Source organism: Microcebus murinus, chromosome 3, assembly GCF_040939455.1.
Source record: "Microcebus murinus isolate Inina chromosome 3, M.murinus_Inina_mat1.0, whole genome shotgun sequence".
NCBI lineage: Eukaryota > Metazoa > Chordata > Mammalia > Primates > Cheirogaleidae > Microcebus > Microcebus murinus.
In genome coordinates this window covers 94,940,191-95,084,369 of record NC_134106.1, presented here as the reverse complement: position 1 = coordinate 95,084,369, position 144,179 = coordinate 94,940,191, and positions in this window count along the sequence as shown.

Genomic DNA, 144,179 nt, shown 5'->3' with positions numbered 1-144,179 from the left:
CTGTTTGTGTATCAGGCAGGATTCAATCATAAGCAGAACCTCCGGAACGTGTATTTCATACAAATGTACATCTAGAGGTTTCATTTCAGATTTTTGACAATATGCACTTGTGGGAGCAAGTTAAGCACTTTCTATAAGGGTATTCAATTCATATCTGATGCTAGATTTTAAAGTCTGCAGGGAATGTGATCTGGAAGAGAAGATAAATATAAAGTTGGGGAGAACAAGAACAAGCTAGAAACCACAAGCAAAACCTGGTGCCCACGAGGACAGACTAAGCCTATTGTAAGTTCTTTTTGACTCTTACCTTTATGGTATGGGTGATCTGCAGAAGTCAGCACCCTTCATCACAAAGCCAAACACATGTAACTGGAAGTGGACCAGCTAGAGTGGATCTAGGAGAAATTGATGTAGTTGTAAGACTGGCTTTATGTTGCCTTATGTCAACATGCTGCACCAGCAGATAAAAGACAGAGTATGTGAAATACAGAATGGCTGCTACTTCACTTGTGCCCTTCAAATCTCACACAGGAATCTCTCTTGTGGCCCACACAAGAATATGATTTTCCTATCTAGTATGATAGGAAATTTACAAGAATGGGAATTCTGGAAAATGATGTTCAGCTTAGGCAGTTTGACACATTTCTAAAGCCAACACAACTTTTTGGCATGATAAAGTTACAAATCAAATATTGATTGAGCAAATAAATGAAAATCTGGAGTGAACTGATGGAGGGACAGGTGTATGCATGAATAAGTATATAGGTCTTAGAATTCTATCCAAAAGCCATTTCTCTGCCAGTATTCTTTGTAAATACCTTACCAGAGAATCAAGCCATGTGTATTTCATGAAAATAATATTAACATTAGAATCAATGTACATGAAGATTAAATATTAATAGGAGATTAATACAAGTTCAGCATTAAAGATGGAGCTTAATACTAATAGCTAACCCTTACCAAGCATTTACTTGGCCATGTTGATTATTTTAATTCTCACTACAATGTTAAGAGATAGGAATTAATATTATCCCTATCTTAAATATGTAAGCTTCAGCTTGGAGCAGCCAAATAATGAAATATGCCTTTGTCTAGTCTTCTGTGAATCTATCTCTTTTAGGGACATCTCACAGGGATGGAGGGAGGGAATGGCAAAGGTGGGTCTGGTGGTTATCTACACAATAGAGAAACAGTAGAGGATTCAAAAATCCCAATCTCAGACATTTATCTCTTTCTTGTTCTCCTAAATTTTTCATTTTAGGAATATAAGGAACATGTAGGAATTGTTTTTATTACTTCTTCTAAAGGATAAAAATCAGTTTCTATTCTTTGCCATTGAGATAAAATATATTTTCCCCCTTATTTTGGCCTTTGTAGCCTGATATCCAAATAGTACTATTTTTATTTTTTTTTATTTCATCATATTATGGAGGTACAAATATTGTTAAGGTTACATGTATTGGCCTTGCCACCCCCACTCACCCTGGCCGAGTCAGAGCTTCTAGCGCGTCCATCCTCCAGGTGGTGTGCGATGCACTCATTATGTAAGTATACACCCATCCCCTCCTCCCCACTGCCACCTGCCCGACACCCGATATTTTTTTTTGACATTTTGATTACATTTTATATCTTTGCCTCTCCCTAGGAAGGGTTAGAGGTTTGCCCTTCCCCTCCACAATGTTCACCACATCCCTAAGATGTGTATCTACCCCCCCCCAATCCCTGGTGAACACCATTTGAGCACCATAGTTTTAATCAGTCAGTACCAATTTCATGGTGAGTACATGTGGAGACCATTTTCCTGATCTTGTGTGGCCTCACTTTGCATAATGGGCTTAAGCTTAATCCAGGATAGTATAAGCGGTGCTAGCTCACTGTCCTTTCTTAGAAGTGAATAATATTCCATTGTGAACATATGCCAAATTTTAATTATCCATTCATCAATTGACAGGCACTTGGGTTGTTTCCATGTCCTTGCAATAGTGAACTGTGCTGCCATAAACGTTTGGGTGCCCAGCAATAGCATTGGTAGGCATCTACCCAAAAGAACATAAGACATTCTATCATAAAGACTATTTTTCTTTTGAGCCTTCTTACTAATAGATGTGATGGATTGCCTAAAATGATGTCACCTTGCCCACCAACATCAAAGCAGAGGGTTGGATGTGTTATTCTGAATCCCAGGACAAAGACCAAGAGGATAAAGACAATTTGGATAAATTTAATTTATCTGATCAAAATCAACAAAGGAGTCTGTAATGGTTAATTTTATTGTGTCAACTTGACTGGGCCATGGGGTACTCAGATGTTTCGTCAATATTCTGGGATTTCTGCAAGGGTGTTTTTAGATGACAGTAACACCTAAATTGGTAGAATGAATAAAGGTAATTGATGAGCACACATGTGTATAGAGGGAAGTAAAACTCAATGGAAATCAAGTAGGAGGGAGGTGGAGGAGGGGATGGGAGAAAACATACCTAAGGGGTACAGTGAACACTGTGTGGGTGATGGGCACACTTTTAACCTTGACTCAAGAACTATGAAAGCAATACATGCTACCAAAAGCATTTGTACCCCTGTAGTACTTTGAATTAAGGGAAAAAAAAGAAAAGACAAAAAGAAAAATTTTTACATTTAAAATTAAAAAAAATAAATAACATATTGCCCTTCCTAATGTGAATTACTCTCCAAAATGCCTTCCCCATCAGCTGAAGGCCTGAATACAACACAAAGCCTGACACTCCCCTAAATAAGAGGGAACTCTTCAAGCCTGCTTGCCTTCCAGCTGGGACATCAGCATTTTATCTACCTTTGGACTCAAAATGAAACATCAACTCTTCCGGGATCTTGAGACTACTTTCAGACTGGAATTACACAGGCTCTCCTGGCTCTCAGTCCATTGTACTCAGACTGCAGCTTACACCACCAGCTTTCCCGGGTCTGCAGCTTACTGACTTACCCTGCAGATCTTGGGACTTGTTAGCCTCCATAATTGTGTGACCCAACACCTTACAATGAATAAATGGACAAAGCTTTGCTGCCTAAGGCATCTCCCAGCCACATAGCATAGTAGGCATTCTGTAATAACTTATGAATTAATTGATCAATGCAATTCAATTCAATCTAACAGTTGTTGAGTATCTACTCTGTGTCCGGCGCCATACCTGACCACTGGAAATGCAAATCTCTTATTGGTTCTGTTTCTCTCAGGGACCCTAAATAATAAAGATATATAACCAGTTCAATACATCTTTAATTACTCGAGAATGATGGACAAATAGGATCCAAGGAACTATTTCATTTTATACATTTTTGTTAGTAAGATTCAAATTTTATTCCCCAAATAGAGAAAAGGGAAAACATGCAAATAAGTTAGTTTCATTTATATAAACATATTTTGTATTTATTCTATATCAATTGCTCTTCCTATATTTTTAGTTTGTTGGAATAGCTGAATTTAAAAATGAAATAAAAGTTGATTTTATTATTATTAATTGGCTGAAGGTTTGTTGGAATTTGAATTGCCTGGATTCTTTTGAAATTTTCTAACTTAAGGCCCATTTTCACACATTTTCAGAGGACATTAAAATCATCCGAGTGCAACTGGTTAAACACGTTGTTTATCTACACATGATTTTAGATGGCTGATGTAAACACTTTTCCAACAGTTTTAGGACAATTCTCATAAAGGAAAGCACTGCTCTGATCATTTCAGATTTGATCACCTTTCCTTTTGTGGGGTGAAAGGATTAAAGTTTTTGAGCACCTACCCTATTCCACTAACTATATTGAGTACTACGGAGTGATCCCTCTCATTAATTAAGCCAAAGCTTGGCAAATGTTTTACCTTTCAAGTTTTTATTCAACGAACTTGAAATGTTTCACAAAAAAATCTTCGTTATCCAAGGCATTTCTGAGGAACACAGTATAGTAGGTATTCTGTAATAATTCATGAATTAATTGATCAGTTTAATTTCACCTAGACAGTTATTGAGTATCTACTCTGTGCCTGGCACTGGAATGCTAATACGAATCAAATGGAATACCCACTCCAAGGACCTTGAAGTCTAGTGGAAGAGTTAGATGTGTGAAAATAAGGTCCAATTAAGTACAGAAAGTACTATAGATATAGGGAGGAAAGTACCTTGGAAACAAAGAACAAAATAATATACTCTTGTTGGGCTTCATCTAGAAATGTGGAACTTTTACAGGAGAAGGAATGGGCTTTCTAACAAAGGACAGTGAGATAATGAAAATACAATTTTAGTGAAACAGAGTAGGTGGCTAAAGATGGTGGTCATTTCAGTGTGACTGGAAGGGAAGTTAGGTGGAAGTGGAGGGAGATGAAATTGCAATGTTAAAATGGATTGAGTTTGTGAAGGATTTTAAATATTAAGCTAAAGAATTTGATCTTCATAATGGAGATGAGCAACATTTCAAACTTTGATTTTGGTTAGCTTTGATTTTAGAAAGGTAAATGTCTAGTAACAAAGTGTCACACTGCTTTAAGCAGTGTTCATATACTATTTTGTTAGCTGTTTCTAACAAACACATGATAGAAATACTATTATCATTTCCTTTTTAAAAAAATGTTGAAGGAAATGAGCCTTACAAAGTTTCAGTATCCTGCCTCATTCATGATAGACAAGCTCCAAAGCCAGGTCTGGAAAGCTATTAACCTCTACAACATCAGTTTTATTCCAAGTTTCTAAGCTGGATTTTATTGTCAAATAAACCCTCATGGCCAGTAAGGAAGGTTCAGATATTCTCTGGGTGTCATATTTCTTATACAGCAGAATATTATAGGTCAGAATTAGACTTAAAAGTCTCTAAATTATCACTAACTGAGCAGTATCCAATAATATGTTAGTCTGAAGACAGAACTGAGTCAATCAACTAGTGGATTTTAAAATATCTGATCATTAACTGGAGCTAACAGCTAATTTCATTTACTCCAAGCTTATTTTTCTATCTTTGCTCAGTAAGAGGAACTCAGGAAACTGTCTCATAAATGAAATAATACTCCAATTGATATAGAGATGCTACATGCAAGAAAGAACATAGAGGTGGGTAAAAAGGAAGGCACTGGAGATAAATTATGGATTTCAATTCTCAATAATAGTTTGTCCTGGAGTCACACATTTAAGATTTCTCACTATCCATTTGCTTATTGCAAAATGAATACAACATTACTCATGCTGTAAACTTCTACATGCTTAGTGTGAAGAGCATGTGGAATCAAGTATGTGAAATTGCCTTGTAAACTTTTGGTCCCCTGGAAGCATTTCCTTTCATCATCATGATAACCCTTTGATTAAAATCCACTTTCAACCACTGAAAGTAGCTTCTACACACTTCAGTTTGATGTTGAGATTGAACTACCTTATTTGAAAAAGATCCGAAATGATCTTCAAAATGCGTACAAAGTACCACACGTGTTTATACATAGTATCAACATAGGAAGATTGAGTACTTATTTGAGGCTGTGCCAAACTGTATCTGACAAAGCCACCCTTAGACTTCACAAGGCATCAACTCTCCCTGTGAGGGTATAAAAAAAAGAACTCTTTTGTAGCGCAGGAAAGCAGAATTAAAAATGGAAACAGCCAGGGACCTTTTATGTGTGTGTGTGTGGTGGTGGTGGGAGGGCTCTAATGACACAGAAGTGAAAAAAATTTAAGGATAGTGATCATAATCTAATTAAGGTCTGTAATTACAAATCCAGTGCATTTAATAAGCAAAAAGGCATTTAGTTATTTCAGCAAAATCAACCTTTTGAAGTAGCTGAAAAGTCTATGAAAACCATCTTAATTTAATAACTGAGTCAAAGAATCCAAGAAGTGGAAAAACTTGTTAGTGTATTCCTGAAAACCTTTTAGTTAATGAGTTAGTAAACCCAGATAGAGAAAATGTATTCCAAAATAAATACTTAAAAGAAAATAAAAATATTTTGAAAATGTAAACACATGAACTTTGAAGGTTGGGAAACAAAAATATATATTTGAATTGATGGAAAAACATAAAAGCAAGATAAAATGTTTTATAGGGTAGCACAGACAGAGCACTGGAAATTGATGTATATTTGAACTCTAGTTCCAACCTTGCCACAAACCAATGTGGGGCCTGGGGCAAGTGGGTCATCCTATAGACAAGTAAAATGAGGAGATTGAAATAGATAACAACTAAGATTATTGTGATTTTGTGATTCTAAGCAAAACTAGAATAAAACATTACCTGCCCATAAAAACTAACAACACATCTTGTTGTTTGTTGATGTGTTCTCAAAGATGCTGAGGTTTTCTTCACTCAAAAATCACACCCATCTCTCACCATTGTTCTGAATGCTTTGAAGGGGACGCATTAGTTTGCTCATGCTGCCATAGTAAAACACCACACAGAGTGTGGCTCGCACAGCACAAATTTATTTTCTCATAGTTTTAAAAGGCTGGAAGTCCAAGATAAAGATATAAGGAGGTATGATTTCGCTGGAGCTCTTTCTCTTCACTTGCAAATTATGGCCCTCTCACCATCTCCTGACATGGCCTCCTTAGTGTGTGCAATGTCCACCCCCAGTGTTTCTCTGCAAATCCTAATCTGCTCTTCCTATAAGGACACCAGTTGGATGAAATTCAGGCTCACCCTAATGGCCTCATTTTAACTTCATTGCCTCTTGTGAGGCCCCATCGACAGATGTAGTCACATTTTGAGACACTTGAGGTTAGGGCTTCAATATGTCAATTTTGTGGGGACACAATTCAGTCCATAAAGAGGACAAAGTTTTTTCTTTCCCTCTACAATAAGAAAGTACCATTCTTTTATGTACATGGTAGTTAGGTCCATAGTAGTGGGGAGATGCATCCACACAGATTGTGCATATTTTGGGCAGGGGAGGGCAAGAAACATCGAGGAATGGAAGGTGTGGCACTGAAGGAATTGGAAAGAAAGACTGAAAACAGGGAAATAAAAACTGCTGACTACATACTTCAGAGATAGCCAATGACCAAAAGACTGAAAGTCACGTCAACTCTATCTGCAAAGAAGGCAAACTTGGCTGTCTCAAGGACAAGTTTGGGGGTCTAAATTTAAGAATTTTTAAAAACACAAAGAAAAAGAAAGGTTGCAAGAAAAAGAGGCAAAGAAAGAGAGAAAAAGGAAAGGAGAGCAAATAAAAGTTTAATTGAAAGAAAACATACACAGGTAACAAAATAGCTCTCCAATTGTCTTAGTCTGCTTGGGCTGCAATAATAAAATACCACAGACTGGGTGTGTTCAACAACATTCATTTTCTCACAGTCTGGAGGCTGAAAGTCTGCAATCCAGGTGCATCATGGTTGGCTTCTGGTGAGAGCCCTCTTCCTGACTTGCAGACCAGAAACAACAGTTCTCTGTGTGCTGAAATGGCCTTTCCTTGATGTACGCTTCTGGGGAGAAAGATCTCGCTCTTTTCCTCTTTTTATGAGGTTACCAATCCTACTGGATTAGGACTCCATCCTTATGACTGCACTTAACTTTATGTCCTAACAGCCTTATCTCCAAATACTGTCACATTGGGGGCTCGGGCTTCAACATATAAATTGAGGGGTGGGATTCATGACACCAGTATTGCTGATTTAAAAGCTATCTAAAAAATTACTAAACTTTTCCAATAGATTGCCTTCTTCCTGGTGTTCCAGTTATAGAGACAGATGGAAAGGGCTTTTGTTGTTGTTGTTGTTGTTGTTGTTGTTTTTAAGGCAGCTTTGAGTAAAGACCTGGTGGAGGGGGAAGCTGAATCAGTAATGCCCTGCACAAGTGAAATTGATCTTCACAGAATAGAAGGAGATAGAAGTATTCATGCTTTAACTCAAGATTGCAGTTAGTTTGAGGGTTGCTTGCAGTTTGGTTGTTAATTTACCAATCCACCTTTAGATAGAAGCCAGCTTTAACCTGAAATTTCAAACAAGAGCAAATTAGTCATTTTCCCAAGGAGCATAAACAAACACAGGACAATCTGATTTACTTTGTTTGTAAAGGAAACCAAGGAAATAGGTTCTACACAGCTTTATATTTCCTCAATTTCTGAAACTTTTCCTTGGTAGGAGGCTAGTGATGAAGAAAGCAGTCAAGTATAATCATTCTCTATTTCCACTTTCTCTATTCTTCCATTATTTAACCCCTGGTTTTCTAAACTAGAGATATCTATATGTGTCGAATACTCTACAAGAACCAAACAGGTTAAATTAGGAGATATTTCTATTTACTATAAATGCCACGGGTCCAAAAGTATGCAGTTTATGCAGTGGCTGAGTGACATTAACTTTGGGACCAACTTTAAGCAATTCCTGGGTCTGTCATTTATTTGCTATTGACCTTAGTCAAGTAACTCTTCGTTTCCTTAGCCATAAATTAGACACAGTAACAGTACCTGATTCAGAGGGTTGTTACGAGGATTAAATTAGATACTAACCTTACAAGAAATGTCAGGCACTTGACAAAACATTAGTTGCTCCACTATTACTATTACTACAATAACTACGACTACTACTACCATTATTGTTACTATTTGACATTATAAAGGAAATTTACCTCCATTAGGTTTATTCTGATGGCCCCATATGAATCTATAAGGATTTCTCTAATTCTATCTTTACGTCCGGCAGTATGTAAGACACTTCATGAGAAAGAAAAGAAATGTAAACCATGTTTCCTGCCATCAGTGGGCTAAGCATCTAGCTAGTGAAATCATGATAAATTGTTCCCAAAGGGCTTTGGAAAAGGAAATTGAAGCCTATATAGAACTTAAACATGTTGTTCAAGGTCTCAAAGCAAAGAGCAGCAGAGCTGACACCAGAGTTCAGTCACCGGATTGGAACACTAAGCTCACCCCTCTATGCCCTGTGTGTGCCCTAAGCACCCCATAATCCCCATGGGAAAGAGTGTAACTGTGCCAAATGGTGTCAGAGTTATGACAGCCACCAGGAGACAAACCAGGCCAGTGAACTCTGGCTTCATTAGTGCTGGACGCTCACCAGTTCGACCCACAATTTCTCCACAGCCGCGGTCCCAAAGTACTGCAAAATGCAATGGCTATTGTGGAGAACAGTCCATGGGACCATGTTATTTTTGGTTTCTTTCCCAGAGACAATGCTTCTTCCTTACTGTCAAGTACAAGTCAGGCTGAGGAAGTTGTCACTGGTACAGAGGATTTTAAACTTGTCCACAATAGGAATGCCCCGCATTTCCAAATTTACTCAAAGTGCTTGTCGCAATATGCACAAGGTAGAGACTGGGTGAGACCTAGCTTGAGAGGTTAAATAAAGGTAAAAGTTTAAGTTTCCATACATACCAGAGATGCCACTGCAGTGTGTTTCATGACTTTCCGGAGAATGAATTAGTAAAAGAAGCAATCACTATACTGTAATTTTTGTGTTATATTTGTACATTCCACACTCTAACTTCCACCTATAAACACAAAGGAAATCATAAGCACAGTTAATGACATATTATATGTAAGTCCTGTGTTTCCTAAAGGACATTCCCCAAGGCAGTTGTTCAAAGGGAATCTGGAATTTTCCATCAGAAATCATTCTGGTTCTTAATAATGATCTCGCATGACATGCATTCCTGGTTGTTTCTTTCTTTCTTTCTTTTTTTTTTTTTTTTTTTTGGTACATCTTGCACTTTCCATAGTATAGGAAAGGCTATTTCTACAGGGCTTGAACTACAGTCTCAGACGTGCAGCATAATCCTAGGAGGTTAGTAAGAGATCTTCTGATGGAATGCATTTGATCTGTAACATTGCCTGGCCAAAAGACATCCATAGCCGGATTTCAGGAGCAAGGCCAAGGCCTGCTCAGCATCAGAACAAACCAGAACTCAGAGCCCTCTGTCCCTTCCCATTTGTTCCATGCAGGATAAATCACATACCCCAACCACAGTTAGGACCACAGTTTATTAACTATCTTTTCCCTCCTAGGCAAAACTCACAGTTGAATGTGATAAATAACTGCCAATGTGACATATTTTAAACATCCAGGAGATTTCACAGTTTCTCAAAGAGAGTAAATTTTTGAGTTGGTTTTCCTTTGTAAACTTAGGTTGAAGTATTTGTCTTTGCCCATTAAGCATCCTAGACTATTGGGTGTTGCGGACCAGCTTGGGGGAGGCCTTGAACAATTGGGTCTCTACTTTAAAAAGAGTCCTTTATTTGCTTCAAAAATGCCTTTCTAACTATTAAAAAGCTAAAACCTCTCTCTCTGTCTCAATGTATTTCTTTAAAATATCTCACGGAAATCCTAGAGTTCTTTTTTCTCCCTTTCTGAAATAATTCAATTATAATTGTTGAGGAGAATGCCCTAGAATGAAAGAAGCAGCCTAGGCATTAAACTCTTTGAGTTATTCAAATAATGAAGCAAATGTATTAAATAGTTGAAAGTGAGAAAAAATCATGTTTGTGATAATTGCTAACGGAACACTATTTTTTCCTGCTGACCCTAAATCATCACTTTATGTATACAGCCAGATTACATAGGTTCTTATCTTATGTGAATTTTTTCTTATCTTCCTTAATTTCTCTGTAAACAAAATGAGAATAATAATGGTATTTGCTTTATTGGCTACGATGAAAACTAAGTTGTTAACAAAGTGACTATAATCAACAATAAGTTATGGTATACTTTAAAATACCTAGAATAGTGGAATTGGAATGTTCCTAACACAAGAACTGATAAATGCCTGAGGTGATGGATACCCCAATTACCCTGATTTGATTATACACATTGTATACCTGAATCAAAATGTTACATGTACCCTATAGACATATGCAACTATCATGTACCCATAATAATTAAAAGTAAAAAATTTAAAAAATTAAAAATAAAAATTTCCAAAACTATGTTAACACATGTATAGCACCAAATGACTCAGTAAATATTAGATTTATTGTTAATAGTTGTAATGTTCTTGGTTACCTTCAAAAATCTAAACTTAACAAATTATATTGTTCTCCTAAATCTGTACCTCTGTGTATCTTAGTCATATTGTTGTAGAATATTTGCATTCCCTGTAAGGTCCACAGCAGGCCAGTTCTGGCACCTGGTTTCTAATAAAACTCACTCTTTTGCTCTATTAAGCACATTATCACTATATTTTGTACTTTTTGTACATGTAATAGTATCCTTGCTTGGTATGTGATCTCCTAAAAGGCCTTCCTTCATCTGAGAAACTACCTGCTTCCTTTTTTAGGTATATGTTCATATCAGGTAAGAAAAATTAAATGCATGATATTTTTTGCTAAAAGATTACTTATCTATATATTGTTTATAAAAATCTGCTTTAAAAAAGAACAGCATCAATAAACTTCTTTGACTATAAGAGCAGATAAACTTGGGACATAGCTAGATCAGGATCTGTATATCTTTGTATGTTCAGATGTAGGTTGAATTGAACTGGAGATGCAGTCCAGGTACTGACAGGAAATGGGTATAAACCAAAAGGGGCAATAAAGGAGAGATGGATGGTAGGTCTATTTAGAACCCATGGGCAGGGGTTTGGGAACCAACAAGAGATGATACAGCAAGAATAAGATTGTTCTTATCCATCTCAACATGAAGAAGCAGAGGGAGGAACAGCATCTGGAGCCCAAAGTAATGCCCATAGGAGAAGTCTGCAGGACAGAGCTGTGGCCCTTCAGCCACTGCCAACCTGCTACCATGCCCAGCAGGAACTGAGGTCATCAACACCCCACACTCTCTTCTTCCACTCTCCACACCCTGCCAGGGCTTCTCACTGACCAAATGCAAACAGACCTCAAAATCCAAAGAGGTTTAGATGATGCAACCCCTAAGGCCAGCTCCTCCAGAAGTCAGAGTAAGGTAAAAAGGGGAACAGGGTATCTGAAGGTGCAAATATCCTGTGAAGTCATTTTTGTAAATGTTTCCCAGCTTTCTAAGAATCTCTACCAGATCAGGGGTTCAGGTTGTTTGCATTAACATTGACAGAAAAAGGAAACTAGTTACTTTTTGTATTTAAAAGGGTTTTGTTGATTCATATGAAAGAGAATTTGTATTAAACTTTAGAATATTGCCCTCCTACATGGTTCGGATCCTTTATTACTTTTGACTGAAAAGACATATATTCTCACTAGTTTAGTTGTTCCTCTTTTCAAACAGTGGTCTTCTAAATCTTTTGGCTATAAACTCTATCAATTAAAAAAAACTGAGCACGGCAATCCCAATATAGGTGTACTTAATAAATTACATATATGTGTGTATCAATATGTTTTCTGTTCTACTATATCATATGTTATGAAATACATAAAACTAGAAACTAGTGACAGATGAAACGAAAGAAACACAGAGTGTAATATTTTCTTCCCACACTGCAGTGTTCATTTTATGCATTTCACTCACAACACTGGAGTTTCCCTCACTCCTGGGAGCCCTTAAAGAAATCTGTGATTCCACATTCAATCCAATAGCCATTTTAACCACAGAATTGCTCTGTTCATTAAATATTTTAGTGGCGAGGCTATTAAGAGAGAGCATATACACCAAAATTAGGTGTATTTCTAACCATTCAAAAGGTGCAGAGCAAGTAACTTGCACTGAGAAATGAGTTCAGCCATTGCAAAGTGTAGTCAGCACGCACTTCACAGTGACCCTATGAAACACGTCTCCAGTTTTCAAAATAGGAAACTGAGTCACAGAATATTTTAGTAAGCTATTCCAGATGATTTTTCTTTGTCATAAAACCCAGGTTTCCTGGGTCCTATTTGAACATTCACTTTCAAGGTTATGAGGCTTCCTGCTTAGTTTTTCTTAGCAGTTTCCTATAGAAGAAATTTATGGAGTAAACCATCATTTGCTCCACATAATGGTCTCTCTGGGAAAGCTATGTCAGGGTTCCTAAGAGGAATGATTTGCTCAGAGAATTTGCTCAGAGAATGCTCAGCTAAGTGCCTGATGCATATTTGGCCTGTTGGTTTCTGCTTTTTCTGCTATAGTTGAGAAATTCCAGCAGCGCTGGCCTCTGAGCCCTTTGAGCCAGGGGCTGAGATTATCATTGCTTTTCCCCCAACACCTGACAGAATGGCTAGCAATACAGATTCCCTGCAAAATGGTCAAACGAATAAATGTTTACTCCACCGAAACATAAACTTGTGTGTCTTCGAGGCAGTGGCAAATTTAGAAATCAGAATTAGGGATATACCTCATAGTTTTGAAAATACATAAAATTTTAAAAAGATATCATGATCTTTAAAAATCATGAAAACTACCTCAAAAGTATCCCCTATAGTTAATTGCAACAAAGGGAAAGAATTCTTGGCCAGAAAGTCCACCTCATTCACAGCTTTCAACAGTTAACAAGGTACAGTTCAATTCCATTTTGCCCCCAACTCTTTCTCATTAAGCTTGGCTCAAATTCAAGCCCCCTGAGCCCCTCCTACTGTCCCTGAATGGTCCCGATGTTTCACTTCACTAAAGAAGAGATTAATTTGTAGAAAGGCTTCAGCACATTCCTGGGTTGCTCAAGTGCACTTCTTTTCATAGAACAGGCTTTTGATTTTGCGCTTTAAATCAAAGGCACAGAGCAAAAATTCCAAGTATGTATGAGCTTCCGACCTTTAAAAAAACAGGATTGTTCAGATGGAATTTGACACAGAAATGCTCTACTCCATTACCCTTGTTAGTCTGATTCTTCCTCAAGATACACCCTTTCTTCTTTCTGCTAAATATCAGCTTTTCAATCAATCTGGTGTTTGGCAAAGCATTAAAGATAAGTGAAGAGTTCAGTATTAGTAATTTATTCATATGGACATTTTAGGGGATTCATGTCATTGGAAAAGACAGTGGCTCCAGTTAGAAAACTAGTTTGGCAGAAAATATATTAATGCACTATTTTCTGCACAGTGGGAGAAAATGTGTTTATTTGGACATTGCGGCACTGTGAACAAAAACTATGGAATTTGGAAAAATCATTTTTGGGAATTTGTACAAACTTCTGAGTAAGAGACAGAAAGGTAAGCATGGAAAACATCAAATACTTGTAGTGATGCTTTTGAAAGATTGTTTTAAACCACCCTTGAAGCTCCCTCATTTTACTATTTCTATTTTTTTTTTACTTATTGATATAGTTGTATCTAAAGCCTGTGTAAGCAAAACAAAGCAGTCTAGTCACAAGAGAGGCCAGGCCCTACCTCATGTGGGGTGGAGGTGTTGCTTTGAGCTTGTATAGAATATCTGTTAAATAAAACACCAGGTCATCCTTCTCCTTTGGTCTGTATTTATTCTCTCTCTCTCCCCTTGATTAACAATTTAAGAGTGAAAACTAGTTGTGATAGGTTAGACACTTAATGCAATGATTGCTCCAGTTACAGAATTATTAATATTTACCCCTCAATATTCAACAGATTATTTTAGGGAAAGATAGGGTCACCATAATTGTGCAGGACTTCTGATTGATAAGAAAGTATTTAATAAATAAATGGCATTTGATAAATATTTTTAACCTTTCCAAAATATTTTTTTTATTTTAGCATATTATGGGAGTACAAATGTTCAGGTTATGTATATTGCCTTTGCCCCACCTGAGTCAGAGCTTCAAGCGTGTCTATCCCCCCAAATATTTTGACCTTATTTATTTGCATATTTTTTTATTGCATGAAAAGAAGTGCTCTGATTGAGTAAAAGGGTGTGTCCTGGATGGTTACAGTAGAAATTTGACCACTGGGATGGGCAAATTTAGTTAACTTGAAATGCATGAATATAATAGAAGAGGGATGATCATCTGCAGTAACACTGATGAATTAACCATAGATGCTAATCCCTTTACCATAATCCTGAAGCCATGGCATCTTGTTCTTAGTTTAGTTGTACTAAAGTGCTCTAGATTGCATCCAAACTGCAAACATTGCATATCATCACAGATAGGAAGTATCAATCAACTGCTTCCCTAATGCTATCCTCTTGCATTCTGCTGTTTCTTCCTCTTATGTACATAAGAGTATAGGACAGAGTTCCATACTTTCCTTATTCTTCTAGACCCCTGACTTAATCAAGCTTCTTTTGAGATTAAAGAAAAAACAGATTCCTGGAACTTAGATGTGGCTGCCAAAGGATATTGACCGTGCTTAATTCAAAGGAGCATGGCCATAGAGATGACTGTGCAGCTGCCATGACAACATAGCATTTAGGTCACTCCATAACATGCTCTGAGCCATGCTCTTTGGCCACCATATTTTAACATGAAGGTGACTTTGCTTTGGGAAAATCCTGGGAGAATATAGAAAAACCAACCCCCCAAAATGAGATGGAGCTGAGAGACCAAAGTATGATGCAGGCAAGTCCAGCTTGGTGAATTAGATGAGTTTCTTAGAGCTTATTTACAAAGGTGCTTATCCCTGTTCAACACAGGAATCTTCAGGCATTTGCTCCTGGTCAGCACAGGAGCTCTCCAGGCATTCATTCCTGGTAAAGACAGGAACTCTCTGGGCACACACTCCTGGGTGGCTGCAGAAGTTCTTCCTAGAGCAAAGTCCACACCATGTACCTGTGCTATCACCTTAAAGTCTTCCCAGTGAGTATTGCAGAGCTCTTACATTGTATCATTGCATTTTCACATTGAAATAAATCAAACTGTGCAGTACCCTTATCATATAGCCCATGTTATGTTAATGATATTATAATTATCCACTAGGCAGAGATTTTAGTATTACACTTAGCTAAAGGGTATTATATGTCAGCTAAAGTCAGGGCTGGTTTACACTGGTTGCCTCTGCCTCAAGAAAATGCTGAGGCACATCTCTCATGCCTTGTAACTATCTTTTGGCATTTGCTCAATCTATTTCCTCACAGTTTTGTTGACATTCTAAGCTAGGACAGTACAGCGCTCCTCTGTGTGTGGCGGGGAGCTTGCATTTTTCACTCAGACTTCAAATGGGATTTCTCACATGTCTTATCCACCATCCTAGGAGGAGATGAAGAACAGGTATCGGCTACAAACATTACTTATTCCTACAAGAAGAAATTCAGCCAAGACACTAGGGAGCAAAACCCTAAGAAATAAGAATACATAAGTTTTAAAACTGCTCTATTCACTAAATAGAGTCTTCTGTATTCTTTCCTCTTTGCAACAATTTTCTTTGGAATTGCCACAGCAAGACAGGCCAGGAGCTGATTTCCTTGTCAAAGTCCCCTTTCCAAGCAGAAGCCTGTGTGGAGCCCAGAGCAGAGGAGACCTAGAATAATAAAGTGCTTAGAAGAACCCCTGCCTTTCCTTGAAGTCTTTTCACTTATGGTTCTTCTCACATCACAACGAGAAGATTACAAGGGCCAATATCAGGCTAAAGACCTAGGAAAAGAGACCACAATGGCTCATCTACTTGCTCTTTATGGTGACTGTGTGATCACCAATTACAATAGTCAACGCCTATATTTAATGCACCATTTACTAGGCACTTTCTAAATATTTTACATACATTAACCCATTTAAACCTCTCATTAATCCTGTTTCCTTCACTTTACAGATGAGAATATTGGACCCAGAAAGGTTAACTTATGTATGTACCCAAGGCCACAAAAGTAGTAAAAGGCAGAGACAATATTCAAATTCACCCATTCTGACTCCAGAAATCTGTATATTCAACCATGACATTTGTGTTACTGAATGTAAAAGAAGCCTTTGGAGCTGACATAAATTTTAGCTCATGAGTTAGGGGGCTTTCAAAGGCCAAATATCAACAACAAATAGATTTATTTTGTGTATGAATCTGTGTGTGCTCAAAGATAGCTACAATCATGCAACCTTTCAGCTGGATATAGAACTCAGAATACATATGGCAAATGCCTTTATTCCCACAGTACCCCTGCATTTCAAGTATTGGATCTTTAGAGTGCCTAAAATAGGCAGGAGCTATTGTTCCAAGTGGCTATTTTGAAGTCTTAAAAGGTCACTAAGTTCCCTCTTAACCCAGCCTATGACACTCCTTGGCTCAGCAGCCTGCTAATGGAACACATTTATATTAATGTTGGATTTCGCTTTGCTTTACCTTTTTGATTCTAATGTTTAAATAGGTATTCAGTGCTAACTTTATGCAATTTCACCTCCATACCATGAGGTTACCTTCTTATTAATAAAGCTGCCTTCCAAAAGTCAACTGTGCTTACAGTTCCTGGTCTAGAGAAATACACTATTTGGAAAGAAAAAACAAGTATAAGATGAGCTGGAGTTAGAAACTATGTTTAACTAAGAGTCACAGAACACCCATACCTCACCCTATAGTAGGCTACAGGCACAGATTCCAGAAAGTAAAAATAAAATAACACAGCCTCAAGAAACACACGATTAAACCACACTGCCCCCTGGCACACACAAAGAGAAACAAAACTAACCCATCAAGGAAAACTATTTGCATTGAAAACAAGGTGTCCATGTAGAAAGAAATCATTTACTAGAAAGCATACACCCTGACAATTTCTAAACAATGCCCAATCGTGATTAATTTTAGTTTTAGGAATTCAACAAAGAAATATCAGCCATTCAGAATCTCCAGTCCCGCTGAGGTCTTGGGAAGTTGCCAATGGCTCAGCTACTATTCACAAACCCTGGCAGCCTGAGCCTGAAATTCTATTCCTTTAAATCACAGGAGATGTTACCAGGGTTTCTTTCATTCCTCCAGTTATTACCACCACTCAGTTTCTCTTGGTGAAATAAAAACCAGTAAGAATATTTCCTCCAGTAGTACTAGCCATAGGAGTCTTTGGCTTGTAGGTCAAACTCACTTAGGCATATCAAGAACTTAAGTCACAAATCAAATGGACGAGAAAGTAGAACCCAGGGTTAGTGTATATTATATGCAGAAGTTAAGATAGTGGATTTTATTGTCAAAGTCAAGTCCTGGCTCTACCTTTTCCTATATCTTGATCTTGGAAAAATTACTTATCCTCTTTTTCTGAGACTTTGCTCTCTCATGAATGAAGTGGGGATAATTATAGTAGTAACTGACTCAGGGAAGCATCTGAAGAGTTACTCAATGTGTCGTTATTGGATCAGCAGCATCAGCTTCATGTCACCTGGGAGCTTGCTAGAAATGCAAATTCTTGTGCCCTGTTCCAGAACTCTGAATCATCATTGGAGGTATGTAGGGGGAGGATGTTAGCTAGGAATCTATATTTTAACAGCTCTTTAGGAAATTCTTATGCACATTAATGTTCAAAAACATTGATTTAAAACATCCAGTAAAATGTGAGACCCTTAGTATGGCCTCTGGTATATAATGGTCTGAGTATATGTTACCTATTATTTTTATTAGAGTGGAAGAGGGGAGTTAAGGTTTCACTTCAATTCAGGAGCTCAGATGGCTCCAATGAATGACTAATAAAGACATCAGGAAACGGCAAGCTAAATTGGAAAGAGGTTACAGATCTGTCATCCTCTCCTTTCATTTCTCAAATCTTCATTGCATTTCCAAGGACTTTTATTCCTTGCACCTACAATCAATTTCTTTGTAAGCCGTAACCATCCTGAATATCTCCTTAGGCACTGCTGTTCAATTTGCATCATAGGAAACATGACTGCTTTGCAATGAAAATGTCGGCACCTATATGGCAACATGAATCATGCTTGAAAACTGGGAGTGGTCAGAGAGATCCCTAAACGATGATCCTTTTGAAAGAGCTGACCTGTTAATCAGCCCATCGTGGCACCAAGAGAACGAATGCCAAGAATGCATGAGAATTTCTGTGGGTGCCACATTTAACTTGACAAGGATGAATTGTGGCCATGTCAGTATTATCCCAGCAGTAGCCTAAATTAGGTACTTGGTTGTGGCTCACATCCTGGAATTAGACAGTAAAAAAAAAAGACCTTTTCTCCAATCTACTTCTGGACACCCTGCAGATCCCAGGAGAGAACTCTGAGAAATCACACAACCCTCACTTTTATGACAATTCAGACAAATCTATCCAAGGAAAATATAATTTTAAACCTTGTGCCTATAACTCTATGGTGTTTTACTCTTAAAGGATAGAATCCTTGAATTTAAGGTTTCAAATAAACAAATTTTTATGGATACATAAGGACCTTAGAATATAAGTTTGATTCCTAAACAAAACCAGGAATAACATTTCCAACAACCTGATGGAAAGTTACCTAGTTAAAAAGACCTTCTGCAATGGAGCTCTATGCTACTCATACCATAGGTGCCCATTATTTTATAAATATTAAACAAAGTAGAAAGTAGAAAGAAAACTTCATTTCAACAAAGTAGAAAGAAAACTTCAAACCCTGAGTACTACAAGTGTCACGGGTGTCAATATGTTTCCCAGCATGAAGGGGGAGCTCCATTTGGCTGGTGAATCTATTACATGAACATTGATTAAGAGAGCTTGTTTTAAAATATTTTATTGTGGAAATACATGTGGAATCTTATTTGTAATTTCTATGTGCATTCATCTTCTACCACCAACTAGAATGGTACCTTGCAAAGAGAGGCAGAAAAAAGTCTGGGATCCGGAGTCAAATTTCCAAAATATGTAATTAAAAACCAGTGATTTATGAATGAAGTTAATTTGAAGAGTAATTTATGAAGTTGTCAGAAAGGCCAAGCACTGGCTAAGTTACAGTAGAGACTAAAACTAGAGTTTCATTTAGACGTGAGCCAGGATATAAAGCAGATAGCTACCCCCATCCTAGTCCTTCTGACAATGCATCCAATCAGTCCCATCAGTCCCCTGGATGAATAACTGACTTGTTGTATACATGTCTGTGTGGAGTCAGTACTTAATTAAATTACAAAGTTATAAATGGTGCTCTAGAGTATGATCCTCAAAGATTGTACCACATGAATATTTTATCAGGAGTTAAGAGCCACATTTATAGAATCTCCGAGAGATTAAAAGATATCTTAAAGACTTTGGTATATAGATTCTGAAAAAAATGTCAATCATCTTCACATACTCTATTTTTTTCAAAAATAGCTTCTCTATGTAAGGACTATGTGGGAAAAATTTTTAGTTTCAGGTGTATGCAAGCCTTCATTTTTACTTGTTAATGACAAATTTTTTTTCTGAAAGAGCTGTACCAACATATTCTCTCGCCACCATGGATGAGAGTTCCCATTCCTCCACATCCTCACCAATATTTAATATTGTCGGACTTAATAAAAATGTTCATTCTGATGGGCGAAATGGCATTTCATTACGATTTTGTTTGCATTTTAGAGATCACTAAGGAAGTTGAAAATCTTGTCACACATTTAACAATCATTTGCGTTTCTTCTTTTGTAAAATGCCTGCTCATGTCTTCTGTTGATTTTTCTATTTGAATTTTTGTATTACATTTTCTTGATTCTTAGAGGTTCTTTATCTTGCTGAACTTTCATATTAACTGTGGGATATGGATGTTACTTTTTTTCCCTTTATAGATAAGGATTTGAGGGCTAAGAGATACATGTAAGGTCACTAGAGGTAGCAAATGAGGCTGGACAACTCAATCCCAGATGTTTGACTCCAGAGTTCAGGTACCTTCCATTAAAATGTCTCCTTTATTTTTGCTGGTGCTTTCTTATTTTTATACCACCAGGTCCCTCTAGATTCCCTGCAGAAAACAATTTCAGTGTGAGACACACTGCAAAAAGAAATATAGAATGGAAATGATCAAAAGAAAGGAAAATATTTTGGAAATGGCTAGATAATAAACTACGTACAAAATCAAAAGGTTGGAGGGTTTGGGGGAGGTCTTCCTATTCTTGCTGCTCTCAGCCATCATTATTGCCTTCATTAATTACAAGGGTAATAATAAAAAAAAATTTTAAATAGAACAATCATTGAGCACTTACATTGCACAAAACTCTACACTGAGGACTTTCAGTGTATCATTCAATTTAATCATGTGGCAAGCCCATGAGTTAGAGAATTGACTCAGTCCTACAGTACAGAAGAGGAAACTAAGTTTTAAAGGAGTTAGAGAACTTTCTGCAAGGCCATATAACTAAAAAATTAAAGATCCCAGGTAAAAACAAATTTGTTTGATTCTCAAGACCACAATTCTAAGAATCCTGACTACATGTCACATAGCACAAATCAAAATACCTTATCATACAGTTCATGTCTCTTTGTCTCAAACACATACACATTTATCTTTTTCTTATAGCCATTTTATCCAACAGATGAATAATCATATATTAAGAATTCAAAAGGACTGCTATCCTCAAATATCAAGCCCACAGTAAGATAATTTTTCAAATATTATTGTTGACTTGTGAGCATGTTAATAAGAAATGCAAAATGATTTCTGTTTTGGAGAAAAGGCAAGGTTTTAAAGTTCCAGGAAGCCATTAGATAGATCATTTGATGAAGAACAGAAATAGGACCAGAATATATCTTTTGTTAGAATTTAAATTATGTTAGAATTAAAATCTATCTTTTGTTAGAATTTGTGTTTTGCAAACTCAGTGAAAATTTCTATGAAAAATTCAGGTACTTCTAGGATGCTCTTCTGAGAAATCTTCAGTGTTTATCTGGCTTATTGGAGGCAAATTATGTTATGTCTATGAACGTTCACCCTTCTACAAATGGAAAGGAGTACTCAACATTTAGTTAGCATCTTTGCAAATATGATGTTTACTATACTGAAATGTTTTTATATTTTATTTTCGATATCAAACATAGCTCATGATTAATAGTTAGATAACGAAATGTTTAAAAATCACACAATTACTTAGTTTGATAACCTTTTGTTGACATCACCTTCAACTGTATGGGGAAAAAATGCCTTCAAAGAGGTTTGAACAATTAGCAACCAGAATAGACACCAGCACATTAGTTGCTCAGTCAATATTAGTTGGATAAATGAAATAGGAGCTAAATCCATAAAGGAGCAAAATGCCATTATCATCCAAATGTTTTATCTTGCTTATTGTTTTGAACTGTAGACAAGGATGAGAATAATCTGGTTATAGTTTCAAAACAGTCATGTGACACATAATGATGTTTCAGTGGTTGATGGACCACACAGACAACTGTGGTTCCACGAGATTAGGCACGAGCTGCCATATATGGGCGTGCCATTTTTCATCTTTTACATGATAGTTTTTACTGTTCCTTTTCTATTTTTAGATACACAAATACTATTGTATTGTAATTATGTACAGTATTTAGTACAGTAATGTGTTATACAGGTTTGTAGTTAGGAGTGATAGGCTATACCATCTGGGTTTGTACTTGTGCTTTCTGTGATGTTTGCATAATGATGAAATTGCCTGATGATACATTTCTCAGAACACATCCCTGTCATTAGGCAATGCATGACTGTACAGCACATACACACACATAAAATAGCATCTCTATAATGAGGCAAAACCCGATTCACTTTACTCATTTATTAAAAGTATTTTATGTTTTAGTTTTTTTCAAAAATGTAAAAAAACATCATTTTTGAACACATGACTTGGTTTGGTTTAATCTTCCCAACACTATATGTACATTTTACAAATGAGGAAATTGGAGAAGCCTGAAGAGACGATGTAAATATTAATGAGTTGTTGAGCCAGGGTTCACTTCTGGGTCTCCCTGACTCTGAAACTCATGCTCTCTCCATTGGAACAACTTTTTGTCCAAGTGCCATCTCTTCCTTAGGGCAAATACAACTCAAATCAAGATGGTCTCTAAAAAAAGTGAAAAAGCATTATATATTGACATACAGGCATACCTCAGAAATATTGCAGGATTGGTTCCAAACCACAGCAATAAAGCAAATATCACAATAAAATTAGTAACAGGAATTTTTTGGTTTCCCAGTACATATGTAAGTTATAGTGATAGACTACTATGGTTTATCATGTGTGGAATAGCATTATGTCTTCTCAGTAGCATGTAATGCTATTTGATAGCATTTTACCCACGGTAGAACTTCTTTCAAAATTGGAGTCAATGCTATCTAATCCTGCAACTCCTTTATTAATTAAGTTTATGTAATATTCTAAATTCTTTGTTGTTATTTCAACAATGTTCATAGCATCTTCACCAGGATTACATTCCATCTCAAGAAACTACTTTCTTTGCTCATCCACAAGAAGCAATTCCTCAACCATTCAAGTTTTATCATGAGATTATAGCAATTGAGTCACATATTCAGGCTGCATTACTAATTCTAGTTCTCTTCCTATTTCCACCATATCTGCAGTTATTTCTTCCACTGAAGTCTTGAACCCCTCAAAGTCATCCATGAGAAGTGAAATCAACTTCTTCCAAACTCCTGTTAATGTTGACATTTTGACCTCCTCCCATGAACTATGAATGTTCTTAGTGACATATTGAATTGTGAATCCTTTCCAAAAAGTTTTCGATTTACTTTGCCCAGATCTATTGGAGAAATCACTGTCTATGGCAGCTATAGCTTCACAAAATGTATCTCTTACATTATAAGATTTGAAAGTCAAAATTGCTCCTTTATCCATGGGCTACAGAATGGATATGTGTTATTAGGCATGAAAACAACATTAATCTACTTGTACAGTCCATCAGAGCTTTTGTGTGAACAGGTACTGTAAATGAGCAGTAACATTCTGAAAGGAATCTTTTACTCTGAGCAGCAGGACTTCACAGTGAGATTAACATATTTAGTTAATTCTGCTGTAAACATATATGCTACCAACCAGGCTTTGTTGTTGCATTTGTAGAGCATATACAGAGTAGATTTATCCTAATTCTTAAGGGCCCTAGGAATTTTGAAATGGTACATAAGCACTGACTTCAATTTACAGTCACCAGCTGCACTAACCTCTAACAAAAGAGTTAGCCTGTTCTTTGAAACTTTGAAGCCAGCTTGGATTTCTCCTTTCTAGCTATGAAAGTTCTAGAAGCATCTTCTTCCAGTATTGTGCAGGGCTGTTTTGTCTACCTTGAAAGTCTGGGGTTTAGTGTAGCTGTCTTCATCAATGATCTTAGCTAGATCTTCTGGATAACTTGGGGAAACTTCTCCATCAGCACTTGCTGCTTCACCTTCTATGTTATGGAGAGGGCTTGTTTCCTTAAACCTCATCAACCAACTTCTGCTAACATACAACTTTTCTTCTGTAGCTTCTTCACGTCTCTCAGCCTTCACTGGAGAGAAGTAGGGCCTTGGTCTGGATTAGGCTTTGTCTTAAGGCAATGTTGTGGCTGGTTTGATCTTCTATTCAGACCACTAAAGCTTTCTTTATATCAGCAATAAGTCTGTTTTACTTTCTTATTACTAATTTGTTTTTACTGATTCGTAGTTATAATTAATTTTTTCAAGAACTTTTCCTTTGTGTTCACAACTTGGCTAAGTGTTTGGTACAAGAGACCTAGCTTTGTCTTATCTCAGCTTTCCACATGTCTTCTTCACTAAGCTCAGTCATTCCTATCTTTTGATTCAAAGTGAGAGACGGGAGATGTGTGACTCTTCCTTTTCCTTGGAGACTTAGAGGCTTGTAGGGTATTAGTTGGCCTATGTCAGTATCGCTATGTCTCAGAGAAGAGGGAGGCCTGAGGAAAGGGAGAGAGATGGGGGAACAGCTAGACAGTGGAGCAATCAGAACACACATAACATTTATCAATTAAGATCACCATCTTATATGTGCATAGTTCGTGGTGCCCCCAAACACCTGCAATCATTACATCAAAGATCACTAATCACAGATCACCACAACATATACAATAATAATGAAAGAGTTTGAAATATTGTGAGAATTACCAAATTATGACACAGGGACATGAAGCGAGTGCATGCTATTGGGAAAATAGTGTCAATAGACTTGCTCAACACAGGGTTGCCACTAACCTTCAATTTGTAAAAAGTGCAATATTTTCAAAGCACAATAAAGCAAAATAAAATAAAATTAGGTATGCCTGAAGTATATCATGTATTTTCTATACATAGCCTCATTTGATTACTGAAAAACAATTTTTAAAAAACACATCATATCAACCCCATTTCTATAGGTAAGGGAACTGAATACCAGAGAAGTCAAATAACATGCCTAAAGATGGGATCAGAATTTAGGACTGTGTGTATTAATTCAAAAAAAATGTTTAAGATTAAGAGAAGACTAAAGACAAGGAAGGAAACAGCATTTATTGAAGGCATATTTTGTTTATTTATTTTTGTTTCAGCATATTACAGGGGTACAAATGTTAAAGTTACCTATATTGCCTTTGCCTCACCTGAGTCAGAGCTTCAAGCATGTCCATCTCCCAGACGGTGTGCATCACACTCATTAGGTGTGTATATATGCATCCCCTCCTCCCCATTCCCATCTGACTGACACATGTTATTACTATATGTGCACTTAAATGTTGATCGGTTAATATCAATTTGATGGTGAGTACATGTGGTGCTTGTTTTTGCATTGTTGTGATACTTCAATTAGTAGAATGGACTCCAGCTCTACCCAGGATAATACCAGAGGTGCTAGATCACCATTGTTTTTTTGTGGCTGAGCAGAACTCCACGGTATACCATGTTTTATTAATCCACTCATGTATTGAAGGCATATTTTAATTAGAATTTTTAAATATTTCAAAAATATCTAAGTACTCTTTATATTAAATCAATTTCTACTGCCAATAAGTTGAGTCTCAGAGATGTTTAGGCAATTTGTCTAAACTAATGGAATCAGAATTCAGGTCCAAGTCTATTGATTCAACGTAATTGTATTTCAATTAGAGGATAGAATATTTTAGTTGAAAGGAACTTTTGAAACAGTTAAGGCTAGATTCCTAATTTTATTCACAGAAGAAAACAAGGGTTGACAAGAATGTTGTTCATCCGAGGCTAGTGGAAGAGTAAAAATGCAAATGATACACTTTCCTGTACTATCCCCTGGAAAAGAAGTTTCCAGCTACATTATTGGAAAGTCATTCAATATAATCTTTAAACAAATTATACTTTTGTAGAGTTAATTATTATGATGAGCTTGTTCTAGAAACAACCACTTTTCAGTCAACTCCCACAAATTTCTTGGGTAAGGAGGGCAGGGTCCCTTTGTGACAAATTAAGAGTTCATAGCACATGGTAGCCAGCCACCTTAGCCTTGTTGCATAAATAATGAAAGAAATAGAATGAATAATAGAAAGTCTTTTTTTTATGAGAGGGCCTATAATATTTAAGGGCATATTCTATTTTCAACTCTGACAACAAAGAAAAGCCACTATATGTCTACTGAGATATGGATCACCCTTTTCCTACAACCACACCTAAATATTTCTAGAAGATACTGACCTCATTTTGTCAATCAACCCATCCCGAGTGGTGAGTGAGGGTGGTCACTACAGATTTAAAGTAAAAGAAGTTGAATGGGAAAAGACAAGAAAAGACTGGGCTAAGAATTCTGAGTTTGGTGAAAGTAAATGATGAAGAGAAGAAGAAAAGAAGTGGTAAGAAATGAACAGTGCTTATGTTATAGAGATGGCTAGATTCCTCAAACCTCACACACCAACTTACAACTTTTCTTCTGTAGCTTCTTCACCTCTTTCGCCTTCATTGGAGAGAGAGTCAGGGCCTTGATCTGAATAAGGCTTGGTCTTAAGGTAATGTTGTGGCTGATTTGATCTTCTATTCAGACCACTAGGGTTCTATTTACCTTGTGTATATGCATTTGTATAACAGAATTTAGCTAAGAAAAGACAGATAAAGGTAATACAGTTGTAAGAAGAAATAGTTTTTATGAAGCACTTTAAGAGAACATAGTGTTCCTAAACAATGAATTCATAAATAGTGATGGAATATTTACCTAGTGTTAGACACTGGTGACCAAAGTCTCTGCTCTCATGGGGACTTTTTTCTACAGACAGTTTTAAATATATTATTTTTCATACTTTTTCATGTTGTTTCACAGCTGGTTAATCAAAAGTTGGCTATATTAATTCTCAAAATAGACAGTGCTTAGCAAATTTGCTTCTCTTAGCAAGTAAAATAAAAAGCAGTGGCAGAAACTAAAGTTGCTCCTGATGTCCAGAGTTGGAACAATTTAAACAACACAATAAATAACAGAGTATTGGATTACATACTAAAGTATAAAATAAGCATATGATATAAATAAATTATGGAATAAATAAATAAGTGCATTGAAGCAACCAATCTTTCTTGCAGAATAAATCTAATTTCAATTCTCAAGAAGGCAGAGTTTAGGTTTCCTGTATCTCCCGTGAGAGTATGCTAGACTTAGTAATTCTTTCCTAAGAATAGCACTGGGAAAGAAAGAAAGAAAAACAAAAAATAACTCTATAATGGAGAAACCTGGACAAACACTGCATTAATCAACTAATGAATGATGACATCACCAGCATGTCCTATGGATGTCGTGTACTTCTGATAAGATGATGTGAGAAGAACATTTCAATTCTGTGAGATTCTTCCCCAAATTCATGTCCCCATTCTGATAGTGAGAAAAACATTATATAAACCCACAGTCGTGGGAAATTCTACAAAATACCTGGACAATGATCTTCAAGACTGCCGAAGTAATGAAAAACAAGAAAAAACTGTCACATACCAGAAAATCTGTGTAAATATGACAACTAAACACAATTTGATACCCTGGATTGGATAATGGGATAGAAAGAGATTGTTAATGGAAAACTAGTGCCTGGATTTTAGACAATTTGCAATGTATCAATATAAGTTTCTTAGTTTTGGCAAATGTATCATGAAAATGTAAGATGTTGACAATGGAGAGAATTGGGTGCTGTGGAAATTCCCTTTATTATCTTTGCAACTTGTCTTAAAATCAAAAAGTATTATAAAGACAAAAATTAATTTTTAAAAGCAATGGCAAAAGGTATTTAAAAATAAACACAAAAACACAAAAGGCAAGGTGTGGGGGAACTCTTCACAGGATCAACAACTTAGAAAGTAGAAGTTGGAAAATATTTTACATGCATGCACAAGAATGTTACGTGAACCTGGATAAATTTCACCCAGGGAACTCCTCTCTAGCCTTGTGAAAATTCTGAAAACCCTCTTTACATACTGGGCTGATTATCTGTGTCAGTGACCACAATTATAATGGGTACAGACAAGTTTATGGCTGTAAAAGCAAAAGTGAGATGAAGGTGAAATATGAATTTTGTCTTTGAAATAGGTGACAAAAGGTTCTACCAAGTGAGAACTTATTTCCCAGACCTTGAGTATCACTTGTTAGAAATACATACTTGGTGTGGAAAAAAAATCCTAAAATAAAAACATGTGTGATTGAAGAGCTATGAAAGGATACTTTATATCTCCAGGGATTTGGGGAAGTAACTAAAATAGTCAAGGAAAGCTGTATTTCATTCACTTAGCAAGCACTGGAGTGAAAGCACTGGGCCATGCTCATTGCATTTATTTTTATATTGCTGGGGCTCAAAATAAAAGGATTATGAATGAATGAAAGAGTGAATTAGTGAATATGATGAAAAGATAAAATGCTTGAGTTTGTAGGAAATACCACAACACAGTATTCTAGTAGGAGAGATGTTCATCAATGGTTCTAATATAAAAAAGATAATATAACCAGTAAGATATTTAAATAAAGAACTGTACAAGTTCAGAGGATCAAGGTTTTAATTCAAGGTTAAATGTAGACCTGACATCAGTGTTGAGCTTTAAAATATTGTTAGGACAACAATCATGTGATTGTTGCATTAAGCCCCATTCATTCCTTGGTTGTGTGTTACATGGATAAAGTACTTAAAGCAAGGACATCAAAGTTTGAATCTCAGCTCCACACCCAACCCCCCCACACACACTTAACTCCCTATAGCTTCAGTAACTTCATCAGTAACACAAAGGGGATGAGAATATTTAACTCTCTCACTGGTTTGCTGGGAAAATTAAACTAGACAAAGTTTGTTTAAAATACCTGGCAGAGCAGAGTGGATGGTAGTGGCAAATGGCTATGAATCTAAACAGAGGAAAATGATTGAGAACTAGCTGTTCCTAGTCTAGGCGAGCAGTCATTTATTTGGTCTATATCTTCCACAAGGTAAAATTGGCACCTTAGCAATACCTGACCAGACTACTAGATCTCTAGTAGTGGGATTTTAGACAATAGATACTTCTCAAACCCTGGACAAACACAGTGTTCAGGTGGCCATCCTGAACATAATAAGCTACTTTTTCTCTACGGTTAGGATTTATATTGGCAGCTACCAGGACACTAGTTTATTGGTTTCCACATACATAGACTCCAATCTCTCTGCTTAGGCCAGTGAACATTAGGCATTGGTTTTATTAATGCAATAGATGGTTTTCAATAGCATTTCCCTGAGTTCATACAGTAATATAACTTCCTCTTTTGGATTGAAAAAGTCAAATAAGGAGTTGAATAATGTCTCCTAATTTGCAATGGGGACACCCAGAAGTCTGGAAGGGTTATGGGTAATTGGTAGAGTGTGTAATTGCCAGAAGGCAGCTGCGTATTTGCGAAATCTTTCCACAGTTCCATTATTAGTCAATTGCTATTCAATTTTCTCTCAAATATTCCACAAATCGTAAATTCTCATTATTTAAGAAAAACATGTGTAGGGATTACTGTGGATAAACCTTTGAAATCTGGGGAATCTATTTTAAATATCTCCGTCCTGGGCATTTAGTAATCTCATGTCCTGCTCTTTTATTTAGAAAATTATCACAAAAAACTGGGCAAAAATAGCAAAATTACTCTTTAAAACTGTTTTCACTTGTGGTACATTATTTAATGCTCACAATAGTAATGTGCAAGTTAATTTCATCATTTCTGTTTTCCAGATGAAGAAATACAAGCTGAGAAAGGTTAAGTAACTTGCTCGAAGTAACAAGGTAAATCGTAAGTCTTTTAACTCTTTGTCTAGAAATTATTATGCCCTGCTGTTAATACCTGGGTGTGAATTAATTTTAATTAACACTTCCTTCCAAGGGTTATTGGCTTTTAAAAGAACATGGCAAGTAAAGGAATTCATTCATTCGTGCTGGGATTTAAGACATTGCAACCCTTGAGTAAGTAGTTATTTAGAGGATGGAAAGTACCTTCTGGATGTTCCACAAATCCACAAATCACATAAAACTTAGGTGAAAAACACCTACTTGCATTCAAGATTTATTTTGATGATATCATTCAGCTATGACCCTGCTTTATTAGTAACATACGTATTTAAATTCCTGAATAATTTGATTCTTTCTGGCTTCTTCAATTGTGAGTCAGAACAGCAGTTATACAATTACCATCTGTCATAGTGATCATTGGCAGACCAAAGAACAATAATGAAAAGCACCATGGGGGTGTGATTTAAACGTTTGGAATCTTCTAATAATTCCATAATAGCTCTACCACTCCATCTGACATCTTCAAAGTCAGCAATTGATTATTCTTCATGTCAGTAAATCGGACATCATTCCTATAGAACTTCAAGAAACTTGATTGTGTAAGAAACAAAACCTAGTGATCGCATATGAGCTTTGAATGATTTGAAGAATGGTACTCGTGAGAAGGGAGTTATTAGTAGAGTGCTTAACATTTTGAGCTTTGAAATCCTCTGTCATGGATGAAAAAAATGTACAGTAAGTAAGCTTTACACTGTGGGTCTTCAATAAATATTCAAAATAGTTTTAGGAAAGAATAAACAGGCAATGGAACATAGATGATGAGAGTGATGAGGATGATAAGGATGCTGATGAGAATGACAAGGATGATGAAGATGGTGATGATGAAGATGATGATTTTGATAGTGAGATTAGAGTATCCAAAGAAAGAAAATCATCATGAGTCAGGTGCAGTGGGGCACACATGTAGTCCCAGCTATTCGGGAGGCTGAGGTGGGAGGATCGCTTAAGCCCAGGAGTTCAAGGTTAAAGTGAACTATGATTGTGCCAGTGCACTCCAGCCTACGTGACAGACCCTATCTCAGAATAGGAGGAAGGAAAGAAGGAAGGAAGGAAGGAAGGAAGGAAGGAAGGAAGGAAGGAAGGAAGGAAGGAAGGAAGGAAGGAAGGAAGGAAGGAAGGAAGGAAAGAAGGGAGGGAGGGAGGAAGGAATGCAGGCAAATGAAGAAGGAATGAATTATGGAAAAGCAAAAAAGAGCTAAAAAGCATTAAACAGCATGTTAGATTGAACTGGGCCACCTTCTGCTGTTCACCAGGCTTATAACCTTGGGAAGTCATCTCATCTCTCTCAGTCTCAGTTTCCCCATCTATAAGTTAGTTACCTTACCTTTGTGGTATAAAACATTCTTTGCTGAAGAGATAGGAATACAGAAAGACATGCCTTTCTTTAGTTGAATGTCTACACCATACTTGATGCTCTGAAATCAAAGGTAATTACAAGCTGAGTTCCATCGCCACCCCTCCCATTCTCTGGGGCTTACACACTCCAGATGGAAACAAATTCATTCACAAGACATGAAGCATAGCCAAGTGGTTAGTGTCCATCGTGGACACTGCAAACAAACTGTCCCAGTGGGAGTCCTCTCTCCATGTATTACCTTGAACCCTACCTGCAACAAAGAATTATCTAGTCCCATGTGTTCATAGTGCCAAGGTTGAGAAACGCTGGTAAACACGGAATACCAGAGTAACACCACGGACCAAGGGATCAGTTCTATTTGAGTTGGCAGGGGAAGGGAAGGCTTTGTAAAGGTGGAGGTGAATAGGTGTTTGACAAGATACCACCACAAGGCAATTCCAGGCCAAGAAAATTCCAGGGCTAAAGCCATTGAGATGAATGCCTCTTGGTTGCCACCAGAGACCTGGGAATCTGAATCTATTTATATCACTTCCTATAGTATCAGGAGCTCAAAGTCAATGGTAAAGATTGTACTTTATAATTTATCCTTTGCATTATTAACTCACAGGTTCCACATCACAACACTATAAGATAAATGTTATTGTCCCCATTTTACAGATAGAGAAACAAAAGCATAGAAAATTTTTAAAACTTGCCAGAGATGGCAAAGCTAGTAACGATCTGCATATAGTTTGTGGTTAAATTAATAATTCAAAATATGTAGTTTTATAGATCAAATAATACCAAAAGAAGTGACTGATGATTTATGAAACACACACACACACACACACAAGACTGTTAAAATAGAAATGGTTAAAAAAAAAAAAAGCGGTTTAACGTTACACATAAAACCTTCAGTAAGCAGAAGGGAATAAAGACTGAAGAATCCTGGGTCTGTGTGAAGTCTGAACCAGAGTAGAAAATTTGACCCTGTGCTACTTCTAAGCCAAGGTAAGGAGGAAAATATCATTAAGTACATAGCTATCGTGGTCTGATAAAAGGAAATCAACTGTTGTCATTCAAGAGGTGGCAAATATTTCCCAGAAACTTTTTTTCTTAAAGTTCATCGTAAGGTACACTGTCGGTCAAGGGAAGCTGAAGTGCTGTTTGTTAAATAGATACATCAGGCTGCTTGCTACGGCAGACTTGTGCTACCTTTTCTCTCAATAATTAAACATTTAGTCCTTTTAGGATGCTGGGTGACTTTCCTAACTTCTATTGCTTTTGACTTTAAAAATAAAGGATGTGCAGGATTTGATCAGTATACAAATGATATATATGATAGTCAAAGGACACAGAGTTTCAATTATGCAAGATAAGTCAGTTCTGGAGATCTACCAGATAGCATGGTGCCTATAGCTAACAATATTGTATTCTTAAAATTTTCTAAGAGGGTAGATCTTATATTACACGTTCTTACCAAACATACATATATTTACACACACTAATAATAAAAATAATAATAATAAAGGTGGCAGAAGAAACTTTGGGAGGTATAGATATGCCTGTCACCTTGTTGGTGGTGATGGCTTTATGACTGAATACTTATCCCCAAACTCATGGAGTTGTATGCACTAAGAAAAGCTTTTTGCATGAAAATCATACCTTCATAAAGTGATTTAATATATATATATATATGTATATGTATATATAAACAAACAGCAAGATATTTCCTTAACTGTTCTTCTGTTGTCATGTTGATTTAACTCAGCTGGAAATCCTGAAACTATGATTAGGATATGTTGCTAAGGATTGAGCCATTAATTTATGGCTAAAAGGAATGTCACCCCCTTCTTCATGAAAAGCTTTACCTCTCAGCTGGGCAGCTATGGGCTCAATTCCTCTCTCCTTCCAAACCAAGGAAAATGTTTTAATTATGACTTAAACAACTGTTTTAGGCACATTCTGAAATAGATTGCCATAGGAATTCTGTTCTCTTAAAGGAATGGCAATTGTTCGTTATAAATATATGTTTACTGTATGTTCTGCTTATGGCTGGGGTCCCATTACCTTGAAGAAAAAGAGAGGCAGCATAAAAGTATTGTACTGACAATAATTTTCAGAAGTGGATTTTTAATTTCTTCAACCAACATATATTGAACATCTAAGTTGCACTGCCCTCCTTTTAACTTTTTAACTATCCTTCTATTATCAATATCACATGGACCCATCAGTGACACATTACCTAGATCAGGAGCACAACAGTGAGCTGTCCTGTAATATGTGTTATGGAAATAGTCCATGCAGTCATCCCATGGCCATTTATCAAGCACATGCTGTGTTCTAGAATTTACGCTGAAATCACACAGTAGGCAGAAACACTGAATTTCTCTGAAACACATTTGTCAACATTTATTGCATTTTTCTCCGGACACCTGTGAGCTCAGTTTTCAGTAAGCAAATTGATTTTTCAGGTGCTTTTCTATAGGGTAATAGGTCTCAAATATCTTCACTCAATACAAAGCTGTTATAAGCCAGAGAAGGACTTGCAAAACCGTAAGGTAAACCCTTAGCTCGAAAGCCACCAGACACCAGAGCAATTCATATCCGCTCAGGTATTCTATTTACCAACGCCACAAGCATACATTGAAGTGAAAAGTCTGACAAATGTGCTCTCTTTACTCTCAGCAGTCAAATCCCTCAGCAGTATGGTTTGGTCGAAAAATAAAACCGTAATGCACTTCCAAATCTCTGCTGATTTTATCAGCAGGGCTGTAAGGGTATCCCCTCCACACCACCCACACACCCACACCCACACCTACCCATACACACACACACACACACACACACACACACACGCACACACACATCTGGTGTCCTTTTTCTTTCTTCTTCCTCCCCCAAACAAATTTGCTCTCAGAGAAAATTTTAATAGAACTAAATCAAAGCCGAGTGTTGTGCTGCTATCTTCTGCAAACCAAATGTCACCCCACTGTGCCGTTTTGACTAAGGGTTCAGGGGTTGAGATAGGAGCAGCAGGGCCACAGGTAGGGGATCAGAGCATGAAAAAGAACTCGGAAGGTGGCCTGGCAGAGATTTCGGCTCTCAAACTTGAAAAGCAGTGCACAAGCAGGTTTGAGTTAAGCCAATTTGACACTTCTTGAACTCCTGAAAAACCAGGTGCTGCAAAGCCATCTTGTATAATTCAGAGGTTCTGTGTGGGGAGCTGCTGGGAGAGGGCGAAGTAGCTTTTCCTGACTCAAAATTCAGTGTTGATGCTTGTGGAGACATGAATTCAAAGTCAGAGGCATTTGTTTGCTTTTAATGGAAGAGGCGAGACATTAAAAATAATGTCTCTCTTCTTATTTCTGAGTTGTGATGGGACCACTCTGGTTTTGTCTTTACAAAAATTACCTAAAGTTCTTCCTCATGGAAACCAGACAGGCTGGAAGTTTCGGACTCAGCAGGGCCCGGGAACACTGACTTACATTTGAAAAGTTTTGACAGATACATAATTCTTGGCTTGTGTCTTAGAGTAGACATCATACCTCCTCCCTGTCACTGTCAAGGCAATTGCAAAATATCTGACCCTGGCACCTCAGGTCCAGACCATGAGAAAGTGGCAGTGTCACCATCAACTGATCACTGGAATAAATTGTTCTCAAAGATTCCTCACAGTGACTTTAACCCCTCAAAGAATGTAACTGGATTTTGCAACTCAGTGACTCTCTGGAGGGATAGGCTGCCCTTCACATTATTAATACTTTAAAAAGCCCGTCAATACAGACTGAACCTTTGCACATTTTAAGACTACTTATGAGGAATTTCATCAAGAAATGGACAAATTGCAATACCTGCTTTCTCACAGTGAGCATAAACAGCAGTTAAAATTGTTGTGTGTTTGTTTTTTAAACAAAATACTTCGCATATGCCATGAAAACTCAAAATGTTTTTGTTTTTAGTATCTTAAAGAGATGAAGTCATGAAGCATTAACCGAATAGATAATCTGGTTTGAAAAGGAGAAGCAGAGAAATACTAGGGGGAAAAAGAAAGAGAGAGAGAAGGGAGAAGAGAATAAGAAAGGAGACAGAGAGAAAGAGAAAGAGAGAGAGAGAGAGAGAAAAAAAAAACTAGAGGTAAAAGTATCTTTACAATTATTAGCACTTATAGAAAGATATAGTGAATAGATTATGGAGTAGCAAGAATAAAATAAATTGGATATGAGTCTGTCAAATCCACTAATATTTTGCCATTGGATGAATATTACTTTAAATTTGTTATTAAAACATATAATCATCATAATAATAGTTATATCAGTTACAGAGTTTCTAACACATGCTGGGACCCATGCTTCCAAGGAAAGAATCAGAATCTCTGTTTTAAAGTTGATCAAGCTGTGAGGCTCAGCTGATTCAGCTTGCTCAAAAACGTAATTATCAAATTTCAGTATGAAACGTCAGTTCTTGGTGCTCTCATGGCTGAAGAATGACCAGATGAACCAAAGTAAGGCAAACACAAAAATGAGGTTTATTGAGGAGAGATAGATAGGATTATAACGCAAGAGCAAGCTATAGGTTTACAGAGCATGATACATATGGCACAGATGATGACCAAACCCATTGTTGCAGCAAAGCAAGAGCAAAAGGAAGGGGAAAAAAAAAATGGAGGCCTGGTTATGGTCTGTGTCTTGCTTTATAGTGCCCAGATTGGGACCTACTTGTGGTTCAGAGGTCACCATGGAACCACTCTGATTGGGCCATTGGGAGTTGCATGATCTCAGTGTGACTACGCATGCAGGGAGCTCTAGGTGACTTTCTGTATTCAATTGTACCCATGCTGTTTGGCCTGTGGACTAGAGAGTCCTCTGCATTCTTTTACAGCTGGCGTGCTAAGTTGTGATTGGCAGATTTGTCAGGCATTCCCTCCTTACCAGGTATGGCAGTCCCTTGGGAAAGGATTAAGGTGGGGCAGGACCAAGATGGGGCCTGGAGCCCACTCTTGTCCTTCTTCCCAGGTGGGACAATTTCACCAAGGCAACACAACTACTTTTGTCCTTAAAAGACCTGGAATTCCTTGCTAACTACCTAATATAATCAGTTTTTAAGCACAAGTTGGTTTGAGCCTCAGATATGTGTCAGTAAAATGTAGACAAACTTTTAAGTAGTGGTTCACTCTTTCTTTTTAACCTATGACATACTCGTATACCCAGCAGCAAAGATTTTGCTGAGTTTTGAAAACTATAGTCATGTGAATGTGCTTTTTCAATGTATACCTCCCTTTTCTGGAAATACTGGCATCATTCCAAAGAGACTTCCTTTACTTCCTATGCCACGGCCTCCATCCCTACCCATAATTCTGTGCGCCTCCCTGCCCCATTCCTACCCATCCAGACCTGACTGAGAATCATCATGTAGCCAGTGAACTCAGTCCTTACAATTACTCTGAATTATTTATTTCAGCATTACCAATATGCATCATACTAAAATCTAAGGAAATTTTGCTTTCTCAAATCTAATGAGTGTGTGCTACCAAGTTTTATGGAAAATCTAACCAAATGTGAGTAGCACAGAAGGTGGATTCAAGGGGCATCCATGCTCACCAACCTTGAGAATGAACACAAGAGAAGTGGAGTGCTGGGTTGGAGTCCTAACTTATCATTTACTAGCTGTGTGAGAAGATATAACAAGTGTCCGATAGCCTGGAATCAAATCCTATCTCATTCACTTAGTAACTGCCACTTTCAGTATGTTACTTTATCTCTCTGAGTTTCAGTTTTATAATATATAAATCAGGGATTATAATGTCACCTGCCTAATGGGAATTAAATGAGATGTTTATAGTAAGTTCTTAGAACAATGTCTGGCATGTAGTAAATGCTCAATAAATGGTAGCCATTAATATTATCATCATTATTATAGTTGTTGTTGTATTTACTATTACCATTGTGGTAAGCATTATTATCAATAGCTTTTATCATCCTCAGGTCCTTCATGAAAACAAAGAAAATACAGTAGCAGTTATTTTTTCAAAATAGATTATTGTAGTTAATCATATATATTAATTTTATGAAAAATATGGCTTTATGAAAAAATATAATAATTCACTTAAGTAATAGACTATCTGATGAATCTTATAATCTATAATAAGTCCCAGGAGGGACTGTTCATTTCCCGTGGATAATCAGCTCTCTGGATAGCATATTTTACAACCATCACTGGGTAAATCTGGAGAGCCCTTTGGAAGTTAAGCCCATCCACTTCAGAGTTAAGCCTACTGACTTCTAAATTCCAGTTCTAATAAAGTTCAGTGCTCTCATCTTGGAAATGAGATTCATAATAACTACCTTGAAAGATGGTTGTAATGATTCAACACATAATGTCACAAAGTAATAAAAGCTAACATTTACTGAGGTCTTATATATTTTGTGCCACACACTGGACTAAGCACTTTTTATGTATCAACTAATTTAATCTTCACAGTTACTCTATGTGGTCCATGCTATTATACTCCCTATTTTTGTAATTGTGAAGTAAATTGCATCTTTGGTTATTTAAACTAGTGTTTTCACTGGGCTTGGCATTTGTCTTCAGGGACAAAGCCTTTCAAAGACTCCCCTGGAAGGACTCATTTTAGATAGCCACATTATCTGCCCAGCTCCCTACTGCCTGTCTTGCCTGAATGGCTCCAAGCTGAGTGTGGGAGAATTTACCAGGGAGAAAAACAATTTAGTTTTACCTGGGTGACAGAAATTATGCAGAATGACAAAAGGAGCAGTTAAGTTACAAGTTAAGGATGATAATTCACTCTCCCCAGGGACTGTCACTCAGAAAGCCTTGAGAAAAAATAGCAGCAAAACAATGGCAAGCTCTATTGTTAACAGTCATGTCCCCATAATGCCTTGGCATTGTGAAACAATAAGGCCAAAAATGCAGTCTGCTGTCCCTGGAAAGCTCTCCAAACACATATGCTATATCTCAAGCTGTCACTCCTTGGAGACCCACCATCCAATGGGTCACTAAGTTGTTCCTGTTAGCCATGGTGGCTCCACAGTAATGGCTCTGTAGGACCCTCCTAATAATGTACTTTCAATCAGAGCTCACCAGTAGCTTTTAAAATACATAAAGCAAGGAGTAAGAGAAGCCTAGATAATTTAAAATATGGCTTTCCTCAGCATAGATAGAAGTAGGGGTGGAGTGGGAGAGTTGAATATAATGATACAAGGCATTTGCTAAAACAAATTATGATTATTATTACTTTTGCACAATATATAATGGAGCACTTTGTAAAAAATTTCATCAAACAAATAGAAATAAATTGTGAATGTCCATATCACCAGCAGTTAAAACATTTTACTGATTTATAATCCCTCAGTATTGAATTGAATATCTTTATTTTATTTACTATTTTCTGTAGTCTTAAAGACAGCATAGTAAGTTGGTATGAAAGTTGTATGTGTATTTCTTGATATCTATAGCAATCGAGCAAGAGAGACTCTCAGTTTTTGAGAGTTTATGATGGCATGCATACTACTTAACATAAAGATTAACACGAACAGGAAGCCAGCCAGCTCAGGTTCATATGCCTGCTCTTCCACTTTTTGTTGCTAGACCTTTGACAAGTAAATCTTTTAACCTGTCTGTGCTTCAGATTCTGGAGTTATAAAATAGACATAATATTAGCCCCTAATCCATATGTTTATTGTTAAATGAACTAATATATGTCAAATGTTTAAACACTGCCCAGCACGTGATAACCACAGAATAAACATTAGCTTAATTAACACACTCAACAGCCAATGTCATCATTTTTTTCCCATTTTATTGATTAGGAAACTTTAGCCCAGGGAAGTTCCACAGTTTGCTTAGGGTCATAGAGAAGAGATGAACCTGGCGCTTTATCCAGTCTGGATCTAAATTCCACTTGTTTTCTACCACTTGACTCTATTTCTCTGAGAGTAGGAACACTGGGGAGAGTCACAACTCAGGTCACATTTCCCGCTTTGTTGCTTAGCAGCACATGTGACCTTGAGCAAATCAGGAAAATTCTGTTAAACTTAGTTTCCTCATACTTAAAATTAGGATAATCATCACAGCTAATTCACAGGAAAGAAGAAAAAAATTCAAAGAGATTTTTATGGCAAGAAACTAGCAGAAAGCACATCTCGTGCAATTTATCTTTTGATTTTTATCTTTCATAATGAAGGGTTCTCTATTTTCCTCTGCCACCTAAAGAGGGTGCAGCTCCCTCTTTGTCATTTTCTTTCAAGATGGAACACAAGACTCTTCCCTTAATTCTCCATAGTGCAACTGGAACCAGACTGAAAGATTAAAAATAACTTACTGAGTACTGAAGGCTAGGAGACACTAAAAGGGTTAGAAAAATCAAAAGTAACGTGCTGCAAAATAATCAAGCTTACACTATTGTCTTAGTCCATTTGTAGTGCTATAACAAAATACCTGAGACTGAGTAATTTATAAAGAACGTGAATTTATTGTTCACATCTATGGAGGCTGGGAAGTCCAAGATCACAGTTTAGTATCTGATGAGGACTCAATCTCTGCTTCCAACATGGTACACTAAATGTAGAAAGCAGAAAGGCAAAAGGGAGCTAAGCTAGTTTCCTGCAGCCTTTTTATAAGGCACTCATTCATTCATGTGGGTAGAATCGTGATGTAATCACTTCCCAAAAGACCACATCATTTAATACCATGTAAATTTTGAGCGACATTCAAACCACAGCATGTAGACTAATGGTTGATCTGTCTCTTCCAACAGATAGATTATACTAGAAGTCCTTGCATAAAAGGACCAGATCATTGATCTCATGTCATCAGTGCCAAGCATGGTACTGAAACATAGTAAGTGGCAATAAATATTTTGGAAAAGATAAAAACAAGAGGATAAAGAAATTTATTAGTATATACTTGCCTCTGTCAAGTTTAGGGCATGCCCAAAGTGAAGTGAAAAACCTCTAGGTCAGTAATTCTTAGCAGAATCACCTAAGGAACTTTATGAAAATATATATGATTTCATCCATCCAAACCCAATATTAGAATATACAGGAAAAAGTAGAGATAAGAATTCATTCATTCAACAAATATGTGCTAAATATCTCCTTATGTCTGAAGAGAGTTTCCAGGGGATGGATTTAGACAGAAAATAATACAGGCATGGGCTATTCTCTGAAGTTTCTTATAACCTAGAATTGGCACTGATAACAAGCAAAGAAATTATATAAAAAATTATTGAATTACAATGTCATGGTTACTACATAGAAAAATAATATGGATGTTCTGCCATAGACTAAGGGGGCAGAAAAGAGTTTGGGGAAGCTTCTCAACGTGATTCAGATATATCTTCTGTTGAAAACCACTGTGTTGGGTCTTTCGTATTTTCTTCTGGCTCTTATTTCTACGTGTTTTTGTCCCCTATATTAAATCCACTTATTTGAAACACCTTTACATTTCCTTTCACAGTGGAATAAAGGCTCTCATAAGTCAATGGGACATGATAAACATTGGGCTGCGGTTGGATGGCAGTACAAATGTGGAAGCAATGAAGTTAGTATAAACGTGTAAACTGACATAACTATTTAAGTCAAACCCCTCAAACATTAATCTCTACAGCTCCCCATAGCACTCTATTCTACTTTCAGCCCTATTAGGAACCGCAATTCACTTTTGGGGAAAACCCCCAAAACATATTCCGACTTAGGGTTTTAGCTTACTCCTAATGTTGTTGAACATAATAAATTATAGCCTATCTAAATGATGTCGTTTTTCATATTTTCTCAACCCATTCTTGTATATCATCAAGAGTATAATTAATATCCAGAGCTTCTGGTGATGTCAGTGAGTACTTCGGTTTCATTTGAAACCCATAATAAAGCTGGGATTCTGCATAGCCAAAGGAAGTATGAAATAATTCTCATTTAAAGAAAAGTGTAATTGATGGGCTCAATGCAATCACGTCTTTTGTAGAAATCCGTTGTCTTGATTACATGGTATAGAAATTAGTCACTTCTGAAGAATTTGGTGGGGGTAGAGAGTGCATTCTGAGCTTGTTGTGGGTGGGTGGGTTTGGAGAAAACTTTTTCAGTGTTTATGTGAGAGAGATTAGCCCTGAGTGGAAGACTGTCCCCAGGCTTATGTTTATCTATAGATGTTCCTTTCTACTCAGAGGTCATGGGGGAGGGGGGGAGTGGAAGAAGCATCTCAAGTATTTGTTATTTGAGGGCCATTTTGAGCTGAAGGGATCAAAGAGAGATGAAAATCCTTCTCCAGTTGAGAAATCTGCAGAATGCTCAATGCAGTGTTCTTTCTGTTGTTACCACACCTTCCTGCTTTCCAGGCTGTGCATGTCAGAGGTTTGTGCTACTGCCACTGCTGATACTGACAAAGTTTGCCTTTGACATTCCAGAGCTTCCATTCCATCTCTATATTGCTCTACATTGGAGCAGTGCACGCTCACAGTAACGCTAAGCACTCTTGTTTCATTATTTTTCTGCATTTTGTAAGGCAAACTATTTCTTAAAGCCAAAGCTGTTTGTTACATTGGTCATATCATTTTTTTTGTTTCAAGTAAATCACAAATTTATTTCACCAATGGCAAAATGAGCCCTTTCATAGATTTCTATAGGTCTTTTATCTTAGTCTTCTTATAAACATAGAGATGAACAAAATGTCAGATTCTGAGCCAGTATGCTATGGTCTGAAGAACACTAAATTGGATTTGAATCCTAGCTTTGCTTTCCGATGACCTTGAGCCTGTGAAAGTCAGGCAAGAAATTGCATATGAAGAAGTATCTGTTTACTTATAGATCTATCTCTAAATCTCTAAAATCAATAACTCTATGATGATCCCAGGAGCGTATGTGGCATAATTTCTAAGACACTGTTTTAAAAAGTCAACAATTTGCTGGATATTTGTGTGTGAATGTTTATTTCAAAATCAAGATGGTAATGTCCCCCTTCATAGAGGAATGGAATAAGTCAGATCGGAGTTTAAAAGCTACATTTTTGTCTGCATGTTAAATAATGTTTTTGAGTAACAGCTCTCTCAATTTTAAAATAAAGGTATAATATCTTTCCTCCATGATTTTTGTGAGAATTAAACAAGATAATGTATGTGAAAATGTCTAACATGAGATCTGATACATAGAGGTCAGAAAATAAATGGTAGCAATTCTTAAAATTATTGACACAGAGTTTTGTTCTTTTCAAAGCCCATTTATATACATTATTTTATGCTGCCAGACTAAGCAAATGCTGCCAAGAAATATCATGTAAACACATATCGCAGGGTCAGTGACATTATAAAATTCCCAATCTGAAATGAAGAGACCGTCAACTGCTTTTAACTTGTAGCAATAAACTCCTTCATCTATGCTTCATTCATTCAAATATCTCCTTGACCCAATAGCCTTGTAACAAGCCTGTCATATTTTATTTATGTAGTCATTAATATGGCAAATATTTATCAAGTAGCAACTATGTGCCTGGATATTATTTTGTCAGAAGCCAGTTTGTTGTATTGAAAGAGGACCAAGGAAACAAAGATTGCTATGGTATAGCAATGTGCATAGAGGCAAGCTAATTTTAATTTAAAAAAAAAAGAGTAAAAGTTTATAAGCAATTAACTATTAAAATACATTTATTAAAAATAGTGAGTAACTATAATAATAGCACATTAGATTTTCAAAGTGCAATAAGATTTGCAAAGCTTTTCTTTATTTTTTTTCTAAAGCACATCCTAGCACCACCCACTTTGCTCCGAATCTGGTAAAATCACTGACTTCCAGGGCATCTTTATTTCTAGTCAACACTCTGAACAATGGCCTCCTAACTGGGGGATCATTTTACTTCCTGGCTTTAAATCTTCCAATGCCCACCCTGCACATCTTTGTGTCCAGTAGTTTCTCCCTGTCCTGGCTAACTGTGATCAAGCCATAGGCAAATCTGACCCCACTCTGAAGCAGGCAGCCCTAGTGTCTGGCTCAAGACCATGATGCTCATCCTTAACTCTGTCTGAAATACACTTTTCTCTCATGCTCATGAGGCTTCTTGTCATTAATTGAATCTCAGCCTTTGAACACTTATTCTGAAGTTGTCCTCTCTACCCATTATCACTACAGTTATCACACTGTTTTTGATTTTGGTTTTGGTTTTCTATAACTCTTTAATATTACTAATGAAAATATTGTCCATCTGTGTACTCATATAGTGTCCATTTGTGTGCGTGTATATTGTCTAACTTCGCCACTAGAATGTAAACTCCACGAGGGATGGGATCTTGCGTTTTCACTGATACAGGCCTGTGGGGGAAGAAACAAATATAGAAAGGTTAGATGACTTAAGCAGGTATAGGGGACTATGAATAGTATATAGAATGAATAATAGGTCTTGTAATTTCTATGTCGTGTTCACTTACATTTCATGGCTGGAGAATTTGTGCATATATAAAACTTAACCCCTCGCCTTAAGGAGTCTGAATTTAGTTTATTAAACAAGATATTCATTCATCAAAAGTTAATGATCCAGGAGTTAGACTGTAAGACAACAATAGTCCAATAATGAAAAAGATTGGATATGATTGGGTACTTAAGTAATCAGACATAATAAATAAGTGCACTGACTTTGCATGGAGATTTTAGACAAGTATGTTATAAGAAATGATTTTTTCCTCCAGTAAATACTATCTTTTGTTCTTTTGGTTTGTGTTGCTTGATTCTGTGGTTATTTGAATTTTCTCTTTGTTTAATTGAATATCATATCTCAGGGTCACCTGAAATTGCTATATTCTGTATATTTATTTTGTAAATTAAAATTATGTATCAACTCTTTCTCTATTATTTAAAAAAAAGTTTCAAAACTGCTCTAGATAAACAGAGATACAACATTGGTGATATTCCAAAATCAACATTGCGTTGGGGGGAGAGGGCGTCACCAAAGTAAGGACCTATTTAGGAAAGTCTTCACTTTTCGGGGGACTCAAAAAAGTAGTTTATAATGCTCATTTATCATATTTCTTTTCATAGCATTCTATTTTATAATTTAAAATTATCTTGAAAATTACATTAATCATAAAATTAACTTAATGTTTTCCCATAAATTCTATTAACAATTCCTTTTCCCCTATCTTCTCTTCAAAAACATCACCATCAAATCATCATAACAGGCTCAGTACCTCTTTTGAAAATATGTTGGAAGGACTTGATGATGATGTGAATATAAAAACCAGGCAGCCCTTTCTTGATATATGTGTAAGTCCCACATATTAAATAAGCAGGACCGTTGCTATCTTGAGCTTTGGGAGCCCCAAATTGTAAACAATGGCCTTTTTGTTCCAAATTTCACCCTACAGCAAAAGCATTCTCCACTAGTTAAAAAAGATAAAGGATGCAATATATATCACACAGCAAGTACTAAATATTTACTGTCTCCAAAAGCTGATATACAGGGTAAATACATGTTTTTCCTGTGAAGAAACAGTGAATATTTTAGGTTTTGTAGGCTGTTTATCTATCTCAACCATTTAACTTGGCATTGCAGTGTGAAAGCAGCCATAGATAATACATAAACAAATGGGTGTGGTTTTTGTTTCATGTGAAAATGGAGCTCTGTACTCTGTATTGAAACTAATAAATTGCGTAGCATATATATGTAAAAACAAATAAATGTTTTGAAAGTACAATGATTAAACTGGAAGAAATTCACACCTTATATGACAGTTTATGTAAACTATCTCAATAATCTCTCACTTGCTGAAAGGTTAGAAAATAAAAATAAGAGCAGATAATTTCAACAAAATAATGAATAAGTATGTTATAATAGAGGTTTCTAAAATTCTAATCTAAACTAAAATTACCCAAGAATATATATCCAAGTATATATAAATATTAGTAATAATTGAATACTTTTATATTTCATTAAAATTATTAAAAGTGAATACTTATCCTGAGTTGTTTTCATTGATTATTTCATTTAATCATTACAACCACTTGGTGTTGAAGATGCTATCATTATTTTCATTTTACATGCCCAGTGTCATAGGGCTGGTTAATTCTTCAGCTATGCAACTCCACAGCCTATCACCTGAATCTAGGCATATGAGTCACATAAAGATGTACTCAGTGTCCAACCTGGTAGCACAAATGCTTTTGTGATTAAAGAAAGCAGAAGGAGAATATATGAAATAATCATTCAAAGCAAAATTTAGATATGAGTAGCTTAAAACCTACATAAGGAAATAAAATGGAAGAAAAATATTAATATTTTAAAGACAAAAACAGAAATAAGTGAATTAGAAAATCCAATATGATTTTTAAAAAATTCCTAGTGACAAGTTTTATATTAAAACAATAAAATAGCCACAATTCAAGTAACTTTGAGAAAATAAGGGAAAACACAAATTTTATGAAAAAAAGATATGATTTTTGGAACTAATAAGTGATTACAATAAGGTTGTAGGATACAAGGTGTCAGCTCATTTTCTGCTGCTATAACAGAATACCACACTGGGTAGTTTATAAAGCATAGTTCTAGAGTTCTCATAGTTCTAGAGTCTGACAAGTCTGATTTCATGGAGCCAGCATCCTGCCAGGGCCTTCTTGCAGCATTAGCCCATGATGAAATGGCAGAAAAGTGGAAGGTGAAATCGAGCACAAGAGATAGAGAGGGAAAAAGAGGACAAATTCATCCTTTTATTATAGCCCTCTCCCACAATAACTAACCCACTCCCAGGATAACCACATTAATCCCTAAAGGAGGGTGGACCCCTCATCATCTCTTAATACTGTTAACAATGGCAATTAAGCTTCCATACGCATGAAGTTTGGGGGGACACATTCAAACCATAGGATTCTACCCCCACCCCAAAACTCATGTCCTTTTCACATACAAAATACATTCATTCCATCCCAATAACCCCCAAAGTCTGAACTCATTCATCATCAATTCAAAAATCCAAAGTCCAGATTCTCATCTATGTCAGATATGGGTGAGACTCAAGGCATAATTCCCTTTAGCTGTGAGGCTGTGAAATCAAAACAAGTTTTCTATTTTAAAAAACAATGATGAGATAGGCAGAAAGGCAAAAAGTTCCATTCCAAAGGGAGAAATACGTAAGAAAAAAGGAGTAACCGGTCCCAAGTAAGTCCAAAACTTGACAGGGGAACCATTAAATCTTAAGGCTCTAGAACTATCTCCCATGATTCCATGTCCCACATCCTGGATACTTTGGGCCAAAATTTTCCCCCCCAGGATCAGGGAAGCTCTTTGCCCATGGCTTTGCTGGACTCAGCCCATGTTTTAGCTCTCCCAGACTTTCAGGGCAGGCCAGTAGTTGTGCGATTCTGTGGTGTCAGTGACAGTCCCACTCATGTGGCTCCAGTAGGCATTGCCCTGGTGAGGACCCTGAGGCATCGCCAACCTCACATTTCTGCTCATTGCCCCAGTGGGAGCTTTTTGTGATGGCTCTACCACTGTGGCAAGTGTCTGCCTGGGCCTCCAGGCCATTTATGTCATTCTTTGAAATCTAGGTGGCGGAAGCCATGGCTCCACAGCTGTTGCATTCCATGTGCCTGTAGATTTGGCACCATGTAGACAATGATAAGGCTTATGGCTTGTACATTCCAGAGTAGCAGATTAAGCCTCTCCTGGGCATGCTTCAGCTGTGGCTGGGGTGACCAGGGAATGTTGCAGCAGAATTTGGGAAGCAGAATCCTCAGGTGGCCCTGGGCACCCTGCAGGGTGCAGTATGCCCATTGCCCCAGACCATTTTGCTGTTCTAGAGCTCTGGGCCTGTGACAGGAATGACAGCTTAAAAGATAATTGAAATGCCTTCAGGATCTTTTATCCATTGTCTTCATGAATAGCACCTGGCTGCCTTCTATGCAGGGTGATATCTATAGCAAATGATTGATCTATCACATCCTTAGTATTCTCTCTTGAACACAGTTTTTCACTTTTTACAAAGCCAGGCTGAAAATTTTTCATATCTTTATACTCGGCTTCCTTTTTAATTGCAAATTCTGTCTTTAAGTCAATCCTTTCTTCATGTATTGCACTCCATGCAGTTAAAAGTAACCACGTATCATCCTGAATGTTTTGCTGTTTAGATATTTCTTCTACCAGATTTCCTAGTTCATCCATCCTTCTTAAGTTCTGTATTCCTTAAAGCTGTTGGATATAAACAGAAGTGAGCCAAGTGCTTTGCTACCTCATAACAAATATGGCCTTTAATCCAATTTCTAATACCTTGTTCCCCAATTTCATCTGAGACTTCATCAGAATAGCCTTGATTATCTATACTTTTACCTGTACTCTGGTCACAACTACTTAATTAAAACCCTCTAACAAGTTCCAGACCTTCTCTGGTCTTTTCTTTGGAGGGCTGACTAGACTTATACTTAATGCTCTGTTCACACAAATACAGCCTTTTTCTACCCATTCATGCAGTCTCTACCTATTACCTAGTTCCAAAGTTGCTTTCACATTTTCAGGTTTCTGTTTTAGCAATAGCCCCACCGATTTTCTTAGTCTTAGTCCATTTTCTGTTTCTATAATGAATATCATACACTGGGTAATTTAAGAATAGAAGTTTATTTGGCTCATGGTATTGGAAGCTGGGAAGTTCAAGAACGTGGTGCTGGCATCTTTCAAGAGTCATTTTATGGAAGAAGATGAAAGTTGGAAGTGAGCCCATGAGAGACACAAAAGAAAAAAAGGGCTAAACTCTTCCTTTAATCAGGATCACATTCCTGCAATAACTAATCCACTTCTAAATAACAGCATTCACCCCTTCATAAGGACTGGACCGATATGGTCTAATCACCTCTTTAAGGTGCCACCTATTCCCTCACATGAACTTTTGAAGAACACATTCAAACCACAGCACAAGGTTGACATACACAAGTTAACTGCTTTCAAGACTTACTATAAAACTATGGTAATGAAGTCAGTGTGATATTGGTGAAAGAATTGAAAAAGAGATCAATGTACCAGAATAGAAAGTCCAGAAATATAAATAAATATAGTGCAGGAGACCAGATAAATATAAAGTAGGAGACCAGAATATGCCACTCCAAAATATGTGTGTCTGGCAGAAGGATTATTATGAGCTGATAATTTTGAGAAACAACATACACAGGAGAGGTTCTGGAAACAGTAAGTTATTCTTTTGTAAGGGCAATTTACATTTACAACAAAAATCTTTATTTGTAAGTGTGTATTCCTCTCTCTACCAGGAAGAGAAGAACATACACATTTCTAAATCACAACAAAATTTTATCAATGGAGAAGACACCAACTTAAATCTGTGAAACTACGGAAATGGTAAAAAGTTCCGTGACTGCGGAGACCTGGGGTGGTGGCGAGTGGGGAGATGAACAGATGGAGCACAAAGGATTTGGGGGGCAGTGAAATCATTCCATATGATGTTATTATAGTAGTTGATGCATGTCTACATACATGTGTCAAAACCCATAGACTGTACAACACCAAGAGTGAAATCTAATGAAAACAATGGACTCTGTGTGATAATGATGTATCAATGTGGGCCTATCAGTTGGAATAAAGGTACCATTCTCGTGGGAAACGTGGACTGTAGGGAAGGCTATGCATGTGGTGAGGAGGAAATATAAGGAAACTCTTTGTACTTTCTGCTGAATTTAACTAGGACTCTAAAACTGCTCTGAAAAAGTAAAGTCTATTCAATAGAAGACCTTAATGGAAAATACATAGGAATAATTTTAACAGATTATCAAAATAATTTGCTATTAAGATTAAAAGCTCTATGGTGATCACAGGTTTTATTATTCAAACTTTAAAAGAGCAGCTAGTTCCTAAAAAATAGTCTTCATTTAGAAAAAGGAATTAAAAACACTTCAAAATATTGAAAGGAGACAGCTACAGGTAACAGATTACAAAGAATTATGTTCTTCCTAGATTACTCTTTAAGTTATTCATTAATCAATTAATGAACACAATTTTATGTTAAATAATGATGTTTTTGAGATTAAAATACACAAACAGAAACATTTGATTTATAGTCTATGGCCTAAAAACAAACATATAAAAAACAGGGCAGAAATTTCAGTGATAAAAAGAAATAGCTTAATGAGTATTGTATATTGTCAGGGAGAAGGATATCTTTTTTCCTTGCTCACCCCAAGGTCCACAGCTGACACTCCTACAGCAAAAGACAGATTATCAAGAGAAAATCAAAGCAAATACTCAGGGAAAACTGTGTCTTTTTACGCTAAGTCTTCCAAAAAGAAGAGGACGATTGTGGAAAAATATGATTGGACAAAAAGTATATGATCTAATGGTAATAAATTGGGGTGAACTCAGTAAGGTCTGTTCAGTTTCTTCTTGGCCTCTTTGTGTAGAATTTCTTCTCCCATGGATGAGGCAGTATTCTTTGGAATGAGTACAATTTGTTGTGACGATGCCTCACACAGAAAGGTGGGGAAAGGTCACAATGACCATCTTACATCTGTAGTTTTCTCAATTGCCAAGTGTCATGTTTTAGGGTATCACGTTCTGAACCTCAACAATATAAAGGCCTAAAGGGAAATGAAAAATTAAAATAAGTACCCAAATGGTCTACTTGCAAGGATAATGCACATGTGCTTAAAAATTTATGTAAAATTATATATGTTCTCAGTAACATCCATGTTTCTCATGAGCAAATTGTGGTCCATGAGGGCAGACATCATGGTATTTCTCAGATTTGTGTCCCCAATAAGCAAAATAAGGATAAGAATTTTTTTCCCCTTTGGCTTATTGCTGGGACCTACAACAGTACCAAATATATTGTAGTCAAAAGGTTAAAAGATCAATCTTTCTTGAACGAATGATCAGTTATTTTGTAAAACATTCAGAACCCCCTTTTACACAGAAACACACAATTTCAATATTATATTTCAAACTTTATTAGAAATCTCATTCTCATATTATCTATCTTTGGATGCTTTATTTATCTGCTTATTTCAAATTGTGTTAGTTGTTACTGGTGACCATCAATGTTTCTGGCTCCCTGTCTTCCAGGCACTCGGCAGGTTTCCTTTTCCCAGATCCCCTTGTCATTAGATGGAGCTATTTCTGGCCAGTGAGTTGTGAATATAAATGATAGGTTCTAGAGCATTTCATTACTAATGCAAGATATTCTTCTACTCTTTTATCTGCCATTATAACTTGTACTACCCAAGATAATATGATTTCATAAGCCCGAACCTTAGATTCGCGAGTTACAGACAGAGCTCAGAGGTGACCTACAATAGACAGTAGAATGAGCAAAAAAACAAACCTTTGTTGTTGTCGGCCACTAAGGTGTTGGTTGGTTGTTACTACAGTATAATCTAATCTGTCCTGATTGATACACTTATCCACTAGCAAACCATACTAATTATTAGAGTTTTGTAACAAGCTTCAGTCAGTATCTAGTTTGATGCATTCTTCTTATTATTATTAATATTTGTCTTTTATTTTATTTCCATTATTTTCTTGGATATAATTTCTTGTTTGTTTGCAATGATATCTATTTGCATTTTAATTGGGATTGCACTGAATTTATAGATTAATTTTATGGGGGTTTAAATTTTACAATATTGAGTTCCCATACAAGCGTATTCAATTACTTAAAACTTCATTTATGCTCCTCAATAAAATTTATCTTCTAAAAATTTTATCTTCATAGAAATCATGTGTATTTCTTATTAAGTCTATTCTAGGCAGTTCATCTTTTTTGTTACTATTTTATATGGGCCTTTTTCCTCTATTACAAATCTTATCTTGTTATTACATTTATGTAGAAAAGATGTTGGTGTTTTATATATTCATTTTTAAACTACCTAAATAAATCATCTTAATGTTAAAAACTATTTTCCATATTTTACTTCATTTTGATTTTTAAAATGTGTAGAAACACGAAAGATATTAATTTTGCCTCCTCCTTTACCATATTTATACCAGCATCTTTTAAAAATAAGTTTAAATAGGAAATATTTCTACAACAAAAGAGTAATGAATAAGAGACCATAAAATAAAAGTTCTAAATCATATGGCACTAACTGTAAGTGGTATAAATAGTTTGGGAATTAAAATGAAGTATTATCATAACTTAAAAGGTCATTATGTTAAGAAAAAGTAATTTTCCATAAGAAATGCTTGAAGCTACATAATTGCCAAAGTATTTTACTGCTGCAAAACAACAGTGAAATGAGGTATTAAAATCAGTACATTTCACTGGTTTTGATGTTGGCCATAGTCAGCAAGACCAGTATATTGACCTATTTATGTATGCAGACCACAACACTCCCAGCTGCGTGTTTCCACATGGTTTCAGCAAATTGTGGTATTTATGATTTGTTGTAATTAATATTTAGGTTTGCTTCTGAAGTTCAAATGTTACAAGAAAAATTCTCTCTGCAAATACTACAGATGTCAGCACTATTACCGAGACTCCTTTGTTTCCTTTGGTCTGTATTCTCTCTCTTCTTCCTGTTGATTTCCCTGACTTCATAGCATTTATGGAATTATTTACACTGTAGTGCCCGACTCTTGGGTGGACACCATGAATCTTACTTCACCCCATCCCTGTCTCTTGTGATGACAAAATGAGTTGAGTTTTGTGAGCCGGTGAATTTCACGTTGTTGTGACTAACAAACAGATGAAGGGCCTGGGATTGAGGAGTGACCCTGGGTATTACTGTACATTCCAAAATTGCAACACTATATTGCAGTAGTTGGTTCATGCAATCCACGAGTCCCTTCCTCAGTGGGTTTTGAAAATTTGGTGTTGGTGTGGTTGTGTTTTCCCTTATTATAATGAGGTAAAGAGGAGCTACTGGCTTTTATTGGGCATGGCCAGAAATCCTAAACATCTTGTAATATAAAGTAAAGAATTAAACGGCCCCTCTAAACCAAAACCACAACCAAACCAAACAAATAAAAAAAAAATATGAAACTTCCTACACCCATAAAGCTGCCCACCTCCTACCCAAGGCAATAACAGACAATTTACTTAAGAGATGATTCTTCTCTGCTTAGCACCCTGGGATACTTCTAGGCATATAGTAGTAGCATTGTACTTTCTACCTCTTTTCAATTTAAGCATAGCTGTGTGATTTGTTTGGGCCAATTAAATGTCAGAGGAAAGTGGAAGTTTTGAAAACCAAAGCACAATTCTCTCAATTTTTGTTTTTTCATTCTCTACACTGGTGGAAGCATGTGTCAAGATATGTTTCTGACTTTCTTGGTCCCTGAGAGAACACAGGAACAGAGCCACTAGTATGGCACATTGTTCCTACAGTGTGAGCAGGAAATAAATGGTTATTTTATTAGTTTCACTAAGGTTTTAAGATTGTTTGTAATTGCATCACATTCTAGTCTATCCTTACTGACACCTCTTCTTTGGAGAATAGGGATCAGATTGTCTCTACATATCAGGTATGGACCAAATTGTATCCTCCCCAAAATTCATATGTTGAAGCTTTAATTTCCAATGTGACTGTATTCAGAGATAGGGCCTTTAAAGAGGTAATTCAAGTGAAGCAAGTTTGTAAGAGTGGGGCCCTTAATCAATACCATGGATGTCCTTATAAGAAGAGGAAGAGACACAAGCAGTGCACACATACAGAGGAAAGTTCATATGAAGACACAGCATGAAAGTGGCTGTCCACGAGTTAAGAAAAGAGGCCTCATGAAAAATCAAACCTCATAACACCTTGATCTTGGACTTCTATCCTCCAGAACTGCAAAGGAAAAAAGTTCTGTTGTTTAAGCCGCCCAGCCTGCGGTATTTTGTTATGGAAGCTGCAATGAACAAATACAGTCCCACTTGCACCTTCTTCAACTTGTACGGTCCTTTCAATTTCTTTCAGCTATCAATCATCCTGTGCTGACCCATCCCAGGCTCCCAGATTGTCACTCTGGAACTTGTGTTTGCATGGAAAGAAGCTTTAGGGTTTCTTCCAAAATGATAATACATCCTCCAGCCTGGGTTTGAGTCCCAGCTCTTCAATTTATTATGTTTTTGTTTGACTGAAAAGCTTACCACCACTGATTGCCTGAATTAAAAAATAAAAAAAATTTAGATACATTGATGAGGACTGTGGTAAGGCAAATGAGGCAATTTCATGACTTGGGGGAAAAAAGCCTCCTTAAATCCTGAACCCTAGCTTCACTCTTGCTTTCACTCTAATCCTTCCCCTGATAAACATGAAAACCCTTTTGAACTTTCTGCCTCAAGTAAGCCAAGTTCCTTCCCCAGTATTAGCCTCTATAGCAAATGGAATTTCTGAGCACAGGGTCCTACTTGGGGGTTTGGGTATTTTTTGGGGAAACTAGTTGCTACACTGCCTCTCCTAGCAATTTGGTAGCAAGATTCCCATACATTTTGTAATCAGTCCTATTCAATGTATAAGGTAATTTAAGACATTTTCAGTCCCTTAAACAACAGTCATGATAAAGTTCGATGGGTAATTTATTTGAAAATCATAGAACTTGTAAGTATACTTAAAAATCCTTGAAGGAGACAGAGTATACAGGGTTTGATAGCAAAATGCAACTTTATTTGAATTTTATAACAAGGAAATAAAGGCCAGAGATGTATTTCTGTTCCCACTAAAGGAAATAGCTTCTATCAGCTAGAAGATCAGCTCCAATAACTTCAGGGATCCATTTGGCTTTATTAGGTCTGTTGCCATTGTGATGGGCTAAGAAGTTTCTTTTGAAGAAAAGTAATTACTGTACCAGAGCCCCTAGTCAAAGAAATGCAATTGTGCTTAAAAAATCCACTCGCTCAGCACAATTTAGGCTCTCTGTGATTTTCTGTAACCTGAATCGATAGCTGACAGATATATAGATCTCCATGATGGCTAGAACTTAAATCCTCTCACACTATAGTGATACTAGAATAAAAGAAAAGCCACTGTGTAAAAACATCCTTAACAAAAGCTAAGTTAGTACTTTATCACGTTCACAAAGTAGTCACTGTTGTATCATATGGGTCTTATGAGGAAAAGTGTAGGCAAGAATATTTTTGAACATCAACTTTGGGCCAAGTACTGCAAAGTGTGATATATTTGAATTATATGATAAGGATTCTATTATTCTCATTGCTACTACAGAAATACGGAGTAAAAAAATATCAAAACCACTCTCAATAGGATATATGAAACTAAAAGGAAAGAAAATAAATTTGAACCATTGCAAAACAGTCAAATGCTCAGCTATATGTAGTGAACATTTTTTTTAAATGGGAGCTTACCTTAAATCTCTATAATCTGTTACAATTAGTATATATAAAAACCTCTATCTAGATGTATGGTAAACTATATATGTTTTAAACAAGTGTTCAGTTTTCATAAGTAATTTCTATTTCTTCCTAGAGTCCCCTATTATGGAAAAGTATCGAAACCAGACAGATGGACCCAAGACTGTGACTGAAATTTTCACTGAGTGTCATTTTGAAGTGTTTTATTTCTGACATTTTCTTTCCAGAAAGGTTGCTTCCTAAAGTGAGGGCCACCTGACAGAACTCTTTTTAAACGTTTTTCAGAAGTACAACCCTTTCCTCAATGTTGGAAGGTTTATGTGAGTTGAGAGTCCTGGGTTTTCTTCTGACCAACTGAGTGAACCCCCTAAGCAAGAACCTTTATTTAGAAAAATTAATGCAGAACAAATTCAGTTTAACATAATCTGAAGAAAATTTAACTCTCGTAATTCTGAAATGGGGAATACAAATTAAAAGTAAAATGATATCTTCTCTAATGTTTACTACAACAGGCTTTGATTTGAGAAGGGGTGGGGCATCCATCTGGCCTTAATAAAGATCTGTGCTTTCTGGGTTGTTGAGGTATATTGTTTCTTTTCTAGCTTTACAGTGAAAGCTAGTTTTTGGTGCTGAGGAACTAAACAATTTATTTTCTTTTTTATAGAGACCAGTCTTATTGATTCCATAAGTCTTCATTAAAAAAATAAATGAATAAGTGTTGAGCATCTCCTCTGAGACAGTGTGATATGATAAGTCCGACGGCAGAGAGAAGCAAGATGTGCTCACAGGAGAGGACTTTAATCCAATTCGCAATTTAGGCAAGGCTCCCTCGGTGACGGGGACCCGGGTCAAATTTTGAAAAAAGGCAGCAATTACCAAAATGAAGAATGGGAGGAAGGACTTTTCAGGCAGAATGAGAAGTGAATGCAAATCACATCACTGAACTTGATCATGATGCATTTCCATCTAAGCCCTGTACTTTCTCAGATGTCGCACAAACATCGTTAATCAGCAGCCCTGCACATGCGCAACTCCATCTGGTTTCCCCATCTCGAGCAATGGCACAGCACGTAACTATTTTTTCCCAACTAGAAAAGCATGAAGTTATACTTGACTCCTCCCTCTTCTTTACAATGTATAAAGAAATCACCAAATGTTCTCTAATCCATCTGCTTAAAGCATTTACTTCCTTTTTTATCACCAGTAGCATTTACTTATTTAAATGCATTTATTTTTTGTCTTTAGTCTGGACAACTGCTAAAGCAAGTTTTTATTAATATTAAATAATCAACTACCTTTTACATTCAGCAATTATTGGCAGTTATGGTACAGTATGTGCTAAGTGCTTGGGACACAATGATGAATATGGCATTACCACAGCATCCAAGGAGATCATGTGGAAAAGACAGACAAAAAGAGATAATTTTAATACAAGACATGCTAAAGATACACAAAAAACATATTAGGAGCAGATGGGAGGGCTGGAAAGCCTTCCAGGTGGATTAAAATTCTATAGTGAGACTTTAGGGTTGAGAAGGAAACACCCTAGATAAAATATTCCAAAGAAAGTAGACAGCATTAGCAAAGGCCGGATATTAACAAACAAGGACATAAATATAATGTTGCTGAAACAGACATTTGGAGTAGGAAATTATGAGAGAGGTAAAGATATTTTCCTTGATCTCTGGAATGTACATATTTATTCCCCAGCACCCAGAAGAAATCAAAATCTCACGTTATTTTCCTTCACAAAGATAAATAAATCCTCATAAAATCAGGATTCACTTTTACGATATGTAAGAATGAGCATGAGGATGTTGAAATGTGATATTTAACCAAAGATCATATAAGAAATGTAACTTTCCATAAAGTCATCATGTTAACTGTTTAAGGGAGTATAACAGAATAGGCAGATATATTTTCCTTTAACTGGTTCAATAGGAGAGTATAGTCATCCCCACTGATGTATGGCTGTCTCTGAATTTGCTGTCTGTGCCTTATAATCTAGGTACTTAGAAAGATAGCATGTGTGGTCTAGCCAGAGGCACTGTACAAATCAAAGCATAACCCATCCATTTCTGTACTGTCATTTGGAGACTGCAAAGAGTGTACTTTTCATGTTCCACATCATTAGCATAGCCTAACACCAGATTTAGCTGTATAATATCTATGCCTAAAGGCGGACAAGGGACTTCAGATGTTCAAAGATGTAAGTGTATGGACAAATGAATCACAGATGTAATGTATTCAAACTAATCCGTAGTAACTATTTATTGAGGACCTTAAAAGTTCCATGTTACCTAGAATAAAGACATAAGACCAAGTGCCTGCCATAGTAAAACTTAGGGTTTTGCTGGGGAGACGGAACATAACACGTGGAATATACATGACCATGTAAAACATCAACACAAGAGACTTCTTCATTCCACAGGCAAAGACATTGAAATAAGCAGTTTAAGATAGCCTATGAATAATGGAAAGAGAAGTGGATTCATAGTAAAATGCCCAGGTTCTTGCTCCAATTTTGACATATGATACCTCTATGACATAGAACAAGTTACTTAAACACTGATTTTTGAGTTCAGATAAATATACCTATAATACCAAGTTCACTGAGCTTTGGAAAGGACCAAATGAAAGTGCTTTTAAGACTATAAAGGAATACACAGAATTATGGTGTCAGGTAAGGCTTCTATGCAAAGAACATTTAGGTGGACAATGTGCTCAAAAGTTTCTACATAATTTTTTATCTTCTTTCACTTTCAAATTGGTTCTTCTCTTGCTACACTTATTAATCACTCAATTAAATATGATTGCTTTTTGTGTCCAGTAATGATTTATTGAGCAATTATTATATTCCTGTCAGTATATAAAATGCTAGAGATTCATGAATATATCAGCCAAGAACCCTATGTCATACAGAAACTGTTTGACACATATCAGGACTAAATAAATGTCAGTTTTACATAAAGAAAAATTGGTTCCCACATTTTAGAGAGACAATTGAGAATAAAGAAGAGGTTTGCATGATACAGGAATTGCCTGAATAGAGTGAAGAAAAATTTTTGATGGCTGTGACAAAAATTTTACTGCAAAATATATCAGAATTGACAAAGCATAATTTTATTAAATTAATTTCTAAACTTCAGTTGCCAAGCAGCAAGAGACATGAGCTGACAGTTCACATCAGGAATAGAACAAATAGCATAATAGATAAAAATGTGACATTTTTTCAGCCTCAGTATTAGGCAAATATATGTGTGAATAAATATACATAGATAGTTGACCCTCTATATCTATGGGTTCTACATTGGTGGATTCAACCAACTGCAGATCAAAAATATTTTTAAAAAATGGATGGTTGTGTCCGCACTGAACACGTACAGACCTTTTTTTGTCATTATTTCCTAATCAATATTGGTACAGTATAACAATCATTTGTATGTCATTTACATTGTATTAGGTATTATAAGTACTCTAGAGATGATTTAAAATATACACAAGGATGTGTGAATGATATATGTAAATACTATACCACTTAATTTAAGGGACTTGGGCATCCATTAGATTTAGGTATCCGTGGGGGTCCTGGAACTAATGCCCCACAGATGCGGAGGGAAGATGGCATATGCACATATGCAAATATATGTATATCTATATTTGTGTGCATACATACAAATTAAATTTAAAAATAATTGCATATTGGCAAATGAATAGCTAATATTTGAAAAGGTATGATTGAAATAGATATTTTTTGATAGTTCTGATATATTTTGAATTCATCTAAAGAATATACTCTTTCTGGAGAGAAATTTCAAAATGTTTTACTATATTAGACTGATGCTACCATATGACATGATAATACTACTGTATTTCTATTGGTGTATGATAATATTTCTACATACTTAGCAGCTTAAAGCAATATACATTTATTGTATCACAGTTTCTGTATACCAGGAATCTGGGCATGGGTTAGCTAGATTCTCTCTTAAGGTCTCACAGGCCGCAGTCAAAGTGTCAGCCATGAGTAGGGTCTTACCTGAAGTTCAATGGGGAGCCACTTCCAAGTTCACTTGAGCTATTGGCAGATTTCAGGTTCTTGCAGTTGTGATACTGAGAATATCAGTTTCTTTCTGGCTGTTGGCTGCTCTCACCTCCTAAATGCTGCTCACAATCCCCTACCACATGGGGCTCCTAACATAGGCACTTGCTACCTCAGAGCCGCAAGGGAGAGAGACTCCATAAAATAGGCATTACAGTCTTATGTGCCATAATTGTATATACATAATCACATGCATTCCATCATCCTTTTCATATTCTGTAAAGCTACAGGTCACCACCACACGTAAAGGGAGGGAATTACACAAGGCTCCAAATAACAGAAGGTGGGCGCCATGAGGACCACCTTAAGACTCTGCCTGCTACAAGCATATCAGGGAATACAGCCCAGGGAAATAATTCAACAGAGAAAAGAAAGATTTAGACCACATTCTTTATGGGTGTACTATATATTATTTCTAATAATTGGAAGCAGTTTCAATTCACAAATAAGTGGCAGATTAGAAGTAAAGAAGGATGCAAATGGCAAAACTCTGGCAACTTAACATAATTGTACATTACAGCACATTAGACTTAAAAATTAAGAGTTTCACACACACATGTAAATGAAAAATAACTAAATGAGGTAACAGTAAGGGGGAAATGAGTATGTTAACAAAATCATGAATATGTTATCATAGCTGCTAGACAAACATTTATCTGAATAAATATTCAAATTATGAGAGGCCACAAAATTTGTAAATAAATTTTGGGCATTATTAATTTACAGGCCTTGCAAAAATTTAGGTATTGTCTACTGTTCCTAAAAATCAAAAGAAAGCAATTTACAAAAACATCAGATTATTGAAATACAGAAAACAAAAATAATTTATAGAGATGATTTTTAAAAGTCCTGTGGTTTGATATTTTTGAAAAGGCTCATAAAATTGATAAAACTCTAATTAAAGAAAGAAAACAAAAATGCATATTATGAGTAATCAGAAAGGAGACATATCATTATATTCAAAAGAGTTAAAAATATTTATATGCAAATATAGTGTGCAAAACTAGGGCAACAAATTGTAATATCTGAGGAAAAATCAGGAATTGAAAAACAATGGTGGACTACGAGCAGCCTGCCATTGTGCTGCTCCCAAGGAAAGAAGTGAAATGTGTAGGCAGCTGCCTACATATGGATCACTCTTCCCTGAAGCCACATTGTGAAATAACAGAGAAGCAACACGGGACATTCAGAGTGGGAAAAAAAGGTGATGGGGTGATACACATAAGAAGATCAGAGAGCGAGCGGGGAACAATAAGAGAATAGAGCACTGGGATGCCACTAGCTCTGCTGGCGCAATGCAAACTGAACTGCAAGATGGCTTCCACCACTCCCTGCAACTTCTGCTCGGTTAGACAGAGGACCTGCCCGGAGTCTGTGTAGAACCATTGCTCCAGACAACAAGTCCAGTGGGGATTGGGCTGCAGCTAAAGCCACCCTGAACTCTTGAGTGCTCCGTGTTAGGTTTACACCAGGTTGGGAAAGGAGTGAACTGACTTGGGGCTTCCCTGAGCTGTACCGGGTGAGGTGACTTGAAGCCAAGTACTTCTCTCCTAAAGTGCAAGGGGAGCCAAACTCGGGAATTGACCAGGGCACAGCAGGCCCCCTACCTGAGGGGCGTTGGGCAACTGTTTGGGCAGCTCTTTGGTGGGGAGTGAAGAGCTCCATGGCCCCTTGGCTGCTGGAACCAACATCTGCCCACCTGACTTGGCATCCACAGGGTCCCTGATCCTGCTGGCCACTTGCTCAGCCCTGACTCTGACCTACAGACTCCATTGCCTCCTGGCTGCTTGGCCCTGAGCCTGCCCTCCAGGTCAAATCAGCCCTGCCATGGGAACAGCCCTGCTTCTGGCTACTCAGTCTTGCTCAGCTCTGCTTCTGACTCTTCCCCTGTCCCAGATCTTAGGCTCTTACACTGGAGCCCAAGGTTCTGCCTCTGTGCCTCCAGAACCCCCGCCAGGCCCGAGACACCATCCCCAAGTCTCCAATGCTGCACCTGAACCCCAAAACCCCACCCCAAAGGATCAACCATAGCAGCAATGTCAGAAGAATTACTCCAAAGTCCAACACCCCATGAGGGAACCCACAGCCTCAAGCCGCCAGTACATTGCAACCTGGTCTTAGCAAATTCACACAGCCCAGGAACCCACAACAACTGCATCCTGCTGTTGCTGTTACCTCTGTGGGGAAGCCCTGGGTAGAGCAATCCTAACACCATGAGCCTCAGTGAAGAGAATCTCACCCAGCTCCCAACTCGAACCTCCTGCAACTATATGATGAAACCCATCACCCAATCAATCCAAACAGCATTCAGCACAGGCACGAGCAGAGGTTATCAATCACAGGTGAACAGAACAAATGAGAACAGCTGCATTACAGGCTTCTAGTGCACATGCCCCTCCTCTGTGGAGTCAACATTCCAGAGTGGGAGGAAAAAGTGCTACCTTGTGATATCCCCTTACTCTAACCAAGCACAAGAGTGTCCAGCAAGGAACAGGAACCTTCAAACTCGTTAGCCATGAGCTGAGAAAAGAGGTCTCAGATGAGGAGAAACCAGTGAAAGAACACTGGCAACATGAAAAATCAAAACAGATCAACACTCCTAAAGGATCACAATGGAGCTACAGCAGTGAACACCAAATATAAGGAGATGGTCAAAATGACAGAAATGGAATTCAAAATGTGGATGGCAACTAAGATGAATGGAATTAAAAAGAAATTTGAAAACTAACAAACAGAAGTCCTCAAAATAATGCATGAAATTAGTGAAAAAGTCACTAATTAACTAGATAGGAAATGAAAGAGTCATTCAGGGATTTTCAAAACACAGCAGAAAGTTTACAACAGATTAAACCAAGGAGAAGAAAGAATCTCAGAGATTGAAGAGAAAGCTCTTGAGCTAACCCAAACATTTAAAGAGGCAGAAAAGAGAATAACAAAGTCAAAACAATCACTTAGACGTGGAACTATGTGAACCAAATAAACATATTAATTATAGCTATCCCTGAGGGAGAAGAAGAAAGTGCTAAAAGCATGGAAAATCTATTTGAGGGAATTATCAAGGGAAACTTTCCTAGTATCATCAGAGATCCAGACATCCAGATACAAGATGGTCATTGAACTCCAGGAAGATTCATAACAAATAAGCCATCTCAAAGACACATAATAATCAACTTAGTCAAAGACAAAATGAAAAAGAAAATTCTACAAGCAGATAGATATAAGCAACATATGACCTACAAGAGAAAACTCATCAAGATAACAGCAGACTTCTCTTAAGAAACCTTACAAATGGGAAGGAAATGGGTTCACATCGTCAATCTTCTTAAACACAACAACTGCCAGCCTAGAATTTTGTATTCTGCAAAACTAAGTTTCAAATTTGATGGAGAAATTAAGACTTTCCCAGAAAAGCAGACATTGAGGAAATCTGTCATAACTAGATCTGCCTTTCAGGAAGTACTCAGATATGCAATATACATGGATCACCACAATAGACATCCCCTCCTGTAAAATCATGCAAAAGCTAAACCTAGATACCACTAAGGCTCAAGAGGTTAAACAAAGCAATAAAGTTCTACACAACAGGTTGAACAGAAATCAACCCCACTTATCAATTCTGTCAATAAATGTAAGAGGCTTGAACTCCCCATTGAAGAGACATCGGCTGGCTGAATAGATTAAAAAAAAAAAACAAAACGTAAGCCAAGAATATGCCATCTCCAGAAAATGCATCTATCACACAAGGACTCATTCAGACTCAAAGTGAAGGATGGAAAACAATATTCGATGCAAATGAAAACCAAAAGAGAGCTGGTGTAGCAAATTTTCAAATCAGATAACATAGATTTTAAATCAACAAAAATAAAGACAGACAAAGATGGTCATTATATACTGTTGAAGGGATTAGTTCAACAAAAAAACATAACAATCCTAAATATTTATCCATATAACACAGGTGCACCTAGATTTATAAAGCAAACCCTACTTTATCTAAACAAATGATAAACAGCAGCAGCATAATAGCTGGGGAGTTCCACATCCACTGAAAGAATAAGACACATACTCCAAGCAGAATATGAAGAAAGAAACAATGGATTTAAACAGGACTCTAGAACAAATGGGCCTAACATTTATAGAACATTGTACTTCAAAACTATTGAATATACATTCTTCCCATCAGCTTATGGAACATTCTCTAAAATTGATCACATCCTAGGCCATAAAATATGCCTCAACAAATTTAAAAATATAGAAATTATACCAGGTATTATCTCAGACCACAGTAGAATAAAATTAAAAATCAATTTATACAGAAACACTCAACTCTAAACAAAGTCATGGAAATTAAACAACCCTAGTGATAAACAATTATTGGGCCAAGGAGCAAATTAAAATGAAAATCAAAAGATTCTTTGAATAAAATGGCAAAGGGGACACGAGTTACCAAAATCTGTGGGATTCTGCAAAAGAGACCTAAGAGGAAAATTCATAGCCTTAAATACCTACATCTAAAACAAAGAAAGATCAGAAATGAACAATCTAATAAATTGTCTCAATGAATTGGAAAAGGAAGGGCAGACCAATCCCAAACCTAGCAGAAGAAAAGAAATAACTAAGGTTAGAGCATAACTAAATGAAATAAATTCCACAATAATTATACAGAAGATTAATAAAACAAAATGTCAGTTTTATGAAAAGATACACAAAACTGAGATGCCTCTCACTTATGTTAACCAGAAACAGAAATAAAAGGACCCTAATAAACTCAATCAGAAATGAAAAAGGAGATATTACAACTGATACCATGGTGATATAAAATATCCCTGAATACTATAAAAATCTCTACGCATATAAACTTGGAAATGTTAAGAAAATGGATACATTCTTGGAAACACACAACCTCCACAAGCTTGATCATGAATAAGTAAACTCCTGAACAGAATATCATGTAACGTGAAATTGAAGGAGCAATAATAATCTTCCAACAACAAAAAAGCCCCAACCAGATTGTTTTACAGCCGAATATTACCAGACTTACAAAGAAGAACTGGTATCTATACTGAAGAAATTATTTCATAACATTGAGAAGGAAGGAAGGAAAGCTCCCCTACCTGTTCTACAAAGCCAATATTACCTTGATATGAAAGCCAAGAAAGGACACAACAAAAAGAAAACTACAAACCCCATTAAAATACAAACATTATTTTTCAGCTCTAGAAAAATTAATTCTACACTTCATACGGAAAAGAAAAGATCCAGTATAGCCAAAGCAACCTTAAGCAAAAAGAACAAATTGAGATGCATCAATTTCCCAGACTTCAAGTTATACTACAAGGCTATAGAAACCAAAACAGCATAGTACTGGCACAAGACAAGAGACATATACCAGTGAATCAGAACAAAGAACACAGATATAAAGCTATCTTCATATTGCCATTTGATCTTTGGCAAAGCAGACTAAAACATACACTGAGGAAAAGAATCCCTATTCAATAAGTGGTTCTGGGCCATTTGAAAGCCACATGTAGAAGATTGAAACAGGATCCATATCTCTCAACACTCACTAAAATTAATTCAAGATGGATAACAGACCTAAACCTAAGACATGAAATCATAAGAATTCTAGAAGAAAATGATTTAAAAAACTCTTATAGACATGGACCTAGGCAAAAATTTATGAAGAAGACTCCAAAGGTAATCACAGCAATAATCACAGCAACAAGAGAAATAAGTAAGTGAAACCTGATAAAATTAAAAAGCTTCTGTATAGCCTATGAAACAATCAATAGAGCAAATACACAACCTTCAGAATGGAAGAATATATTTGCCTACTGTGTATCTGATAAAGGGTTAATAACCAGAATCTACAAAGAACTCAAACAATCAGAAGAAAAAAATCATACAACCACATTAAAAACTGGGCAAAAGACAGAATTCTGTTATCCATCTATGTTTTACCTCTTAGATTGCAAAAGATGTAAACTAGAGCTGGAGACTAGATGCAAGAATGAGCAGCCACAGTGATCTCCGGTAAGAATGTGGGTCATTTCTGTATTTCAAAAAGTAATCTGGCAATATCTATTATAAAATAAAAAGTCTCATACCTTTACATTTTCACGTTCACTTTTCAGTATTATGGAGTGAAGTTCAAGTATTTAAAAGCAATATATACATATATAAAAGCAATATGTATATATTGTATATATATACAATATATACAAAAGCAATATATACAATATATACAAAAGCAATATATACAAACAATATATACAATATATACAAAGCAATATATACAATATATACAAACAAAGCAATATATACAAAGCAATATATATATATATATCATAGCAATAAATACTTATTTGGGTATTTTTTTTATTTGTTTATTTGTTCCTGCAGAAAAGCAAACAAAGAATGAAGAGGGAAGAAAGAAACCATGAAAGCAACCCCAGTGTTGGTTTATACTTGAAATAGCATGCAGCATTTAAAAATAATGAGTTAGCTTTGTATTTATTGACTTAAAAAGATAGCCATGCTTTATTAAGTGAGTAAAGCAAGATGCAAAGTGAGATGTATATAAAAACTACAAAAACTTTATATGTATATATCTAGGCTTCCATGAAGAAAAAACATGACCTGCTACCATATAAACCAGGTGTTAACATTGGTTACCTGATGGCAGGTTGCAAAGGGAGGGTATGAGAGGTAGAATTGCCTCAATGAGTGTAATGAACTCATGTGTTGTTATTTTTCATAACATTTTGGAAACCTATAATAAAATAACTTAGAAGAAAATGTACATTTAGTTTAGAAGAGGTTTTTAGACTTGCAAGGTTTAGGGCTTACAACCACGATGTCCTGTTGCTATTGCTGGTATCCTATTTCTGCTCTGTTCCTAGTATTTTACTTAATAAGTAACATACAAAAGGGAACTGGCTGAATATGAGAGGGGAAGTGAAAAGAGAAATTTGAGATAACTCTACCCATCCCTTAAATGTTGGTATTTCTCAGCTTTTTGTCCCAGACTTCCTTCTCTTGCCTGGTGATGGATTTAATTACATTGTATTGGAATTACCTTATTGCTTTCTGATTCTCACAGGATTTAAGGGTCTCACAGCTTCAGGAATGATGACTTCACTATTTACTCTTTTCTCTCAGGAATACAATTAATAGCTTAAAACTAGAAAGCATTCAACAGGTATTTGCTGAATTCTGGAAGGAACAAAGGAAAAAAGGGAGTAAGGGAAGGAAGGTACAAAATATGTAGCATACGTGGCACGTACATGATCTTTACAGAACATCATCACACTGCACCCCTTTTCCATTCCAATCCCTCTGCCCCCACTCCCTTAGTCTTGCACACTGCTTACTTTCGTCATTTAGATACCATATCATTGCAACAAAAAGGTTATCCAACAATCCATCAATTCCTCACCTCCCATGCTTAGCGTTCCTGGCAGCATTTCAGCCCCTGGTGGGAGATCCACAGCCTTTGGCTCTGCTTGCAGAATGGCCAAAGAGCACATCTGGATTGAGCATTTCATTTTCAATCTAAACCTGGTTGTATTAACGCTCTGTCATATTTAATATATACTGGGCAACGTGTAGTCTGCTAGATTTGGACTCACTGGAAAAAGACAAAGCATGACATTGTTGAGGCCATATCAGCAGGGGGTATAATTCTTTGTAAAGCTATATAATATGTTCCAAATATACTGCAGCTGTTGATAGGTTTTATTACATTTGCAGTTAGGGACCTTATTATATTTGCAGGAAAGATTTATTATATTTACTTTTATTACTTTAGCAGTTTGGGATGTTTTCATATTTGTCATGAACTTATTCCATTTATGCTTAATGAGTTTATATCTTAAGTTTGCCACACGAGCAGGCTATGAATAATTTCACCTGTTGTCATTACACTTGCAGTCAATTTTCATTACCACCCCACTAATATTTCACAGTACTTGCAGGTGCTGCATATTACATTAGTGGTTTGAATATTTTAAAGTCAGCAGTAATGGGTCAGACTGGCAATCAGCTGAAGAAAGGGCACAGAACCCATCAAATGCTCAAACTCTTGGCAGATGGAGGGAATATCGTGGGCCACAGAAGTTGGCTAGGATAACCAGACTCATTTTAGGAGTACGTGTCTAAAGGACTTAAACTTTAGTCTGACGTGCTCAGACTCACAGACTCCGAATTGGCTGTATATCTTACTGCTTCAAATTTCCAACATACCTCTGATGAACTAAATGAAGATAAGACATAAAGCTAAAATTTATGACAAATTTATGTTTGCAAGATGGTTCTTTGCCCAAACTATCTCTAACTTAAAAGGCTAGAAGGCAGACATTTAAAATCACATTGCAGGTGAGGATCAGCAGAGCATTCATCCTAATTCTTAGCTTAGGCACCAATCTAGGCTTCCACAATTTAAAGCCACTGCAGTCTTTTAATAAACAGAGCATTGGATGCAAACCTCTATTTGAAATTATGTCATTCATTGCAAATAATGGAACCAGGAAAAGAGGTAATTTGAGGAAAGGGGAAACCTGGAATAATTACAGTGCATGCTAGTAGCAGCAGCTGTAGAAGGAAAATAATAATCATCACAGAAGCTTAAGTTTATTGAGTGTTTACTACTTGCTAAGCACCATTGTAAAGCACTTTTCATGCATTAAATTAATCAATCCTCACAACAACGCTATGCAATGTTTACAATAATTAGCCCAGTTTTACAGGTGAGAAACTGAGTTGCAAAAGTTAAACAACTTGCCTAAAGGTGCAAAAGTAGAATAGATAGAACCAGATTTGAACCCAGGTTATTTGACTTCAGTGACCAAAGTCTGAAACTCTGGACCATGATATTAATTCCTAGCTCTACAACTCAGTCAAGGAAGACAGCCTCCTAGTCCCCAATCAAATAAAGATTTTTATTTAGTTTGTACTCATGTTATAGATTATGCTATGCTCACTGGACATTTTATAGACAATAAAGTATTCTACTTAACCAATATTTAAATAAATATACTTTCTACCAATATCTGGGAATCTACTAGTTTACAGAAATATAATTTTTATATTATAAATATAATATATCTTAGAAATAAATATTTCTGATATAGCATATTAGAAATATAATTTTATTTCCCAAACTATTTGCAATAGTCTGATCATCAATTCAAAGGCAGAAAACATGTCTAAATCATCCTTGTAACACTAATGCCACCAATATATGGTAAAATAGTGTATGCCAAAATGAAGCAGTTAGAAGCACTGGATAATCATTTTTCAGTCATCCTTCAACCTGGAAGGGTGAAAATAGAGACTTGGATAAGAGGTGAGGAACCCTCACTCTGGTTTCTGCTCCACAGTTCACTGAGAGTATGACATGGAGAAAGTCACGGGCTGGCAGAATTTCAGTTTCCTCATGTATAAAAGACTAAAAATCGCTCAGTCTTTTTATAGGTTGTTATAAGGTATTGGAGTTACCAGATTTAACAAATAAAGATACAGTATATCCAGTTAAATTTGATTTTCAGATAAAACGGGACAAGTACATTTTTAGTATAAGTATGTTCCATACAATATTTGAGAAACACTAATAGTAAAAGATGCACATGGTTCATCTGAAATTTAATTTTAACTGAATGTTGTGTATTTTATTGGGCAAGGACTGAATGAGATGATGCACAAAAATGTAGTTAAATGTTTGACATTCTGACACAAGATATTGAGATTGTATGTATGGCTAATCCCTCTGAAACAGGAAAAAAACACTCAAGAGGATTTAATAAAAAGTTTCAGTGTCGACTGTCTCCCAAAGATTCTTTCCCCAGTAGGTGGAGGGCTCAACTTATGGTTACTTTGGAGAAGACCTGACTGAGGCAGAGGACACCAAAAGCCAAGGAGAAGCCAAAGATCCTCTAGGGAAGGGCTTTTCTAAGATCCACCATGGACAAATGCCAGGCTGACTGCACTAGGAATTGCCAGATGTCAGGTTTTACAGACACAGCTTCCTAGGTTCTGCCCCAAGAACTCTGTTGTGATCTCTCAATTGGTCCCAAAGTCTAAATGTTTAACAAGTTCCCCAGATGATCTTGTTTGGCAGCCACTGCTGGACAGGTTTTTATAGACACCAGATGATGTTTTTGAGAGCACTAATGACAGTGCCAGTGGCAACAATTAGAAAATGCGGGTCCCCAGAGTAGTCTCTAACCCCAGCTTCTACCCTCACTGGACATTCAAGAGACATAGACTGACTAGTGAGCCTGGCCCACGTATCTTCTCTCCCTGCCATCCATAACAGGACAAGTCCTTCAAAAAGCCCAGTATGTGTCCCAATAATGTATCAAATGCACTAGGTGCATTAAAAAGCATTCTTACTGGATTAAAAACAACAGATGCCTAACTCAAACTAACTTTTAAAATGGTTGAAGTTCAGAGGGCAATCTTCAGGCATATCTCTAATCTATATCCAGGGGCTTATGTGATTGTACCATTGTACCATCAAGATAATAGTAACTAATGTATTCTCTCTCTCTCTCTCCCCTCCCTCCTCCATCTTCCTTTCTCTCTTTCCCTCTCTCTCTCCCTCTCTCTCTCTCAGAGAACATAGTATAGCTAACTTCACTGCTCCAACATAGTTGATGTGCCTATTCTTGAACCAAAACTACAGTGATTAGCCAGTCCTGAGTCATACACTCACTTTCATGCCTAAGGGGTGGGTTCATCCCACTCAAGCTTTATAAAATGAGGAGGAAGAGGGTGAGTTTAAATGGCACAAACAGTGTCTATTACTAGAAAAAAGTATGCTGGAGAGAAGGGTGTTTGGTATAATAAAGCATAAAAATAATGAAATAAGAATTCGCTAGAAAATAAAAATTAAAAGAAAAAAAACCATGTGATCCTCTTTTTTCTAATAGGCATTCTCTAAGGCCCTAGGTCTATTAGCATTCTAGATTAGAGGTGAAGGTGGTTGCCTCTTCAAACATTTTGGGAAAACAGTGCTTCTTGGAAACATAGTGTGTTTCTTGCAGATTAAAATGGCAAACAGCTATGTTAAGGCCTCAATATAGCAGATTTAATTGCTATTCAATACAGAAGTCTTTTAAAACTTAATTTAACCCAGAACTTATGAAATTGAATCAAACATAGAAGATTTTTAGTAGGGGAACATATCACCAAATTAGTATTTTAAGCTACTATTTCTCAAAGTTTAATATGCATACCCATTACCTGGTATTCTTCTTGAAATATAGAATCTGAATCAGTAGGTCTGGAATTGAGCCTAAAATTCATCATTTCTAACACCACGCCATGCCATGGGGACCACACTTTGAATAGTAAGGCTCTAAGAATGTTACTTTGGGAAATATAGCTCTGGCTACACCCTAAGGACTTTCATGGCCACTTCTGTGTCTTCCTAACCATGGTAATCTTAGGTCTCCTTTAGGATCTGGCACATACAGATGGTACTCAACTAGTTTAGGATTAAATGCATGTAGTAACGACTGGGTATCACTTGAAAGCCTGCTCTGCGATAAGTTTTGCATGCCAGGCATGTTTTCTAATAGGTTAAGTAGAGTATCTCCATGTGGGAGGGGGGAAAAAAGAGGACAGTAGGAAACATTCATGAGCAGCAACAGGGCTTAGGTAGCTGGAGAGTAATCACAAATGTCGGGATAAGGGTTTCCATGTAAGATCAGTAAAAGGCCTGGTGGAGCCACAAGTAAGCATGGCCATAGGGAATTGACAGGGCTCCAAAATAATGGTCTTCAAATCTTTAGAGGCCCAAGGGATATAATATGCTCTTCTCCAAAACTCCACCTCTGTAGTTCACTTAAGAAGAGATTATCAACTGGAGGGGGGGGTGGAGGTCAACATCAGAACATTTATATGAGGAACTTAGTCTTCCTTTCCTCTTATTCTGACTTGTGACCATACTCTCTACTACCTCACACTTATATGTATTGGTCCAAAAGAAAGAACCAAGGATCTAAAAAGTCACTTCATAAGAAAGATTCTATTTATTTTCTTAAGCAATCAACATACTTTAATCATCATCATAACCATCAAAATAAGTGGATTGAGAAAAATCATACCAGCTACATATTTATAAGAGAATCTTTTCTTTCTCTTTGATGTTAGTTTGCAATTAATGCACATTAGTTTCTAAGATCATTTAAGTTCTCAGTACTTGGTTCTTCATTTAAGAAGTGAAGTTCGGAATCGTAATGGTATTTCTTGGTAGCAGAACAGTAATTATATACTCCTTTGTGACAAGGTGAATATATCTGCTCAATTCTGGAATAATGTATTAGCAAGCTCACCTGCCTAGAGATCTACAGCCTTAGTCTCCATTTACCTTAATATCAATAAAGTAAATACTCTGTTTTTCCATCTATCTATCTCTGAGATTTCGTATTATACTGGCCTATGGCTGAGAAGAAAGTTGTTATTTATTAAGCTCCCCAAAACTTCAATACCTGGGTCTACTATCTCATAATCTTAAGAAAAGTCAAGAAAAGTAGCTAGGGAAACAAAATACCTTGGACAGACAAAGAAGTTGGCTGGTAGCTTTATTCTTAAGGCTTTATAGTAAGTGTGGCCTAAGTGGAATTTTGTCCTTGGTGGATCATTATGGTTTATGGCAGCTTTGTTCACGGCAAGTGGCTTTATTGATATAGGGAGGGCTATTTATAGCCAGCTTAGTTCATAGAAAATATAGACCCCTTGATCCTTATCAAATAAGCCTTGCAAGGACCTTAGCAAACTTGGACAGTTCTATCTTATCAAGCATTCCATACTGGCTTTGGACTGCGTAAGGCTACAGTCTGCTCTTGAACTATAAAAGTGTATCCTCACTTTGCAGAAGCCATTGAGGCAGGTATTAGATATGTAAGATGATACTAAGATGAAAGAGCAAAACTGAAGAGTATCTCTAACAGGTCTGACTTCTAGTTATTTACAAAACAGACAGGAGAAAGAAGTAGCTTCTTTTGGTGGAGCAAAAATGCTATGCTACATTAGCATGTCTACAAAAAGAAAAAAACTCCAAAAACCCCTGCACATGGTAAGCACCACCTTGGTTTGGCAGTTAATTTTGCCATCAGCCCTACAGCTAGTATAAAATAGAACTCTAATCTGGTGATGCATCACATAAGGGACAATCTAATAATGTCACAGATTTGGAATATCCAGATACATGGATGGAATGAGAGAGATTTCATAAAGTGAAACCATTAATTCACTCAGAGAAGGGTCATAAATCCTATTAATGAACAAATGGAAATGTTGAGCTGCATGCAGGAAAGTGATAAAGGTGATATTTTTATCTCTATCTGCTTCGTTCTCTATCTCTTCCTACTGATTAAAAAATTAGGTGAAGAAAATGGGTACTTTTACTGGGCTCTTTAAGCTCCAATGATAAAACAAAACTTAGATTTGCTTTTAACTTTTCAGTTTACAATTTTTTTCTGTCTGGGTCTTACCCTCACAGCAATACTAGGTAATGTATGTAGTCATGGCAATGTCTGATTGGAGCATGAAAGTGCAATGATGACAAATTGATGGATGCAGAATATACATTTGAAGCAAGGGCAATGACATTGGCACGGAAGTTATGAAGGAAAAGAAGAATAGTAGGTAACAATACCTCTTGGATATTGTCTTGATTCATTATTAATAGATAATTATAATTAATTGAGATGGTAAAGACTGTGGAGTAACAGGTTTGGGGAGATAAGATAAAATCTTTTTAAATTCAGATAAGTGATATCTCCATTGTATTTTCAAATTTGTAAAGCAAGACTGATAATTGCTCTATCCTGTATGCTTTGCCATGATGAACAAATAAGTTATTCTTTGGAAAAGTGTTTTTTAAAAAATATAAAACCTTATGAAAGTACAACTCTTAAATGAGGCAGTTACACAGGTAAAAGAAAAAAAATAATTCATCTTGTTCTGAATCTACAGATGTTAGACATTGCCTTGGTCCATTTGCACTGCTATAAAAAAATACCATAGATTGAGTGTCTTACAGACAACAGAAATTTATTTCTCACAGTTCTGGAGGCTGAGCATTCCAAGATCAAGGTGCTAGATGATGTTGAGTCTTGTGAGGACCCACCGCCTGGTTCATAGACAGCTGTTTTTACTATGGTTCCCAAATGGGGAGGGCTGTGGGAACTCCCTTGGGTTTCTTGTATAAGGACACTAATCCCATTCTTGAGGACTCTTCCCTATTATCTAATCCCCCACAAAGCCCCACCTCCAAATACCAACACTTTGAGAATTATGATTTAAACCTATGAATTCAGGGGAATACAAAATATCTTAGTCCATTGTGTTGCTATAACAGAATACCTAATACTGAGTAATAAATAGTTAACAAACTTATTTTTTCACAGGGTTCTAGAGACTGGGATGTCCAAGATTCAAGATGGCAGCATGTAGTGAGGACTTTCTTGTCATATCATCACTTGGTAGAAGAGCAAAGAGGAAAAAGGGGCCCAAAATTGACCTTTTATAAAGGCATCAATCCCACACATGATGGTGGAGCCTTCATGGCCTAACACCTCTCAAAGGTATTATCTATTAAAACTGTCACAATGGCAATTAAATTCCAACATGAGTTTTGGAGGAGACAAGCATTCAAAGCACAGGACAAATATATAGCCTGTATTAGACATCGAAAATTTTCCCCACTTTTTTTATTTTGTGGAAATTTATCTTTGGCACTTGAGAACATCTTAAATGAGATTGTTTCATAGATGTTCAATAGAACATAAGATATCTATCATCAAGGCAGTAATTCATATGTTCCAGACTCAGGTCATCTACTTTATAAATATCACTTTATATTTAATTACACAATCTTCACATCAAACTTGGGTAGCTATTATTATGCTTATTTGTCAGATGAGAAAACTTTGCTTCAGAGCATAAAAGTAATTGATACAAAACCACAAGTTAGTGAAATAGCAAATTCAGGATTTTATCTGGTTTTGATAACAAGTAAACATATTAATTCTAACAAATATGTCTTAAGAGCCCACCATATGCTGTCATGACCTGGCTCTGTCTATCACAGAAAACTTTCCCAGTTACATCAGAGAAACAAAAACAAGCAGGATAAAAAATGTAAACAAGACTCTGGGCTATAATAAATATTCATTGTAGCCTTTTGCCTCCAGGACTATAAAATCTTGCTAATGCAAATGAAATAGATTTTGATGGTGATTCCAGCCAACAAAATCTGGACCTAGAAGTTGTATATTTTTTTTCCTTAGCTTATCTGACAGTTTTTACTTTATCTTAAATAACAACTTTCCCCAGCAATTACATACATTGTCAAGTTAATTTACATAGCAAAATTGACAGTGTGTGCTGAGATACTCAGTGGGTTGGGAAAGGTGAAAAACTCGTGTGCATTGCAAGGTTCTAGTGGTTTCCTATTAGGCTTAAAGCAGAGAGATGATTCAGATTAACTTTCCACATTCCCTTTTTCCTATATATAGGAGAAGTTACAAACAAGTCATTATTTTCCAAAATGTACTCTTTGAAAGTATTCTTCCACACTGAAGCGTGAGGGCGATAGAACATCTGTAAGTATATTATGAAAGAAGACATGGTTTATTAATTTAAGAATTAGATCAGAACTTCTGACTGCTTCTGACAGTGAAGTTCCTGCTTATGGATGTATCCAAAATCCATTTATTTTATTTTATCTTTACTGGCTTGTAACTTGTATTGAGCTAATGATTCTGATGATGTTGATTATGACAAAAAGAAACTAGTCCAGGCAATAGAGTAGATGCTTAATTAACACCTGTGAATTGTATCATTAAATAATCACCTCTTATTTTCATTCTGTGTTTCTGTTTACAAACTACTTTCATATACAATAGCACAATGAATTTTTGTGAGAAAGGGAGTGAAAAATAGGGAAGATATTATTATTTCCATTATATAATTAGGAAAAGCATGGAAAAACTAGAAATCACATTTTCTAGGCTATACCAAAACAAAATTCTGCATTAGTCTCTAATGAACTAGATTGTCCTTGAGCAACAGGAAAAGATGTACTCGTATAAGTATCCATATAATAATTAATTTTCTTAGTCTGGTTGGGTTGCCATAATATAGCATATAAAGGATGGCATAGACAACAGAAATTTATTTTCTCACTGTTCTTGAGACTGGAAATCCAAGATCATAGTGCCAGCATGGTTAGGTTCTGGTGAGTCCTCTCTTCCTGGATTGCAATGACTGTCTGATTGCTATGTGCTCACATAGTCTTTCCTTGGTGTGTGCACATTGGAGAGAGGCATATCACGCTCTCTCCTCTTCTTCTAAGGCCACCAATATTATGAGATTCAGAGACCATCCTTATGCTTTCAATTATCCTTAATTAGCATCTTGCAGCCCTGTCTCCAAATACAGCCACCTCAGATATTAGGACTTCAACTTATGAATTTGGGTGATGCACAATTCAGTCTATAGCTTTAACACAATTACAATAATTTATTTTTAAGCAGTCTTACTGTAGTTTTATTAAGTCATCTAAATGTTAATAAAATATTTTATGGGAATGCTATTTTGCATGCAGTCTTACCTTATGAAAGCTCTTCATAAATTTCTTCCATTAGTAATAAAACAAAATATTTTCTGAAGTGTTTAAATTATGGATATTTTGCTGTTTTTAAAAATCTACAAAGTTTATAAGAAAAACATTCATTTTCATTTGAAATTATAGTTTCAGTTTATTTTAATTAAATGTCCACACTCTATTTAGAGTTTATATAAACTTGGAATAAGGAGGTTATATTTTATGCTCAGTGTCCACAGTTTTAAAGTGTGGTCTTATCCATTCAAAAAATAAAATAAAGCATATTATATTCACTCAAGTGACTTGTTTATCTAAGAATGCAAAGGAATATTGTAAATCAACATAGCAACATGATTAAATTCGTTGTAATAAAATGCATGTGAATTAACATTAAAAAACATTGTTAATATCTATCAGATGACTAACAATCATAAATTCCCAGTGATGATATCTTAAAAATCGTTATCTTGATACACTATTGTTTATATTATAAATAAATGAGACCAATAAAAATTCATAAAAATATTCATAACCCTGACCATAGAACATCTCTACTAGAAATATTTCATAAGAATATTATAAAAAATATTTCTAAATTAGAGAAATAGAAGGATTTATATGTTTAAAATGAAGAGAAATCTGCACTTTTGTCTAAATTAAAATTTATGGAGCTGTTTAATTATGAAAGTGAGAAATAGTTTATAATGTAGATGAAATAAGTAAAATTCAAAATTATGAATACCTTCAGACTGTAAGAAAGAAATATGCACACAGACAAGAGCCAACAGGCAACATTCCTATGTGCAGATGCACACACATGCACAAACATGCACATACACAAAGTTGTTAATAAGCTTGGGTTTTTGAATTATGAGTCACCTATCTTCTTTTCAAAAATTCTTTTTTTAGTATAATTTTTGAATAATAAGTAAAAGTCTGTGAAACTAAAGACAACTAAAATAAATAAAAATAAATTTAAGTTTAATATACAATTTTCATACACTTCCAATTTCTGAAACCAACCGTGTTTTTTCCCCCAATTTGGCTCAAGAAAAACAACATGATAGCTGAATGTGAAAGAAAAAAAACCACAATGACAAAAGGTAAAATGAAAAGTGAAACAAAATGAAACTTGGCTAGCAGAATGCAGGACAACAGTATAGACATTTAAGCTAATTGTCAGATTTTATTCTAGTAAGGTTAATAGAAAAATTTATAAATCCATACACTATGCATGGGGTACACAGAAATAGAGATGTGTTTTCATTTATTTAATATATTGTTTTAAATTTTATCTTATTTTGTTCTCTGTTGGTAGAAAAATTCTTGTATAATACAGGGACTCAATAAATAATTGCTGAATTATGTTTTGTAAGAAGCATATCATAATTTAAATGTCAATATATTAATGGATTTGTAGAAATTGTCTTCAATATTAATTTATATATAATTTGAGCCACTTTCATATTTCCTTCTGAAATAAATATAAAGGAAAGAATAAAGTTAGGAATAAGATATAATAGGTACACAATAAATATTTATTAAATGAATGAATAAGTTAATGACTAAATGAGTGAATGTTCTCACTCTTTTTAGGTTGCTTCTTTCTGTGGAGTATTACCTGTGTCAGTGATTCTCTAAGTGTGTTCTCCAACTAGCAGCATCAGCATCACCTGAGACCTTGATAGAAATGCAAATTCTCAGCTTATCCTAGAAACTCTAGAAGGAAGGCAGGAACCGTGGTTTCACAAGTTGTCCAGGTGATTGTGATTCATGTAATGCACACTCGTGTTTGAAAACCAATTATATGGCCTAACTGGCATTGTGCTCCCCAGCTCCCCATCCCAGTGAAACAAGAGGAAGCACCTGGGTTCACAAGATACATGTTCTAATGAGCTTACATGTCAATGTAAGATTTAAAGATTACAAAAGGCCAATCTCTAAGAAGATTTCCAGTTACACTTCAGTAAAAGTGAGCCATACAGCCTCAAAATCTGAAAGAGATCAATAACCTAGTACAGGAAAGCCTTGACGCAAAAAAAAAAAAAAAAAAAATTAAAGACTGTACCTAAAAATGAGATTTGAGTAAGCTCCCAGGTCAACATTTGATCAGAGTACAAGACAAAATCCAGATCAGGGTGAAAGGCTGAGAAAACTACTTTGCCAAAAGGCCAACCAAAGGGTCCTCATGGGAAGAAAATTTATACTTTCGGTACTTAGAGAAAAAATGAGTTTGGAAATCAACATTGTCATTTATCAGAGAACTCACACAGGGAGGAACTCTATAAGCTTTTCTCTAGTGAAAAAGTATTCAGACAAATGTCTAAATCTCCTTTCTCCAGGGAATTCATTTTGGGGATAAGGCCAATAAATGTGATCAGTGTGGGTAAGCATGCTGTCAAAGATATCTTCGTGTTTACTCGTGAGACTGTACAGGAGAGAAGTCATATGAAATAATATCAGGATAAGGAGGAAAATTTAACTAGACATCTCTTGCAAAGCCACGTAAGAAGCATTCCTAAAACACACGCAAGTTAGTTTTAGGTTGTTTGCTCTTAAAGGATTACTTATGCTACTGTGCTCCTCCATCCCTGGTGGTAAAAAAATTCTATGTGTGGTTATTATGTGTAAGAACATTCCTAAAGTTTATGAAGGCTATAAAAAGTGAACAAAGCATAATGCCTTCTCTCCAAGAAGATTTCAGAACCCACAAATATCACTTGAAATGCAATCCATGTTTTTTCTTTCTTCAAAGTTAAAAGCCAAAGTAAGTCAGGCAATGTGTTTAAAAAGTGACAAAAAGCATAGAAAGGATGTGTTTTCTCCCAGTGAGTAGAATCTGGGGAGGAAGTTTAATGGGAGATAGACTTTGAACATGGAGGATGTTTGAAACCTTACCCATAAGGTTTCAAAGGATAAAAGGGCTTAGAGAGAACATTTTGAGATGGGGTAAGGAAAGAAAGAGGGGTGGGATGGGCACTAATTAAGAAAGAGAAAAACATGTTGGAATAATGCCCTCCCAAAGCTGTACTTATTCAGATCCCTTGAATCTGTAAATATATTAGGTTAGCAGGCAAAGGGGAATACGGGTTACAGATAGAATTAATGCTCCTAATCACTTGACCTTTAAATATGGAGATTATCTTGAATTATGTGGGTCCAAGGTAATCACAAGAGAGAGTCAGAGAAAGACATATGAGGACAGTAGCAAGGCCAGATTGATGCAATTGCTGGCTTTTGAAGACAGAGGGAGGGGACCATGAACCAGGGATTGTGAGGTAGCCTTAGAAGCTGTAAAGGTAGAAAAATGTAACCTCTGGTAGATATAGGATCCCCAGGAGCCTCAGGAAGGAACTATAGACAGGCTGGCACCTGGATTTTAGTCCCATGAAACCCATTTGAAGTTCTGACCTCCTGAACTATAAGCTAATACACGTGTGTACCCACAAGCCACTAAGTTTGTGGTACTTTGCTAGGGCAGAGATGAAAATGTAATAAACATAGATTGTGAGAAATAACTGAACCATGGTGTGTGCTATAGACTTTAAGGCTGTACAAGGAAGGCAGATTGGAACCGTGGTGAGAAGCACCTTGACTTTCAGAGGGAGGCAAGTTTAAATTAAACAATACAGTGAGAAATCACCACAGATTTTTGAGCTGGGAATGTTTGGGGTGGGGGTGGGGGGTTGTTTGGATTTAATCTAGAAACACCGTATGATGGATTGGAGGAGCAAAAGACAGGAGGCAGGAAGTCCTACCAGGAGGCTGACAGCAAAATTTCAGTTATGATGGTGTCAAGGTCTGAAAGGGGGTGGTAGCAGGAGTGGTAAGAAAGGAAAGGATGGGATAGACACACAAAGACTGATCTACTGTGTGTGGAGTGTGGAGCCTGGGGTAATTTGGAAAGAGTCAAAGCATTTCAAGGGCAGATAAATGAAACAAATATCTATTCACAAAGACATCAAAAGAAGACAGGGGAGTGGGGGAGATAGTGAGACAGTATAAGTTTTGACATCTGAAAAACTGAAGGTGATGTTTTTCACATCAGAAAAGTGGAGATACATCAATTGGATCTACACTATATTTTACATAACCAGAGTGGGGAAGAAACTCTTAACTGCTCCCCCAAATCAATTCTCTCCTTCCATCATAATGGGGATCATAGCTACGTACAAATCTAGACCATGGTCCCCATTCTCCCTTGCAGTTAAGACTATGTGGCTAGCCTCTCTCCTGTGCAATGGGGGCAGAAATGATGTGGGAAGATTATTGGTCAGAATTCCTAATAGAGTTGGTGTACTGCTTTCACACTTCTTTTCCTCTTCTTTCATGAGGGATGGCAAAAAAGAGACTGGGTCCCAGCATGAACTAGGGGAAGTGCCTTGCTCTGCTGATCTGAACCTCCCAGGACAGTTACATGAGTGGATATTTTATGAAGCTACTGACATTTTTTGTTTCCATAGCTGAGCTTGTCCTAACAAATGCTTCAAGAGTTTCTGGTACAAAATATGTTATCAAGAAATGCAGTTGTGACTTTCTTTAAATAATGTCAAATTCTGTCTATGCAGATTTAAACACAGGCATACATGATCATGCACATGAAACTCCTTTAAACATGAAGTGCCTTCAATCATTTTCAAGGATAAAATGGGACTCTAACTTTCAGAAACATATTGTATTTCATAAATTGAGATAGAAGAAAAAATCTATGTCAAACATAGTAGCAAGACATAAACAAGAAACAAATTTAAAGGAAAAGTAAAAAAATAAAAATAAAAAGGCAGAAAGTTATTTATTATTACTCCAATTGGGAAAACCTCCAGGATGCTGCATTTTCACGTTATCACAAAAATGAATACACACACGTACACATACATATTTAGTGTAAATTAAGAAAAATTATCTGCTATAATCTTGAAGCTGATAGTAATTTATAAATAATTTGGGTTACCATATGGGCTACATTTCTTTAAGTCAACAAAAGAGGAGACATGTTGGGTTAAGTGGATGGTTTCTAGACGAAGATTTTCTGGGCAAAATCTTTATCTACTTTTATATCTTTTAGACTGAACTACAAATGTATCACCTCACAGCTCATTAGGCTTAGAGAAGGAATAATTTAAGCTAATCGTTATCTAGCTTTAATGATGCATGGAAATTGGCTGAGCTCAGCTCCAGGCAGGCTGACCTATCCCAAGGAAAGGGCAGCCAGGCCATGGCTTTCTGCTGGAGAGAGTCAGACCAACTGAAGAAAGTAGGGGGCAGGGGAGGGTAACAGCTCCTTTCAGTTTTGATATTTCAGTGTTTCTGTATTTTTGCTGATTCCATGTGCTGTAATCCAAGGCAGGATTAAGGTAAAAGACAGCCAGGTATTTGCCAGGTGGGTAAAGGAGTAACTTGAACATTGTATAGGACAGAACAAAGGAATAAAGAACACTGGGATTTTATATAATAGCAAAAAGATTTTACACAGTCAGCTTTGCCACCCTGCCCTAGTTAGTGCCTAGTATATTCCATGTTCCATCTTAGCCTCTCCACTTCTATCATCAGGTGAATTTCTACTTTCACTTGCTGATTTATTTCAGGTGCTTTCTTGTTTATTTCCTAGCTCTTACCACCACTGAAGTACGATTATCTGCTAGTCTATTTCCTGCATTGGACTATATATTTCCTAAAGGTAGGAAATATATCTCACAGATCTATGCCTTAGTTTTCTTGTCAGAAAAATGATAATTATAATAATATCACTAACCTCACAGAGTTGTGATGAAGACTAAGCTGGTTAATACCTGCAAAGTGATTTAAATTTTGCTTGGTATACAGTAAGAGCTCCGGAAGTATTTGTAGTCATTGCTGTTGGTTATTGTTGTTTAAATAACTTAAAAACCTAGCCCTCATCATAGGAGTTTCAATCTATTCAGATGTAAATTAAAATTAAATAAAATTAAAATTTTAGTCAGTTACATTGGCCACATTTCAAGTGAGCAACAGCTACATGTGGCTAGTGGCTATTGTACTGAACAGGACAGATGCAGAACATACCCATCATCACAGAGCCTTCTATTGGACAGTGTTGCTCTGAACTTCACAATTTCCTACTTTTCTCATTTTTTTCAAGCACTCTCTTCTCTTTCACTAAAGAAAGTGAACATATCTATTTCATCTATCATTTTATTTCTAGAACATACTTTTATTGATTGAATAAATCCTATAAAAGTCATCTTCGTCTATCAATTCTCTTCCGTATTCAAAAAGCAACCCAAGGCTTCCTCCAAGTTTCAGACCTGCGATCCAAATTTCTGCTGGAAATCTTCAATAGAAATGTTCCATAAAACTTCACAGTAAACATGTTTGGAACAACCTAGCATCATTCTTCTTGTTGTTAGTTATTTGTATTGGCAAGTATAATAACATCAACGCTCATATGCAGTCACATACTGGAGCCCTGGAAGTCATCTGTAGGAAAGATATAGTTTTCTCCTAGAACCTATTCTCCTCTTGTTTGCCTGGGTATATGGCTGTTTTTCCCCACCTTCTTTGTACGATAGCGCCCCCCCCCCCAATCTGTGGTTTTGCTTTCTGCATGTTCAGTTCCTCACCGTCAACTGTGGTTCACAAATATTAAATGGAAAATCCCAGAAACAGTTCCTAAGCTTTAAATTGTATATACTTTTGAGTAGTGTGATGATATTTCACACCATCCTGCTCTGACCTACCCAGGACATGAATCATTCATTCTTGCAGCATTTCCACAGGGTATATGCTACCCACCCATTAGTCACTTAGTAGCCATCTCGGTTATCAGATTGCAAAAACATGGTTTATATAGAGTTTGATACTATCCACGGTTTGAAACATCCACTAGGAGTGTTGGAATGTATCCCACTTGGATGGGGAGGACTATTGTATTCAGATTTGGCCATGTGACTAATAATGCAAGGTGGAAGTTATGCATGTGATTTTCCATCTGGAGCTTTTAGAAAGTGTCTCTTCCTCCTGTACGCTCTATTTCCCTATCTGCTAGTTGGATGAAAAATATTCCAAGGTATTAGGGCATGGGAGAGCCACAAGGCGATGCATTTGGGGCAGCTAACTCACTGCATGGAGGAAAGATATTCACCTGTCAAAAACATCTGCTTTGGAAAGTCATTGAGAAATGAAACTCTATTTTATCAAAGCATGAAGTTTTAGAATGTATTTGTTATAGTACCTAGCATCATTTTTACTAATATATCTACATTTCTTCCTCTCTGACCCTTATGTTCCAAATTCAAATATAACTTATGTACACTGCATTTCATAAATTCAGAGTAATTCTTCCCATTTCCATTACTGGCCCCCCAATTGAACTTCTCATCACCAATTGTCCTAACTGGTCCAACAGTCTTTTACTTGATATCATCTTCCTGTCTTATTCTCCCAGATCCATTCTCCATTCAGAGATTAAAGTGATTCATATGGTACATGAATCCTAACTTGTTACCATCAGCTCTCCTTTCTTAGCATGTTGAAATTTGAATTTCTATACATGACCCTCAAAAATTGTATTCCTTTACATCTCTTATCCTTTCTTCTACCACCATCTGTCACAAATTTGCTTCAATTCCCTTCAGCTCTATGCTACTTCTCACCTTTGTGATATTGTTTAGGCTTTCTGATTCTAGGATAACTGCATACCCTCTTGCACGAATGAGATGTATTCATATTTTCAATTTACCTCCAACATCAACTAAGAATTCCTCTCTGACCTCTCCTGTCTAGGTGAAATCTTTATTGAATTGAAATGTAAAAAATGATGGAGAAATTTCGTTAAATAAATGAATAAGTGATGAGTGACGACAGGTATTTTTAAGCTAGGTTGTGAAATGCTAATCATCCCTCTTGAAAAATAAAAGAGTGAAATGAAATTAAGGAAATGAAAACACATAAGTCTTAACAATATATTTATATAGCAGAGGTTTATTAAAATGTCCCTGTCATTAATAATGTAATTAAGAGACAAATTCTGCCAAGTCAGTATTTTAACTACCTACATGTGTAAATCTCTGGCATAGGCTCAGAAGGAATTGCCCTGTCCTCAAAGTACTTAGTATTTAATTAAATCTCCAAATCTTTACAGGTTCTTAATGCTTAGCTGAATTCCTTGAGAGGTGAGATTAATCACTAACTTTCTTGTTCATATTTACTCAGTGGCAAATGCATTGTTCCAGTAAACACTCAGATATTTTTGTTGAACTTGATTCAGCAGTTTTAAAACAAAGTACTTATCTTCAAGATGAAGAGCAGTGTTTACTAATTTATTGAAACAGTATAAAATATGTTTACCTAAACTTAAGTGAAAATACCATCTTTTTGTATTATATGTGTGTTTAAAAATCACACAATTCTAGATATTTTCTTATGTTTTACCTTAATAAAATAATTTTTACCTCAAAAAATGCTTAAAATAAGACTCGCTTTTTCTGTATCATCATAAATTTGAAATATAACTAAAAATGAAAGCTTTTCATTTTTTTTTCTTTCAAGTGTCTTCACTTGTATGATCTAAAGAATTTATATTTGGGTTGTAAAATGATTAGTTTCCAGTATACTCCCAAATTTTAGACCAGCTCTGATGTTGAGGTAACTTTTCCCTTAAAAATGTATGCTTATAAAATAGTCGAAATTCAATAATACAGTACTAGTGTGTTGGCTTTAGTACTTTCTCAGACATATCTGGATCTCAGCTTCTCTTAAGCTCGGAACCCCAACACATTTTCAAAGATAAAGAAAATGTTTTTCAATGCCATTTAATGTACTGCTTGCTTAGAAATAGGAATGTGTACATTCTTTAATTTTCCAAGATTTAGAAGGAGTTATGTATATAGCTAATAGTAGGGTAATACTACAATTGAGTCAGCGTCTGTAACCCTATATAATTTAATAATGTTTCAATCCACTTGAGGCATGAAAACAAATATACTATACAAATATACTATACTATAGTACAAATATACTATAGTACATTTGTTATTAAAATTCGTGTATTTGTGTGGCTCTCTGAATAGTTCAAGTTATGAAATTCCCTTTTAGCATTGAGCATAGTAAAACATTTCATAAAGATGTCAATTTTAGTATTAAAGGAAATGCTACTTAAAAGATTTGAAATAGATATAAATTGAATTTCCACCAAAACCAACACACACCCTCATTCCAGTCCTTCTAGGGAGGCAACAGTGATAGTACCTGGTTTCAACTTCTTGCCAGGTCATTTGTGTGATTTGTGACTTTGTACAAGTCAGTTAAATTTCTTGGGTTTTTTGTTGTACTTCCTCTAGAATGAGAATTGTAATAATTTCCACTTTGAAGAACTGTTGGGTGTGGACTAAAAACAAGAATAAATGAAAATCACTTAGAACAGTCTCTGGCATATAGCACATACTCTCTATATTATGTTTGCTGTCATTATTTTTCCAAATGGGGTCTATCAGTAGGTGACTCATGAACTGATTCCTTTTTTTTAAAAATTTTTTTAGCGTATTATGGGGGTACAAGTGTTAAGGTTACATATATTGCCCATGCCCCCCTCTCCCCTTGAGTAAGAGCTTCAAGCGTGTCCATCCCTCAAATGTTGCACATCTTACTCGTTTGGTTGTATACACCCATCCCCTCCTCCCCCCTCCCACCCTCCCGACACCCGATAAATGTTACCCCTATATGTCCACTTAGGTGTTGATCCGTTAATAGCAATTTGCTGGTGAGTACATGTGGTGCTGGTTTTTCCATTCTTGAGATACTTCACTTAGTAGAATGGGTTCCACCTCTATCCAGGAATATATAAGAGGTGCTATATCACCATTGTTTCTTAAAGCTGAGTAGTACTCCATGGTATACATATACCACATTTTATTAATCCACTCATGTATTGATGGGCACTTGGGTTGTTTTTACAACTTTGCAATTGTGAATTGTGCTGCTATAAACATTCGAGTGCAGGTGTCCCATTTGTAGAGTGTCATTTGATCTTTTGGGTAGATGCCCAGTAGGGGATCGCTGAATCAAATGGTGGATCTACTTGTATCGCTTTGAAGTATCTCCATATTGCTTTCCACAGAGGTTGAACTAGTTTGCAGTCCCACCAGCAGTGTTGGAGCGTTCCTCTCTCTCCGCATCCATGCCAGCATTTATTGTTTGGGGACATTTTGATACAGGCCATTCTCACTGGAGTTAAGTGATATCTCATTGTAGTTTTGATTTGCATTTCCCTAATGATTAGAGATGTTGAGCAATTTTTCATATGTTTGTTGACCATTATTCTGTCTTTTTTTGAGAAGTTTCTGTTCATGTCCTTTGCCCATTTTTGATAGGGTTGTTTGATTTTGTCTTGCTGATTTTCCTGAGTTCTAAATAGATTCTAGTTATCAGCCCTTTATCAGATGTGTAGCTTGCAAAAATTTTCTCCCATTCTGTGGGCTGTCTGTTTGTTCTCTTGACAGTTTCTTTGGCTTTGCAGAAGCTTTTTAACTTGATCAGGTCCCATTTGTTTATTTTTGTTGCTGCTGTGATTGCCTTTGGGGTCTTCTTCATAAATTCTTTGCCTAGGCCAATGTCTAGAAGGGTATTTCCAACATTTTCCTCTAGAATTCTAATAGTTTCACACCTAAGGTTCAAGCCTGTTACCCAGCGTGAGTTGATTTTTGTGAGAGGTGAAAGGTGTGGGTCCTGTTTCAGATTTCTGCATGTGGCTATGCAGTTTTCCCAGCACCATTTAATTAAGCAAATAATCCTCATGCTATCAATCAAAATTCAAGCTTCCTAGCCTTCATTTATATCTCGCGCTCATTGTATCACCACCAAACTATATCACTCATCATCTCTGCATGTGTCTGTGGATGCACTACCCCACTCCCATCGCACCACATTCTCATGTCCATGCCTTTGTTCCAGATGCCTGGTGGTGCTCTCCTGTAGTCCAAGCTACTCAGGAGGCTGAGATGGGAGGATGCCCGAGCCCAGGAGTTCAAGTCTAGCCTGGGCAATGTAGTGCACACTTAATTCTCAAAATAAAGTATTAAAAAATAAAAAAATAAAAACAAAAGATATTTGCTCTGCCAGAATACCCATGACTGCCTTTCCAAATTATACCCACCACTTAAGGCCATACTTAAACTTCATTATTTGCATTATGTCTTTTCTTCTCATATCTTTTTAATTCTAATAAGTTTCTTATGCCCTTGTGATCCCAATATACATATCTTTTAAAGTCATACCTAGAAGACTACATCATGAGAGAATGAGAGAGTACACAGTTGTATCCCTAATTGAATCATATAAAGTGTCTTAAAGGAAGTAATTCTGCCCTACTTTTAACTTTAAGACAAAGAAACAAATAAATAAAATAAAATAAGTTCCAGATACAGTGCCATGAATACTGTAACTATTTTAAATGCTAAAAATAATCTTATTTAGCAAATATTCACTTCACATACTGTAAAAGGCACTGAGAAAGGACAGGACCTTCAAGAAGCCACAGGCTGAATGAAAACCACTTTCTGCCCCCAGGTGCTCCCAGTCTGACTGTCACCTTGCCTGGCTCACACCAGAAACATGGACAGCATCCTAGGCATCTGGTGCTCCCTCAATTCCCCAATCCTTCAATCCACCAAAAGTCTCATGAATGTCACCTGCTAAAGATATCTCAAATCTAGCTTGTACTTTCCACCTAATTCAAATTATCATCACCTCTTAGCTGGATATCATGAAATATTTAACATTGGATTCACAAATACTAAAAACAGTATGATCCTACTTTTTGTTGATGTTGTCACCTTCCTTTAACACTTCTAGAAATTTTCCATTTTTCTTAGAACAAACGCAGAACTCCAAATCCATCTGGTCCTTATCTCTCTCTCTTGGCTCACCTCCCACAAGGTTCCCCTTTGCTCTCTGTTCCAGCCACATCAGCTTGGTTTTGGTTCCATTATACAACCCATCACAAGATCTTGTCTTTCCTGATGCCTGCTGCATTAGGGCAAATTGCCCCCATCACCAGTATTCTAGCACTGTGTCCCTCATCTTCGCAGAATTTGTCCTGGTTGTAATAATAAACTTGCTTATGAGATTGTGAACCTTTCTGTTAAGAAGTTCAGGTTGATGAATTTGACCTGTAAATTACAGTTAAATTGCATTATTACAAAAGTAAGTATATAAGCCATGAAGAAGCTCCTAACATTACGAAGTAATGGAGGAAAGTTTAAAGTATGAAACTTTGGGTTGAGTGTGGTGTCTCATATCTGTAATCCTAGGAATCTAGGATTCCGAGGCAGGAGGATTGCTTGAGCTCAGGAGCTCAAGAGCAGCCTGAGCAAGAGCAAGAGTAGACCATCTCTACTAAAAATAGAAAAATTAGCCTGGCGTCCTGGAGAGTGCCTATAGTCCCAGCTACTCGGGAGGCTGAGGCAGGAGGATCGTTTGATCCCAGGAGTTTGAGGTTGCTGTGAGCTAGGCTAATGCCACGGCAGGCATGCTAGCCTGGTTGAAAGAGTGAGACTCTGTCTCAAAAATAAATAAATAAATAAAATGAAATAAAATAAAATAGCATATGAAACTTTGAATCTAAGCCTTAAAGAATGGAGCAGAATGCAATAAGAAGAGGTGTAGGATGTGAAATGACCTAGAAGTCAAATGGAGTCATTGCCTAAAACAAAAATTCACAAAAATACTTTTTGTATAGGGGAAAATCACATTCTGAAAAATGTAGGTAATGTGGCTGGAGGTCAAATTTGTGGGCGAGTTATAAGAGTAAAGGTAAATGTAGGCAGTTCATAAGGGGACATGAAATTGTATGTTTTTTTAATTGTTTTTTATTTTAGCATATTATGGGGGTACAAATGTTTAGGTTACCTATATTACCTTTGCCCCACCTGAGTCAGAGCTTCAAGTATGTCCATCCCCCAGATGGTGCACACCGCACCCATTAGGTGTGTAAATACCCATCCCCTTCTCCCCCCTCCCATCTGCCCGATACCTGATGAATGTTATTACTATATGGGCACTTAAGTGTTGATCACTTAATCCCAATTTGCTGGTGAGTACATGTGGTGCTTGTTTTCCTATTCTTGTGATACTTCACTTAGTAGAGTGGGCTTCAGCTCAACCCAGGATAATACAAGAGGTGCTAGATCAACATAGTTTTTTGTGGCTGAGTAGAGTTCCACGGTATACATATACCATATTTTATTAATCCACACATGAGTTGATGGGCACTTGGGTTGTTTCCACATCTTTGCAATTGTGAATTGTGCTGCTATAAAGATTCTAGTGCAGATGTCTTTTTTATAGAATGTCCTTTGTTCCCTTGAGTAGAAACCCAGTAATGGGATTGCTGGGTCAAATGGTAGTTCTACTTGTAGCTCTTTGAGGTATCTCCATATTACTTTCCACAGAGGTTGTACTAGTTTGCAGTCCCACCAGCAGTGTATGAATGTTCCTATCTCTCTGCATCCATGCCAACATTTATTGTTGGGGGACATTTTGCTAGAGGCCATTCTCACTGGAGATAAGTGATATCTCATTGTGATTTTGATTGCATTTCTCTGATGATTAGAGATGTTGACCATTTTTTCATATGGTTCTTGGCCATTAGTCTATCCTCTTTTGAAAAGTTTCTGTTCCTGTCCTTTGCCCACTTTTTGATAGGGTTGTTTGATTTTTCATGTCCTTTGCCCACTTTTTGATAGGGTTGTTTGATTTTTTTTTCTGATTTTCCTGAATTCTATAGCAATTTTAGTTATCAGCCATTTATCAGATGTGTAACATGGGAATATTTTCTCCCATTCTGTAGGTTGTCTGTTTGCTCTTGTGATAGTTTCCTTGGCTGTGCAGAAGTTTTGGAATTTTATCAGGTCCCATTCATTTATCTTTGTTGTTGCTGTGATTGCCTTTGGGGTCTTATTAATAAATTCTATGAACTTGTATGTTTTTTAAATATTCTAATCTTAATTTACATAAATGTAATTATATAGCTATATAAATAAAAGTGATGTTTTACTTTAAATCATATTAGCTGTTTTTTTTCCCTGATAAAGCCTTCCAATTGGAATATCACCTTAGTGGCCTACATGACCATGCTTTTACACTATTAAACAAAAGCATTCCTTCTATACATGTATATTTTTCAGCCTAAAGAACAATACTAAAATTGCTATTTTTGATTTCAGGTACTGGCATATTTTTCTGCAAGGATGCCATGGTAACCATTTCTTTAAATAAACATTGAATATGCTATTCAAAATTTACTTAGAAAATAAATTACTGTGGCATATTTTCTGGTTAGTAATTGTATAGTAAAATTCCCAATACACCAGCTACACATTTCTTACCATTACCAACTTTTTCACACTCACACACTCAGATACATATTATAATGTTCTCATGAGTTGCAATATCTCTAAAGATAAGTGTTCAGGTTTTTAAGTAACAAAAGCGTTCCAAAGATATTGTACTAATAGACCCCTGCCACCCACCCTTAGCTCTGTAAAACAAGTTTTGGGTACTAGAATCTTTGGCCAATGACAGCAGTGACAAAACTATTGAAAGAAAATCTTTGAGTGATTAATAATACATTTAAGAGCAATGCCTTTATATGTTGGACTTTACAGCTTACTACATATTTGTGTGTATGTCTCTCTATGTGTATATATGTGTGCTCCTAATGTGCCTTAACAAAATATTTATAAATTGACAAGAGTATCCATATTTAATGAATGAAGATACAGTAACTCAGAAAACTAAAGTGACTTGCTCAGGTTCACCCAACAAGGTAGTAGAGTTATCAGCTAGCAGGACTTGTCTTAGACTGGAATTCCAATGCTGTTTACTACCTCAAGTGAAAGTGTTAACTTATATCATGATATAGACAGATATCATAGGATAATTCTCCTTAGTTAATGATGTTTCCATTCTTCAAAAATAGTAGGCCGCTTGTTTCCCTTTGCTTTATCGGGTCTCAAGGCTTCCGGTATTATCTTTAGTTCAAGTTGCCAAAAATAACATTCTTCTGGAACATTTTATTGTTATAAAAATGAACTCAGTTTTTAATTACTTGAAATCTTTGCTTCAAATGACAGTATAATAGAAGTTCCTAGATTCATTACATGATGTTATAGTTATGGTATAGTCGATAAAATGTTTTTCATGTGGAATAACTTCTTAAGTAGCAATTAATCATTCCCACTATAGGGGTCAGCATTCCTATAATAAATATTGGTGGCAACATGCATTTTCATTTCTGCATTTCACTGATTGACTTTTATTCTTAACCCTGTACTTGTGTTAAGAATAAGTTAAAAAATCAGTTTGTGAACTTTCTTTTCATGTCATTGGTTTGGAGCTTGGGTTTACACAAAGATAATACAAAGAGTTTTTAGACCTTAATGAGCCTGGATCAATCTTGCAGCAGTCAACCATATAACAGTTTAGAAAATTGTGATATAATACTGTGATTTGAAAGAAAATAGTCTCAAATTTCTAGAACATTTCTATCATCTAACTTAGAGAATTAAATTTTATTTTTTTATTTATTTTAAATTTTTTAAATTTTTTTATTTTAGCATATTATGGGGGTACAAATGTTTAGGTTACCTATATTACCTTTGCCCTACCGGAGTCAGAGCTTCAAGTGTGTCCATCCCCTGCATGGTGCACAATGCACCCATTAGGTGTGAATATACTCATCCTCCCCCCAACACCTGATGAATATTATTACTATTTGGACACTTAAGTGTTGATCAGTTAATCCCAATTTGATAGTGAGTACATGTGGTGCTTGTTTTCCCATTCTTGTGATACTTCATTTAGTAGAATGGGCTCCAGCTCTACCCAGGATAATACAAGAGGCGCTAGATCACCATTGTTTTTTTTGTGGCTGAGTAGAATTCCATGGTATACATATACCATATTTTATTAATCCACACATGAGTTGATGGGCACTTAGGTTGTTTCCACATCTTTGCAATTGTGAATTGTGCTGCTATAAAGATTCTAGTGCAGATGTCTTTTTTACAGAATGTTTTTTGTTCCTTTGGGCAGATGCCCAGTAATGGAACTGCTGGATCAAATGGTAGTTCTACTTGTAGCCCTTTGAGGTATCTCCATAATACTTTCCACAGAGGTTGTACTAGCTTTCAGCGTCACCAGCAGGGTATGAGTGTTCCTATATCTTCACATCCATGCCACCATTTATTGTTGGAGGATTTAGAATCAGATAATCCTAGGTTAGTCTGATCTTGTCAGGTGCTAGCTGGATGATAATGAATAAACTGTAGCTATTGAGAGTTTAGTGTCCTCATCTGTGAAATGGGATAACAGTTCTTATCACTTAATGTCATTAGAAGTATTAAATAATGTATTAAATATTAATAATATTAAATGTGATTTATTTATAAAATAAATGAAATAAGTAATATTAAACAACAGAGTATAAACATAATTGATATTTTCTTAGATTTATAAGATTTTATAGCAGACAGAGGCAAATGTCAGATCCTATAGAGAATTTAACATGTGAATAACTTCCCTTTTTAAAAGTTGTCTTGAATTGTTATTTCCATCTATTATAAAATCTCATGTTTGTTTTCATTTGTGGCATTTTTTCTCAACCCTATTATCTTTCCATAATTGCTGTAAGTTACAGTGAGCTTTGCCAATATCTAAAACTCATCTTTGCTGACCAAAGCAATTTTCTTTAAAATAGATATAAACTTTGTGGCTATCCAAGAAGCCTATTCATGCACATTTAGAAACAGCCAACAGTGTGGTTAGTTGCAAAGGTTTGGGAGCAAAAAACAATGTAAATAAACTTTCTGAGTTTTCAATGGTAAGAAAGGAACTGGGAGAGCTAGCTACACCTGCTTTTTGAGTGACTCCTACTTCAAAGGCATTTAGAGTGGACTGACATATCTGGTCATTTTGACCCATTAGCCAAATGAAGATATGTCTTAGAGACGTCACACAGACATCGAGACAGTGGTAACCATCTGTGGATTTTGTCTGTCCAACATCTGCTCACCCCTCTCTTCTAGTAAAGCATATTACCTTCTTTGTGTCAATGGCCTGAGTCTACCCCAACCCAAGATCCACATGGTTCTGATTCTGGGGGCAGAACCCTCTTCTTATGCTACTCAACATGTTTAGAAACAATACCCAAGATTGGCCAATCACAGTTCTTTCTTGTATCTCTGTATCTGTTTGTGTGTGTTTGTGTGTGCATGTGTTTTTGCATGTGTGTGTGTGTGTGTGTGTGTACACAAACATATCGTACATTTCTCTTTCCTCTGAATTCCCAAAGGTAATATGATGCTCCCAGTGGCCACACTTCACTTCTCACTCATTAGGAAATTCACTGGCAATGGTGAGAATGAGGCCAACAAACAGTAAAGCAGAAATTATTTAGTGATTCCTTCTGTCAATCAGTCATTCATTCTACTAATATGGATATAACAACTACTATGAACCAGTTCTAGGTACATAGAATAGATCAAAAGACAAAATAAATAAAAATTGTTGCCCTTAGGAAGCTTACATTTTTATGGGAGAGGATGCTAGAGGGAAAGAGGAGGAACTGGGATGGAAGAACAGAAAAATATTGACTAAACACAATAAAAAGTAAGTAATATAATAGATTAGAAGGTGATAAATGCTACTAAAATATGGGCCAGATTAAGGGGGATCAGAAGTACAAGATTAAGGTTACATTATTGAATAGAATGATTAAGCTATCCCTCAGTAAGAAGATAAAACTGGAGCAAAAACTTGAGGGAGATGAAGATATTAGCGATGTGGACATTTTGAGAGAAGTCTAGAGAGAACATGAAGTGGCCAAGAGACAAAAAGGAGGTGATGTGCCTGGAGTGGGGAGAGAGAGAGACAGAGAGACAGAGAGAGAGAGAGAGAGAAAGGGAGAACAGCAGAGGATACTATCTATTGGAGAGTTAGCTGGGAAGTACAAAAGGCAGGGCCTCAGGTAGCCCAGAGAACAGAAACCATATGATTATGTCAAATGATACGGAAATAGCATTTGACAAAATTCATCATTCATTCATTTTGAAAACTCAGCAAACTAGGAAGGTAAGGAAACATCCTCAACTTGGTAAGGTGCATCTAACATTTATGAGACTCTTACGCTTTGCAGGTGCACTGCTCTGAGTTAAGTTCAACTCACATCTTACAGGTTAATAAACTGAGCTTTAAAAAGGTGAAGTAACTTTTTTATAGAAATACAGCTAGATTGAAACAGCATAATCACACAGCTCTCATTTATCCATTGCACAATAAGTTAAACAATAGATGCATGACCCATTCTTAGAATCATTCTTCTTAGAAAACAACTATCAACTAATAAAAGAAATGCTGTTTAAGGACTACAAATTTGCCTAGTGCATAAACAAAATGTACTTTTTTGCTGTTGATAAAAAAAAAGAAAGAAGTAGACAATGCAGCACAGAAATTGTGAAACAAACTAGAAAAACATCAGAATCAGTGAAGAGGAGAAAAGTCATTTAAACCACAAAGAAATGCATTTCTTAGACACAGTGGGTCAGAATGGGCATCGATACTTGAGTAAGGAATAATTGGAAGTTTATAAAGCACCCCATTAACACACACACACATACACACACACACACACACACACACACACACACACACACATATATTCATTTCTTATATGTTATGTCCAAATATATAGCAAAATATACTCATTTCCCCTTATAATCTGATTGTCTTGATAAATTGAGGTGTTTCCTTAGCTTTCATTTTCATAATGCCAATTAATTTATGAGAGGAACTGTCAGGTGGATTGGATAAGACCATGGTCTCCGGAGACTCCATCACCAGGATTCAAATCCTAGAGGCTGTTTAGCAGTTTGGAAGCCACTTTATTTTTACTAATGTGGGATTACAATCAGTACTAGTCTCTCAGGACTATTATGAAAACAAAGTATTTTATATAAAAGTGCTTATATTACATCTGTAAAGAGTAAGAATTTAACAAATTTAGCCATCTTTGTTTTTGAGAACAGGTGTTGCATTATGCTAATAAAGATCACAAACTAGTGACACAATTATGAAGGATTTATTCCTAATGACCAGGGTTGCTTAAATTTACTGACTTTATGCCTTGTTTATTATAACAAAGTAATAAATATGACCAAATTATATGAATGTATGGAAGCAATATGCAAATTATGGTACAGGTTATTATAAATATTGTGATTTTATTAGTATTGGCCAAGATGTAACCAAATTCTACATTTTCTTAGTCATTTCAAGATTTTGTAGCTAAGAATTTATATTCTATTTTTAAAAATTTTTGTCATCGAAATATCTGCAGAAAGTTTTTTTTTAAAAATAGGAACCTAAACTCTTCAAGCCATACTTCCACAATGAAACGCCATATTGATTTTATAATGCAATATTTTATAATATGAAGTTTGTTAAGAATAGAACGAACTGGTACCTAAGTGTCATTTTTATATCATTGTTTGAATGTCAGCATCCATGGCTATCATAACAAAGATTTGGAAGACAAGATCTGCAAAACAGGTTTAATTCTTGATAACACCCAGTTGCTCCCTGGGTTGGGTAAACTCACTTTTTAAAAATTCTTTTTAAAGAGCATAGTGTAATTTTTGGAAAAGAGGACATTATGCATTGCCTTCAAAAAACTCAAATTATTTTTAAACCAAACTCCAAAAAGATAGAATGGAAAGTGAGTAGTGCCTATTCAAAAAGGAGGCCTTTCACTTTCAGGCTTAGACCCTTCATGCTTCCACGTGGAAATTTGATGCCTACATTCATGTCAGCCTGCTCATTTCAGCATCCTTAAAACCACAAACATTCCCTGGCACACAGTATGTCTTCAAGAAACAGTGTCGAACTCATGACAAAGTTAGACAACATCAAAATGCTCTTTAGGATATATGAACTCATTCCTAGCTAGAAAGACTTAGAACCATTTCAAGAAGTATTAACATCGACAAAGCCTTTGAAGGTAAACATAACTTACATAGCAGACTTAAAGGGAATATAACATTCTTCATTTTGGTCTCTAACATACATTATGAAACTATGTAGAGTGGTTAAAAAGTCAATATTGTTCTCTGTAGTACCTAAAGTCTTCCATGGGCCACCTAGGTTTTAAGTTATATTTCTTTACATTGAGTTCATGCTTGGCCTTCCAAAGTCCATTAAGAGCCATCTTCCCTCATCAGATCAAACGTTCTAATTTAAGATGCATATATGCAAATTATTTGTGACATAGATTTGTCAGTGTGTGCCTGTCTGTGAGTTGGGGGTGGGGTACACCTCGCATAAATGTTTTCAAAGGTCTGTTTCTGGACAAGGAACATGTGTTTATAACATGAACTTGTCTGACTATAGACTTCCCATACTGACAATATCGCCCATGAAATGGACAAACTTTGTTAAGATAAACATGAATTTTTCTTTGAGCCAACACGGCCTAACCCCACATTGACGAAAGGACACTTATTCTATTAGCTGAGATTTATTCTGTGACCTAGAGGTAATAATAAAAAAAAAAATCTACATTTCACATCTATGTTGCCTATTTGCGCTCCCCCCTCTCCTGGGAAGAATAGCATCAGCTTTGTTAGATGAGGTGTTATTAATTTCCCTAGCCTTATCTCCTTCTGAGAAAATGAATGTGAACTTTTTTTGCCACTTCATTCCACCATCCAGAAATACCTTTATGTAGAAATGAAAGAAGAATGTTACAAAAACAATGATGCATCATCTTACTGGGGAAAAAACGGGAAAACAATGAGAGTTAAGTTGGGGCCATAGGTAAGTCTAGATAACCCAGGGCTTTTACACTCAAGGAAAAGAGTTTGAATACAGCATGTGGGCAATAGCCAGAGCTAGTACTACTTTAAGAGAGATGGTACCAATTAGGAGGTTCTGACTTCCAGGTTCAAGTTCTAGAAAAATATTCTAGAAGGAAATGTTCTCTGTCTTGCCAACATATCTGCTTCCTCTAAAGCTCCTTTGCTCATCTCTGTGACAAAAGCTATAGAAGGCAAATTTCAATCCATTCATTCAATCTACATCCTGTATCACATATTTACTTAGCAAGAGGCATCTATGGAAAGGCCAGAGATTTTGGAATTGGAAAGATCTGTGAGTCAACTAATCTTTTTATCTTATCATAACAGATACCTTTTTGATTTAACTGTGAGATAGGAATAATAATAATACTTGCTCAACAAAACTGTTGTAAGGATTAATTAAGGGAAAAATTTCTTCTTTTCTCTTTCCATTACTTTTGAGGTCAAAAGGAAAATGGAAATTTAAAGCAAACAAAAAAGCCCAGTTGGCACACAAACACATTTTATCTGCTTAAATATAAGTCCAATCTCTGTGTCTAATTTTTCTGTTTGTTTTATATTACTGTCACATTAGAACTCAGAACTTCCCCATATTTTATATATACTTATATATTATTATATTAATCAAATATTAATATATCTATAAAATTCCTGAAGCCATGTATGTCAAGCAATTATAGAGATATTAATATGATATATTTTTAGTTGTTACAATGTGTTACATGCAAATCACATCCCAAAATGCTGTGCATAGTTAAATAATTCACTTAGAAAATTCAATAATACATAAAGGGAATGGGAAGAACTTAGACGATATTGGCTACACAGAGCATTGAAAATCTGTTGCTGTTAATAAAAGAATTTACTCTGGTGAAGCAGAGAATTAACAGTGAACAAAGCAATTGCTGCAGAATATGCAAAGTGCATCATGAAGATGCAAGATATTATCATAAATTTAATATTCTTTATCTGGGTATAAACAGGGGCATGTTAATGTAAAACAAAATCTCATGAACATGATAATAATAAGAAGAATTTCAGAAGCAGAAATTAAGGAATCTAGCACTTTTAATGAAACAATAGAAATTACTTTATCCATTTCTCTGAATCCAGGATATATTGTGTTTGTAAGATACTTGGGAGTAGAAAGGTATTTGCTTCCCCAGAAGACAATGAAAGGTGGGACCAGTGATTCCAGAAACTGCTTGAGATACTGTCATAATTCATTGAAAAGTAGAGAATTTGGGTTTAAAATCAACCTGTCCCATGAGTTGATTGCAAAGAAGAATATTAGAAGCTAACCTTAATGTTAAGATATCAAGAATGACTCTCATTTGAGACATTGAAGCTAGACCATGAAGAACTTGTAGGAGCCAATTATGTGGACATGAGAGAAAGCCTGTTCAAGGCAAAGGAAAGGACAGAGGTGGAGGCCCCCAGGTGGGAAGAGTCCTGTGCATATGAGGGAGGAGAGAGGCAAGTGCATGGGAACAGTCAGGGCTAGGTGAGTTGGGCTTCTTCTGGGCTCTGAAGCCTCTGTGCTTCCTTTCTAAATATCTCATTGTGTATCACTCTGGGTAGATGGAATCATAAATAGGAATCAGCAAATCACAGTTTTGAACCATAGACTCAAACAGTTGTAGGATTATTGCTTATAAGCAACTTACTCAAGAAACTCCTGCTACTCTGCCTTTTCTCAAGCATTTCTCCTAGGAGGCCCATAGGAAACAGAAACCCTGAAGAGATGGACAGTGTTATGGACTAAATTGTCTGCTCGCCAAACTCATATGTGGAAATCCTGAAATCTGATGTGACTGTATTTGGAGATAGAGCCTGTAGGTAGGTAATTTTGGTTAAATGAGGTCATAAGGGTAAGGCCCTAATCCAATAGGACTGGTTTCCTTATGAGAAAGGGAAGAGACACCAACGATCTCTCTCTCCTCATGTGCACAGAGGAAAGGCTATATGTGGACACACAAGAAGATAGTCATCTGCATCCCATGTGGAGAGGCCTCCCCAAGTACCAATCCTGCTGGCACCTTGATCTTAAACTTCCAGCCTCCAGAACTGCGAGAAAAGGTTTCTGTTGTTTAAGCCACCCAGTATGTGGTATTTGCTATGGCAGCCCCAGCAGATTAATGCAGTTGCATAATGAGGCTGGTGGTGATTAGTTTGTGTATAATACAAAAGTCAAGTCACAGAGAAGCTAATGAAACATGCCATGATGGTTTTGGCCCACCCACACATTAACTTCATGGCCAGGGGACCAGACTAACTGAGATGGAATGAAGCCACAGGAGATTCCAAGATGCAGGACAGGTACGGTTCTTAGTAACCTCAAATTCCACTCTGAGTCCTCTCATGGCTTTTCTATATATCTCACAAAGTATTTGACATTATAGAAGTTATGGCCACACAAACAATTCTATTCCAAGCCCCAATATAAGAATAAAGCTTACCAAATTTCTGCCCTTAGTCTTGTTCTGAGGCCTCTATCAACCCTGACTCTCCTTTCTGACTCAGGTTCTTAAGGCTTTACAGAAAACTTTCAGAGAAAGAACGGCAAACTCCATTTTACAGATAAAGTAGCTGAGGAGGGGGAGCAAATTGTATAAGGTCACAGAGCCAGCAGGTAGTAGCTACCTTGTGAGGTGTTTCCCTTAGTTTCCCAGCCTATTTGATCCCTGCTGTTGGTTCATGGACTTCTGGCTGTGGTTGACATTGCTCTCTGATATTTCTTACTTGAAATAGATCAATCTATGCCTTACATTAGATATGAAGTCATAACCACATCAGGGTATTCTTAGTGAAGCCCAAACACTCATTTTTGCAGCTTGAGGTCATCCTAAACTGAAATGATCAGAGAAAGTAAATTTGAATCCAGGCCAAAAAGAGTCAGGTAGAACAATTGATTGTTTGTTTGTTTGTACTTTGTTGATGCTTCCAAATCTGTCCTTCTCTAAATGTGGAAACTGAGGCCAGAGAAGTTCTTTGATTCTTCTAGGATCATGGAGCCACTCAAAGACATTAGATTTATGTATAAGCATCTTACATAAAAGGAATTTTAAGTTGGAAAAAGGAAGTAAATGTGAAACTCTTTTGTTTATATTTTTATTTAGAAATTATAAAGACATTATGTGAATAAATCACAGGAAACAAAAATGTGCTGAGGGTTTTCTATATATCTCACAAAGTATTTGACATTATAGAAGCTATGGCCACACAAACAATTCTATTCCGAGCCGCAATATAAGAATAAAGCTTACCAAATTGATGCAATAGTTATCCAAGGTGTGCTGCAGACCTACTTACTGACCTCCCTTCCCTGCCTCCATCTCCTCACAGACCCTTTCCCTGGCTTGTGGCCACAGTGCAATAAATTGACTAGTTTTGCAAATCTCATTTCATAAATTGTTGTATCTAAGATTTGCCTCGATTTAAAGTGCATGACCTCTACATCTTCCTATAGTTTCCAATTTGGCAATTCTGTCTAAAATAGCAATCATATTTTTCTGGCAGGATATGTTTTCTAACAAACTCCTGTTGCTTATTGTTCATTTTCCATTTCAGCCAATATGCATGCAGAGCTTCTCTTATTACTTCTTTACTTGTGCACTGAAACACTGAGAGTGAATTTACTACTCAGTCAGCCATGAATCCCCCTGGGTGTGGAAGAAGAAGAAAAAAAAAAGAACCCTACTTACCCAGAAACTCTCCATCTGCCAGTAGCCTCAGAAGATAATTCCTGTACTTTCTTTCAAAGAAAGAGCTGGGAGGGGGGAAGGAAACCAGTGGCCCTCTACTTTTAAAAATTACACCAAGAATCTCAGCATTATAAATTTTTGTTTGTCCTGCTCATGGAGAAAATTTGACCTCATCGAGCCCAAACTCTCACCTTCAGTGAACTCTAAAGTCAACCACTATGTGATTCACTCCAGGGGAGCTTAAGTCGGTGGGATGTAATTTAGTGTTCCCCAGCAGGAAAGAAATTTAACCAACTCTCTGTGTCAACACAGCAGCCCTCTAACAAAGAACTCAGTCAATCAACTGGTCAAAGTCTTCCCTTTAAGAAAAAAAAAAAAAAAAGACTAAATAGACTATGTGTGTGCATGTGCGTGTATGTGTGTGTGTGTTTTCCTTTGACTAAATTCTTCCCAATTTTTCATTGTTAGGTATAACCATTTGACAGCAAATACTTTTATTAGATCAGCGAAAGAGAAATAACATTAACTGAAGTGCTGCTGTGAGCTGCACACTGAGCTACATGTGCCTAAGTACCTACTGTATAACCCTTACTAGAATATTCTCAGGAAGTTTATTAACTCCTCTACCTGCCTACATACACATTAATTCTCTTACAGACCTTGGATAATAGTCTGCATTGATGAAATAAATTTTTAAATAATCCTAAATAAATATATTATTATAATCGTTACCCATTACGCATGGGTCACTTTTTCTACAAAGACTAAAAATTTGTGTTTATCAGTTTGGGGTATTTAAAAGTGTTTATTTTAGTGATTTTCAGCCTGGGGTGATTTGCAAATACACATACGCACACACATACACCCAGTGGGGATATTGGCAATGTCTGGAGACATTTTTGGTTTTCACAATTGTGGTGATGCTACTGACATCTGGTGGGTAGAGACCAGATTTAACACACCTTGATGTTAGATGTATCATGCAACTGCCAAGCACTATAACAAAAATGAGGAATACAATGGAGGCCAACACAGATACAGTCCTGACCTCCCAAGCATACAGTTTAGTGAGGAAGACAGATGTCAAAATATCACTGTTAAAAGTTGAGGTATAGGCTGCTGTTAAGACTGTTTAACTTGAGGATCAGTAAAGGTTACCCTGAGGAAATGACATTTGAAGAAGGTTCTAAAGGATGAAGAGGAATTCACAAGCTTCAAGAAAGACATTATAGCATGTGTGCAGATGCAAGCGCTGAGGAAATCGAGGAAAGGATAGAAAATCATGAGGCTCAGCTGCTGAGATTAGACAGGGGCCAGATGCAGAGTGTTATGATAGAAGCTACTCTGCAGTGACAGAGCAAGTATTCTTAACTCAGACTCATTTCAAATGGGGAATTAGTATCAGAGCTAGGACTAGAAAGTTGGTTGCAGCAATTAGGCAGAAAAAAAAAATACAGGAGGTATTGCCAAGGAAACAGGGGTTAGAGGTGGCATGGTTTGTTGGAAGAATGGCAAAGAGTTCAGATGTCTGAGTGTGGTAGAGGAATGGGATGTGAGTATGTAACCAGGGGTTCAGCGTCCTCATGGGTTGTGTGTGGGGTGTGTGAGGGTGTGTACATACGTGCGTGTGTGCCCTATTTAATTATGTGCATAGTTTGAAATGACTTTTTATTTCCCCTCAATATAGGTTCATGATTCTTAATAGGTCTCAGTTTTAATAAGTTTTATGGACTTTGTGAGTCTTTTACCCCAGGCCCAGGTAGACCTTGTCTCAGCAAGAGCCTAAATCTGATTGACGAATTGAGATTTTAGCAAGACCTTGGCCAAGCCCCTCTGCCCTGCCTTTCTCTTCCCAGCCATTGATGACTGATTGTGCTTCCTCTGCTTCAAGCTCCATTTCAGCGAACAGTCCCAATTCACTTCAGCCTTCATGCTTTTGCACCGTCACTCAATTCCAGGCTTTTCAAAGCCCAGTGGCTTTTTGATTGCCGGTGTTCTTACAACACTTTTGGCAAATCACTCAGCACCTCCCATACACAGCCAGCTCTTCACACACAATAGGAGTGCATGAAATTCAATTCACAACACTGCAGCTTACACATTCCAGACTCACTGAAGAGATAAGCCCCTCCAATTAATGATCTCCCTGTGCAATTGCTTTCTCTCGTTTACCCATTCTGCTTTTGATGTGCTCTGTTATAAACTCCCTCACCTGCTTACACGGTGAGTTCCTTTCAAAGAGAAGCAGTGGGGGCTGTAGGAAGCAGGCTGGGCAGTTGCATACACGGTGAGATGGGTTTACTTGGATTTGGGGACTGCCATCTTTTAGCTTAGCCTCCTTAATTGTCATATCAGGACTACCTGAGATCTTTTTACCTTAAACGTCTGACTAGGGTATGCATACAATTGGCTAGCTTTTGTTCCTTTTACTCTCCTTTAAGAGACTATTTTGAGAAGAATTGAATCATTAATCTCAATTTGAATGCCTCCTGTGTGCCCAGATCCTTTGGTAGGACTAATCAGTCTGATGGCTGATTTCCCCATTGAAAATACACCCTAGGATGTCAACTATTATGTCTTATTCATCTGTCTCTGCATTATGGGATTCTGTATATGACACATAGTAGGAGTGTAGTAAATATTTTGTCATATGGCTATATGGATCAATATTAATGTCATTAGATATAACTTAAATGTTATTTAAAAAATAACACAAGATGGCAGAGATAAATAAGAAATGCATAAGAAAATAGAAATGCATACAGAAAGTAAATGGGTTAGAGACAGCATCAGAAGCCAAAGATTCTGATTTGGTGAGGTTGGTAGGAGCATCTGATTCAGAAGTTCACAAGTGCCCAGTGGACCTTGATGTCGTGGTAGAAGGTAGCCCTTTAAATCCTTTGAGAATCACTTGCATGAACAAACAAACAAAATGCCAGTCCTAGAGTCAAAAAACTAGTGCTCATGCCTGGCCATTTTCCGGTTTAGAATGAACTTCCCACCTCTACAACCCCTGCTTTAGCCAAAGGAGAATGACAACAGCAAGAAATACCTCCCTGGCTAAACACAATGAGAGTCAAATGAGAAAGGCATAAGAAAACCAATTTAAGAACTGAAAAATTAGCTATAATTATTTAACAAAATAGAGTGGATCAAAGTCCATTAAGATGAGACACATGATATAAAGGACATATTCAGATTATAAACAAACAGAATAGGAACTGATGATTGGAATAGGATCTCTATTCTTTTTATTTTATTTTATTTTTAGTGTTTACAGAAAATGTATTTAAATTGTCTTAATGAGTATTAAAGATGTTAGCATTGGAAAATAAATGTCATGTCATAGCATTCTTCAATTAATATTTATTTGAGCTCATCTGCCATAATCTGTGCTGCATTATACCCTCATGTCTTCAGGTGGGTGGGCCATTCACTCTACTGACAGTTATACAGAGTGTTTATAGGATGAGTCATGTGGGTGAGAACATGTCATTGGAGTTAGAGCCATAATGGGTCCTAGTCTTACTCATTTCAATGATTTGAGGTTCTCTTCACATGAGAAAGTGTGATGATCCCTGAGCAATAACTCTCTCCTAAACACTCCACTGAGGAAATGAAGTAGATGAAGAAAAGGTGCCTTTATTTCCTCTTTGTTAAATTGACTGCTGGATAGTCACAAGGGGAAGCCGATACAGTATATAAATGAAATGAGTTTTCAGCAAAAATTCAACAGTGGTTTGAAGGTCACATGGTGCCCACATGGAATAATTCACGCCAATCAATTTATTTCTCTTTAACACATTAATTGCCATGTGAGTCGTATTTAACTCCAGTTTTGAGCCCAGGGTTCCATGAGGCATATGTAATTCACATGTCTCTTCACCTTGGGAGGCATGTGAACTATTTTTCAAGTTGCATATAACTCATACACAGAAAACAATAAAAAATAACAAATTTTTTATTAAATTAGAAAGGATCATTGTGTTTTCAAAGTTTTTATTCTATTTTCATAATAAAACACCATGGCCCCAAGAAAAAACTTTTTTTTTTCTAGTGTGGCAATGTGTTCACGAACACTTTATTGGATGCTTTCAATTATTCAAGAACTGCACAGGAGGGAGGGTATGTATATGTGTAAGCGAAATCTAAAACTGACCAAGTCCTGCTCTTTGTTCTTCAGGGCAGGGACTTCCCAAATGTGACAAATAGACAGAGTGGGAGATTTACCATATCTTGCTTCCTGACCGGAAACAAATCCCTCCTTGACTTGCTTAACATTGAAGAGAGAAGCTAAAATTCTCATAAAGTAAACTAACAGAAGTCAAAGAGGAAATCACCTCAGAGAGAATCTAAAACATAAAATTAATCTGACTTTCCATGGGTTTCCAAACTTCCCAAGCCAAAGAGGTTCTACCTCTTCCTTCCCATCTTCACATTGCCCATATATGGATCAGATAAAACTACTCACATGCCTCCACATTCAAGGCCATTCACCTAAGCTCTCTTTTCCAAGTTGGTTTGCATGGCATCTTCTCATCAGTGATATTGTTGAAGTTAGTCCCTGTATATCTTGATGGCTGAAACCCACCGTTATCTATCCTATCCCATCTATATATATAGATATAGATATATTCCATCTATGAATATATATATATATATTTACTGTGTTATTTCTTTCTCTCTCTCTCTCTCTTTCCCTCTTTTATCAAACACAGTAGAATAAAGTGTGTATTTTAATCAGAACATTTTTGGATTTTCCTGCCTTTGAGAATCACCCAGGAAATGGGTTTCCATAGGCCTCTAGTTGGGAGAAATCTCTCTTGTCCTCCTGTGAATCCAAAAACATCATATTTTTTTTTCTAAGGCAGCTGTATTCCTTGTCTTCACTACAGTGATTTGTCTATCTGTTGTATTTCCCTTCGTGGATTATAAACACTTTACAGTTAGGATCATATTCTGGTTCATCTCAGAGTGTGTTTTATATTGGGGTGAGGGGGAGGAGACACATATACAGCTTTTCCAGGAAGTGAGGAGGACATGTAAATGATAATACAATAGCCTGAGAAAACTTTATCTCGGTAGTTGAAAAAGTTCCATACACAGAAGTATCTCTGAAGAGTCCTGCATTTTATTATCTATAATAGAAACATTTTTACCTCATGTACACTATCATAACAGGGTTGCCATTTACTTTAACAATGAATGTCTCATCATGTGGTCTCTGGAACTAATTTGCCTGAGTTTGCATTTCCAGATAACAGTTCACCGAAGCTTCACCACCGTGTCAGTAACCTAATAATAATAACAATAAAAAAAAATAAAAAAGCAAAGCAGGAATTAAGATCGACTGCAGGAGAACTTGAAGTAGTCTGTCACTTGAGATGAGCAATGCCATCATTAACCTTTAAGGTCACATCAGCTATTATTGAAGTGTCACATATCACTGTGTCAAGATTAAATTAGACAAACTATTACCTCATTATTATGCTAACAATTCTCAAGCTTATCTGAATGAATATTACACAGATTGGAGACTTCCTTAGCAAGTTTACTAATAGTGTATCGATTTAAGCTGTTTAGATGTAATATATGAAATCAATTTTCTATCTGGAAAAAAGAAATCATCTGAAGCTACTTTCAGTTATAGTAAAGTCATAAACAGATATAGGACTAAATTACCAGTTGGCATTTAATTTTAAGGCGATGTGTTGAAGGAAAGTTGATGCCTATCGATTTTATTCTGGAATCCTTTTACTTTAATGTCAGAATTTCTCAAATATAATAAAATAAGTATATACTTTATCTAAAGAGAACACATCAAAGTAAAGGCAGATTGTGATATAAAAGAGCATCTCACTAGATGTCTTGTTTTGAAAGGGTTATCATCCAATCAATACAATAAAATATGGTGTGCAAGGTGTCACAAACAGCTGGCAGGAGGTATGGGTTAATTCCAGGTTTATGTAGTGGCTGAGAGAGGGCCAAGACCATATCTTGCCTCAATACAGTAAATATTAAGTCTTATAACAATGGATCTGGAAGAGACTTTAGAGATCACTTAGGCAGAGACCCCCAGCCATTTCATGAATGAGGAAGGGTTCTGAAGGTTTAACTGATATGCTGGGCGTTACAGAGCTTAAAGCACTATCAGCCTACAGGACCACTATTGTACCCAGACTACTGGAAGCAAGAAACCACACAGGAAGTTTCCTCACTTTACCATCTCTAAAACTTGTCAAAAAGCAGAACTTGTCAAACTTGAATTTCAGATTACATGCTATAGGGTAGGGTAAAAGAGAAAGTTTTTGGTTCCTGATTAAATATCTTTAACAATGCAATTTAATTCTATCATTTCATAAAAGTGCTTTTTATTTGTGACTTTTGTATTATAATTTAACTTAAAGTCAAAAGACTTATTTTTGGTTGGTACCCAGCCAGTCCAGAACAATGAGAGCTACAACTCTGATGTATCTGCAAATGACTTATAACTGCATTTAATTTTAACACAATAAGAATGTTTTGTTTTTCTCCTCAATCATTTTATATACTAACAAAACAAAATACGATAAAATCAGTATTAAATTTACATAATTATATAGATCTTTGTGAAGTTGCCAAGGAACTGACAGCAAATGTCACCATAGAGAATTTCGAAATTTTCACATGTGATCTGTTACTGCAATGTTGAAATTCAGTATTTGAAGGTGAATTTATAGGTATCAATCTCTAATGTACAAAAGGGGTGATTGGTCAAAAGTTGAAAGTATTGAAATTAAGAAAAACCTGCCCTGTGAGTGACAGAATACATGCAAGATATTGTTGAAATGAAATTGAGTGTGTGCTTAATAGGGAGCTCTAAAGAGCTTTTTCAGAGCCTATGACCTAGAAAGCTTCTGGCAAATAAGTAGCAGGAAAGGGACAGAAAAGGTTTGTACCCTGTTATTCTTCTGAATAGTGTTAACTATACTGTCTGAAGAAAAGACATGATAATCATACTGGCAACATTGATAAATTTATATGATAATTGATAAATTTAACATATTTTATATATGTACATAATATATAATTATGGTAAAAATTTGAAAGCCCAGAGATAAGGCTATACAGTACCCAAAGTACAAGTTAAAATGGAAAATCCCAGGGAAAATGATAGATGACTCCAAATATCTAGATGTTGAAGCCTTAGGTTCAGGTAAAATAGCCTTCTGGGCGGCAGCAGTGGACAAGGCAGACAGAAGGCATGCAGAGTGCCTGTTTTCCCACTGCCTCACCAAGCAGAGTAGTTTTGCTTTGGTTTTTAAATATTATAGTTCCAAGCAAAATTTTATTTGGAGACAATAATTCTACCGATTTAGACAAAGTGCAATAATTTTCTGGATTATTCATTTTCCACTTAGATCATAGTAATCACGAAGAAACCCAAATTTGCCAATAAGATTAAGTGTAAATCATGGATATTTTAGTAGTTCTTTCTTCAACTGTGATTCTGATAATTATTTATAAATAACTCATAAATAATAAGCTCACATGTAAAAATCTAAGGATAATAACTTTCTCGTGTAAAGTGGCATAAAAGTGTAGAATCTGGGACACATTGTTCTTTTATCATGATATGCTTTCATGCTCCGAAGTCATTCACTTCCTGAACCAAACCACCTGCTGATTAGACTGATAAGATGAGAACATTTTTGTCTCGGGTAACTATGGAAGACAAGCAGTATTTGCAGCATAAAAAGTCATGAAGTCATTTATGAGCCGGATACTACAGCACTGCATCCCCTCCTGTTCCCATAGGCCAAGTCCAGCTGCCTGTGGCTACTCTATTCCTTCCCAACCCCAATCCACCCACTCTCCACCGTCTCTTGCTTCAGTCATTCTTCTAGATCAGAGTTTCTTAACATGTGTTTGTTGGACCACTTTGGCAGTCTGATGAAGCTTATTCACACCATTTCAGAATCATGGTTTTAAAAATATAATATATAGGATTACCAAGGAAACCAGTTATTGGAACTATTTAAAATAAGCTATTTAAGTTAAAGAAATATATCTTTTTAATTAATACATCAAATGACAAGATCTTCTAGCATATCTAATTACTACTACAATTTTGAATTAGTGTTGAGTTAAATGACGTGCTGATATATCTACATTAACTGTAATATGATAAGAAAATGCCATGATTTCTATTAACCACAAATCTCATGCCTGCCACCAATAAGAAGGAAGGTCTGTGGCCCTCTTTCCTACTTGATGAAAATGCTAAATTTCAGTTCAATGCTAGTGAAATTAAAGATGTGTATCTCCTGTGTAATCTAATGGACTCCTCAATTAAATATCCAAGTTAAATTCTAGATTGTATTTAGTAGTTACCTTTTCAAAATAGGAAGCTTTTCTTGTTATCATTGCTCACATCAAGGCCAGGATAAACACCTTATATCAGTACTCTGAAGGCAGCATATTTGGCATTTTATTATTAATTTAATTTTATGTAGTAATTATTTTAAATACACAAGACACAAATATGTTCTTCTTGTGAAAACAGCACGAATAAAGGCAAAGTCTCTGTTGGCTAACTGTCCCCCGCCCTGTCACTGCAAATTACCATTTCTAAATCCCATTCTCTTCTCCTAACATACTGCAATAACTATTGGCTGGGTGTGGTGACTCATTCCTATAACCCCAGCACTTTGGGAGGTGGAGGTGGGAGGGTCCCTTGAAGCCAGAAGTTCAAGACCAGTCTGGGATGTTTCTCCACAAAAATTTAAAAATAATCCAAACATGATGGCAAATGCCTATAGTCTCAGCTACTCAAGAGGCTGACACAAAACGATTGCTTAAGCCCAGGAGTTCAAGCTGCAGTGCACTACTACTGTGCCACTGCACTCTAACCTGGGTGAAAAAGCAAAACCCTGTCTCAAAAAAAAAAATAAAAATAAAAATGAAAAAATTAAGTATTATAATTTTCACATCCTTTCAGATGTATGATTTAGGCATGTTCATACATATACACATATATGTACATATATTTCTGTGCATAAATATCTATATGTACTAAGTGTTATATGTGCATTTGAGAGGTTTTTAAAACCATCAAGCAGAATGTAACAAACGTTCATATACCAAACGCCTAGAATTAATAGCTGTTAATATTTTGCAACATTTGTTCAAGATTTGCCAAGGGTTGTGCATTGCAAATATAGAGGAAGCTTCTTTTTAAACTCTGATGGTCCTCTTTATTCCATTTCTTTTGTATATTACTGGACCTTCAAGAAAAAGAAATATGAGTTTAATGCACTTTTATATGTTAACCATGTATATGTCCAATTTTATAAATTTATACTTTTTGATGTGTATGGAAGACATGAAGGACTTTATTTATTTATTTATTTTTATTTCAGCATATTATGGGGGTACAAATGTTTAGGTTACATATATTGACTTTGCCCCATCCGAGTCAGAGCTTCAAGCATGTCCATCACCCAAAGTGCATATTGCACCCATTAGGTGTGAATATACCCATTTCCTCAGCCCCCCTCCCACTTCCCGCCACTCAATCTATGTTACTACTATCTATGCACATAAGTGTTGATTGTTAATACCAGTTTGACAGTGATTACATGTGCTGCTTGTTTTTCCATTCCTGTGATACTTCACTTAGTAAAATGGAAGCTCTACCCAGGATAATACAAGAGATGCTAGATCACCACTGTTTTTTGTGGCTGAGTAAAAGTCCATGGTATACATATAGCATATCTTATTAATACACTCATGTACTGATGGGTACTTGGCTTTTTTCCACATTTTTACAATAGTGTTAATTGTATTGCTATAAACATTTGAGTGTAGATGTCTTTTTAATAGAATGTCCTTAGTAATGGGATTGCTGGATCAAATTGTAGTTCTACTTTTAGTTTTTTGAGGTATCTCCATATTACTTTCCACAGAGGCTGTACTAGTTTGCAGTCCCACCAGTAGTGTAGGAGTGTTCCTGTCTCTTCATATCCATACCAACATTTTTTGTTTGGGGACTTTTTGATAAAAGCCACTCCAACTGGAGTTAAGTAATATCTCACTGTGGTTTTGATTTGTATTTCCCTGATGATTAGAGATGTTGAGCTTTTTAAAATATGTTTTTTGGCCATTAGTCTATCTTATTTTGAAAAGTTTCTGTTCATATCCTTTGCCTACTTTTTAATGGATTGTTTGATTTTTTTCCTGCAGATTTTCCTGAGTTCTATATAGATTCCAGTTATCAGCCCTTTATTGGATGTGTAACATTCAAATATTTTCTCCCATTCTGTAGGTTGTCCTTTTGCTCTCAGGATAGTTTCCTTGGCTGCTTAGAAGCTTTTTAATTTGATCAGGTCCCCTTTATTTATTTTTGTTGTTGATGTGACTGACTTTGGGTTCTTCATAAAATATTTCCCTAAGCCAATGTCTATAAGAGTTTTTCAATATTTTCTTCTAGAATTCTTATAGTTCCATGCCTTAGTTTAAGTCTGTTATCCACCATGAGTTGATTTTTGTGAGAGGTGAAAGGTGTGGATCCTGTTTCAGTCTTCTACATGTGGCTATCCAATTTTCCAAGCACCATTTATTGAATAAGGATTTTTTCTCCAGTGTATGTTTTTGTCTGCTTTGTCACAGATTAGATGGCTGTATGAGTATGGTTTTATGTCTGAGTTCTCAGTTCTATACCATTGGTCTATGTCTCTGTTCTTGTGCCAGTGATATGCTGTTTTCATTACTATAGCCTTGTAGTATAGCTTCAAGTCTGGTAAATTGATGCCTTCCAATGTGTTCTTTTTGCTTAAGATTTTTTTTGCTATACTGAGTTTTCTCTGGTTCCATACCAAGAGTGTAATTATTTTTTCTAGATCTGCAAAATATCTTCTACGAATACCATAAAACCTCTATGCACATAAACTTGAGAATGCAGAGGAAAGGGACAAATTCTTAGAAGCACATAGACTCTCCAGTCTCAACCAGGAAGAAATAGAGTTCCTGAACAGACCAATATCAACTATCAAATTTGAAGGAGCAGTAAAAATCCTTCCTAAAAAGAAAAGTCCAGGACCAGATTGTTTTACACCCAAATTTTACCAGACCTATGAAGAAGAATCGGTGCCTGTCCTGCAGAAATTAATCCACAACATAAACAGGGAAGGAATCACCCCCAACATGTTTTACAAAGGCAATATCACTCTGATACCCAAATCAGGAAAGGATGCAGCGAAAAAAAGAAAACTACAGACCAATATCCCTTATGAATATAGATGCAAAAATTCTCAACAAAATCCCATCAAATAAAATTCAGGTGCTTATCAAAAATATAATCCATTTTGACCAAGTGGGCTTCATCCCAGAGATGCAGGCATGGTTCAACATACCCAAATCTATAAATGTAATTCAACACATACATAGAAGTAAAAATAAAGACCATATAATCCTCTCAATAGATACAGAAAAAGCATTCAACAAAATTCAGCACCCTTTTATGATAAGAACGCTTAACGAAATAGGCATCAATGACCAAGCCATGTCATATATAACAAGCCATATATGACAAACCCACAACCAAGATCATACTGAATGGGGAAAAATTGAAAGCATTTTAGTAGTTCTAAGCACCACTTAGAACTGGAATCAGACAAGTTGCCCTCTGTCACTGCTTCTATTCAACATAGTGCTGGAAGTCTATGCCAGAACAATCAGAAAAGAGAAGAATATCGAAGGCATCCTACTGGGGGCAGAAGAGGTCAAACTATCACTCTTTGCTACTGATATGATCTTATATCTAGAAAACCCCCAAGATTATGCCATGAGACTACTGGAATTGATAAACAAATTCAGCAAAGTCTCAGGTTACAAAATCAATGTACACAAATCAGTAGCATTCCTATACATCAAGGACAGTCAAATTGACAACCAAATCAAAGACTCAATACCCTTCACAATAGCAAGAAAGAAAATAGAATACCTAGAAATATATTTATCTAAGGAGGTGAAGGACCTCTAGAGGGAAAACTATGAACTGAGGAAGGAAACAGCAGAGGATGTAAACAGGTGGAAAACCATACCATGGAGTTTTAACATGGGCTTAATTTTCATGAGATTGTATCATACTGCATATTGCATTCTGTTTCTTTCTTTACTCAATTATGATGTTTTGGACATTTTTTCATACCTTCCACTTTGGGATATAGTTTACTTGTATAGATGCATCACATAGTTTTTCACTATATGACTATTCCACATTTGATTCACTCATACCCCTACTGCTGAATATTTTGCTATTTTAATAATTTTACCTATTATTATATAAACAATATTCCAGTGAGAATTCTTTTAGATATTCTGTGAAAATGTGGGAAAGTTTTCCAATGCTGAATTAAAATAGATGAATTTAGATAAACTCATCTTCAATTTTATTAGAATATGCCAAATTGTTTTCAAAATATATCTATTTAAATTTCCAGCATCTAAGGATGGTAAGCCTTTTTCTCCAAATGTTTGTTGCTGTCAGATTGTTATGAAAATTTTGTAACATTATTGAGACATCATTAAGGTAAATAGCATCTATGTGAATAGTACAATTTAAATGGTTTTGACATATATGTCCCTATGAAATCAACCCCAAAATAAAGATAATGAACATTTCGATCACCACTGAAAGTTTTCTTGTGCCGTATGCAATATATTCTTCACTCCAGCCCTGTCTCCAGGATGCCACTGACTCACTTTCTGACAATATAAATAAGTTTATATAGGGTGTAGAGTTTTATCTCTATACTTCTTATAATAGAGTGTAATTTTATCTTTTATTTTTTATCTCTATATCTCTTATAATAGAGTGTAAATTCATTCTTGCCTTACTTTCTTCACTCAGTGTAATGATTTTAAGAGTCATGTTATTCCTCATATCAGTAGATCATCCTTTTAATGGGTAAATATCCACTCACCTATTCATGAACATTTGAGTTGTTCTAGTTTGGAGACACTACAAATAAAGCTACCAGGAACATTTGTATACATGTCATTACTCATACATATTTTTGTTAACTCTTAGGTACACCACTAGGGAGAGAATGGCTGGGTCACAAGCTAGGTGCACATTTAATGTCTTAAGAAACCACCAAATTATTTTGCAAAGTAGCAGTACCATTGTATATTCTCACCATCAGTGTACAAGAATTGCAATTGCTCTAATCCTCACTAATACTTAATATGTTCATTCTTTTTTTTATTTAGCAATCCCAACGGATGTGTAAGTTGTGTAGTGATAATGCATTGTTCAATTTGCATCTCCCTGATAATTAATAATATTGAGTATCTTTTCATATGCCCATTTGCTATTTCTATCTTAGCTTTTGTAAAGTGTCCAAATTTTTGCCCAATTTATGTTGGATGATTTACTTTATTGTTGAGTTGAAAAGGTTGTTTAGATATTTAGGGAACATGTTTTTTTGCCTCATATATGTGTTGTGAATGTTTTCTTCCTAAATGGAATTTTCATTTTCATCTTCTTAATTGTGTATTTCAATGGCATACTTTAGTGGGCTTCTTAGTTTTTCTGTTATGCTTTTATGTGTTCTTCAGGAAATCTTTGTTCGTGCAAGTATAGTAAAGATCTCCTTTTCTTCTAGATGTTTTATTCTTTTAGATTTATAGTAAAGTCTGTGACCCATTTGAAGTTAAAATTTGTCTGCTGTGTGAAGAAAGTATAGATATTTATTATTTTATCTTTACATACATAAATCACTTGTCCATAAGCCTTTGTTGAAAATATGCTTCTTTCCTAATAGAATTGCCTCAGCCCTTTGGTTCAAAATCACTTTTCTTTAAGTATGTAAGCATAATTATGGACTCCATATTCTGTTCTTTTCATGTATGTATGTGTCTATCTTTTCACCAGTGCCAGCCTTTTGAGGTTTCTGATTCTTAAACTCAGCTAAAATAAGGCTTTCAATTATTCCAGCTATTTTAAGCCTTGGCATTTCCATATTTATTTTACAAGTATATTTGTCAATTTATTTTAAAGAATAAGTGGTAAAACTTTGTCATTTTATTAAATCTTTAGGGTAATTTTTAAATATTTGACTTCTTAATAATAATGAACACTCCAATTCATGAGTACCATATATTTTTGCATTTGTTTATTTCTTCTTTGGCTTCATTAATGTTCTACCATTTTTATTATGGAAAACTGGGCTGTGTTTTACTAGATATTTTTCTAAGTATTTTGTTGTTTTCATGCCATTGTAAAAAGGATTTTAAAAAATTACTTTTTTTTTTTTGAGACAGAGTCTCACTCCATTGCCTGGGCTAGAGTGCCATGGCATCAGCCTAGCTCACAACAACCTCAAACTCCTGGGCTCAAGCGATCCTCCTGCCTCAGCCTTCTGAGTAGCTGGGACTACAGGCATGCTCCATCATGCCTGGTTAATATTTTCTAAATATTTTTAGTTGTCCAGCTAATTTCTTTCTATTTTCAGTAGAGACAGCATCTCACTCTTGTTCAGGCTGGTTTTGAACTCCTGAGCTCAAATGACCTGGCCGCCTGGGCCTCCCAGATTGCTAGGATTACAGGCATAAGCCACCGCACCAGGCTTAAAAATTACTTTCTAATTATTTGCTTCTTATATATACAAATACACTTTATATTTGCTTTTTATCTGAAAATTTGCTATATTTATTTTTTTTTTATTTTTTAAGAGACACAGTTTCACTTTGTCACCTGGACTGTAGTGCAGTGGCTTGATCATAGCTCAACTTGAACTCCTGGGCTCAAGGGAGGCTTCTGCCTCCTGCCTAGTTACTCCTGAGTAACTAGGACTATAGGTGTATGACACCACACTCAGCTAATTTTTCCTTCCTTCCTTCCTTCCTTCCTTCCTTCCTTCCTTCCTTCCTTCCTTCCTTCCTTCCTTCCTTCCTTCCTTCTTTCTTTCTTCTTTCTTTTCTTTCTTTCTTTCTTTCTTTCTTTCTTTCTTTCTTTCTTTCTTTCTTTCTTTCTTTCTTTCTTTCTTTCTTTCTTTCTTTCTTCCTTTCTTCCTTTCTCCCTTTCTCCCTTTCTCCCTTTCTCCCTTTCTCCCTTTCTCCCTTTCTCCCTTTCTCCCTTTCTCCCTTTCTCCCTTTCTCCCTTTCTCCCTTTCTCCCTTTCTCCCTTTCTCTCTTTCTCTCTTTCTCTCTTTCTCTCTTTCTTTCTGCCTGAGCTGTTCTTGAATCCATGCCCCAAGTGATCCTCCTCCCTCAGTCTCCCAAAGTGCTGGGAGTACAGACATGAGCCACCATGTCCAGCCTCAATTTTTTTTTTTTACCTTAGTAGTTGTTTGTAAGTTCCCTGGGATTTTCTGCATGAACAATCATATAACCTACAAATAGGGAGTGTTTCACTTCTTCCTTTTCTATCAATTGTACTTTTTATTTATTTTTCTTGTCTTATTGCTATACCTAGGACTTCTAGTACAATGTTGAATCAGTGTGGCAGTAGTGGGCATTTGTGTTTTGTTTCCTATCTTAAAAGAAAGCAATTAAGTCTTTCACTACTAAATAAAATGTTGACTGTGAAATTTTTACAGATGACCTTTGTCATTTAGAAAGTTTCATGCTATATTCCTGATTTGCTCTTATTTTTTTTATCTTGGATATATGCTCAATTTTGTCAAATGATTTTTCTGTAACAATTGAAGTAATAATAGAAGTTTTTATCCTTTTTCTATTAATATAGTTGATTATATTGTTTGATTTTCAAATGGTAAACCAATCTCATATATCTAGGATAAAACTTATTTGCTCATGATATATTTATTATCTGATTGTTGTATTTAATTTGTTAACATGTCTTTAAGAATTCTGCATCCATGTTCATGAGGAATATTGGTCTTTTTTGTAAGTTTTTCCCCCATGTATTAGGGTTATATTGGCCACATAAAATGATTTGGGTACTGACCTTTCTCCTCTATGTTCAGAGTATGTTTGTCTAAGACTTTTTAAATTTCTTCATTGCATGTTTAATAAATTTTACCAGTGAAGCATCTGGGCCTGCAGTTTTATTTTGAAAAAGGTTTTGATAACAAATGTGAGTTACTTAATAAATACAGACATATTCAGCTTTTCTGAGTAGTGAGGTATAGCTATTTTGGTATGTGGAATTTTTAAAGACGCTTTTATATATCATCCAAGTTGTCAAATTTGTGCATAGCATTCTCTTATCAAGTTAATGTCTAGAATCTGAGATAAGTTCTTTTTCATTCTGGATGTTTGTTCTCTCTCTGTCTCTTTCTCCTTATTCAGTTGAGTTAGAGGTTAATCTATTCTATTGATCCCTTGAAATAATTAGCTATGAGCTTTGTACATTTTCTCCATTGTCTGTCTGCTTTACATTTCTTTTATTTTTACTTTTATTATTTCTTACCCTCTACTTCATTTAGCTAATATTTCTCTTATTTTTCCAGATTTTAAGTGAAAAATTATTTAATTTGTTTGACATATATCTTCTTTTATAATATAAGCATTTAAAAATATAAATTTCCCCCTAAGTACTTGCCCCTTTACTTTCAACCTACAAATTTTGATATATTTTTCATTGTCATTGACTTTTAAATGTTTTATATTTTTCTTCATGATTTTGTTTTTGCCCCATGTATTTTATAAAAGCGTACTGTTATTTTGCAGATATTTGGATTCCTAGTAGTAGTGGTAGCAGTAGTAGCAGTATCGAATTTTTGTTTTATCAAATAATGCCATCTGTAAGATTCTTAGCCTTTCAAATTTGTAGAGATTATTTTTATGGCCCAGCATATGTACTATATTGCTGAATGTCTGTGTGCATTTTAAATGAATGTGTATTCCTCATTTATTGGGTGTATTGTGTTATAAACGTCAAGTAGATCAAATGGTTGATAGTGTTGTTAGATCTGCTGTGCTTTTAATGACTTTTTGTTTAGTTTTTCTATCAATTGTTGATACAGGGTATCAAAACTATCAGTACGATTATGAAATTATCTACTTCTTTCTTTATGTATATTTTTGCTTCATGTGTTTTGAGTCTTTTGAGGCTCTATTATTACATACATACACATTAATAATTATCATATCTTTTTACATGCTATATTATCAGGTCCTTGCCAAACTCTGACATCATCTGCACCCTTCTGCTTCTTTGTCATTCCTGTCTGACCATGCTGGCCTATTTTTTATTGCTTAACAAGTTTCAAAAACTCCACTCTCACTTTGTTGCTTTTGCAGCAGTTGCTTCCTTCCACATGGGTTGAAATTCTCTGCATCTAGATTTTTATATTGCTGGATTTTTATTTTCACATCCCTGCGAAGATCTCCCCTCTCCTGCTCATCTAATTCTCCTATCTTTGTCATGTCACTGACTTTCATTTCTATCATGACATATATTATTTTATATAATCATATTTGCTTATTGGTTTGTTGATTTAATAACTGTTTTTCAAATAGATTCCTTAGTCTATTAAAGGCTGAGCCTTGTATATCTTCCTCACTGGTATGTCCACCCAATACTGGATAGTAGAGGCTCAATAAATATTCATTAAGTGTATTATTTTGTTTAATCTTGAAAATAATCCTATGAGCTAGGCACTATTATTTCCCTATTTTTAGAGATGACAAAAATGCTGTTTGGGAAAAGCTAAACAACATTTTAGGGAGCTTGATAAGGTGGAGAGTAAAGGTTTGAATACATGTCTGTCTAGTTCCAGAGCCTGACTTCTTACTTATTAAGCTATGGACCCAAGAATAAATTCAAGATATCTTACTTGGATTCTATGGTAGATCACGAGCATATCCAGAAAGGGCTATTTGATGGGAGAACAAATAAGATCACTATTAAAATATATTGCATTTCAGATGCTTTTGGAACATTCAATTGCATGACAGGTATGGAGTCGGAAGGTGACACATTTAAAACATCATCATTTGCAACTATCTCTCGGAATGCCATGTGAACACGAATGAGAAATTTCAGACAGTAGCATAGTAGTAAACAAATGTCAACACATTACCAAGTAGCATATTCTCTACATTTTAATAACTGAACTACAGCAGTTTCAAATAAAGGTAACATTTCTAAATAGTTTAATATAAGCAAAGCACAGAAAAATATTTCCCTTTTTGTTCTTTCATAAGGAGGTAGTACATGTATAAGGAAAGCTTCACGTAGACAGCAGAGCAATTCCCCAGAGCTTAGCTTCCATGGTGAAAAACAGAGCAATTTCTTCCTTCTAAAATTAAATTTCCACTTAGTGTTTTGATAAAAGATATTTTCTTAATTTTTACTTCCTTGAGTGATCCACATTTTATGACAAAATAAACACCGACCCTAAAATAATTTATTTAATTACCCCATATTTGCCTTTCAGATTTAGTTTCCAAAACTTTCTCAGTTCCCTAATGCTATATGTAATCTGTGTTGCATAAACATAGGCTTTTGCAATTTGGTATCCTACAGCTTTAAGACTGAGGAAAGTAGGGGAAAAAAAGAAGGCCTGCCATTTATTAGAGGTGAGTTTTGGTTATAGTCAAAACTTTTGACCTTTTCACTAATGGGTACAAAGGAAATTGCAAGTCAGATAACAGTTGTTCCAAACCAGAACTAAAACCAACACATGTAATTAAATTATGACCCGAGGCACAGGCTGATACAGTGTGCTGCAGCAGACAGAGCAAGACTCATGTAAAAGGATGCAGTAGGTCTAATCCCAGCTCAGCCACTGTCTGAGGCCTTGGGCAAGGCAGCTCTCCTCTCTGACCTCAACTCTTTCTTCTGTTTGGAGCCTTAGTCTTCATAAGGTATTACTAGATAAGTATCACTATAACCTCTGAGAGGTGAACATCACAGTAATCAATATATTAAATAGTTATTTTCTCCAGTTAGGCTAACAACTACAGATGTAGGTACATTTTGATGCACATTTATCCATAATGATATCACTGCCAGTACCCTTTCCATTGGAAGCTTTGTCCTATGGATCAAAGTCAGAATAGGGGTACATGCAATAGAGTGTCTACTGATTTGCGCTCAAAATAGGGGCATGATTTTAATGGCCGTCTAGTATATACCATCAAATACCTTTCCCCTTTCTTGCTGTGTTGTACTTACTCGGCAAAACTCTAATTCTTTGCTTATGTCCCACCTGTACAAGAGCAAATAATTTGGTTGGAGAAAAATGAAACTAAGCTAAATAGTTTACTGTTAAAAGCTTGAACTCTAACTTCACAAAGGCCATTATGGATGCCCAGAAAATAAAGAAACTTTATTTTCTTTCCTTTTCTCCTAGAAAACTATTATACAACTTCTCTCTCCTTGAACTTCCAACACCTCCTACCCCACTTTCATTCTCAGCTGTTGGCCTAAGATCCCATTTCACTGAAAGAATGGAAACATTCAGAAAGTAAATCCATATGCTCTAACCAAAGTTTCTACAACAAAACTGCTTTTGTATTTGGAGTCCTTCTTCATTCCAGTTAAGATGAATGTACTACTCATGCTTCTACATAAGACCAATCCCAACTGTGGTGCCTTAGAATTCATCTTCTCCCACCTACTCATGGGTCTAAATAATTACCTTTTACTTTTTATTATATCATTCCTATTAGCTTATAAACATGCTATAATAATGATCAGCATAAAAATGAACCAGAAATTCTCCTTTGATTCTGTAACCCCTTCAGCTTCATCCTTCTTTGTAGAAAATCTTCTTGAAAAAAGGCATCTGTACATTATGTCTACAAAGTCTCTCATTTTCTCTTGAACCCTGTCGGATGAAGTTTCAACCCATTATTCCATTGAAGCTATTCTTTTCAGTTATAAACCTGCATCTTACTTCACAAACCAGCTATATCTGGTACAGTTAATCAGGTCTTTTTGAAACTCATTTGTTCACTTAGCATCTGGACATCTCTGTCACTTTATTCTCTTTTTATGTCACTTGTAGCTTCCTTTCAGTCTCCTTTGTTAATTTCTTTACATATTCCAATCTCTAGGCAATGGACAGTTTTTTGAATCAAAACTTCAGTCCATCACATCTCAAACAAGAAGCAGCACAACCAATCAAAGCATGAGCCCAAACTACCAACACAGTCCCACCATATCAACGGTAGCCTGCCCACGTCAAAAGCAAAGAAGCTGTGATTGGCGATGAAATAGGGAAAGACGCCCTCCAGAGTCCGCTGAGAATTGAACATTCCTCCCTGCAAGAAATGGTCAAAGGCCTAGATGAAGCGGCAGTCAGCCAGTGATGACAGAGAGCCTCCAAGCCTGGCCCCCGTAGCCCAAGCAGCATCATCTTCTGCGACACATGATATTGCAAGAGGACCAGCCAGTTTCCACTGACAAACCTCGGCCGCCCAACTACAAGCATCCCCACCACCTCGCCCAACCGCCCGCAGTAGACATCCACTGCAATCAACCCACCAGGCCCCATGAAGCTGTAGAGGACAATGTCAGCACTGGACCACAACACAGACACCACCAGCCCTTCCTGCTGAACACTCAGCTCCGGGCTGTGCTTAGGCACTTCATCTTTTTTCCAACCACTGTGCCAAACACTTGTGATTGTCAAAAAAAAATCCACCTCTCATCATACATAACAATACAGTATAGAAATAGTGTTTGCCCTCATGTTGTGACAGCCAAGAAAGGCAAGCATCGAGACAATTTCTCTTCCAATGCCCATCAATGTGGTAACCATCTATCCAGCTTCCCTACCTTGCCACTTATTTCAAATGGTCCAATATTGTTGGGACAGCAATGCCAAACCCCGCTGCCAATTCACACGCAGGTCAAGATGGAATCACTTCCACCACAGCCTTCAGCCCACCATCCTCCACCCTGGCATCAGGTCGCCCACATGGCCCATCCTCAAGACCAAGATCAGCAGAATGGAATTTCCCAAACCACAGACTCACTGTGCGTTTGTTAGCCACATCCTTTCCGACCACTTCGCTGATACTTTGAGCAGTCTGCGCTGCACTGGGTCCACAACAGAACCCATATTCAAAAACAGGACAAAATTTTACTTATCCATGATTTCACAAAAACAGCTCCAAAAAATTTTTTTGAAAGATAATCACAAGCCAAACATACATCCGAAAGACTGAGGGTGCACCCCCACAACAAAAACAAAACAAGAATTGTCAAATCGAAATGCCAGAGACACCAACTGCCAAACCCAGCACTCAAGGAAATCAGACATTTCACACCCAACAACCCCAACAGTTCATGTTTCACAAAGCCTTTAGAGAGGCATTATAGCATTGCAGGAAAGAGCCTATACTCTGGAATCAGATTGAGTAGTTTCAATCTGAAATCCTAGTGGTATCACGTATTAGCTGTGTGACTTTGAGCAAATTGCTTGATCTTTCCATACTTCAGTTACATTTTCTTATTAGATCCCCATAACAGCACCTCCGTCTCTCCATCATTTCCCATTTGTTTCCTGGTTGCCTTCTGCTTCTTAGTTACTCATGATAATGAGTCATCTTCTTGGAAGACAGACAGTTGTGTGCCTTTGCACAGCTGATGCCAGCTAAATTTTATGCAGTCTCGGAGCACAGAAATAGCAGAAGTCTAACGCTGGAGTAACTGGCACTCGACCATAGATGACCCATAGTAACGATTCATAATTATGGAGTCCAAGAAGTCCCAGGATCTGCCGCCTGCAAGCAGAAGAACCAGTGGTTTGGGGGACAAATTTCAGACGACTTCTGGTCCATCTACACTGACTCCCTAAGTGATCTCTTGAAAACCCAAGGTTTAAAAAATCATTTCTAGTCTGACAACTCCCAAATTAATATCCTCAGTTCAAACCTGTTCCTAGAACCCCAGACTCATAATCACAAATGCCAACTAGACACCTTGATGTGGATGCTCAATAGGGATCTAAAATATAATGTTTCTAAAAATGATAACCTGATTTCCCCTCCATTACCCATCAGACCTGCTCCCTGCCCCACCACCGCCAGTCCTCTTCATCTCATTTAATGGCAGTATAAACTTCCCAGCTACTCAGCCAGATCATTCTGCCAAATCATTCCTGAATCTGCTCTTTCTCTTACACGCTACGCCAAGGCACATAACTTTTACAAATGACAGAACTGAACCAATTGTCAACACTATTGCCATTGCACTCTTGTTCAAGCCACTGTCTTATCTGGATTCTTCCCATACTCTCCTGATTTGTCTCTCTGCTGTATCCTTGTCCAACTATGGTCTATTTTTACCCAAAGGTAGAGTAAACCTATCACCCTTCTCAAATTCTGTAGTGACTCGCCATCTCACTCTTAATAAAAGCCAACATATTTACAAGACCCTAGAAGGTACCACATGATCTAGCCCCTTTATCTCTGTTACATCATGACTTACAACTCCTCCTATGTATTCCATCTGCTCTGGTCACATGGTCCTCTTTGTGTGCCAGCTACAGTACTAATGCAGGTTATGTACTTTCTGTTCATTTTACTTGGAATGCTCTTTACCAGGAAGGTGGACATGTTTTTGGCAAATTCCCCCTTCTATATAGCTTATTTCTTAGCCCTAGAAGAGAAAGTTAGATATTTATTCTTCTCTTGGTACCTGGTAGTCTTTAATTACATTCCAAAAATGAATATGGATGTGGCATTAGGTCTGCTCAAATCCAAAGCGGCCTACAAGTTCTTAAATAAGCATTGTCAAAATTTTGCACATGTTTTGAAATTATCTTTGTAACTCTAGTTCTTAGTGCATTTGCCTCAAAAACAAACAAACAAAAACAATTTAATTTAATAAAGGTTTATGTAATTCATGCAATGTGAAATTCATACATAAATTGTTCATAGTCATCTCAGGAAAATTTCAATCTGGTGATAAAAACAACACAGGTATGGCCACTGAAGAGGAACATCCAAATATTAAAAGTGTACCAGAGAGATTATATATATATATATATGGGTATATATATATATATATATATATATATATATATATATATCAGCTGGGGAAAATGGTAATCATGGATTTATTACTGGAGGTTGTAGAATTTGAAAATGTCTCAGATGAATGGGAAGGATTTTGAGAAGCAGAAATGGCTGAGGAGGGCAGATTAAATACAAATCAAGAACTACAGAGTCTAATAGAACATTTAGCCTCATATTCTGATGATTCTTCTAAAAACAAGTGTGGCTTTCAGATTCTGATACCCTTTCACTCTTTCATCTGTACATTTAGCTCCAGAGATAGATAGATTTCAATGTATATCTAGGGTGGTAATGAAGATTCTTGGGGCTTTTTGAAATAGAAGCTACTGGAAAGTGACAAGGTTCCTCAAGTTTTGGTCCTGAGAATGGCCCTACTGACTACAGCAACACATTCTCAACACACACACACACACACAGAAAGAGAGAAGGATGCAAGTAACATAGCTATAAGAAAAGGCTTTTCACTTTAATTTAGGAGTTAGATGTGTTCTATAGTCTTAGAAATCTACCCAAAGGTTTCTCCAAGTACTTTAGAAAATTAATTCTCCAGTTGTGATAGTATACTTGTTCTTTTTTAAAAAATATAATTTTAAGCTACTGTACAATAAAATTAACTTTTTAAATTTTTGGTATGCTGCCCCAATTTTTCTAATATCTGTGTAGATTCATGTAACCACTGCTACAATAGGGATACAAAATAGTTGTTATCTCAAAAATTCTCTTCGCTGTTCATTTGTCGTGAAACACAGCCCCAACCTCTAACCCTTGGCAATCACTCATTTGTTTCTATCCTCAAAGATTAGCTTTGAAGAAAATGCCAAATAAATGGGATCATAGAGCATGTAATATTTTGATACTGGCTTTTATTATTTGGCCGAATGCTTTCGAGACTCAAGCACATTGTTCTATAGAGCAAGTGTTTGCTCTTTTTTGTTATGGGATAGTATTTCATTATATGGATATACCACTGTTTGGGTTTCCTTTCACTGGTTAAATGATATGTAGATTGAATAATTAAGAATTAAGTTACTATAAATAGTTGTGTAGAGGTTTTTGGGTAAACATAAGTTTATTTTTATCTAGGGTTGATACTTAGGTTAAATACTATTTGCTGAGTGATATAGTAAATGTATGTTTAACTTTGTAAGACATTTCCAAACTATTTTCAAAGAGCCTGAGGAAATGAATTATTTTAACAATTGGTATTTTGTGTGTGTATGTGTGTGTGTGTTTTTCTACTAAGTTAGCCATTCTAGTAGTTTGCAAGGATATCTTAATGCTGTTTTAATTAGTGTTATAATTTGATATTTAATATCTTTTCATGTGTTCTCTTCAGAGGTTTTATGTGCTTATTTGCCATCCATATATTTTTCTGGTGAAGTGTTTGTTTAAGTATTTTCCCCAACTTTTATTGGATATTAATTTACTTATTGCTGAAATTTTAGAGTTCTGTATATATATATATATATATATATATATTCTGGATAAAAGTCTTTTATTGAATATGTGATTACAAATATTTGCTCCTAGTTTGTAGTTTGTCTTTTTTATTTTCTTAATGATATCTTTTGCAGAGCAAAAAGTTCTAAAATCTGATGAAGTACAAGTAACTTTTTTCAATGGATTGTGCTTTCCTGTGTCATATCTAAGAACAGTCTAACCCAAGGTCAAAAAGATTTTCTGTCCCGTTCTCTTATAAAAGTTGTATAATTTATACATATGGATGATGCTCTTGAGTCAATGCAGGTATAAAAAGAGATGGACAGGTTGAGCAGGTTGGGTTTCTTTTTTTCTTTCTTACTTTTTTTTTTCCTTTGGGCAAATGAATAACCAATTGTCTCAACACTATTTCTTTGAAAAGGAAGGCTATCCTTTCTTTCTCCAATCAATAGTATTTGTACCTTTGTCAAAAATCAATTGACCATATCTATGTGAGTTTATTTTTGGGGCTTTCTATTCTGTTCCATTGATCTATATGTCAGTTTTTTTTTTCTTTTTTAAAGCATAAAGATGAGGTTTATGGAGGAAGAGCAAGATAGGTTTACAGAGCAAGAGCAAGATAACTTCACCACAGATGGCGAGCTTGCCCCGCTGTTATAAGAGGAGGCTGCCAGTTCATTTTTACTAACCTCATTTTTAATACTTAAAGTAATACCGTACTGGGAGCCCAGTAAAATAGATAACAGAACCACTTTCCACATAACAGCAGATCTTTTTGGCACTTAAAGACTTGTTTAATGTTCTCTTGGCTTGGTTACATAACATAAGTCCTCAAAGACATGGAAAGTCTCTTTAATCTCTACAAATGTTGTTATATACAAATATAGCTTTCAACAAAGATAAATATTAATATTAAAATTGCTGGCATACGTTCCTGATATCTAATTCCAAATACAGTTCTTAAATATTTGAAGAGTTTTAGATAATGGATCTTGCAGGGTGAAAATAAATGGAGTATTTTAATCTAATTTATACAAACTTTTCTTGAGTCACTAATCAAAATATAAGAATTTTCTCCTTTAATCTCTTCTTTGCTAAGTCAATGCAAAAATTCCTGAAATTATCTTAAGTTTTGTTTTATGGAGTAGTTGAACTGTTATTGTCATTTATTACCCGGCTTGAAAATGGTTTTCCAGGGAGGCTCTTTAGACTTTCATAGAACAAATTAGACCCAATGCCTTTGAGCTCTACAAAGACAACTTGATGCGATCTTGTGTAGATTTGCAAATATCTCCTAATTTATAGTTTAGAATTTCCTTGTTATTTCAATACATAGGCAAACTAATTGTGGGAGATAGAATTTGAAGTAACGATGGAAGTAAGCAAAAAATTAATTATTAAAAATAGTTTACAAGAGCTTTAGTTCATGTCTGCCATCCTCCTGCTCATGTTTCTTTGATTTCATACCCCTTCCTATAATGCCAGCACTGTTCTAAGTCATTAACACATACAAACTCATTTAATCCTCACAACATCTGTAGGAAGTAGGTGCAGTAATTTTACTTTTCTTTTAAATGAGCCAGATGAAGCAGAGAAGTTATGTAACTTAACAAGACTATATGGCAAGAAAGAAGTAGGGATGCAGTCCAAACTCAGATCATCTGTTTCCACAGTATATGTTCCTAACCTGACCTTTATAGCTGCTAGACAAAGGTAAGGAGAAAATACAGCCATAGATCAGTAAAATCATTACACAAAACTCTTTATGGTATGTGTTTGATATAATTATATGATATATACACATTTAAAATATAAATTATACCACAGCAATAATAAAAGATAAAATGTAATAAATATGATATTTGTATTGTATATGAAATATTGGATATACAGGCACCCACACCTAATTTAAAATTATTTTATGCTATGTGAATACTATTTTCCTTCTCCCTACTTGCCTAAATTCTCCTCGTCATTCAAGATCACCCTTTCCTTTGAAATTTGAAAACTGATTGCTCCTCTCATATCCTAAGGCAGAAACTTTAAAATAAGATAGCTAAAGCATAAAATCTAGGCCAAACATAGAATACATATGAAATGAAATTTGAGGGAAATTTTTCTGGGGGTGAATAGAGAAGATGGAAATAATATCTGATACAAATCATGTTTAACTATGGAGGACAAGGTGATTGGAAAATTATATTTAGGTCAATGAGGTATAGTGTTTAAATAACATAGCTGTATTTTGGCATCAATAAATATCAGTGTTCCCAGAATGAGTTAAGAACCTTTTAGATAAATTGTCATCCTAGAGATCTCTTCTTGGTATAGCAGAGCTCTAAGCACTTGACCAAATTGCTGAGATAAGAATTTGCTGAGACAAAGAATAAGAAAAAGAGAAAAGAAGAACAAAAAGTCAATGTGTTTTCTAATTCTTTAAAACAGGTATAAAGTGAGAGGGGAATCTAAGGCTTGAACCTGTATTACAAGATGATAATTGAATATTTTCACTGAAGCTTACAGTGAAGTTTTCCACTGATTTTTCCTTCTAAAGAAGAGAAATGGAAATCATAATGCCCAAACTCACTCACCCCACAAACACATTTTTTTCACTATCAATGAGGAATGAGATTTACATAATGGCATATTTCGTAGAGCTGAAGTTCATAGATTTAGAAATATATTTTTACCAGTGTGAAAAACATTCTGAAATAAATAGTGACAATAAAATGACTATAAAATTGAGGCCTAGAGCCAGATAGAAAAATCTGTAAACTATAAAGACTCCAGTGAGGCAGTAAAAACATAGGCTGAATCAAATAAAGAAGTGAAGGGAGTTAGCTGCTGCAACCTTGGTCATAAATATTACGTAATATTATAATATTTATGTGATAAATGAAAAACACCTAGAACGGATGCATTAGATTGCAAAATTAATTCCAGACAGATGCCACAGAAGTACTGCTGCCCACTTATGTAGCATCAGGACCCAATTGTAAGAAGTATCTGAGTATATTCAACTATGGCTCAAGTAAACTCAACTGCCTGGATTCCACGATCCAGTCCTGGCTCTTTGGCTGGTAAGTAGATATATAATAGAATGTTTTCAATCCACAGGTCTCAGCCCACCTGGGATAATAAATGCCCTCATAAATGTGTCAGTAGTTTTGCAATCCCTGGGATAGTTTAAAAATTATTATTAAATCGATGAAGAATATAAAACCTATGGTATTAATGGTATTGTGCCAATTTAAAAAATGATGTGTGGGCTTTTAAAACAAGTTTATAAGGCTTTGCACAAAGATTATAATTTTGAATAACAATTATTTTACTCTTTAGTAATGGAGTAATGCAGAATTTTTGGATTTTTGACCCTACACTGACCCCACAGACTCAGACTGTCCCTTTGTTTAACCTTGAAATTCTGTTAGTACCTCCCTACTGACAGCTCTCATTTTCTCATTTTTCAATTAAAAAAAAAAATCCTCCACACTTATTTTACTTATTTCTAATGTACTTGAGATCTAATCGTAGAAGGGGGCAGGCAGATATTTGGAGATTACAAAATGATGGGATTTGTTATAACATTTAGTTTAACTTTACAAATAATTCAATGGGCCTAGACAGCATGGTTAAAAGTCCATGTATGTATAATATGCCCTTCATTTTCTGGGATAATATTTTAAACAAAACAAAACACCTCAAACTAACATGCCACCCAAAAGCAGGAATTACAGCATCCTCCAAGAGAGTTTCCGTGGCAATTTACGTTGTCAAGGTTCCTTTCACTGTTAATTCCAGCTTCCAGTGAATCTTCCACACCTGCTATTTGCATCTCTTTTTCCGGCTTACTAATCTCTCAACTAATTTTTCCCAAATATATAAAATATCCCTTTCTTTTTCATTCACTTAAAACACTGCTAACACAGTGCTCAAGTGTTACTTAAGCATAATGAGCTTTTACTGGTGATGTGGGAATATGGAAGTGAGGAAGGAGAGTTTGTAAAGTGATTACAACAGGGAGAAAAGCTACTGAAAAACACAAGTGGAAACACACCATTTCCAGACATGTATCCCCTTTCCACTAGCCCAGCCTTTTCCCAAGCCCATCTTTCACATGCTTTTATCCCAATCCTTTTCTTCTAGGTTCGTTTTTCCATCTTTCTTCCTCTTGGGTCCCAGTCTTCTTCCAGACCTCCCAGAGATCAATGCCAAAATTCCTGAAACTTTACCATGTGGAGAGATCTAATTAGTCCTTTTCTAACCTTCTACTAAAGAACACCTTGCATAAATAAACAGGCCTTTCCTTAAGTTATTCTGAAATAAAAAGCAATTCTTTTCTTAGCAAAAAATTTCTCTACAACAAATAGCTCAATCTGCTTCCACCTCTAAATATAAAAATTTTGGGTATATTACAATAAACTTCTCATGAATTAGAGCTTGCAGAACCATGAGCCAAATAAATCTCTTCTCTTTATAAATGTCCCCGCTTCAGATATTCCTTTATAGCAATACTACATTGACTAGAAAATTACCTATTCTTTATGTCTATCATTCTCTCAAATTATTTTTTCTCTTTCTTTATGTTTCTGTTACTTTTCCTTTTGCCTTCCTATATATATGTTATATGTGTGTGTGTGTGTGTGTGTGTGTGTGTGTGTGTGTATATATATATATATATATATATATATATATATAGAGAGAGAGAGAGAGAGAGAGAGAGAGAGAGAGAAATATATATGCATATATAATATAAACCCGTAGCTGCGGTTTTCATCCTGCTTTAAACTTTGGAAATTATCTTTTTCTTTCATTTGTAATTATTTTCTGAATGCTGTTTGTCTGTTATTCATGTTCTCTTCATTACTAAGCTTTTCTAATTATGATTTCCATTGTTTCATTAATTCCTTTTTCGCTGTTTCGAAATATTAGCTTGTAGAGCTTATCTATTTTTTTATGCATGTCTTTGCAGAAAGACTTCAATATCTATAGGTGTGTTATTTTGCTCATTTTCTTCTTTTCATCACAGCAATTTAGTATAGGATTCTAGATGTTTATTTATTAGTGAAAAGAATTTTTTCTGGACATTTTGAAGGGAAGAATAGGCTAAAATATCATCATCTAGTCACTTGATTCTGTCTAGAACAATATATACTATTATAATATAAAATTCAGAAATATAGCCTTGCATGTTCTGAGCTATCCTGGCTCTGTTTCCATTATTGACTTTTTATGGACCATGTCCATTCTTTGTGCCCAATAAACATTTTCAGCTGAATATGGATTTTATTGACAGCAATTTCACCTAAGTCTGGGGCTTTATCTTAAAAGTGAGTTCAACTGAATTAATTGCAAGAATTTATAGGGACTAGGTCACCTTAACATTATCTAATATTGTCATAGTCACACCATTGACTTCCTTGCAAAATGAAAACCTTGTAGACCTCCATTTATTTGGACTGCTCATGATTAGTCCACCAAGCTTTCTACAACAAATGGGGTGATTTCTGGGTTCTTCAGCTCTGAGGGCTATTTGAAGATTATTTATTCCCTGCCTATAATTTCTCTTGGAAAATTGTTGAAATCATGATGTTTTTGGTTTGCCCACACATATATGGTAATAGTTTATCGCACAAATTTCATTGAAGATGTGTGTAGAATTTTTGAGGTGCTTGTATATGGTGAATATATCTATTTTATAAGAAGACTCTGGGCTATTCAAAAAAGTATGCAAACAACTTTCATGCAAATAAGATATTTACATTTGTAACTACTACCAACATATGAAATCTAATTAAAAGTCAAGAAAAATATGTCCATTTAAAAATATTTTTAAAAGATATTTCAGATGTATATAAAGCAACAATTCCAAATACTACTGTATTTATACATCTTTCAGTAGTAAACACTGTTGTGATCAAGAGAAGGTAAATTTTGCTGAAGTGTTTAAAAACAAATCTTTATAATTGTGTTAGAGGTCAATCCATCTCAAAAATTGAGTACGTTTGTAGTTCATAAAACCACAAGTTAATTTAAGTTAAAAATTAATAGTCTATTAGCTCTTTTCCCTTTTTCCATAAACTTCATTTTCATAACTTTATTAAAATAGCCTCCCTGGCACACATACCTAAGAAGATGCAAACACACACAGTTTGCATGAGAGTCCACAAACTAATCCACCCTTCTCCCCAGTGGACCAATTCTTGTGCTAGGTTCTCAAGCTTGATATTAATAATGAGTGATAAAAATATTTAATTTTCAATTAATCTATAGAACTAATAATGCCGATTATAACATGAACAAAAATATTAGATTGTGTTACTAAACAAACAAGACTATCAGTACAAATAACAAATCTTTAAACTTCATTCAATACACGCCACTCTTTTTAGAAGGCAATAAGCACTAAGTAGAAAATATATTGCTAAAGCCTAGACTTTAAAAGAGAACCTGGAATTTGTTCATTTTTAATCTTCAATTTTGTAAATCTAAAATTCCTTCCTCTCAAAATAGAGGGCCATTTATCTGTAAGATAACATATATGATTTAAGTCAGCTGTGCTCTGATCATGTGCACTGTGGCTGAATTATAGACACAAGGTTATTTTAATCATTGGAAATGCTTTTAGATTCACAGAATACAGTCGTAAACAGATTATGTTGAATTCTAGGAAAAGCCTAGATTATTCTCTTCCTTGTACTTAATGAAAATTAAGGTTAATCAAATTTCAGTTTGAGTACTGTAAACCAAAACATGCAAACCTCATATATCTTTGCTTTCAAAGATGCTTGTTGGAAGAATTATAGTGTTTAAATTTGGAAAGCCTTCTGAGGTTTTCCTATTTGGCATAAGTGGTCATTTTTGGCATTTTTCCCTAGGGAAATGCTGTACGTAGGATTTGATAAAGGAGTTTCATTCTGGGCTATATCCCAAATGCTTGGAGAAGACATAGTTCCAGTCTAGACCAGAGAGGCATACAGAAAAGCAAGGAGAAAATTAACTGTGTTTTGAACAATCAGGATAAATTCAGGAAATATAATTTGATCAAGATCTTATTAATCTCAACCAAAAAAAAAAATTTGCTCAGGCCAAAATTTGATTTCTGTATCTAGAAACATGTATATTATCTTTGAAAGCTCCCGCAGAATCCCACGGCACATTTTTCTCCTAACTCAACCAATTTTTTTAAAGATATTTTTAAAAATTAACAATACAATTATTATAAAATGATTGGAAATAAATAAGAGAAATGGTTTGCTTAAAATCGTGACTATATTGGGGGATATAATCCATAAACAGTTGGGTGACATTATGTCAGAGACCCTACAACTCTGAAAGCCCTGGCTTCAGTATAGCATTCACTCTCTTCCCAGGTGCTTGTAAAATACTGAATATGGAGGAAACCAATTGGAATGCACATAGCTCTGACTTAATAGACTAAAACTCAGTCTCCATGTATCTAGTGAAGCCATCTAATTTCAGTTAGGACTTTTGGTAAATTCTCAGGATCTCAAGAAACATCTTATCCTACTTTTGTCCTATTCTATTGGTGTGGGAAATATGTAATTTCTCCAAGTTCACACAGCTAAGTGCCAGAGCCCTGACTAGCCTACCAGTTACCGCATTTGTGATATTATCTCAAAGACAATAGCACTAGACTGAAGATTTTCAAAAAATGTATATTTCCAGTTGACTTTTTGAGTCCTCGGCCGTGTATTTCCAACATCCATGTGAATGAATGAACAATAGGCACTGATAAGGTCTGTATGTTTGTGTCTCGTCTCCAAATTCATAGGTTGAAATTCTAAACCCCAAGGTGAAGCTTTAGGAGGTAACGCCTTTTGCCCAGTGATTAATCATGAGGGTGGAACCCTCGTAAATGGGATTAGTGCCCTTGTAAGGGGCTGAAGAGACCAGAGTTCTCCTCTTCTGCTGTGTAAGGAGGCAATGTTTCTATGAACCAAAAAATGGGCCTCACCAGACACTGAATCTGCCACTGCCTTGATCTTGTACTTTCTAGCATCCAAAACTATGGGAAACATATTTCTGTCAATTATAAATCACCCAGATTTGGTATTTTGTCATAGAAGCACAAATGAACTAAAACAGTTCCTCACAGTCAATGTTTTCAAAAAGTAAATTTATTTTTCCTTTCTCCCCTGATAAAACTCTTTCTATATTACCTCTCATTGTTGATACTATTATCATTCATCCAATCTTCCTGTGAGACAGCACAGAGGTTTTCCTAGATGTTCTCTTTTTCTCTGTCGCCTACAGTAATTTGTCCCCAACTCCTACCCCTCCATACTCATCAGTCTGTTTCTCATCAGTCTGTTTAGACCTCCCTTCAAATCTACAGCTGCCCCTGAGTTCACATTGGCCTAACTCCTAACCTGGATGGTCAAAAGAACCTTCTAATTCAGTTCTTATCTCTAATATAATACATCATTGACCTAATATCCATTCAGTCCTGAAAGTGATATTTCTAAAATGTTAAGTTGTGCTGTGGCATTCCATGGTCTGGACTTCTCCATGGGGCATTTTCTGACTACTCATCTACCAATTTCTCACTTACCATTCCATGTTCCTGAGGAGGTCATGAGGCTTCGTGTGAAACAGCTAGCTCATTACATGGCAAGACCATTCTGCTACTTTCCCAAAACCCTTCCATAAAATGTGTAATTTTTTTTGTTTTAAACACCTTAAAGTAAAATATATAAATGAAACAATATAAGAGTGTAGAAGATAACAAATTGACTTTCACAACCACTGATTCTGACCCCATTAATGTTTGTTTTGGTTTGGTTTATTTGTATTTTTGTTTTATTTCCTTGACTATTCATTTTTTTTAAATAATACCGGATGTTATCTTTATAACCATGCATGAAGCTACCTTCTTTTGTGCTGTTCTTATTCCCTATTCTTCTACAAAAATACACCAAATTTTATTTTCATCCTCCCTATTCATTATCTGTATAGATTTGCATATTTACTTAAATATTAGCTCATTACCTGTCAATTTAAGACATTAGCTCCTGATTTATATGATGTACACTAAGAAGTGCAATGCCTAATATTCTCCCATATTTTATTCATCATTACTTTTTACAAAAATGTTTTTGACATTTATTCTTTTTATTTCTGTAAACTTAGTTAAGGTAAATATTTATTGAGCACATACTATGCAACAGAAGAGTAAAGCATCTCCTTATTTTTCAAGTGGGCTTCTGAACATTCTACAATTCACAGTGCAATCTCTTTTACACAAAATAATTATCAGATCCCAAATGTCAGTAGTGCCAGCAATGAGAAACACTGCACCAAGGTCATGTCATTGCTATGTCATTTTATATGTTACAGTGGAACAATTTTTTTCCTTTAATGTCTTTATTTTAAAGATTGCTGACTTCTATTCTACTTTTAGTTCATTCATTTTCTAAGCCAACTGTACATTTAACATCTGTGTTTATAAATTTTACTTAAGTTTTGCATAATATTTTTTGAAGCCTATGTCTTCCTCTTTCCTGCATTTTGTCTTAATTTACTGGAGTGCATTCTAGAAAATCACTTTAGGAGGTGAGTGGTAAACTTAATGAGTCAACGAATATCTAAATATGTGTCTGTCGGCACTGCGTTTGTCCTTGATATTTTGGCAGGGAATAGCATTTTCCTTTAGAACTTAGAATAACTATGCTTTGTTTCCGCTGTCACATTCAGATTTGCTGATGAGAAAGAAGTCAAATGCTATTCTTATTCTCATTTCTTTGTAAATACCAGCTTGTTGTTTGTGTCTGTAAGATTTTGGAATCTTTTTTATATCTTTTATGGCCTGAAATGTCACGAAGAAGGTGACTATATGGGCATTTTCCATCATCCTGCTCAGTACTTGGTAGACTCTCTTATGCTAAAGAATCACATCATAATTTAGGCCTAGGAAGCTTCATTATTCTATTTATTCAATTTTCCCTTCACTTTTTAATATATTAAGACAATCTATTTAGCTCTTATTAGAAAATGTAATATGTTTTAGCATATGGGGCTCTGGGGTAAGGACACCTGGATTTGAATCATAAGAAGTTCCCTTATTATGGGAATAATTTTGTACAAGTTATTTTGCCTCTGTGTGCATAGTTACTCAGTCTATAAAATGGAGATTATAACAGTTCCAACCTCATAAGTGATTGTGAGGACTATGTTGATATGCATTATAAAAAACAAATAAATGAAATTTTTACAACTATATCTGGCACACAGAACATCTTAAAAGTTTCCTAATATTATATATTTAATACACCAGTGATAATGTTTTTATACATTGCAAAATAACAATTACATGAATTTTCTCCCCAAAAATATCATATACCAAATAGTAAAAATAATGTACATCTAATTTACTTCTATGTTTCCATAAATGTCAGACTGTCACTATGGTAATAGATGCATTTTCACTGGGTCCACAGATCCATTTTAATTATTTTCCTTTGAAAAGGAAGTTTTGGTGGATGGATCTCTGCATTGACAAACTCAGATGAGCCACTGCTTGTTACACACACACACACACACACACACACACAGAACAAAGACTCATACAATAATCCCACAAAGCTCAAAATACTGTCCCTTCTACATCAACTCCATCAAGAAGAATTTCACATAAGCATTCCCTTACCCCTTTTGACACTCGTTTTTCACAATACCTTATATTTGAGGGGAGAGCACAATCTTCATCTCAAAAGACTATGTTCTAATCTCATCCCTGTCATGTGCTAGTGTGACATCCTAAACAAGGTGTCTCTTAGGGATTCTAGGTTTTATAGTTTGTTTGTTTTTGTAGTTTATGAAATGATCTTATCCCAAATGGTGCAAATGAGAGGGGTAGTACACACATATGTACAGTATATAGTGTATATATATATATTTACTATAAATAAGCGTACACTCTTATCTCATGATTAATGAAATAAATCATGATTCTGATTTCATGTTAAATATTTGTTAGAGAAAGAATGGCTTAACCTATATATAAACCTTATCTAATTTGGCTCTGCTCCAATAATTCATTAATAAGTATGATATTATTCTATATATTACATCCCTCTCTTTATATTTCACTTCACTTCACACTTTTTAATATTTCTTCCATGTCTCATTTTGTCAAATTTTAGATGTTGATGATAGGCAAGGTATAAGGAATGCTTGGTTTCTCATGTCTAAATTTCTATCACCCTTTACCTGTCATGAATATTTACTTTTCCACAGAATCGTAGTATTAAAAACATAGGTTTTACTCATAAAATAACTATTTATTTCCTTTACTCAATGGGGATTCTTGTTATATTGGCACAAATGTATAGAAAAAATAAAATTTAGTTGTATGAGTCCCAGAAGAAGAAATATTTGATAGGCTTGCTCAACTTATTATAATAAACTTAAAATGTGAATTTTAAGATTACTCTCTATATAATAAAATATCTTTGACCAACCTCAGAGTATTAAGTGATTATAATTTTAATGCAAAAATTCTGGCAAGATATTCACCATTGGCTTATATCATTAATGTCCTAAGGAAGGACTTTGAATACCACCACAAGGAGAAGGTTAAAGTCCACTGAAAAGTGCCCTTCATTTTCCTGGAATAGTGCCTAGCTCTTGGAAAGCAATTTACAAAAGGCCTTTATTTCCACTGTAATCTTTTTTCCCTTCCTAATGTCTCTTTTATTTTAATGCATATATGGAGAGCCAGAGAGCAACTTAATGCAATGTTCTGGTGCATTAGGCACTGTTCATGAATGAGTGAAAAGATCTAAGATGTGGAGAATGTGAAGATTGGGAAGGATATGAAAAAAAATAACCCAGTATCATTGCCAGTATCAGTTATTAATAGCAGCTGAAGAAATCAGTCGCTTTTGCAAAGGGTGGCATTTGTTAAGACAATTCTACTCTAAATAACCGCCAGTTAAGTGGGATGGTCTTGCCCTGTCCCACCATTTTTTTTTTCAATATATTCTTACAGATCAGAGACTCCACAACCATTATAAGGTTAAAATTCCTTACTTTTCTCCTCTGAAAACTGTCAAATTCCAGTTCTATTATATGTTTAATTATTAATAATATTTTATTTAAGGTGGGAAAGGAAAAACATCAAAATGTATAGCTTCAGCTGTTCTTTCAAAACAGAGATGTGTTAGTTTCCTATTGCTGTTGTAACAAATTGCCACAAACTTTTAGACTTAAAACAGCGCAAATTTATCTTACAGTTCTGGATGTCAGAAGTCTAAGGTCAAGGTGTTTGGCGTGTGGGTTGTGTTCTTTTTGTTTTCTCTAGGGGAGAGTCTGTTTCTTGCTTTTCCCAGCTTCTAGATCTCCATTGCTTCACTCGGGGCCTATTCCTCCATCTTAAAGTGCATCATTGCAGCCTCTGTTTCCATCATCTTCTCATCTTCTTCTTCCATGTGCAATATCCCTCTGCCTCCCCTTCATAAGGACACTTGAGATTACATTGGACCCGCTTGGCTAATCCAGGATAATCTCCATATCTCAAAATCCTTAACTTAATCACAACTGCTAGGTCCCCTTTGCTGTATAAGGTAGCATATTCATAGATTCAGGGAATTAGGACATGTGCATTTGGGGGGGGGGTGCTCATTATTCAGCCACATACAAAGGAGACATGAATATTTATATTCCATGAATCATTCAGAAGAGGTTAAAAAATTACATATTTGTCAGATTATCAGGGCTGTTTATGTAGTAATATGAGAATGTTACTATAAAGGATATAGGATCTTCCTATAAAGAATACTAATAATCAAAATTACTAAGTAAGGTGAGCACAAAAATCATAGTATTAAAAAGTTTAAGCCGGGCATGGTGGCGCATGCCTGTAGTCCCAGCTACTTGGGAGGCTGAGGCAGCAGGATTGCTTGAGCCAGGTGTTTGAGGTTGCTGTGAGCTAGGCTGACGCCATGGCACTCACTCTAGCCTGGGCAACAAAGCGAGACTTTGTCTCAAAAAAAAAAAAAAAAAAAAAGTTTAAGAATAAAAATAATAAATCCATAATAACAATAAATTAATCATACCTGAAATATAATGATGTCAATAGGATTTGTATAGTTATTGCTTCAAAATTTCGTTAATATTTTTTGCTTGTTTAGAAAAGGAGTTTTCATCTAAGGGTTAAGCTATTTATAGTAACTTATTTATCATTTTAGCTGCTAAATTAAGTTACATTAATTCCATAATGGAAACTTAGATATTTCATTTGAGGGTGATTTTGTTAAGGTCCCCTTTGAAGGCACAATGTTTTAAATGGCTCTGGGAAATTACTCATAAATTTATGAAGGGGCAAATGACTATTACCAGTCACCCACATTTTTAAAAATGCATTACACTTGAAATTGAACTTAGATATTGTGATTGAGCTGAAAAGTTCTGAGTTCCAGTGCTATCTTTAAGGAAATTAAAATGAATTATCTAGATGAAGTTGGTTTCAAGGGTCAAAATTCAACGTACTGAATAAATTACCAAAAGAGTGTTTTTTTTGGTTTTCACAGTCTACTATGCTGAGTGAAATGTTTAAACTAATTTCATCATAAAATAATGACTATTATTAGTTGGCATTTTATACATAAACACACAAACATGTATATACACATTCAAGATATGAAAATAATGCTTTAGATAATTGCAACTAACAGGGATAACATGCATTAAATTTTATTGTAAATGCAAGAAGACTGGGGAAACTAATATTATGGAGCCTTTCCATCTTCGACAGATCTATTTTGGAATAAAGCTCTTTGCAATCTGCTTCTAAATATCACCTAAGATTGACACATGTCAGAATCATGGGCCTTAAAGTTGGTAGCAGGCTTAAGAAAGACAGCGTGTGTATTGAAACAAATAAAAACCAAAAAATAACAGTTCAAGTCTAGCCTATTCTTATTAGATGTGAACTCAAGAAATTCATTAAAATTCCAATTCTCCATGTATAAAAATTAAATAATAATACCTATATCCCTTGGTTTCACAGAATTAGTCTGTAAAGAATTTGTAAGTCCTTTCTGGCTATAAGCATGCTGCACAAAATTAACAGCAGTAACTACCTATTGATCAGCAGCAGCATGAAAAATAGTCTCTAACTCACAAAGAATTCAACAAGGAGAATATTATATTTTACTTGAAACAACAAACTCTGGACCAGGAAAGTAAACTATGCTGTCAAGGTCACACAAAAGTAAAGGGCTAAATTAGATATTAAACAAGGCCTGGGAAGTTTGTTCTATTCATTGTACCCATCTGCCTCTCAATGACATAGAATTCAATTTCATTATTTAACCCAACACTTTTCCCTGTACATAAAGAAACACAATGTTTATCCAGGGGAACACGTTTATTTGAGTCAGTCTGATTTCTGCGGGCAGAATTTGGTGATCAAATTCAAGTGGAAATGCTCTTCCCTTGTTTAATATGATGGCCGTATGAACATCCTATCATGATCAACATTTTCATGAAAAAATGCTAAAGCATGATTTTTATAACAGAATATGGCTATTTTAAATTTTTAAAAATTAGGGTCAGGGTTTTCAACTTGGACCCAAAGTCCACTTAACACCTCCTGTCTGATGTCAAATCCATAATTTCTGGGAGAGTTTTGTAACTTAGCAATGGGAAGAAAATAGTGGAGCACATAGAAGTTAGGCCTTATTCTTAGCTCAGAAGCTTTACATTCAAAAAGGTAGAAAAACTTGGACACTCAAGTGGGGACATAAGTGACTTCTTCTATTTGTTTGAAAGCCTCAACTAAGATTGACATTCTAAGCACCTACAAAGTTGAGCTCATTTTACTAGTTCACATAGAATTTTTAACATGCGTTATTGACCTCCTATATATTAACTGGGCTCACTAGTCAGCCCCCAGGCCACTGATAGCTAACAAAAGCAAGTGGAGGTGGTAGTTTAAATTGCCCTTTATACATAATTTATCTAAAAGTCTATTATCAGGTGTGTGGTTTCAGGATATGAAGTTCTGCTACTTCTCTAGTTTTTGTTATCCAGGCAGATATCAGTGGATATGCTTGTTTTATCTCCATTCAAGCTTAACCACATTGGAGCATTATTAATCTCTATCTATTTTAAGCCTCTTCCTACTTTATCAATGCAACTCTATTCTAAAGTCAACAGAAAAATGGGTCTAGTTGAAGATGCCGATATCACCCAAAATCTCTTCTTCAAGTCATGGCAAAGACTTTGTATAAATCTGAGTAATTCACTGTGGATAGAAATTTATTGTACCTACTCTGTCAACAAAAGTGACAAATTGATGCAGCTGGGAAAAATCACTTCTTTTCTACTGACCATATATTAAAGAGGCCAGGACTGGATTCATTCGTCTTTATTTCAAAGTTTCAAGCATGCAATTTATTACAAGAAACTTTAGTAATCTATATGTATATATACAAATATAAATATAGAAACACATATACAACTAGATATAAATTTTAATTATCATTTAAAGCAATTCAATTTCATTTTAAGGTTTTTGTGAAAATGTTTTTCTCTGGGAAAGGGAATGATCTTACTGTCAAAAGAAATGTTGCTCTTCAGGCCTGGAATACAATGGCTTGCTTTCTTTTCGGAAATATTTTCACTTCACAAAACTTATGGTGATTGAATGTCATGTAATCCAAAGCCTCTTTGATGTACTTCTTAAGTCAGGTATAGTAGTTTTTTATTATCAGAAGAGCATAGATTGGAAAGAATGTGTATTGAATCAGTTTAATTGAGATGCATCTATGTTGGATGGTAATTTCAATTCCAGATTTTAATGAAGGTCCTATTTGAATTCTAATCATTAAGCACATAAATTATATATGTTTGTTCTTTCAAACAACCTAAATTTAAATAAGAGAAGTCAGCCACCTGCAAATGTCTTTTGGAAATAAAGAACTCTGTAAGATTTTATTTCTCATTCATTCTTATTAATAAATTTACCTTTTAAACAAAGCTCAGATGAAGATAGACATTTTTTTATCTTGGAGTAATGTTTATTACTTTTTTAATGCTGCAAATAGAAATGCAACTAAAGAATTAACCCATATCCTTTAAGTGCTGTGCTGAGGCAAATGATCTTAAATGTATTAAATACTTTTACTCATCTTTATGTCACTTAAAGGATAAAAGTTAAAATGATATTTAATTCCAAGACAATTTCTAGGCCGCCACAACCAAAAAGTATAGGTTTTCTCAAGGTAATTTTTTGAATTGTTGGTATTATGATCTCTCCCAAAGAAAAAAGTCATGTGCCATACCTAATAGCACTTCAGTTGTGTATGTGACAGTGGTCTCACAAAATTATAATGCCACATTTTTACTGTACCTTTCCTATGTTTAGATGTGTTCAGTTACAGACATACTTACCACTGTGTTACAACTGCCTACAGTACTCGGTACAGTTACATGTTGTACAGGTTTATGGACTAGGAGCAATAGACTCTACCATATAGCCTTGGTGAGTAGTCGATTATACAGTCTAGGTTTGTGCAAGCACACTATGATGTTGCACATCAAAGAAATTGCTTAATGATACATTTCTCAGAATGTATCCCTATTGTTCAGTGATGTATGACTGTATGTCTATAAAAAGGAGTGGTACTAAATATAGCTAATCAAATATTTAATGTGAGGTACCAACTCTAATGTTGAGTTTAGCTGCAATATCACAGCTTCCAGGAGGCTCTTTTTCTCATTGATATATCTCTCTAATATGTTCATTTATTTGATTTGAGAAAAGGTGATTTAGCACCTCTCGAATTATCCTGGATAGAGCTTGGAGCCCATACTACTAAGTGAAGTATCCCAAGAATGGAAAAATAAGCACCACGTGTACTCACCATCAAATTGGTATTAACTGATCAACACTTAAGTGCCCATATAGTAATAACATTCATCAGGTATCAGGCAGATGGGAGGGGGAGGAGGAGGTGGGTATATTCACACCTAATGGGTGAGGTGTGCACCATCTGGGGGATGGACATGCTTGAAGCTCTGAGTCTGGTGGGGCAGAGATAATATATGTAACCTAAACATTTGCACCCCTGTAATATGCTGAAATTAAAAAAAAAGAGTAAATTAGGGGGAAAAAAGAAAAGGAAGGAAAGAAAGGAAGAACAGAGAAGCAAAACTAGAGAAAAGAAGGAAGGTAGGAAGGAAAGAAAGAGAAGGAGGGAGGGAGCAAAGAAGAAGGAAGGAGAAAAGGACATATTCCACAATCAGAAATAAGGTTTAATGCTCACAAAAGTTGATTAATAATTACCTGATATTATAAGTGATTGTTATTTTTTCCTTGAAGCAGTTTTTTTAAAAAAATATATGAAATGAGAAGAGTACTGAATACAAGAAAGACTTTCATGAGAAGCTGTAATAGATGGCATCTAATGCTGATATTGCCTACTCAATAATTTTGCTTGCAATAAAGCAAAGAAAACTATTAGTCAATTCTTGAGATTCTTAACAAAATGAGATAAGAATCAAATCGCTCAGTAATTATTTTAAATCATCATTAGAAATTCAGAATAAGACTACAGCTGGCCCTCAAATGACGTCATTCCGTTCAACGTTTTCAGTTGTAACATTGATGAGAAAAGCACCCAGCTGGGGCCACTTTCTCTCTCGGGAGTTTGCACATTCTCCCCAGGTCTGCGTGGGTCTCCTCCAGGTATTCCGATTTCCTCCCACATCCCAAAGATGTGCACGTTAGGCTCATTGGTGTGTCTAAATGGTCCCGGACTGTGTGAGTGTGGGTATGTATGTCAGTGTGCCCTGTGATGGCATGGCATCCTGCCCAGGGGGGGTTCCTTCCTGGGACCCTGAACTGCTGGGAGAGGCTTTCTACCACCTGCAACCCTAAACTGGAAGAAGCAGATAAACAATTATCTTGCTTGTTTTTATTCATCTTTATTACATGTATGTAAGGCTCACATTTATTTCAATGATTGGTTTTAGAAGCGTTTTGTGACTTTATTTACAAGTTTGGTAATTTTTTTTGTGACCCGAAATATGTGGCAAGACTTTAAGGCTTGTTTATATCAATTAGCCTATGATAAGTCATTTCACTTGAAGTTGCAGTTTCCAAGAACCTATTGATGACCTTATGTGAGGACTTACTGTATTATAATTTTTTATTGGATAGGGACATTTGTCCTTTAATTTAGTAAATGTTTGTTAAGAGTTTGTCCTATATCAATCAAGCAGCCAGACTTGGTATCAAATTGACTTATAAGATTAGAGGATAGGAGCCCCTCTTTCCAGCAAAGCAAAATTAGACATTTCTCTTGAGTAAAAATACTTGCAGAAGCTCTATAGGAAATACTCTTTTTATCCTCACATGTTAACATGCCAATTTTTCTTAACAAAGACAGCAGTTAATCAATATATTAGTATTTACCCCATCCCTCTTCAATATCTTAGACTGTAATCATCCCATCATTAAATTCATTCTACAAATATTTATTGAATGTCATCTATGAACAAAGCACTATAACATTCTTAAAAGTTATGAAGATGAACAAGACATAGTCCTTGTCATTTAAGAATAAACACTCTTGAAAGACAGTTACATTTTTAAAGAAAGGTCTTGACTCAGAAGTAAGTAACATAAGCTGTATGGAAAGGGTCTCCAGGGAAGAATATTCCACCATTCTGGAATGAAATATTACTGCCGGAGTTGACGCTTGTGTTGGCTTCTTAAAATGATGAAGAAAAGTCCGGTACAGATATAGAAAAGAGTTCAGGAGGAGATATTTTAGGCAACAAGGAAAGCATAAAAATAAGCTCAGAAGTGTAAAACTGCAAGCCTGGATCAAGAAGTGCTAGGAGATGAGTCCAGAAGAAAGCTGGGGCGGGGTGGGGGTGGGGTGCAGAGGGTCCCTTGAGACCCCTGATGTATCTGGAGTATACAGAATACTGGAATGGACCTTGCTGGGTCCATGTAAATAATATAAAAATTCTTGATATATTTCAGGTTGGTTTCACAGATGTATTTCATAAGTATGTCAGCGATTCTCCTCATGTTCGTCCTATTCTCTTTCATTTCTCTCTTCTGGCCTATTTTCCCTTTCTTATACTTAAAATAACAGCAGTCTTAGTCCATTTGGGCTTCTTTAAAACAAATACCATGAACTGGGTAGCTTATAAACAACAGAAATGTATTTCTCACAGTTCTAGGCTGGGAAGTTCAAGATCAAGGTGTGGGAATATTGGGTGTCTGGTCAGGGCCCACTTTCTGATGCACAGATGGCACTTTCTTACTGTGTCCTCATGTGATGGAAGGGGCAACACAGCTCTCTGTCACCTCATTTATAAGGGTGCTAATCCCATTTGTGAGGACTCTATCCCCAGGACTTAATCACTTCCCAAAGCCCCTACCTGACAATATCTTCACATTGGTTATTAGGTTTCAACACCTGAAATTGGGGGGAGGGGGTACATATACATTCAGACCATAGCACCAGCCTTCCTCTGATTGAGTACAGTGTATTTTAGACATTTTAGATGCAGAGGTGTGTCAACATTAACTCCAAACTCCTTTCTTTCCCTAGGAATTGCCCCATCCTCATTCCTTGGAATGGGAGGGTGGGCAGTAGCCAACTTTGAATCACATATGGCTCTGAGCCCCCAGGCATGGCTGTTTGGACCCAACAAATCACCCAGCACTGTCTAAGCCAACCATATTCCCTTTCCCAGGAATTTGGAGTTAAGATCAATAGCAATTCTGGTCAGATTCTATAGGTGCCTGAACCTATGACATAAAAAAACAACAACAACAAAAAATTCCCTAATAGAAACTATCAGGCCATGATGTGGAAGAAGTATGAGTGGGGTGGGGAAAGACTACCTAATTAGGATGGACAGATGTCTCAAAGAACTCAGGCCTGTACTACAGCAAGGCACTGGAAAGGCCTGGATAGCAGACACACAGAGGAACAACGAATC